The sequence below is a fragment of the Oreochromis aureus genome, linkage group 5, assembly GCF_013358895.1.
Source record: "Oreochromis aureus strain Israel breed Guangdong linkage group 5, ZZ_aureus, whole genome shotgun sequence".
Classification (NCBI taxonomy): domain Eukaryota; kingdom Metazoa; phylum Chordata; class Actinopteri; order Cichliformes; family Cichlidae; genus Oreochromis; species Oreochromis aureus.
In genome coordinates, this window is record NC_052946.1 from 34,795,099 (window position 1) to 34,929,748 (window position 134,650).

General features: G+C 38.5%; 2 protein-coding genes across 6 annotated transcripts; one reads left to right on the top strand and one right to left on the bottom strand.

Moving 5' to 3' along the window:
- Positions 1-10,847: 10,847 nt before the first annotated feature.
- tox2 (TOX high mobility group box family member 2) lies at positions 10,848-103,701 on the bottom strand. Of its 4 annotated transcripts, none has more exons than XM_031740431.2 (10): positions 103,148-103,701; positions 69,568-69,660; positions 53,328-53,387; positions 38,418-38,705; positions 24,723-24,989; positions 23,179-23,421; positions 17,576-17,656; positions 13,810-14,220; positions 13,579-13,727; positions 10,848-12,899 (listed from the first exon to the last, which is right to left on the bottom strand). In XM_031740431.2, the coding sequence occupies exons 1-10, from the start codon at positions 103,238-103,240 to the stop codon at positions 12,857-12,859; spliced, it is 1,728 nt and encodes a 575-aa protein (XP_031596291.2). In that variant the 5' UTR covers positions 103,241-103,701; the 3' UTR covers positions 10,848-12,856. The 4 variants fall into 4 exon arrangements, with proteins under 4 accessions (XP_031596291.2, XP_031596292.2, XP_031596294.2 ...); XM_031740432.2 differs by having other exon boundaries at positions 23,179-23,409; positions 103,148-103,700; XM_031740434.2 differs by lacking the exon at positions 24,723-24,989 and having other exon boundaries at positions 23,179-23,409; positions 103,148-103,700.
- Positions 83,237-87,419, top strand: LOC120440266 (sterile alpha motif domain-containing protein 3-like). Of its 2 annotated transcripts, XM_039612484.1 has the most exons (9): positions 83,237-83,394; positions 84,324-84,519; positions 84,689-84,847; positions 85,004-85,091; positions 85,287-85,442; positions 85,904-86,110; positions 86,374-86,535; positions 86,654-86,733; positions 86,838-87,419. In XM_039612484.1, the coding sequence occupies exons 1-7, from the start codon at positions 83,277-83,279 to the stop codon at positions 86,452-86,454; spliced, it is 1,005 nt and encodes a 334-aa protein (XP_039468418.1). In that variant the 5' UTR covers positions 83,237-83,276; the 3' UTR covers positions 86,455-86,535; positions 86,654-86,733; positions 86,838-87,419. The 2 variants fall into 2 exon arrangements, with proteins under 2 accessions (XP_039468418.1, XP_039468419.1); XM_039612485.1 differs by lacking the exon at positions 85,287-85,442 and having other exon boundaries at positions 83,238-83,394.
- Positions 103,702-134,650: the final 30,949 nt, after the last annotated feature.

Consider the following 134,650-nt stretch of genomic DNA (forward strand, 5'->3'; position numbering starts at 1 on the left):
TGTATTTATTTATTTAAAATGTATGTATTTGTATACATTATACAGGCAGCACCGTGGCACGGTGGTTGGCATGGTGCTTAGCAATGTTGCCGCACAGCAAGAAGGTCCTGAGTACAGTTCCACCATCAGGCCGGGGTCTTTCTGTGTGGAGTTTGCATGTTCTCCCCGTGTTCTCTCCGGGTACTCCGGCTTCCTCCCACAGTCCAAAGACATGCAGTTACTGGGGATAGGTTAATTGATTAATCTAAATTGCCTGTAAGAGCCAATGATTGTCTGTGTCTCTATGTGTTAGCCCTGCAACAGACTGGCGACCTGTCCAGGGTGTACCCTGCCTCTTGCCCTATGACAGCTGGGATAGGCTCCAGCACTCCCTGCGACTCTGAAAAGGATAAGCGGACGTGAATGGATGGATGGAGTTTACATTATACAATGGTGAATAAGATGCTATTACACTGGATTATATTTTTATTCAAAGGCATTATGTCACCTCCCTGGTTTGGTTTTTGGGTTTCATCTTCTGTTGAAGATATGGATTCTTAATTAATATATTTGAGTCTTTCTTTGTTTATTTTGTACAGTTTTTAGTTGTTTTTTTTTTTTTTTTAAATCTAAGTATTTTTGTTCTTTTTTATTTTGGTGGAACTTCTGTTCCATCCTTGTTGTGCCTCATGTCTGTGTTTATGCACTGGTCCCTATATGTTCCCTTGTCCCTCAAATCTTATGTGTTTTTTCAGATTTCTTTTGGTGATTGAAGCAGTTCGTTTTCACTTCTTATCTTCCTACCCTGTGTCCTTGATTGCTTTCAGCTGTTGTTTATTATTTTCACCTGTGATTGCTTCCTCGTCCTTCCTGTGTGTCATCCCCAATCAGCTGTCAGAGTTGATGTTTTCTAATGTGTTCCACATTCATGTTATGGGCTTCTATTTAGATGGTGCTTTCTATATTCTTATTGGAAACTCAAAATGCTGTAGACTACAAGCCACATTTAGTCATTCAGTCATTTACATTCCTACAGTGTACATATTGTACTTAACTTGTGATTATTTTCATTTATACTCATATCACACTTATCGTTTGATCTTTATCCAACACCTTGATGAAAAGTTGTAGATAAACTGTGTGATAATTCAATCATTCATAATTTTCATAATGACACTGATGACAGCAGTGGTAGTAAGAGAGATTATACTGATGATTGACTTATTCAGTCCAAGTGGCTGCACCAGTGGTTTAAATATTACATTTAGCAGTGATTGCAATTTTTTTTATAAAGGCTCATTTTTATAAAGATCACTAATTGGGCAATAAAGTGTAAAAATGATGCCAAATGGACAATCTGGGTCTGTGCCCAGCCTCGAGCTCATGGATATATTTAATAATATCCTGTTGTCATAGCCGTGGCAGGACTGAGGACCTAAAATAGCTGTTCCAGTGTACAGTAATTGAATACGTGTAAATGTGAGTTTGAATGTGAGTTAATTCAGAGAAAAACAGTATGCTTTTTACTCAGTGCATCTGAGCTTATGTCCTTACATTTGTATTATGCAAATGTATCAGGAACAGTCAACTGATAATAAATAAGAGAGAATGTAGAGTAAATTTTACTGGCATTTTGCTTACAGTTATCTCACATAAAAGGTCACAGAGTTTGTGTATGAGAAGAAAGAAAGAGAGAGAGACTCTGCGAACCTGATTTGGATGAGAGGAAGATGGATGAGCGAATATATATACACTGTGCAGGTGTTTTCATGTATTTTGGTGGGGTTTTTGTAACTACCAAAGAGCGATGCCATTGAGTTTTGTAAATGTTTAACTCATATGCTCAAGTGCCAGTTTTTCAGTATTGCAGGCTTGTGATCCTCATACTGGCATTACACTCGTAGCAGGCAGGTGGCAGTGGAATACTGAGGAATGAGAGAAAAATCCAGTGTCAGTGTACCTTTCAGAGGCAGTAGGGGTCTCTGTGTCTCCACACAGAAGAATCACAAAGAGAGTACTCATGTTCTGTGTGGAAAGAGAGAGAGCGAGCACTCAAGCTTTGATTGGTCCTGACCAAATTCAGAACAGGACATCCCACAATATTCAATACTGTGCCCCCCTCCCCACTCTTCCCTTCCCACAAACACAAAAGGACTACAGAGTAGAAAGAGGACAAGAGATTAATACTTAGGCTCAAGCAGAGCAATTCATATTCCAATTGGAAGAGCATGTTATCTATTTTCTCATACTCGTTCATTGTGCTTTTCTTCCTGAGAGGCATTCGAATCAAAGCGGGGTTCAACAGGAATCAAATGCGACTTTCAAGGAACTGAACAATGGCAGCAACATTTAGTATAGCTCGAACATGTCAACGTTGCACAGAATCCAAAAAGAAGCAACCGTGCAATCACTTTCACATCAACTCCTCAATAACCATGTCAAATATGTACAGAGGGATGGGGTGAGGCTAACGCCAAATCCTGTGTCATTGGAAAGTCATTCATCCAAGCTTAATCAATCTAGGTTGTTTGATTCAATTCAAACTGCCTCCTGGGCAGAAGAGAGAAAAAAAACAGAATTAAAGGGAGAGCTGACTCTTTCCAACTTTGACGAGCTTCTTACTATCTCCTGTCTCCTTTATTTCCCCTTCCTTCTTTTCTTTTCCCCCCCCTCTATCATTCTCTCACCGGTCTCCTAGAGGCAGGAATTATAGGTAGTCATTTCATGCTAAGGTATAGGTTGAATTTCTTTTTTCAGTTACCTTATTTTTTTTTAAAGAAACTGTTATTACTACTGTATGTCTTAAAGACCAGGTTAGAGTTATTAAATATGCCAAAGCGAATTGTATTTTCGCTCAAGTAAGCTCCTTGGAAATATTCCATCAGGGCACCCTTTTATTCTTTCCAAATGTAGTTATGAATTTTAAAGTAGACTTGTTTTACTGGAGGAGAGAGGTGTGTGATCAGAATACTGAGCAAAGCTCAGATTGGACTTCCTTGTTCTTGGAACATTGAAAGGGAGACTGTAGCTGTCAACAGGAGAGGTGGAGAAGAGAAGAAGAAAGAGAGGGAGAGGAAGAAAGTGGGAGTTAATATTGCTTGATGTCAAGCACTTTAAGTACTTTTTAAAAAATTGCAAAGTGGGAAGGGACTACATTACTTTCAGAAAAGTGTTAAAGTAAAATATTCTATGTGAGTGTGCAATAGCTGGAAAGGAAATGACAAAAAGATATTTTGCTTGTGTACATTTTAACCATTTAAACATATAGTATCATCATCATATAAACACTGAGATCCAGCACCAGTCCCCCTACCCCACCACCCCATCCTGCCTTCTTTTCATTTCATTTTTTTTTTTTTTTTTTTTGGTATTCATGAGCATATGCTCCTGTGTGAAGTCCCCTGTCAATAAATATGCACAGTCTTAATTGTTCCCATCGCAATTAGAATACAGTTCTGTTCTTTTTGGCTCAGGTGTATGTTAAAGCTCTTTCTTTTGTCTGTGGTTTGGCACCTCTGATGATTTCCATGACAATCATTTGAGTGAGCAAGGAAGTGAGAAAAAGGGAAAGGCAGGGAGAGAGAGAGAAAGAGAGAGAGGAGGTGAGAAACAGTTGCTGGAATAAAGCCCCATCTCAATCTGAATAGCTTATTAATAGAGCTGGTCCCAGGCAAACAGATGGCAGCTGCCAAAAACAAACACAGAAATCACAGAAATGAAAACCCTAATTCAATTAGGTGGGAAGCATTCCTCACTGCAGCAGTTATTGAGCAGTTTCCATTAATTTGATAATCCATTTTTCAAAAGAAATGTATTAAAAAGTGCCTTTTCCAAAGTGTTCTCCTGTGTTTGTTATCCGAGGCTGATAAGCAGAGAAAGGAGAGGCCACAAGCTGCATGTATGTGGGTGTGAGAAGAAAACAGGATTTAAGTAATTACTGGCTCATGCTTAACAAATGCAATTAAAGTTACTAATGAATGATTACATTGCAGTGTTCCTAATATGAATTTGTTCAGATTAAAGTAGGCTAGATTGGTGAGGTAGGTTCTGTGTTGTTTTCACACTAGCACATTTCTTTTTATAGCTAAATCATTAGAGGGCTACTACAGAAGGAATAGAAAAAAATCCATTTCTGTAGGCAGTGGGTGAAGTTGATCTATTTCTTAAAAATGATCATATTCTGTTAGAAGTTGCGCTGTTAAAAACAGTAAAGTCCTGTCAGCTAGATGTACAGCACTGAACTGTAATTTTACAGTGGGGCTGTTGTACTCGGGTACAACAGTGTCTTATTGTCCAACACTTTACAGTACTGTGAAGTACAATAGTCTGAGCTCTTTGGTTGCCATTAAAGTTTTATTTTACTGTTGCTGCTGAAAACTTCATAGACAGTTTATTACTATAAAATAACTGCAAGTTCTCACAGATCTACCCTAAAATAACTTTCTTATCGTTTTTGATCTATGATATCAGCTTTGTCACAGTTCCCCTTTGTTTTCACGTTTTACACATTTTAATGGCTGAAAGGATTGCTGGAATTTCCCAACATGTAGAGGATGCACTTTCTTTTAGATAAAATCTTATTCGGATATTCATTGTTTCAGAGGATGAATCACGACTTGTTTCGCTTCAGCCAAAACCTTTAAACTTAAAAGAGAAAATGGTTCCCTTGTCCTGTCTAACCCTGTTTTGATATTTTTCAATAAGCCAACATTTGTTTTTCTGAGCATGCTCCAAAAGCCCAAGATGCTATTAATTATTGTGGAACAGAATATATAGCACTTTTGTAGTCATACTGGCTACTCTAAATACTGCTACAAGCAGCATTAAATATACATGCATATAGTGTTTTATATAGTGCATTATTCTTTGTCCTTTAAACTGCTCATCTACATCACACAGACAGACTCCAGATAGGTTTGAAACAAAGAACCTTTTTTGCTGTGAGGCAACGGTGCGAACCACTGCAACACTTTGTCTTAAACGTCTGACACAGAGATTCTGCACACATCAAATGTAATAAAGGTTCAATTATTTTTACAGAAAACAAATATTTATTAGTAAAAGTCATAACGTTAGATGGTGGCCCTAATCTGAATTTTTCCCTGTAGCGCTCAGTGAGTGATTGAGCTCAGGATGATTTTTTTGAATTGAATCCCAAGTTAGAATTCAATCCACATTTTTCACCTGCTCCAAGCCTTTTAAGTCAATTTCTTAAAAACCAGGGAGACTGATTGAAAACACTTTAGACTGATAGAAAGTATCATTACTTGGAAGAGATGCAGTAAGGGATGAAACTAAAGAAAAAGAAGAAAAACATTCTTGTGTATTTGATTCTAATGAATGCAGATGCACCTGACAAAAATAAATGTCCCTTGGGAAGAAAAAAAACAAGTTTGTCACATAGACATAAATAGAAAGTGAGAGGGTTTAAAGATAGAGCGGCATATTGGATTTGAAATATGAAAATTGCAATCATCCACAAAGCATTCTGGATTTTGCAGGTACACAAAAACTGTAATTGGTAAAAGAGGAAAACTACCTGAGCATGACATGCCATGTTTGAGACACAATGGAGTTCACAGTGATAACAATAAGACAACAAGGCAATCCAATTTGTCCTCCCTTTAATTTCCTTTGAACCAAACAGCATTCTAAATTGATTTCTTTTGCTCAGGAACTGACAAAAATATGACAATTTTCAGAGATCAAAAGATGCAAAGAAATATTCATCCCACCTCTTAGTTGATAGTGCAAAAACCTTCAAACTTTTTTGATTTGGTGTTTCTTTCCAATTGTTTCCAGTGATTTGTTTGGTCGACAAAATTCTCACAGACATCAGGTCAATCGCCCAAGATACTGAGTGTGACACACTGATTAAAGTGAGCTATAAAGGTCAATGTTCTTTACACTGGAGAATGTACTGCAAAGAAAAAAGGCAGTAAAGCCAGTAAAGACATCTTCCAACGTAATAGTGCATCATCTAGCATTTAACTGTGGCTACCACTGCAAAAGCTCAGATTTATAAAAGATCAGAGAGATCTGAGCTGACGTCTTAGGCATGCTGACAAAAAAGTGAACAAAAATGAAAAAGGAAAAAAAAGTTCCCCATAGTTGTTAAAAAAGAGATTCTGGGAAATATTTGCCATTATGAGCCACGAATTGCACACAGTCCTCATCTGCACTGATAGTTACTTGGTAAAATTATATATATACTAAGTGATAAAAGCATTGAATAAATGCTCAATTTTCTCTGCACAAAGAAGCAAGCTGTAAAAAGTTATTTTTCTGCAGTCGCATTGTGTTTGAAGTCTGTTGTTATCAGTGAAGTGGGGAAAAGAGTGGCCAAAAGAAATATCCTATCATTAAATTTATTCAAAAGAGTAATAAAAGAAATCACATAAACGTTTAATGAAGAAGCATCTCTGCAGCCTGCAGAACAGCTTGGGAAAAGACATAGTATGTTTAATCATACTAACTACCATTTAATTGGTTTGAATATCAAATTTCAGTATGAGAATGTCATAGTGGTTGCTGATGTTCCCTGAACAACAATATTATGTTCTTGTTATTTTTCATAGTCAAATTATACATTTAGACTTTAGATAATATAAAAGTATTTATGTCTATATTTTTAACTAGCTTACTTCATACTCCTCAATAGATTACCAGAACTGCTACTCATTGCATACTAACCATTTCATCTTGAATTCAGTCAGATTTATCCAATTAAATGGGTCAACAGAACAAACTAAAGAAATTATTCATATAACTGTGGGTGTAATGTAACACATCTGTCTGACCTTCATCGGTTGATGGCAGCTTCAGAGTCACGATAATACGAAACACAATACATTACACTAGCCAAAGCTCAGCCAATAAAATCAGTGGTAAACCCTGTCAAAATATTCCATGCAGTATAATGAATATGGTGGGCTGGACAACCTTGTTCCATTTTGCAGGATCTTTATTTTTGCATTTGATAATTACACATTTGAAATGAACAGTGCTTCTTGCGAGTGTATCACAGCAATGGTAAGATAAGCAGTAAATCACTATAATGTATAGTGATGCTATGTTTACTGTATATTGGCAAAGCATGTTCCACAGATTGGTTGCTATGGTGCTGATTTTAAGAACATAACTCCTTTTATACCAACCAAATGCTAGGACTGGCTATTATAAAACATGCCAAGATGTTGCACTATATTGAGTTGAATCCTTTCCCAATCTCATCGTCAGACTTATTTTAACAGTGTTACATGCCATGTGCATGACAGACCCGAATACCTATCTTCCTAAGTAACTATATTGTATTTTCATAACAAGCCTTTAATCCCAAACATCTGGACAGGAAACTTATTACAATAACACAACCGTTTCTTTCTGACACTCTCTCCAGCATGCAGTTATTAGAGGATCTAAGGTGGAGCATGTGTGGGCGATATTGCTCAAATAGAGCAGCTGCAGTGTTTAACAAACATCTAAAATGACTGCGTATGTTTGGTCGTCTTTCTGTGGCTCCAGTCTGAGGTGATCCAGGGCATAAAGGGACTTGACTTTCACAGACGACAGCAGTAGTGATGAGAAAATAGTTATGTGTGCGGTTCTTGATCTGACTCATCTCCACTTCAAGTCAAGACTTAAGAAATGCTGAGATGAAGAAATGTGAAACTTTATTATTTTACCTCTTAGTCAGTGAGAACTGCGGGTTTTTTACAGAGATGAGGGTTCTTGTCCCACAGCCAAATGAGTGGGTGGGACTGGGGGACAGGAACTTTGCTACCTATCAAAAAGGGTGTCATCTGGACACTATTGACTTAACACTCTAAACCACAATGTTCACATATACACAAAAATCGAAAGTGCAGTATGAGCTTTTGTACATCCCTTTTTCGTTGCAGTTTAATAGAATAATGTGTAGGAAATATGCATTGTCTGAAATGAATGATACTGTGACAGTGAACCACACCTGCAACAACTAAGTTTTTGGTCACTCTTAGATTGTGAAACAAGCAATGGACATATAAAAATGCATACAAAAGGTTGATACAGTGAGCAGATCAGCAAGCATGCCTTTTAACTATCCATGTTGCATTTGGAAATAGAAAACAAAAAGTCTAGTGTCTTATATTTGAAAATTAAAGATAATTATTTAGATCTGTTTTAGGGTTATAAATACCAGACAGAAATATTTGCCTTCCAAGGTACTAAATCTTCCACTGTTTCATTAGTTAGTTGACATAATAGACACATTGATGTTAAATGGCTAATTACTTTGGAAAAGACATGGGGTGTTTATTAATTATTGGAGTTGATTTTTATTCATTAGCAACTGGCAGCATCATAAAACAAATTTTCAACAGATTACTGCAAATATTTAGCTCGCTATGATGCAGTAACAGTAATAACTGTGTAGTTTTTGCCATATAATGTCATGAAACCCATTTTTCGTGTGGCCCTACAAGGTGTGAGGCAACGTTGCTAAATTGATATTGATACATTTAAATTTGAGTTAATCCAATCATAGTGAGAAACTCTTCCTCACCTGATGTATCACAATGAGTCTGAGGGGAATTTTAGATTTTTTAAAAATGAACTCCTCATTATATATCAGATATATGCAACCCGTTGAAACATTTGTCTGTAATATTGCAAAAAAAACAGGAAACGGATAAAATTTGGTCACCACAAGACCTACCGAATGGTTGCTAAAACTGACAAAGCATATATGCTGGATTACGTAAATGTCTACAGGTGTGAAACCGCAAGTATGCTTTGTGCCTCACATTGTACTCTTTCTGATATATGTTGTAGCCCCATGTTTGCTTTAGTGTTTTGTGCAACAGCATGAAGCTAAACCTTAGGTGAAACAACTCAAAAAGAGCTATCTATACACGTTTGTTTTGGGTTTTTGGCAGATTTTTAGTGTTTGAATACTTAGAAAAAGCACTTTAGCTCTTTTTTGTAAAGAAAAGCAGAATAATTAGAAGATTTTGTGTTAAATTGTTATTCACGAATTATGCAGGAAATCTTCTGTTTTGTAGATTAACCAATACATTTTGTGCAGTACAGTCAGCATAAAAAAGAAACCTTAACTGATTCTCAACACAAAGCGAAACTCATTTCTTGTTAAAACCACCCACATTTCCTGCTGTTTGTTTCTCTTACCGCAGCACCAAAGTTGCAACTGAAACATTTTGCCTATATGCTGCATTGGCTGGTCTCTGAGGGTTGGTGTGTTTGGAGTTCAGTTGCATGTAAGCCTTTCGTTTAACCATAGTACTGACCTTCTTACCTGTATCAAGCTAAACTCAAAGGACAGAGGGAAGTCAGTATCATGGGATCAGCTTCACCCCTCCCCCTCATTTAAAGTGCACTGGTAATGAGCAAATATAGAAGAATTTTAAACATAACAGGGGAATTTTACAAGTGTGTTGGTGATGAAAATTTTCCATCACTGGCTATTCTCAACTTGCAGTCCAGGCTTTTTTGTAATATCAATAAAGAAAACTAAAGTTAAGGCATGTACAGTGTGTTTCTAACACTAAAAAACACTGGGTTATTTGGATCATAAAATATTTGAGGACACTGCACACTTCTATCCACATTGTCTATCTTTGCCTTTTTGAATGCAAAGATACTTTTGTGGTAGTTTTAACCTTTTGGACGATACATTAAAGATAAACTTTATAACGGTTTCTCATCACCGTCTACTAGATGGATACCACACTGACCCCGTCTTTGTCATCCTGCCTGCTGTTACTCATATCATCCATTTAGTTGCAGCAGTGGTCTTTTCAAATCAATGGAAACCAACAAGACTGCTGCACTCACCTCTTCTCAATGGCATCCTCCACCATAAATTGTTGCTTTTCATTCTCTGTTGGCCTCATGACTTTGACTTTGGGATGAGGGATGGGATTAAAGGAGCTGATGGAAGTGTCAAATTGATATGGTCTTCTAGAAGTATTTACTACAGTATTACTTCAGACAATGATTGCAAGCACAGACTGAATTCACAGTAGAGCAGAAACAGCCCATTGTTACCACACCACTTTTGTATGCACAAATATACCTACAGCTAGAGAGGCAACACCCAAACATAAAAAAGAAGAAACACGCTTCCATAAGAAGATATTCATACGAGCACAACACTGCGTGCACACAAAAGGCACAGAGGCAAGTCTGTGTGGCTTCACCCAAAACCCCTTTTATCTGACACTACATTAAGAATGTATGACTGTGATTTTCATATAATGTGTGTCATATCACAAAGTGGCAGGTTTTCCAATTGTCCAATAATGATCTATTTGCCAATTCAATACTACTGAAGAAGAGACGGCAGGCAGACATAACATGAATAAAACATTGAATGAAGGGATCGTGACAGTTCCATTTCAATCTTTCTTCCCCTCTCTCATAAAGTCTCTAAGAAGACTTGTGTGCAATTGGGGTAAAATCAGCACTTGGACGGTTGCCTGAGTTTGTATGCACATTGCATTCCTCTGTTCTCTTTATCTCACACTAGACGCCTACGATGCACTACTTTCACAAGCAAACGTCTTCTCGCATCTGCTCTCTTGTTTGTTAAAATAGTTTACTGGCAATATCAATGCTGGCTGGTGCACACTGTATCCATGGCTAATTAGTTGATGCCATTGGAGCCCTGAGTTGAATGTAAATTTAGGATACAAATATGTGACCTTCCTAGGTGCAAATGCAGTGTACAGTACAGAAAGTTGGGGGTGTTTGTGATTTTTTTTAAAATAACTATTACCACGTCTTCACAAAAGGTGTGATCATCTAATTAGAGAAGGAAAAAAACAAAAAGAGAGACATTAAGTCCGCAGGGAAAAGAGCAGGCGTGATCACTTTTAAACTTTTTAGTCTTTATTATGCAGGTTTGAAATAAAAGAAGCATTGTGACACAAACCGATGCTGCTGGCAAGAAAAGAAAAGAGCAGCACCCAAAATGTAAAAAATAAAGAAATAATCATTGTTGTGGTCATCATCATTAAGTTTATCAAACCAAAGAAAAGAAACAATAAAATAAGAATAAAAATATACCTCCATCATAAGAAGCAAAGGTGATCTACTTTATTTTATAAATAAGAACCTGTCAAATGGCTGATGGGCAACTAGCAGAAAACAATATGCTGATAACCATTTAAAATATTTATCATTACTGGCTTTACAAATAAAATAACTACAATTGGCAGGGTTTTTTTTTTTTGTACACAACTTAAAATGTTATAGTTTTGCAGCAACTAAAACTGAAATGATGCTACACTTAAAGAGATAAAAACGAGATGTCTTGTCATCAAAATGCATTTCTGTTAATCACACAAAAGTTTAAAAAAAGATGAGATCAACACAACCAAACACCAACTGGAAAGTTATAAAAGTCACCGTAATGTGGCTGTGATGGCTCCATTCACATATTTCATTACTTCACTTCTCATTGTAGAAGGACACAAAACTGACATTATGGTCAGACAACATAACAGAAGGGTGGGGCAGGCATTTTGAGGCAATTTTTTTTTCACCTGCAACATTACATCTCATTTTATTTCACAGCGCTTCTTTCTCTTTTTCTATCTCTTTGCTCTCCATCTCTCACCTGGCTCTTTCCATTTAATGATCTGCAGGACACATATTGTGTATTCAGTTTTAGATTGAACTTTATTGGAAAAAAACACACCAGTGAGCACAGATTTAATGCAAGAATGAGAGTGTGAAATACTCCTCTGAAATCCAGCTGCACAAGGCTGTTAAAATTCACGAGAAAGACTCGACGCTCGAACGCTGAGACACTCCTGCACACATGTGTCCGTGCATGTACGCACATACATACTCAGCCGCACACGTCATGAATGTGGTACATTCTAACGTCCAGGCATGCATGCGCCCACAAACCCACCCACACGCACACACACACACCCACACACACCCACACACACACACAATGACTTACAGGTAATATTAAAGAAGAAACAAATCTATCTGGACTTCCAATTCCCAATTTGATCCCATAAAAGTGATATTTACAATCACACTGTGACAGCTCAGTAGACCTCAACAGGTCTTTAATATTAAAAAAGATTCTTTTTGTTTTGTTTCTCTTCCCCACCCAGACTTTTTGTATTAATTTGCAGGCCCTTAAGCAAAGCTACGATAACATCAAGGCCTGCTAGAACCTACTAAATGTTAATATTTCTCTATAGAACAGGGCCCATCGCTTACTGGCAAAAAAAGAGGAATGGTTTTGCAAGCCAGAAATAAATAAAACAGCATCAATAACAACAAAAAAAAGAAAAAACCAAATGGAAAATAAAGCGATTAAAGGAAAGGAAGAGTATTTTTCTTTCTTCTTGTTCTAATTAAAGCTGGATGGGGTCCCTGAGGGGACTTTATGGTGACACACGAGAGGAGTGCTCTGCAGCCCGGCCTGTATCAGAGAGGGGGCAGAGACACACAACTCAGAAGGTGGGAGAGGGGTGGGTGGGTAGGGCGTGGGGGGAGGCTTTATAAGTGCTTGGCAAATTTCAACAGCAAGAGGACTGCTAATACATTAAGTGGTACAGACAGTAGTCATCAAACTCTGTTCACAAGTTCTAGAAACTGAGAAAAATAAAAATTACACTGACAAAAAAAGGTGGTGGTGACGTGTGTGATTGTGTGTGTGTGTGTGTGAAGCGGCATGTGTGCGTTTGCATGTGCATGTGTGTGTTTGTATGTCAAGTGTACACTGCATGTAAGTGTGCACGTCAGAAGAAGAAGAAGAATGGAGGGGTTGGGGGAGGAGTGGGGGAGTGGAATAGGGGATGAGAGTAGACTCCTCTGTGTCGTTTTTGTCGACAGAGTATCATCTTCAGTTTCAGGTGAGGTAGAGTGGCTTGTCCCTGCCTATCATGTTGCCACTGGAAAAAAAACAAATAAACAAACAAACAAAAAAACGGAAAATCAAAAACACGGCACAGTTTAGATTATGAGTCACACTCTACAACTCTACAAAATAGAAGGGAAGAGGGAAATCAGAGGTGCATTTTTCCTTGATTGCATGATCGTTCCCTGGTGGTGATCATTTAATTTTTCTTAGTTTGTTTCTCAAAACAAACCCTCTTAATGAAATAAAAATTGCACTGTAATTGAGCATGAACAGCACTATTGACTTACGATATCTTCAGTGCTGCAGGGCTGCGCAGTTTGCCAAGTCATTTAGTATAATAAGAGTGAAAACTTGTGTTTGGAACTTGTTTTTTTTCTCTCTTCTTTTTACTGCTGTCTGACAAACACATGACAAGCTCTATTATCTCACCATTACCTCTACAGCTGCCTCCCCTGTCTCAATGGAAGAGAGCTGACAATTTTCAACACTTACTTTGCAAAAGCAGTGGAAGAGACATCTGCCATAGCTATAACTATACTATAACTTATTTCTGCAGGAATTCTGGTCTAAGGTCAAATGCAACTAAATTATGAGGTAAATATGGTGTCAAATTCCATTTTTTAACTGAGGCTTTTTACCATTAAGTGTAATTAATTTGTCTGTGTTCCACATTTATTTAACATGATATGATTTGAAGAATTTCCACTGACCTGCAGTGGTTGCCACACTCCCGATTGCAGTATTCATTGTCCCAATCATGGGTCTGAGCCACTCCAGGGCCTGGACCAGGGCCAGGAGCTCCTGGAGACTGGGAACCCCCAATGCTCTTCTGGTACTCTGACTGGAGGTGGGAAAAACCCTATAGGGAGTACATTAAAATTAGGCACACATCTTAAATTATAATCTCCTAGCAGCAGACGTGTCTTAGTTTGTCACTATACCTGCTGCCCTGGAGGTGGGGAGTGAAGAGAGGCCTGAAGCCCCATCTGGTGAGAGATGATTGACTGGGACTGGACCTGCTGCATGCGGATAGGCTGGTTGAGGAGTGAGCTCTGGTGCAGGGAGAGCTGCTGGTGGGGGTGAAGTGGTGGGCTGATCTGGAAGGAGGAAGGGGGAGAGGCACTAATGCCGGGCAGCATCTGCGATTGGCTGAGTGTCTGCGACAGAGTGTGGCGAGGGGCGTGTCCTGCATAGCTCTGCAGGTCAGTAAGTGGGAAGGCCCCAGGCCCCAGGTATGGCGATGACGGCTGGGGAGGAGGTGGCACACTGTACAGCGGCGGGTTGCCTGGCATCATATGTGGAGAAGCCTGACTTGTCTGGGCACTTTTTGTCTCCACGGGGTCATTATATGTCTTAAAGAGAGAGAAAATCAAGAACAATGGTTACAATCCATGTAACAATATATTAACTCTTATGGCTTATTGCAGTACAACATAGAACCCAGTATAAAAAATAATAATTGTTTGTATCACCACTTAAGGCTAACTCAGTCCCCATATACTCTCATTTAAAATCATTGTATGTGCAACTTTAGCATGCAAATATTGCTTGAACGTGATGAGTGCAAGCACGCAACAACCACTTGGTTGGTGGTTCCATTGCTCGGGTTTCCAGTCTACATACCAAAGTATTCCTGGGGAAGACACTGAGCTTCGAGTTTACCAGTAATAAGCCAAAATGCACAAGCTGTATATTGCAAACAACACCCCTACTATTTCCATAGGAATAAAGACAGCAAGTGCTGTACTTGATTAAATATCATCAGCAAGTCTATAACAGATGTATAAAAGCACTGTACAGTGAGAAAGATTATTCACACTATTCAAGACAGCTGCCACTCATCACAGAAGTGGACATCCCATCAAATATACTCCAAGGTCAAACCATGCAATGCAAGAGATACTTCTCAGAGTCTACAGGCTTCAGCGTGCTAAATGTTAAAGTTTATAGCAGTTTAATTAGAACAAGACTAAACAAGTATGGCTCGTATGGCAGGGTTTCCAGGAGAAAGTACTTTCTCTCTAATAAGAACATGGCTGCACTGCTTAGTTTTGCAAAGTTGCACCTGAACAAACCACGACTTCTGGAACAATGTCCTTGGGACAGATAAGACCAAAGCGGAGATGTTTGGTTTTCGAAACCCAAAAACAGCCGATCAGAAACACACCTCATACCAACTGTCAAGCACAGTGGTGTAGGGGTGATGATTTTGGTTTGTTTTGCAGCCACAGGACCTGGGCACCTTGCAGTCAGTGAGCCTATCATGAATTCCTCTGTACACCAAAGTATTCTAGAGTCAGATGTGAGGCCATCTGTCTGACAGCTAAAGCTTGGCCAAAACTGGGTCATGCAACAGGACAATGATCCCAAGCACAGCAGCAAATCCACAACAGAATGGCTGAAAAAGAAAGACAACTGCCCAGAAAAAGTCCAGACCTCAACCTGATTGAAATGTTTGCAAGCACCTTAAGAGAACTGTGCATAAACAAAACGCCACAAAACCTCAATAAAATGAAGGCTGTAAAAAATAATGGTCTGAATTCTTTTCTTAACAATGTGACAGACTGATTAATTCTTACAGAAAATGATAACATTCAAGTTATTTCTGCAAAAGGTGGTTTTACAAGCTACTGAATCATGGGATATACTTAGTTTTTCACACTTTTCCAATTTAGCTTAGTGTTTGTTTCATAAGCAATGACATGGTGTCATATGTCATGTATTGCTGCTCATCTGAGGTTGTATAAATATTTTTAGAGCTTGCTAAGTAACAGACTGTTTTAGTATATCTAATGCGTAAAATCTTAGAACTGAAAGAGAGTCTACCATCCTCTTCACATGGCTGTACCATATAAAAAACACAAAGTACTCAAATTTTAAAACATTCGTTATCATATTAAGCTATCTTTGCTTATTCGACCTATAGTTCCCACCCATTCTTTATTCTTTCTGTTATTAATGTATTAAATCACCTAGCCCCGCCCACCTCCACTGCACTCACATGCAGTACACACGCATCTGTTCTGCAGACTGTTCTGTCTCCCTTTTTTTTCATGGGGGAAAGTGTATGTCTATCTATGAAATGCATCCAGTATTTCTCATTAACTGTCGGACTGGCTGGAGTTATATGAGGTGGTTTGCTACTTTTTTATGGCTCCCATCCATCCAACTGAATCCCTGAAATAATCAATGGAACGGGAATGAATGGATGGATAAAGAAGAGAGACAGACACATTCGGAGGGTCAAGTGGAAAATGAAATGCTAAAAAAAATGAAGTGAGAAGAGAGGAAAAGAGTGAGATAATAGATTTGATCTGTGTCAACTTGAGACTTGCAGACATTTAAAGTTGTGTATTGCAGCAGAAGGATTTACAATAAACAATATTTAAGTTGAAAGATAGTTTGCCAAGACTGAAACGAATATGATATTTAATATAAAGTGCGTCTTTTTAAAATGTAAACTTTTTAAATTCTCAGTGTGGAGTTTTTTAGGTTGAAACAAACATGAGAGAAATGACATGGCATATAGTGGGTAGCTATGAAACTTTAGTTTGTCTTTTCTCCTCACAAACAAACTAACATGAGTCACAAAACAAAAAGGCAACAGGTGCACGCTTAAGAAGTGAATCTTTCAAATGAAGCTCCAATTACCTCCAATTCCACCCACCCCGATTCACTCTGAAAAGACCCCTTCATTGGTAATTAAAAAAAAGAGAGTCGTGTTGAATCATGAGATTCAGCCCTGCATTCAGATTGGCTGATCCTGAATGAGTGAAGGAGGGTCTGCAGGCTTATTTTAGTCAGTCAGATTTTTGACTGGCAATCTACCAGCATATAGTATCAATCAAGCCCCTGTATAGGAGCAATGACATGAATGTCTAATTGCAGCAAAGACAAGAGATGAGAATAGTCTTTTTAGCTGAAAGTATGCCACAGTGAAGAGGCTGATGAATTAACTATTCATGCCTTAATCAAGGTGCTTGTTTTCGGCCCATGAGCACGAGAGGAAGTGAGGCGCTGTGCTTAGTGGAGACAGGAGGAGGGAGGGAAAAGAGGAGGGGCTCGGTATATGCTAATGCAATTTAGAGTTGTATTTAAAAAAAAACACAATGCAGAAAGGGAGAAATGAAATGCTGCACACCAAAAGACTGACATCCCTGTACCATCACGACTGTAGTACAGACAAACCAATGAGGACTAGTAGTCTAGCAGCTTTTTTAAAGAAAATAATTAGGAATTGTTTTGTTTTTTACACAAGCATTGATAAAAATATGTTAATGTGCTGAGCTAAACTGTAGTAACCTGCATCAAAGAGAGAGCAGTAGGTGTGCGCAGACCTCAGGCAACACATTAGTGGCGCATCAGGGAGGACAGAAACACCAAGAGGATAGCAAATGACAGGTAATGTCCACTTCTACTCTTACACATGCACAGGAAACACACACGCATGTACTATTACTTTCCATTTCTCCCCAGGTTCCAAATCGGGTGTGTTTGAGGCCTAATTTTCACTGTTCTCCTGTGAGCACACACACAGCCTCTTTCTCTCTCTGACACATACACACATATATATATATGCACAAACATAGCTCAGTGCAGCTTGTGGACCCTTTCCATGGAATAAAAGTGAAAGGAATTCTGTCTAATTTATCATCCCTTATATCGCTGCTGACCCATGTATATCAAAGACGTGACCCCCGCTGTTACCTTGGAAACCAGACTGGCTCTGTAGGCGGCCAGGGCTTTCAGGTACTCCTTCTTAGCAGCCTCTGTTTTCCTCTTGTAGCTCTGCAGGAACAAACACAACAACAACAACGATTGATTACAAGGTGATGTGAAAGGCTAAAATGACCCTGTGGTCCACACTGACTGATGTGAATGAGATTTTGGGAGTCATGGTGTGATTGCGTGACCCGGCGGTGTACTCCATGATGAAAAACATATCGAATGCATTCACTTCCCAGTTATCAGGTCAGGGAGATTTGACCATCTGCATGATGTTTGCGTATCTGAAAGTAGTTCTTTTTCTTCAGAATATCCAGAATGAAATGTGCATAAAGCTTGTGCACAATAGCGTGAAAATAGTTTGAAATTCTGCAGAGTTAAATGAGGAGCGAGATGCTGTTTGTCATTTTGTGTACTGCTTTTCTGTCTCTTCCTCTATTAAGGCTGTTGCTCATCTCTTAATCAGAGCTGATGTCCCAGCAAATCATTCAGACGAGGGGGAAAAAAATAAATAAAAGAATTCAAAACAGCATTAGCAAAGAAGCAATCTCAAGCCTTCTGAATGAACCTCAAATGATGCGTTAAGACAGGGAATTCGAATTAATGTCATCACATGTCACTCACAGGCTCTTTATGGCTGCCAGTGCCTTTGTGATGCAGGAAAAGCAAGTTGCAAAAAGTCCATCCTTAAATCGATAAGGAAGACTCAGATCTCAGCTCATCTCAGGAACGTTTTAATATAAAGGAGAATGTACGTTTGTGCGTGAGTAAATGCACTGGGTAATTACTGATCCTCCGCAAGGAGACTGTCTGTGGCTCTGTGGACGGGGTCATTTCTTTCAAAGAGGTGGGGTAGGATAACCATTAAGCATTCATGCCTTGCCAAATGCGCATAGGCTGGCAGCCGCTAACACGTACAGTCGATAAACAAACAGACATACACAAAGAACAGCAAACAAACCGGGATGACGGCGGATACAATCTCATGCTCAAACAGCTGATGTTTATCCACTCATTCATCCTTATTTACAATATCATAATTGTTTTCCTTCTTTGATAGACATTTTGGAACAAGAATGGATGAATTAGGCACTCATCCAGACTTTAAAAATAAAAACAAGTAAAAAAAATCAATCAAAATAATAATGATGATCCCCATGAGGAAATTCATTGAAAAAATACAAAATAAAAAAATAAAAACGGGCTTACCCATCACCTCTTATAGACTGACAGACCCACGGTTGCTTCTTTAATAACCCAAACTACTCCCAGCAGCTTTAATTTCAAATTAATTTAACACAGCTAATGATTTGCGCAACGACGGATACTTTTAAATAAATTACCATGCCTAAGGATGTCTAATTATTCCAAAGTGGGCGGATTCATTAGCAATTGAAGCCGTCAAAGGCTGCAGGTCAGTATGAATAAAAAATAACAAAGCTGCAAGGAGAGAGCATATGCCTCTATCGTAATCCTGACACAGAGGTGTCCCGGCTGAATTAGCCCCTAATTGTACCTTAATGAAATGTTCTTGTTTGATAACCAGTTAATTACAGGAGACAATAACTCTGCACCCTGCTGACACTGAAGAGAGTGATTACTCTACGACTGAAAGACCCGACGATTGGTGAGAGGAGAAGTAGGAGGAGAGGAAACAAACGGGAAGCAAAATGGAGGAGAAATAGGCAGAGGCACATTAAAACGAAAGAAAAAAAAGCACAACGGTGTTAGAATACTAAACAAAGACTCAGAAAATGGACTAAAAATAGTTGAATATTGCGCGACAGATTTTTAAACTTAACACAGAGAAGGAGTTTAATATCTAAACATGCCATCTTTTCAAACTGACAGTGCTCTTTTCTTTCCTCCCTTTCACTGGTACAAATCAACACAGACTCAGTTAAATAATACTAAGGTTTCTCCTCCCTCCTCCCCAAATCCATTATCACTGTTCCTCCCCATTGCAGTAAAAACTGAAAATTGATCTTAATCTTAAATAACAAAAACAAGAAAAGTGTTCTTTTGTGTTTCTGGGGCAGCTTTAACATGTAGTCACCTTGAGGGATAGCACAGCCCAAATAATGCATTGATCTTGCACTATAAAGCAAAGGCCTTTGGGAATTAAAAAGCGCTGTATAGCGTGCAAGCTATGAAAACAGCTTAATAAAAAAAGAAAATATGAACATAAACATGAATTTAAAAAAGAAAAAAACAAGACTTTGTTCTTGCAAACTCAAGGGCGGCACTGGAGAATACACAACAACACAAGCAAAGTGGGAAAAATGCACACTGAAGCGTAACAAAAAGAATCACAGAAGGAACATAAATCACAACAATGAAACTTTTGATCGTTTCTTCAATAAACTACAGCAATAAAAAAACACTGCCTTCAGTGCACTTATGTGAATTTTGCTGCACTGTGTGTTTGACGAGCGCTATAGGTAATTGGAAACAGGGGCTGTGATCTAGTTAAAACAAAGCTGTGCGTAGGGGAAGGGTTGTGTTTACATTCTGGAGGTCCTGCATGGCTCCAGAGGGTCTGACTGTGACATGAGAGAGCACACCTCTTGGGTCCGAGAGAGATGACGTGACAGCCAACAATTAAGTAAGTAGATGTCTTGGATTTTTTAGGCCTTTTGACACTTTGTACAAGCAAACATTTGATTCTCTTTAATAAAATCTCTACAGATACTGTAAATGTGGCGTACCTAACAACAGCACACAGCAGGATTCAGATCTACGGTTTGACCAGGTCATACCAAAACCTTTCATTTCTACTTTTTGAACCATTTTTAGGTGGATTTAAAAATCATTTTCCTGTTAAAAGGCACACTTCTAGTTCACCTTTAACTTTTGGATAGAAGGTGTCCCATTATCTTCAAACACTCTTGGATATGATGCACAATTCTATTTTTTTCATTAGCAAATACTGCAGGCTGCCCACTCCCTGAGGCAGCAAGCTAGCTCTCAGACTAAGCTAGAGGTGTAGCAGTTGTGATAATTTTCTCCTGTAACACTAACACAGAGCATATCAACTGGTCATTTCTCTACAACACGTTTTTGTCTTTACCTTTTTGCTCACTCATTAACTCTAGTTTTGCTTTAATGTTTTTTTTTTTAGGACAACAGGACTCAAATTGCGCATTCTTCTAGTCTTCTTGGATGCAAAAATGCATTTTGACCTGCGGATTCTGTAATGAAATTTGAGGGTTCCTGGACGTGTTTGGCATCAAACAGTTTTTGGAGAAAGTGGCAGTTGTTTGCAATCTACCCTACTTGAAGACAACCGTCCCTGCAGTGAAATTACTTAATTCAAATAATTTGGAGACCAATTTAAATCAGTTTGAAGGAGCTCTTTAGCTCTTGGTATTATGGCATCCCGTAAAAACAGCAAACCGAAAAACGGGACATTGGCATAAAATCTAGTTTATTTCTCAGAAGGTACAATACATGTAGGGGTTCACTTACTTTTGTATGTGACCAGTGTTTTTTATTTATTCAAATAACAAAAATGACTACCAAGCTCAAATTTTTATCACATTTATTCATTTGTTTTCAAGGGAGATCAAATGTTACCCAAAATATTTAGGATACGAGCGCATTACGAATGCATTTTACTATTATATTACCAACCAGCAGATGTGAATGCAGTACGCTATAATGTCCTTTCATGAATTTATTTCATTATGAAAGACCAGGACAGAAATTTTAATGACTTTAATGAGGATTAATGTGCACTAGCTGAATTGGTTGTACTCTGTAAATACACGGTTATCAAGTTTATCCATTTGCTGGCCTGGAATAAATGACAGTGCTAGTCAGTGAGAATAATTAGAGCACTCACAGTGTTATTGCCCAGACAGGCTACTACATTTTATTCCATAATGACATCATTACCTCAAGTTAATTATGTGTCTTGCGAGGTGACATGTTTGATTAAACACATGAATGCACAAACAAATCAAAAAATTAGCTGTGAAATGGCATGCTAAATGGCTGGATTTTAATGGTGGAATTGCCATATTATTAGTTTTGTCTGTGCTTCCAGGTAGAGCTGTGAAGGACAAATGCATAAAGGATGAGATAAAGACAGACATACAGAGACAGAAAGAAAGAGAGTTGCATCTGCAGTGCAAAATCTAAGGTGAATAAGAAACCGGGACACAAGGGGTTAAGCAGCACAAACAATAACATTTCAGGAGAAGATGTCCTTGAGGCAAAACCAAGGACAAGGCAATTGCTAATCTTGTATTCCCAGCATGATCAAATCACCAGGCAACAGATATAAATAAAAGGACAGGAAATGAGGAATTCACATTCAAGGGTGTCAGCAGCGAAATGAAGATTCATGGTGAAGAGCCCTGGTGAAGGCGGCAAAAATTAACTGCAAATAAAAGGGACAGACGGCCTCCAAAGTCCAGCGTATGAAGTAGGTTTGGTGGGAGAAAAACACACATGCTAGATAGGGTCTGGTAGATGGTGGCTGGGGCTGGGGAGAATGGGCTGCACTTTGTCATGGAGACAGGTGCTTTTATTTGACACCCAATAGGCTGCGCCCTGACTGGATATTCTAAAAATATGAGTCTGCGCATGATCATCAGACTGTCTCGTTTTTCATTCATTTCACACCATCATTTGTTACCACAAACACACAGACAAAAAAAAACCTTTGACTTTGCCTGTTGGACTGGAATGTGGAAAATGAAATAGAGAAAATGTGCTGGACAGGAAACCTCTAAACTGCAGTACATGTTAATGCAGCTTCATATGCACAGGTTGGGTTATAATAAAATCAAATTGACCATTCAGTTCAGGTAAATATAGTTACACTGCTGGTGGTTAAAAACTTTACAAGTGTGAGTGCAAGAAAAACTGATAATATGAAAGACGTTTAATACGAGACTCTCACTTCATAAAATATAAGCATAAAAAATGTTCTTTGCTTCACTCTCATGCAAGCTGCAATCACCCAGAGTGGCGGGTAGTTCTTTAATTGTAGAATTAGAATTACAAGTTTTTACTGATGCATTATTCAACTTCCAAAAAAACCCCCCACAAACAAAAAAAAAAACGGGTCGCTCATTATAATGGCGAAGCCAAGGAAAATTATCACCAGCTAAATAAAACTCAGTATGTCCATCAACAATTGTTGGAACCCAAAAGCAGATCTAAAAGGTGAGTGAATACTGAACTTGTAATTGTTAGGTAGGCAGACGCAAGCTGCTCAATGTGTAAATAGGCATCTGTTTTTCTTTGTTTTGCTTTTTCTTTTTTCACAATTTTACCACACTGGCATCATCCTAAAAGGTGATAGCAATGCATCCTAGCTTATTTCTTTTTCTCTCTTTTGTCTTTAAACGTTTTTCATTTGCAAGCTACATTTTTATGCTCCTTCTCCTACTTAAAGGATATTAACCTCTTGCCATCGGGTAGTCACAACTGCCACAAGGTCAAAACTGTTTCAGTTTTTATGGAGTGAATTTAGAACTTTTGCAAGGTATTTTTTTTAGATGTTTGATAAACAAACAAAAAAAAAGATCTTTCCAGAACTCACAGTGTATAACATGAATATTAAAAAAGCCTACCTGTTTTTGCTCCTCTCCCAGACCATCCCACATGGAGGCTACTATTTTGGATACGTCTCCAAAAGTGGCATTGGGATTCTGTCCTTTAATGGCTGCCTGTGTGTCTCTGAAGAACAAGGCGTAGGCCGACACAGGCTTTGTAGGCTCGTTTGGATCCTTCTTCTTCTTCTTTTTTTGGGGTTTGGGCTTGGGCTTCATCATCTCCGAAGATGGTCGCTTCTCACCCGTGATCTGGAAGACCATCAGTGGCACAAAACAAAAAAACAAAACAGCTTATTGACACTGAAAGTGAGTCTACTAATTCGACTCGGAATGAATAATTGCATTGTTGATGAATGCTTATAGCGCTGTGCCCAGGTGAAACATGTAAGCTTCATTAAATCCTTAATTTCTTTTCTCTGTTCAATACCCAGTGTTTGGATATTGCGGCAATGATTCACCGACAGTAACAATTTACACACAGAGACTCTGGTTGACAGCAGTTTTTCTCCCTGCCTTACTTTGTCAAAAATAACATCTGTTATTTGAATGTATCAAACCTTTTCAAATCTTTATTTTGCAGTTGTTCAGCAAGTCATAAATTCTGAATTTTCATGCTAGGGGTGAAAGGAATTTTAAATCGCCTGCTGTATCTGCTCTGGCTTTGATGTGGTCTCAGAATGAATTGGAGAGAGCAAATGGAATTACTTACTGATAGGAGAGATGGTAATCATTTTTATTCACACACACAGTGAGAAGCACAGCAAAGATGTATAGGCTGGGAAATATATATTTTTTAAACTAAAGGATCCCCTTCTTGTTATACTGTATCACTGTGAGCTGGCAGTTAAATACACAGATGAATCTGAAACACTGTGGAAGTGGCAGATTCAATTATACACTCATTCACATTCCCCTGACAGAAACGAAGCAAATCCACAGAGACATTGGTTGGTGGGCAATTTATGAAAGCAGTTTTACAGATTTACATAAACCAAATGAATGTAAACAACTATCCTTCTCTTCTCATTTAAATGAATGAGTGATTTAAATGAAGGAGTGGTTACTTTGGAACCAGACTGTAACTGAGAACATGGTAAAGCAGTGACAAAGTTGGGGAGGACCGGCAACAGATCATGTTGTTGTTGACAAGAACGCCAACCTATTAAAACATGTCTCACATCTTCATTCATTATAGAAATTAAAAAAGGGTTTAATATCAGCTCCTGTGTGTCTAACAATAAGCAGCAAACCTAGATTAGAATGACAGGTATTCACTAAAGTAACATGGAAAACAGAATTTCCTTTTGCTATTAGGGCATAGATTTTGAACTTTTTGAAGAGATTAAAAGTAAATATCTCAAAAAGGAAGGAAAAAAATAGCCATAGCTCCAACTCCAGCAATGTTCGAGTTTTCCAGGCAGCCAAATAACCCAAGCACAAGCATATTCCTATTCCTGTGTTCCTCTTAAACTCAGCACTGCGGATTACATGTTAAAAACCTGGTACAAGCACTGCCAAGCCTTTATCGCCACTGCTACATGCCAGAGAAGCCACACCAGTACCTTCAAATGAGGATCAGTCTCCTCTTCCTGATTGGAGCTTGAAGGGGAGGGTGTGGCCGATTTACTTCCGGGAGGTGAGGGGGAACCATGAGGCACTGCACTCCGGCTGACCTGTGGGTTTAGCTGGGATAGTGCACTCATGGGGTTGGGCAGTATCGGAGGTGAGTTGTTTATCAGGGTGTGGTTACGGGCAGGGTCATAATGAGCGCCATCAGGATGCTGGTGATGGTGTTGCTGTTGGTGGTGGTGCAAAGCCATCTCCTGCATCTGGGGTGAGAGAAGAACACCAGCTTTACTATCTTCTCTACTTAAAACTCCTGACTGCCAATTAGCCAAATATGCAAATGTTTCGAAGTGGAGATGACATGTTCAAATTGGAGAAATTGTGTATATGTGTTGGACAAAATATAAATATAATACAATGAATTATGCGCAAAAAGTTGGGATTGCTAGAGGGAGTTGTCTTTTGGAAGAAAAAAGAGGTCTTACAAATGACCTCAGGCTGAGAGGTTTTCTTTCTTCACTGTCTCACAAAACTGCAGCTTTTTAGCCAGATTACTTGATCTGAAATTGACTTCAACACTGAGGTTTGTGCAGGGTCTGAACTGAAAATGAGACGCATAATAAGTGAAATATCTAAACTAAAACTAACCAAAACAACTAAATGCAACATTAAATCAAAGGGCATGCTTGTTCTCTAAATGCTAATGACTTCTACTGTTAACTACTCAGACACAAAAAACTAAAATGTACTGTCTTTGACATCCCTGACTGATCTGAAGCCTGGACATTTTTGGGTTATTGTTTCCTGACATTTTTGACAGTTAGCAGAACCAGAAAATACTTTGAATACATGATTGCTGGGAAGGAGCCTGATGTTTGGTGAGAAAGCAGAAATTAAGCAAAATGCATACTTTAAGGAAGACTGAGAGCTCAAAGCAGCCACAATCCATCCATTCACTGATCCATCCATCCAGCCATTATTAAACATTTTAAATCGATAAATTGGTCACAGTTATAAAGCTACAAAGAATGCCAGCAATCCCTGTAGTTCGCCTGTGAGACTTAGAGAGTGTCGAGCATCTTTTGAGCTCCATATTTTTATGGGGTTTAATGTTGTTCACGGCCACAGCAAACAAAATCAGCAACACTGCTCTAAAAACAGCTGCACACTACCTGTGTCAGACACACACAGGTAGAGACTCCAACTAAGTGTGTGTGTTAGTGATTATATGTCTGTAGTATGTTCTGCTACTCAGCTGGCCAAAAACACATAGAGTGCATGTTATTATTTAATAAGGAGAAAATCAGCTTTACAAGTTAGCACCTTTTTTTAACTGCATCCAAGCTTTTTGCATGTAAAAGCCACTCAGTGAACTGTATCCCAAAGCAATTTTGCACTGTTTAACCATTCATCCATATAACACACAGGCTTATCAGTGAAATCAGATTTCAATAGGTCCCTCTATTACAGCTGAAAGTGCAATTTATGGTTCCTATTGACTGCTACAGGCACCAAGTGCAGGCCCCTTGGACACAGTAGCCTGTGTAGTATTGAGGTTAAGATTTACTCATTTACTGCTCATTTACTGCTTCTGAAATCTTTTTTCTTAGTATTTGAAAAGCCAGATGTCTCAGCACCTGGTCAAGCAATCACCGAGTCAATGGTATTAATGAACTGAGATGTTATGCTCATTGTGTTGTAAAAAGGAAAAGAAAATGTATTGCCAACACTTCTATAAGCACAAGCTGAAAAAACTCTTGTAAACTGCTGGGAACGACCCAGGAACATATTCTTTAGCGGTTACAGAATCAGGCTCATAAAGTTCTGTTCTTAGCCATCTAATAAGATCTTCAACAGTAACGACATCAAAAGCTTTATTTCAAGATTCATCAGAACAGAACATGAACACAGACCAAAGGATGCTTTTAATGCAGGCATAAATGGGAATGTTTGGGAATTTACAGATCAGAAAGTGATGAACTAGCATTTGTTAGCTCTTTTAAACATTTATGAGTTAAATAATACATTACACATTAGTGCAGTGCTAAAAAGATCAAATTTAAAGGGCCCGAGCATATGAGGTCTTGATAAACACGAGTAGAGGTTCAGAGATGAAGGCTCAGCACTCTAATCATAATTGGTCCCAGTAGATTGGTAGAATAAAAATGCACAACAAAGTAATGTTGTGCGCAGCTCTGGCCTGCTTTGAAAACTCGTAATATTCACACGACATTAGATTCTGTGTTTGCCTCAGCAGCTGCTCACAAAAGCCAGCAGTGAACAAAGACATTCGTTTTGCATTTCAAATAACCAAGCTCAAACCTCCCCCATCCATGACAATCTCCAACTTCCAATCATAATTCAAAACACCATCGCTACACTTCTTAAAACATGAGGAAATAGCTCCAGCAAAATAAGTAGTCAGACAAAAAAAAGGAAGGAGGAAGGAAAAGGGAGTAAAAACGAAGGAAACAGAAATCCATTAATTTTCCATTTTCCATGGACTTGCTCTTTAAGGGTCCTCACAAACCAAGAAGCACTGAAAAACCAATTAATCAAACATGAATGGCCTATCATAGCTATAGCAGATGCATTTCCATAGCAACAGCCTCCAGGCAAAATTGTCACCCTTTAATCTGAGTCACACCATGTTTAATGTAAACAAGGAGGAGACATGCAGAGCAGCGGAGTTCACAGGGGGAAGACGCCACAGTGTCGTGAATATTTGGCCAGCCCCACAACAGTAGAGACAAACAATAAATAAATAAATAAACAGGATTTACAGACACGCATGTGTTGAGATTACTAGGGATAGTAAACTTAGTTGCAATGTTTCTTCCTTTACTATAGATAAGAACAAACCAACAAACAAAAAAATGCAAAAAAAAACACCCCCCAAAAAACACTGACTCTACTTGCTATTTGTTTATTTAATGGGTATTTATTTATGTTTGCTCTCATATTTCATGAACCCCATTTTCATTAAAGCTGCATGTTCCGTTCAAGCTAATGAAGCAGTAAGTCATCAGGAAGTACAGAGACATAGAAACTATTCCACTCTGTGTGAAGATAATAGCACAAGATGTTTTATATAAGGATGAAATTGTCCCATTCCAAAGTATGAAAGGCTGAATTATCTTCTTATAGTTACTAAAACCAGATATAACAGATCCTGAAGTCATTACTCAAAACACCCCCACTGTGATAATTTAATTGTAATTTCAACATCCTTTTTGAAATTGTCTCAGAGTGCGTTTAGTTTTGCTTTCACCTGTGTTAGACAGAAAGACCAAGAAGTTATCACATAGCGCCATCAAACCAGAGCTAAATAAAGCTAGTGGCAGACGGCTGTATAAATATTATGAAAGAATCTGACAAAGGTTGCTGGTTGCCATAGGTACTGTATGCTAATTCTTATTGGTATCATCCAAGAGGCTAGAAAGAGGTGGGAGTGCACAGTGAGTAACAGGATTTAGTTGGTCAGTGCTCTCTGCCTTTAGCATGTAACACGTACTGACTTTCCATGGAGTCTTGACATGAAGAGCACTGGCTTTATAATCTGTGACACAACATAAAAATCCTGTTATCGTTTTGATTGAGTAAATCTGATAACTTATCCGAAATTTTGAATGTTTTTTTGAATACTTGTACAGTATTGGATTCCTGCTCTCTGCTGGGTATTTCTGTATCTGTGCTTAACCTTCAGAAATGTAGCTGTTTTCTGTACAACACCATGGAAATAGACCGAGGTAAAGCTGAAAGAGAAAACGTGAGAAAAAGTAGAGAAACTATAAGAGGAAAAAGCCTAAGTAGTAAAATTAAAGTTAGCAAAGTTAGCGAGGGGACAGTTAGGTATTGCTTTTTGGTGATGAGCAGCCAGGCAGACCTAAACTGTGATGTAAAGCCAGGAAACTCGGTGTGAACGTGTTCCTCTGCCATCGTTACGCCTGTCGTGTTTGTATTCACATCTTGTACATCATAGTCAAATGGGAGTCAAATAACAAAGGCTTTCCAATTATGTGTAGCACATTGTGTGCGAGATGGAATATCACAAAGCCATTGTTCCCCTGCTCCTGCTGACCTTACCTTTGAAATGGTTTCACGGCTGCTCCAATTGCCTGCACCATTTGATTTAGCTAAGGGGATTTGACCACCAGCACAGAGATGAGAGAAGGGGAGAAGAGAGTCCTATACACAGCTACAAGGAGAAAGAGGAGAGATGCGCACCAGAGGCGAGTAAAACAGCTAACCTTGCTCTGTCCTTATGATGATTATACCAGAGTGGCATCTGTTTCATCATTTAAATAAGCTGGTTGATTGCTATGCAGGCTTTATTACTGTAGCATCATAATAAACCCATCTGTGGATGCTATAGGATCAATAAATTGTCATGTTTTAACTTGTTAGCGCCATCTAAAATAAATCTGTCAGTTTTTAATTAAGTACTTTGTGTAGAGCTGGAGTCAATTCACTTTTAGTTGACTAGCTTCAAATTGTAAATGAAAACCAAAAGTTAATTAAACGATGGGGCATTTTGTTTTCTCAATGCTACACGATATCTGTCCAATTTAGCTTTCAAATTCTTTCTCACTCCCGCCCCGCCCTGTTTCGATATTCACTGATCGATGCCCGTGTGAGTCCCGAGTCTTGTCTTTCCTCACTCCCTGCTTGACTGGAGCCATCTTGTTTAGAGTGATGGCTCACTCACACAGGTTCACGGCTGCTATTGTAAAATCAGCCAGCGTTTAATTGAAACAAATGACTATAATAATAGAACATTATCCCTGCAGGCACCCAGCCATGACAGCTTTAATTAGAGGCGCGTTCAAGACTGATCCTTCAAAAGCACAGCCGCCGCGCAACAAGGTGGTAAACACGCCTTTAGGTGGGGGAGCCAACCCTGGGTCTCTCAGCCCTCAAAGCTACTTCTCATTCACCCCGAGGGCAAAGCGCTAACAACTCTGTTCCTCAAAGAGCCGTCGAGCCTCCCGCCCCTCCCACCTCCTCCTCACTCCATCCCTCTGTCTCTCTCCCTTCATCCATGCCTTTGGTTTATCAAGCTTATATATACCCAAGAGGGTCATTTACACAAGCTGAGAAGAAGAGAGTGGATTCATGAATCATACTCTACTTAACTATAAAGGCAGAGGCAAAATGCTGTATCTGCCGTCTTGTGACATCAGACAGATGCTAAGTACAGAGACATGACGGGCAATAGATGCCAGGATGTTTTAGAAGGGGAATCAGTGTTGTTGTAAGAATTTGTTTTGAAAGTTGTCAAGACTACATTTTATTATCTATATTACGCCAAAAGGCAACATGGCTTTGATTTAATGTAATGTGTGATGCCCTGTTTCAGGTACAGTACCAGCCAACTGTATTTACTAACACACTGTTAAAACCTCATTTTATTTATTAGCTTGGCAACGGCACCGTGTTGCCAAAACAAGACACTTTAAGGTCACTTTCAATCGTTCCAATTACATGCTAGTCAAAAGGAAAAATATCAAACACTTGCTCTTGCACCTCCCGTGCTGAACTGTGATCCTGTAATTAATCTGGCAGAAAAACAGCAATACCTCACAAACCAGCAGTATAAGGGAATAATTACAAGTTTTAGCATGTACTTTATGAGAGAGAAAAAGCAGTTTACTCAAAGAATGCCTTAAGTAGCCGCAGTGTTGAAATGGAATTTGCCACTATAAATCCCAAAGCCAAAAACAGTCTATACCAACACATAAAATGCAGGAAGGACTTTTAAACGCACAAAAATGTGAATTAAAGTAATAAAAAAGTAAACAAGGATATTAATAATAATGATGTAATTAAAGTTCACCTTGAAGCATTTTCACTGGTGGCTGACTGTTGCTTTGAAAAGTACAGTACCACCGTGAACATCTCTCAGGGTGAATCAGTAGCAGCAAAAAGGCAGTGGTTGATTTGCAGATAGTAATGTCATGATGTCCCCCTCGGCACCAGCCTCCATGTTCCTCATTACTGCTAATGTTAGAACCTCCTTTGCTTCTTTCTCTCCTCTTTTTCTCTCTGCGTCTCTGACTCTTTCCACCCCTCCAGTTCTCCTTCTAGTTCCTTATGTTTTTTTTTCTTTAAATATTCTGTCTCTCTTGTTCTTTCTCACAGTCCCTTTTTCTCCTTTTCTAGCTCTCTCTCAGCCCGGGCGTGTCTCTGAGCTCACCTCACAAAGCACAGCGTCAGAGAATCAGAGCCTTGCCTGACATGACATGCAGGAGACGGTTGTGAGGAGCGGTAGGGACACACACTCTTGACAGCAGAAGGCAAGGCTCCTCTGCTCCCACTAATGAGACTCCTGACTGCCGTGTCAAATGCACTTTGTGTGCATGTGTGTGGGCGCGCCCATACTTGCACAACAAAAAAAATTCAGCATGCAGAAATAATGAACACAGAAACAACAAAGACCGTGCAATTCTTAAAGAAAAATATTGTGCTGTGTGCATCATGCAAGTCTAGGTCAGGCCAAGGTTATAGATATGTGCAAAATCCTCTTGCCCAGAGACTTTCACACATGTCTGACAGAGGCCATCTTCACCTTATCCTCAAGTTTTAAACATTATGGCAGCAGATTACAAAACTTCCATTTTTATAGTGCTTGCACAATAGGAGGAAGGTGTCTGGTATTAGAAAGGAAGGCAAACACAAGAGCAACTAGCTTGCTACAGTCTTATAAAGGTTAAGAAACCCACAAATATATACTGTCACACTTTGTGTCTCTAAATCCTGGATTAACACAGCACACATGTTACATGATTATGCTGAGCACTCTAATCCCTGTGAATGAAGCCACACTTATAGACATTAACAGAAAGAGTGGGAGTATTGCGTTGAACTAGTGGCCGGTGACACAGTAGAGGTGTCCAAGCATGAGATGACACGGGATAGTTTTCCACTGCCACCACAGCTGAATATTCCTGGTGGTGAAAGCAGAATGAGCTGATGGATTGTTGAGATAGGGCATAGTGCAATATGGGCATGATTTCATGGCATGATAAATCTCAGCAGGGGCGCGTGGCTAAGTGTAATATGAAATCCCTTATCTTTGGATCTGCTTCATAACACTAGATATGTGCTGCAGCTGAATCTGCGTTTGTTTCTTTAGCTTCTGTTCTTTGCTTGAATGCTGTGGTTTATCACATCTATAAGAGAAGGACAATGACAACAACATGTGTGCGATAACACGTATTTCACTCTGATGTTTTTGAAATATGATGTGATGAATTATCTAAATTGAAAATTGCCACTGCAAAGATCTTCTTCTGTTACCTGTGATCAGAGTGATAAGTATTATTAGAACAGGTTTTACATGGCACTTAACCGAAGCTGGTCTGTGTTTGTGCAAAACAAGTTTAAATTACATATGCAATATAAATGAAATGCAATTTGTCCCACATAGCTGATCTTTTTAAAGTCCAGTGACTGTGTTATTTGACACCATCCCTTTAGAATTTTTGATTAAAAAGACAGAAATTAAGTCAAATCTTATCCTCCTCTTAGCTTAATCTGGCAGGTTAATTGACATTATCGGGGTAGAGAAAAAAGATGAGCTGCCATTCTGGGCTGCAACAAAAATCCCTCTAAAACGGTGAAATTGGAAAATAACCTATATTTCTTTTAGGATATTTCTTAATATACAACTACAGTTTCATATCACATTGCCAGAGAAATAAGGCACTTTCTCCCAAGAGATGAGAAAAGAATTGAATTTTTCCTTATCGGTCATCTATTTTTCCACAGAATGCTATTACTTGCTGCCTGCCGTTGCTAAGCAACAGGAAATATTAATAGGACCTTTTATTAGCTAGGCTTTACCCGTGGAGTACTAAAATGAGGAAGTGGAAAACATGAATGTGTTACATAAATCTTTGAACCTTTCAGGGTTTGCACAAGTCTCTGTTTGTCCAGTGATTTATGGCTGTGATGGTTCATTTATGGGAGAGGGAGGTGTGAAATGCCAAAATGGAACATTAGCCTAAGGGACAATTTGAAAATAAATAATCACAAAAAAGTGGGGTGGGGGGGAGAAAGCAGTTGAAAGAACAGCCCTCCCTTTTCCTGTAGACTTCAAGGGGCCATCAAACAAGCAAGTGATTTTTGTTCCACTCGTGGCATTGATCATTCAAAATCATCTGTGCCCGAATCAACATTGGAATAACTAATACAAGTCCCATTCTATCACTGAGCTTGTTGAACTGTGGTGAAAAGCGACAGACATTCCATCATTTTCTGCAGACGCTCTAATCCCTTTAAAAAATGACTTAAAATGAAGGTCTTTCAAAGGAGAAATAGGTTTTCTTCATCTGAATAAAAAGTATAGAATCAGGCAAAGCCCCAGAGAGCCGAAAGTCTTTAAAGGCAAGTCGAAAAAAACCCACACGAGACAATTTTAAAGTCCATATGGAAAAAGTGTAAACACATTTAACTATAATCTTTCTCAGAAGGCCGGTTGATATAGTTTTTATTCTTTAAACTTAAAATGCGGACCGTGATTTTCTCTATAAATGCATCGCCATATCTCTAATCCACTTTTTTTCTGTTTCATGTTTATACAAAAACCAGCAGGTGTACAGTATGCGATAATACGTTTGCTGAGACCCTCCATCAGAGAGAGAAAACATTAAAACACACCTCTGCTCTCTTATCATTAATTCATCCCAGCTTGTCTGTGACAAGTTCAGTTGACATTGCAGCTCATATTTCTTTCACGCAGGCTTGGAGCGCAAGCACCTGCCAGGAGCACTTAATACCTCGTGAGAAAAAATAAAGAAAGAAAAAGAGCAAGCTTCCAACCAACTTAACGTGACAATCAAGATGGGATTAATACTTGATAATTAACCTCAACAAATGAAGATAAAGAGCTTGTGAGGAAAATCTTACATTGAAATTTTGTAACAAAAGAAATTAGAGGATGGAATTTGAATATGAATGCAGCAGGCAGATCTTTAGAGTGCCACAACCCTCATTACAAATAAACTGACCCTCATTCAAGCAGATTCACATCGTGTATTCTGAGAAAAGAAAAAAAGGGGGAAGATAATACCTGGATGTTTGATGAAACTAAGGCTGCTCGTGCATATAGATCTCTCAGCTAATACTTAGCTGTTATGCATAACATCTCCTGGCTGATTATACATTCATCATCTGTTACATATTCAAAACATCACACTTGAGCCAGTTTGATGATGGCTAATACTGCATGCACAATTGAGGGACATGAAAAAAAGAGATAATTTATTCCAGTTGCTGGCAACTGGGGGCCATTATAAATATATCATAATTGAATATGAAGCTGTCCTGTTTAAATATATTGCAGATACAGTGGTCACAGCACAGGCAAAAGGTGGATATAAAAATATATGTATAGTTTAGTGTAAAGAGAGATGTGACAGAAAACAATGAGGCCAGAAATCAGCAGCAACAGAGATGTGTATCATTCTGGGCTGTATTGATAGGATCAATGCAACCTGAGCAAGGCTATTAAATGTCTAATGTGTTTTGGAACTTGTAGATGCTATGACAGTGGGGGCATTAACAGAGAGAGCGCCAGAGACAGGGAGAGAGGGGAGAGAGAACGAGGGAAAGTGGTGAGGTGGGGGGCTGGGAGGGAATGGGGGGGCTGCCAAGTGCATCAAAACATCGAGAAAAGAGCTCTTTGAAAGATATCAGGTTTGACCAGGAGGAGCTTCAGACACAATAACCATCATCCAAAAGAGAAAGGAAAGAAAAAGAAAAAAAATCTCAATTGAAAATGGCCTCCTTACAAAATCAGGAAAGTGCAATCAGTTTTACTTTAGAGGGTTTTGAGAGGCAGCAAAGTGGAGAAAATGAATAAATACCCCTGTTACTTTTATCAAATTAATACAGAGATTATAAGTGAGTGATCAATCAACTAAATGCTGTCTGCATAGGCAAAGTCTAAGGTTATGAGCACACTAACATATTCTTTTAAAGTGTTTGCAGTGTTTTAACCTCTGGAGATGGAAAAACTCTGAACTGACAAAGATTTAAGTTCCTCTAATGACCACTTAACTGGATTTAAAACCATGTTTACAGCCTGTTAAATAAAAAAATAAAAGAAAGTTGCTTTATACCTTATTTCTTTGGATACTGACATAGATTAAAAGTTGGGGTGTGTTTGACAGCTAGCTTTAAAAACCAGTTTACATCACTTGTGTTTTTGTGTTGTTTTTTATGGATTAATCTCACATGTACTATGTCATAGCTTGGTGTGAAGTACAGCCCATCCAAGAATCTGTGCTCATGGTTTAATGTTTGCACACAGACCACCTAGCTCTGGTCTGTGTGCTAGAGCTAGCTTACTAACTACCTTGCTAATGTTAGCTGATAGCTTAGTACTCACTGGTCTCATCCATTTATGGTTAGTTCTGGGCCCCAAAACGCAACACGCTTCCACCCAACTTGACAGCAGCCAAAAATGCTAAAATAAATAAATGAATAAAAATAATGGGAATAACTGAGCAAGTTTTTTTTAAGCAATCTTATTTGTAAGTAATCTCTAGCAGGCAAATGCGTAACTGGCTGCTTGTCCAACAAATTAACCTCTAAATCAACTATTTTGTCATGTTTTGATATTTACTAAAGACCACAGTGCCCAGCTGTTTTATAAACGTACTTTCTGAATAAATTAAGCTTGACGTTTGTTACATATTTTCAAAGATTTACATCTTTAGCAGGAGGAAAGGAAAAAGAAATCCCCAAAGCACCAAGCGTTAGATACACACACCCTTAATTTGTGTATTTTAATGCAATTTATTATCAATAAGGAAAATGCAATAAACCTTCAGTCTTGTTCTGTATTATTCATGCTTTGGCATATGTGCAATCAATCATTTTTTATAAATTTTTAAGATCCATGGCCACAGTTGAGTGTTAAATCTGCCTAATTTAAACACTCTTTAGCCCCGCAGTTCACCCTTTCACAACAAACTAAACACACCCTCTCTGTTCTCTTTAACAGCTATGATCATCTGTTGCTGCGATGCTGCTTGAGTCTAGATCCTTTTTGTTATATAATTGCCCTATTTATTTCATGTTTATATTGTTGCACCTGCATTGGAGTACTTTCAAATGTCCTCATACTTGAATCACGCAGGCACAAATTTAAAAACCAGAGGCTCTCAGCCTTTTGTTGAGACAGAATAACCCCATTTCACTCAACTGAATTATCTTTAAAGTATCTAATAATGAAATCCAGGAGGTACAAAAACTGGAGGTATATGCTCATTTTGAATAAGAGTTACTTTTTTCTTCTTGCGTTCCTCCCCACAATGCCCTGCTCTCTCTTTCTCCCTCTCTCCCTCTATCCTCACCCCTCCTTTCTTCATTCAACTCTATTGCACTCTTTTCATTGCCCAGCTCACGTATTGAATCTGCCTGATGAAAACAGATCTCACTGCAGCACCACAATAGAATGGCTGATGCAGGAAAGATGAACCCTAATGGATTTTTTTTTCAATGTGCTCAAGATTGAATATAAGGCCTGACCTCCAGATGTAGTGGATCCATTTCAACAGCAGATATATTGTTTATAGTAAAGACACAGAAACACACTTGGACACACACACGCTGTTCAATGCGAGCAGACACAGCTGCACTGTACATTGTGTTTTTTAGCTACCAAAAATAGATTAAAATTCGAATGAACCTGTATTATTTATCTACCCATGTCAAGTGAGATATTCATAATGATAGCAACTCATGTTTGAACTGCAGAGTTTGCTTAATTACTCTGCTCAACAGACTGTGTCAAGGTGAGGCACCAATTTAATAGACACTCCGTTCTCAGCACAAATGAACCTCTGCTACGGTTTGGTAGTTTTGCCAGCCAGACTATTTGATTAAAAAAATTCAGAGTTCACTTTATATGCTGCTTTTTTGAAGTGAAGTTGAAGCAGAGCTCTGAAAAGATCCCCAAATGTATTCAAGAGCTCTTTTATAAAAAGTCAGAAATAGCAAGATTTGGGAGTTTACTTGCAAAATGCAAAAGATCACAGATGATTTTAACTGTGGTGTAATGTCTCTTAACCTCTTTCCAGATTCGTGTGCTTACGTGTTAAAGCACACAAAATTTTAGTTAAATTCATGTAACATAGAACATTTACAAAATGTGCTGAAATTAATTTTCGTCTCTGTTTTCAAAACCAAAAGCATCATTTTGTCTACCAGTGCTATCAGATTCCCTAGTGGTTACCAGGAGCTGCATTACATGTGCTTTAAACACAAGTTCATCATGTGTGAGTTGAACATTTAAAATCTCATGCATTTTTATCACCCAGCCTGCTGTATTCAATCTATTAAAACCACAGAGTGTGGCCCTCTGTAGCAGTAACAAATATCCTGACTGCAGAGGGAAAGACTGGCCAATCAACCAATGTCTCCGCAGTAAAGGTCATGACCAAAATGTGAAATGAATATGAAGATAAATGACATATGAATCTAATACCTTGTGGGAGTATTCCAGCATTAAAGTATACATAATGCAAAGAATGTTTAGATTTCAGATCTTTACTGGGAAATGTTTTGATTGTTACTCGTCTTCTGTTTATCACCAACGTTACACTCTATGCCTGACCTTGATATTCATATATATAACATATATCTTTACTGTGTAGAATAACTAAAAGATACTGAGACATGGCCACAGACAAAACACACTGCTGATGTTTGTCCTTGATGATACCGTGAAAGAACAAGAAGAAAACATCTCCTTTTCTAGATCAGCACAGCTGTATGCATTACTATTTCTGCATTGTTTTATAATACAAGTCAGTATCAATAAAGCTATGAATGTTTAAAGTTACTGGCTTTCCAGTCATCGTCTGTCACACAAAGAAATTGTACATTAACACTATTAACCATATCTGTTCTTTCTTTGGGACCTCAGTTCTACAGTTAATCCAAACATCAGTCATCTTTTCCATATATACGGGATATTTTTATCTTTATTAATATATACATTAATTTGAACTTCAGAGTTTCAAATTCAAGCTACATTACACATTTAGGGCACTGTGGATGGTATACTGCTAAACTGCTAAATAGATTACTTGCTTAATGCAGTCTTCTCATATGTTTGATGCATAAGCTTTGCAGAGCTCATTTGTTGTGATAGTAACCTGCTCTATTTCCAACAGTTCTCATGAATGCAATTATGGTTTGGAGATGCTAATTTGTAGAGGAGCAGTTCTGTGTGGAGCTGAGGGAGTAATCAGCACGTATTCATGTTTGAAGGCCTGACAGATTGACCGATGCCTGCTGTCGAGGCAGATATGATGCTGATGGATTTACCCACAATCCTTTTCTCCATGCATTAGAGCTGACATAGCAACTGCTGAACAATCATTCAGTTCCCCACTTAGCCCCATTTACTGTGCCTTGAAAGCGACATTTCCCCTTGGTGCAAGGCTATGATATTTAAATTATTTTTGATACTTAAAATACACAAAATGCTTTAAAATTACAAAAAAAAGTTTGCGCCATCATCATTTCATCCGATGTGCTGACATTGCTTGCTTTATAATTTGTATTTCTTCTTTTAGGCATGCGCCAGAACAAGTTAAGTTTATGTTTAAGACCAACACTCATCACTCCCAATCATTAAATATTTTTCTTACTGTGATTAAATTTGCACTACTCACCGAGGGCATTTGGCTGGATACGAGGTGGCTGTCCTGTCCCAGCATGTTCGACATCATAAGTGTGGGCAGCTCTGGGTAGGAATACGGGTTGATGAGCCCATTGTGTGGCAACGAGTGACCGAGGTAGCCTGTAGACTCGTGCTCCATCAGGTGAAGAAGAGGAGGTTCAGGGTGGTTAGGTGGAGTGATAGGTGGGATCTCATAGTCTTCGTCCCCGGCTCCATTTCCACTTGAGGTGCCGCCACCTCCTCCTCCTCCCCCACTGCCACCTGTCTGACCTGTGTAGCTCTGTGGTGGGACAGACGGAAAAAGAAATAAAAAGTGAAATAGATTGTGTTTTCATTAAGCAGAAACTGAAAATCAATCCAATTTAAGTCCCTGTAACTATTACACACAGGCTGCAAATGTAGAAATGTACAGTGTTTTCTGGTTTTTCTACAGTAGACAATGCAAAGTGGAAATGGCTATTTGAGCTGTCAGGAGTGCCCAGCAAACACTTAGATGAATGTAAACTCGCGGCTAAATTATTAATGCCACAAAGCAGGTTGGACATATGTGTCTCTGCAACTACAGGGTATGGGCAAGTCAACTACAATTCCCTACTCACATTTTAGAGAAAATCATACTATTGCCAAATGTACAAATAAATCTAATAGTTCCCAAACAGGGAACTAAAGAAAAAAACCCTGTTTTTTTTAGATTGCATTTGTTTACAACAAACAAAAGGACATTTTTTGTAGAAGTTACATGAAAAGAAATCATTAATGCTAATGCTACATATATATATATATTTATATGTGTGTGTGTACTTGCATATGCTAAACATTATGATTACAAGCATTAACTTTATTGTGTTTTGTCAAGCTAGAAATTCCACAAAGGCTTCTGATCTGTCAATTTGCTACATTAGGTATAATTTTCCTTCAAATGTTAAACGACTCAATTTGGAACAAAAAAACAAAACAATGCTCAGTGATCAGTAATATAGCAGACCAACAGTCTCTATTCGCGTGCTGTCTCTCTAACACAGTAAGTCCAATCAGATCAGGGTTCTGCACAGAGCAAGAAGAAAAGAAAAATAGCAGGGAAATTCAACGGGGAATGAAAAGCAATTTTGTCTGAGACGATCCAACTTGACTCCCATTGTAATGACTGAGTCAAATTAATCATCACAAATAATATTCTGGTGTCAGCCATTCAAGGGTTTTTTAATAGAATTTTTATGATTCATGTCTAGCAGTATACATCAAACAGTCAGTTCTGCAACATTTCTGAAATCAATTCAATATCATCTTTGTGTAGGCTGTCATCCTCGGCAGCAGAGCGGTCATTTATCTCTCAAACAGATACTTTTAGAAAATAAGGGGCATGTGGAGATGGAAGGAAGAAGAAAGGATACGGGGTACGTTTCTTTCTTGTTTTTTTCTCAACCCTGTTTTAGTATCAAGGTAAGTGCAATGGCCTATTTTGTAATTTTTGAGCACATCAATTACAGATAAAGTAGTATGAATAAGCATTTTACATCCTTGGAATGAAAAAACCCAAGACAGTTTTTCTATTTAAATCCCACGTGGAGCAACGAGCGCAAAGCCACATGAGATAAATTTAATTTTGTAACAATAAGAATGTCAATAAGAAGAGTCTAAAGCACACATCTTAAGCGTAATGGCAAAAACAGGAGGTTTCACTGTTGAATCAAGAGTATAGAGACACACTTAGAATTAATCCTCTTTCTTTTTTCTCTCTTTCTTTTCATTTGGCGTAACATTTAGTAAACGATTGCCTCAATTTGATTTACTTTGTCCTGACATAGCCTGCAAGCAAGTTGATATTAATTTTCTGGACTGTCCTTTGAAGACAGATGTTTTTGTAAACCTTTGGGGATAGTGTTATTGTTTGGTCTAATGGACAAGAAAACGAACATTTCCTGAGATTCAATTTCCCTCATAATTGTTGGAAGGAAACTAAATTGTCTGTTGTAAACATTGGAGCTATTGTGTGAAGTGAGTCCCCGTGCGTGTCCCTCTGAGCCACCATGTGCTTGACTCTGACTGTAGTAGACCGCTATGTAATCTAAAGACCACCATGCTTAGTCATCACGTAGCGTGTTTGTCAATCTTTTGTTTTCTCAGTAAATTAATCTACATCCAAGCTACAGAAACACTTTTCTGGTCCCATCTATTGCCTTTGATTGTGCAGAGGGACAAGGACCGAAGATGTGTCATGTGTTGGATTGCTATGAAGGCTCATCCAGTGCCCTTGATGATAAAATGTAAATACCAAGGACATTCCCAGTTGGATTGTGGCAAGATAAATTATTCATATGCCTCTATTCAGAATGAGATTGCATGTACAGAACCACATGTACACTCTGGCTAATGTATACTCTTTTCTTCTTTGAAAGTAAAATCCAAGCCAAGGCAATGTATTTGATGGATCGTATAGACCAGCATGTGTCCTAGTATGGAAGTAGCTTTTCAAATACACAGCCCCTCTTTTTTTCCCTTCCTTTTCCTCTGAGGTACTCATCATTGGTTTACTTTCAATAGTCGGGGCTGTTCTCCTTCAAAAAGCAGCAGATTCTATTTTCAACACTCTATTTTTCACCATCCTTTATTTTCCTCATCTGATCAATGCGGTACACTATAGGGAACATTATTTCCAATACACAGTATGTTGTCTTCACTGCGAGCGAATGCAATCTGTAACATTTTAATTAAGAGACAGATCTCTCGACTGTAAGTGTTACATACCAGCACACCTTTCATTTGAAAGAAACAGATGAATAGACAGTTGGTCTGGGACTGAGAGAGAAAATAACATTGATTGGGGAGCTTTCCAGCTTGTCTTTTATTTGGCACAGATCTCTCCCTCCCTCTATAACACTGCCTGAGTATTCAAGGCCTTCTGGAGATGATATTGACTGTGGCTAATGGCTCATTATCTCTATATTCTTCTACTTATTAGATTATTGTTATGATGCCTGTAGAAATCAGGATTTGGGACATCGCCCACTTAATATTAAATTGCACATCCATTTTAAAATGCTCATCTGTCAATTGCAATTCATATGTTCAGTTAAAAGCTACTTGCCTTTTTCAACATTACATAGCATAATGTTGGACCTCCTGGCATAATGTTGCTCTTGCATAAAATTATCAGGCTATTAAGCAGCAACTGACAGATAATAAACTACTGTTTATTTTGATAACTAATTGCCCTCTTTCAGTGGCAACTCTAAATATTCTTTTTTTGAGCATTTTAAATCTGACACATAATGACAAGATAATAATGACATTAAACATTATTTTCAGCTGTACTCACAATATTTGCTTTTTTTAGCTTCGTCTTGAAATCAAAGGAATTTCATGACGCAAACATTATTTTGACAGGTGGGCCACAGACTGGGAATATCTCCACTAGCATGACATCAAGTGACACAGTAAGTGCTGTGTTTTCAGACCGCATCCTTGTGTTCCACATGGACGAAAGAGTCCGATGTCCTCCCAAGTCAACGTCTGTTTCGCAAAGAGGGTGGGACGACGGCTCAAAGACAGACGATGACATATCTGTCTCACCGCTAATATGGACTTATCTGCTTATTGAAGAGCTTTGTCAAAGCAGTGATTTATGCTTGAAATACCCATACATCACCGCTTCCATCACCTCTGGCACTCTTCGTTCTGACACCTTCCCAAAATTCACCGTGCAGCACTCTGCAGACCAAGTCAGGCCTTGTTATCTCTCGCTCCATGCAGTCCGGTTTATGAAGAAAACAGTGGATTTATCTTTGGGATGAATTTAAGAGCATCATCTTTTTTATTCCCTCTGTCACTGCTCTCGCAAAAGGAGGCTTATACTGTATATTCAAAAATGATCCTGTTTACTAGTGTACACAAAGCTCTTGTTTTAATGTAATACAGCAAAGGCAAATAATGCTTGTGTGACAACAGAGATCAGTTATTTTCAAACGCATAATCCAAGAGCCGTGAACTCTTGGCTTGCTGTTGTTGATAGTCTTTCTTGTTTCTCTTAGCGTCTTCTTTAATCTATTCATCTCTTTCCTTCAACTCAGGCTTAATTAAAGCCATAGCTGTTCTTCTGCTACTATATCTTACAAGAGTGGGAAGGGAAATGGGCAGGAGCTCCAGTTACAGCCACCCTACACCTTCACTTTCCTCTTCCTCTCTTGGCTTGCCCATTCAGCTCTGTCCCTTGTGAAGCCCCAATAGTTCTGACCCTATTCCATGTTTCTTAGACCCCGATCAGCCCCCTTCCTATCCCTCTGTCATCTCATCTCCCTCTAAAACAGCCCAGCTGCTTTATTTATCTGTCACTATTTTACTGTTCAGAAATCATAACAGGAACTCTGGGGACTGGGATGCTGTACTTGGGATCTGTTCAGTGAATGAGTGGCACCGGAGGGTGAGGAGAGAGGAAATAAACTCTTTCAAAGACATAAACCACACGGAGAAACAAATGGGAAGAAAGGAAAATATGGAGAGAATAATTAAGGTGAGCACCAACTGTCTAAAGTCAAAAGATGCAGATGGCCCTATTCACCCCAGACCCTGAGCTGATTACTAACTAACCTACCACTGACTCAAACCAGCCTTTCTAATTGCACGTGTTTCTCCCCTTTCCTTTTAAGTTTCCCTTCTTCTCTCTTCATATATCCTGTTCCAAGTGCCCGTCTCACTTGTCAGTCAAGGTCAGGAGGTCATCCTCATCTGATCGCATGTCAGAACAGATTAGAATCAGAGCTTTTGTGCCATGTCATATTTCATTATGCATTTGACTCATCTCGCAGGTCAAGAGGTCGCTCTGATTTGATTGGATGACAGAAATGATATAATTTGTGTTTAACCCTAGGCTGTATGAGGCTCTGAGTGGTGTACTAATGCATTTTGCAAAGATGGGGCAGACCCTCTCCACAAGCGACTAATTTGAAGTGGCACGCCGCAGAGTTGAAGGAGAGCCAGCGCTATTGCACAACATGCTGAGGTTATAAGGGAGGCTTTATCAAATAACAAACACAACCTCCCTTGTACCTCTGTTTCTTTCTGTTTCTCATATGCTTTCTTTTTACCCTGCAAACGGATGCAAGTGCCGAGTAACTAACTGCCCTCTGAGGCTAATATTTTTAGGGGGGGTTGTTCCATATTAATTTGATCCAGTGAAAATGTGCTACTGACCTTCCTCGCTCTTGCTGTCTCTATTTCTTCTTCACTGTCAAAAAACACTTAATATTGACAAGTGAGATAACTAATGGAGAAGTACTGTCAACTATAAGAACCACATAATTGCTGCTGAACTTTCAATTGACACACAACAATAAAATCTTTCTTAAATAGCTGTCAAACATAATAAAAAAGAAAAGTGATGTTAGTTTCAAATTGACTTGTTTGCTGATATTTCTTCTGAAAATATCTGTATTTGCTGTTGGAAACACAGAAAGAGTTCAGGACCCTGTAGTAGTAATGACATGCAGATGCCATACAGTGAAAACTGTGATCTCCAGTAATGCGGTTGGAAAAAATAAACCATGGTTGCACAAGATAGCTCAGGTTTCCCAATAGTCATCTAGAGTGATTGTGATGCTGATGTTGATACTGCTGTGTGTGGGTGGAGAAGAGGGCTGGAGAGAGTGAGAGGAGAAAGGATGAACCGGAGAGGAAGAAGCAGAAAATAAAGGTGCATGGGGAAAGAGATGAATCCCACTTTTCAAATTAGAATCCCAAACAAACTTATTGTGTGACAGTGTGAATTTAGAATTACAATGTTACACTGACACACATACAGTATTATTTCCAGAGTCCCTCTGTCGCTTCATGTTGGGAGCAGCCATGTCTCGTAAACACCCGAGCCTTTTCAGCTTTTCTCATTGGCACACCACCGCCTGTTCAACAACACTTAACAACAGCCACTGGTATTGCTGAGTTACGACTACGCCGAAGATGCCGAGAGACTCGACAAGGCCCAAAACAGCAGCCAGTCAACTGTTTTTTAATTTTTAATGACTCTTCAGTTATCTACTTTTCTGCGCCCGCTGTCAAAAATCATTATTAGCATGTGGACAATAGTGCTACTGTGGCTGAATGACAAAACTAATTATTGTTATAGGAACAAGTAAATGGACAAAAAAAAAAAAACCCCAGCAGAATAAAGCGTTGATGGATCCTTACAAACTGACTCTAACAATGTTCAAAATAACAAAGGGAGTGCTGATGGCACAGTCATCCAAACAAATGTGCATTATTCTCAGAATTGTTAGGATCTTGTCACCCACAAATAACTCTGCTGCTAACTCTACACCAGGAGAAGGGGGTGTAAAGAGCATGTGGTGGGTGAGAGTGCATATGGCATTTGTGTGTCCATGTGTGTGTCATTTCTACTCTTATACGCTTTTGTGAACATTTCTTAGGAATCCCCTTTTCAAAACAAAAACCTACTGTAAGAGATTGCACACTCTGTGTGAGTCCGGTGTCAGTGTGTTCTTAAGTGTCTTGCCTCGCTGGTTCAGAGTCAATGAGGCTGTGTATTGGAGGCTGGCACAGCTGGTGGGAGCAGGAGAATAACATCTGGACCGTCGTACTCCTGGTGCCATTGTTAATAAGAGGCTGGTTGTGAATGGAGGAGAGTGGAGGAGACAGCTCTCCAGGGTCAATGAACCTTCCTGTCTCTCACTAGAGTTCTGTGCTGCAAGTCATACTTCATGTATCACCAAAGTGTCCACAAAAGGAGTTACATGTACACAAGAACATGTTAGCCTTAACTAGGCTGTGTGCCGGTCAGTCAGTCGATCCAGAAGACAGCTACCTGATTTTGGTGAGCTCCCAGATTTTCTCTAGCACAGCCTCGAGTCATTTGTTTTTATTTTTTTATTCGTTTGTTTCTTCAAGTACTAGATAAGAGAGATTACACCAACTGCTCGCCACTGGGCAGCCATCTTGAAACGCCTCTGGGCGCTTATTCCTTTTTGAAGCATTATCTTAATTTACTTTAATTTTAGTGGTTGCCAGGTAATAAAACTGAATTTTAAGAAATCCAATAGCTGACTTCACCCCAAAGTAAACTCTTAAAAAGCTTCACTTCCCACCCTCAGTTATACTTCTACCACCACCTCTGCTATTAACAAACTCTCCCATAGGTTTCAATTCAGGATTCTACTGTATTCAATGTCTCTGATGATGGTTTTCATGTATCTTGACTCTGAAGTATACTTCGATAACTACAGGCTTTTAATCCATTAATATGCCATCAAGCAACAATTTTGCCAATTACATGCCAAAATACACTAAGAGTAAACATTTAGACTTATCTAATAATTACTTTGCGAGTTACTGTATGCACTAAATTAACATGGTGCCTATCTTAGGTGTACCTGTGTCAGTGTTGTCCCTGGATCATTAATAACTAATGTTGGTCCAGGTTCAGCACTACAAGTTAGCAATCACATTGCTACTATATGATGTCATAGTTTTGTGTCATGAAAAAAACAAAAAACTGCTGATCTCCACTCAGAACTGGTCACGTGCAATATTGAACCTTGACCAACATTAAGTATGTTGATCCAAAAACAACATCAACACTGAGATATCAGCTCAAGCAACTATCATAAGCTTTATGCCTGTTTATTTATATTAATTAAACCTCAGGATATTAGCATAGTCACTCTTAGCAAGCTGTACTGTTAATGTGTGCAACCCCAAAGAGATGCTAACGTGAATACTAATTCTTGGTCATAAGTTGGCAACAAATTCAGATATAGAAGTTATTCTTTAAGTATGTTTGGTTCAGTGCTAACCCAGATTAGTACAGTCTTTCCAGTTCTCATTACATGCCACATGCTTTCACTATCAGTCTAATGCTATCGTGCTGACTAAACAAATCTTGCAACAAAATCAAGGGAAGCATCAAAGCTCCTCCCTTATGAAAAACACTCAAGTTAAAAAAGGCTTGCAGGACAGAATTCGAACATCAAGCCTATTGCTAGATTACAGCACATACTGTTCCATAAACATTGCACAAGACAAAACATAGGTTATGTTTAATCCTGTCAGGTGTTAGGTTCTATATTCTGATGTGACGAAGTATTAACAGGAGCTAAAATGATATTAGTTGCTCACAGATCTTTGCAGGAGTTCATTAAATGTCTGCAGAGTCATAAAGTAAACTAAATCTAACATTCATGCATGAAGCACAATAACAGTAGCTTAATTATTTATGAATAAAGTTATGAATAGAGTCACAGTTTTACAGCTAAGTTGTTTATATACAACAGTCAGAGCTTGACCATAGCTGTCGGCAGCTACGGGTGTAGTGAACTGCATGTAATTAAGCTAATAGTTAAACTGTCAAATAAATTAATATTTTTATTTGTACTTAACTTCTGGGACTACCATGAGTTAAAAAAATAATGATTTGAATATTTATCTACAATACCCAACATGCCCAGTCCAACTTTCCTCTGTTAGTTTCTCTACATATTAGTCATTGTGTTTAGGAGTATTTGCGATAACCAAAGTGATCTGGGTTTTTGTTGAGTAATCAGTTTATATTTGAATGTTTCTTTCTTTTCAGAGTTTCTAATTTTCTTCTAATGTTCTTACGTGTCCAGTATCTCAGTGTTTCTCTGTTTTCTCCTTCCTCTTCATCCATGTCTTGGTGCTTTCTTTGTTAACCTGTCTTAGTGCATCCTTATTATTTGTCTTTTGGCTGTTTTACTTTGATAGCTATCGTGTGTCATGTTTTTGTATTTATTTCCTGTCTTTATCTTCCTTCCTTTATAATTTCCCTCACTGAGAACAGTGAGTGTGGGGTGGTTAATTATGGCCCCAGTGCCGTGGTCCCACCTGTGTCTGGTTGTCCAGTCAATCTGCTGTACATTTTTACAGAGAGGGTTAGATTGTGTGCTGGCTTTTGCGGTCTGTGTTCTGCTCTTGCCCACTGTGTTTCCTATAACCCCATCCTACAGCACTACATAGAGGGATAAAACCAACTCACAAATACATTTAATATAAAACTATGAAAGCCTTTTTGCCTTAGGCTTTGTACCAACATTTTTGCTGTGCGCTGTTTAACCAGTTTAACAAGAGAAATTGTACCACCTCATTTCTACTTTCTCTAAGCACAGGAAATAAGTCAACATAGATCGATAGCAACTCTGGGCTTTTTTCATACCTTGAAGATATTGCATCAATAATTAACCAGGTATTTTGCTAATGAATTGTGGCTGAATGGTACATTTTCCTCTATAATAACCCATAACCTTTTTTCAGAGCCGTGAGGAAAAACCAATTCAAGGGAAACTTTACTAAAAAAACCTAAAAAACCCCCTGAATAAATACAAATAAAAAAACAGTTATGAAAAGGCTGACTAGACACTGCATTTCCCAATTTCTATTATACCCTAGCAAGAGTGAGTGTTTGTTCCTTATTGTTTTATCCAATGGAGTGAAAGGCCTGCAGAAACACATTAAAGTTAAAGCGCATTAGTTTCATCTGATCACCTAGGGCAACATGGGGACGGACAGCTTAGCAGAGCGAGGCCCTTATACAAATATACAGCTGTGAATTTATATATAATGCCATGTCAGATGAGTATTTCAAACAGAGAGCTTTTAAACAGGGCAAGAAAGAGAGAGGAGAGAGAGGTGGGGACTTTCCAAATGACTGTAAAAAGGCCACGGGGACAGAGCTTTCCATCTTTCTGCTGCCGCGACAAATATGCCTGCACATCTTTTTGCTTTGTCTCCGCTCCCTGCTTCGTCAGCGAATGGCTATAGAAATATTTTGGCAGGCTGCTCTTTGTTTTCATTTTCACAAAAGATGCAGTGAGGGAGCGAAAGGGAGAAAGAGCGAGAGGGAGAGCTGCTGGGTAGGAAAGGTAAAGGGATGTTGTCAGAGGTTAGAGGGACATTTAAAAAGAAGGACAAGCACAAGGGTGTACATGGAGTATGAAGACAGGTTATTGGGAAGTGGAATGAAGGCAAAAAAAAAACAAAATTGAGGGATCGGGGGTGAAGAAAAGGGTGACCTAGAAGAACTAGTAGAGGATAGAGAGTCAATAGAAAGTAAACCAGGTGAGGTGGGATAAAAGAGGCAGCAGAAAAAGGGTTAGAGATATTGGGGTGATGGGTAGAGGGTAAAGCACAAAGTAGGGGAATCAATAGGAAGAGGAGGGGGCAGGTGGAAGTATAGTAGAGGAGGAGCCTGCCATTCTGGTACCCAACTCCAATCTAAACAGCAGGAGGAAGCTGTAAATCAGACTAATGCGACCAAGCTGTAATTCAGACCAGCAGTGCCAGGGCGCTAGTGCGGGGACCCCGAACGGCGGGAGTGTACAAAATGCTGCCGAGAGGCTTTAATCAGTGCAACGATCCAAAGATATGGTCTCCCCCAATCAGCGGGCTTCCTGTCAGTCACACACGACTGAACCGGACCAATCAGGCTCCACCAAGGTTCCAGACATGCTGGCTGGGCTTTGGGCTGCTGCCAAACAAGAGAATTATTCATCTAAACTGGAAAGGTGGAATGGGCCTTTAATTCAGAGCATAGAGGGAAGAGGTGATAGATTTGTCAAAGGTTGGACATAAAAGACTATGGGATCATGTTCTACAATGGCTCATCAGAAACATATGGTGGAAGATGAGAGACACAAGGGAGCTTTAGAGAAGGACTTAATCATATTCATAAGGGGGAGTTCCTGCAAGTTTAAGCACCAGAATATGTGACAGGCATATCTGTTCAGATCTGTTAACAAGAGCTCTTATGCCAATAAATCTCTCATTAAACACAAGATGAAAAAAAATAACACAAAAGCCCCATTATGAGTTTAATCTGACAACTTGTTTAATAAACATAATGATATTCACAGCTGCTGACTGTCCTAAAAAAAATCCCAACCAAACAAAAATAAAAATATTTCCATCGATCTTTCTCTAGTTCTCCATGTCTAACATGTCTAACAGATCTGCTGTTGGCAGTCACCTCTCTAATTACAATTACAACACCCATGGGACTTCCATAATCCTTGCCAGCAATGAGCTACAAAATAGTAAGTGAGATGAGAAATTGCATCAAACTTACCGTGAAAACATCATTTGAACTCCGAACATGTAAAACAGGCAGACAAACTTTCAAATTGCTCGCTATCAGAAGCTGCCTTTTTATACCTGCTTTTCACTCAAAGGGGAAGGAGGGCAATGCATTAACTTAAAAGTGAGCGGAAAATGCAAATGTAGTCCACTTTATCATCAGGCATTCAAACAGACCCTTTCAACTCGACAGTCCATAATATTTCAGCTTTGATGATCAGGAAATGGCCGTGGCTCGATGGTAACACCGAGCTAGATTCTGCTCTGGTAGTGGTGTAGTAGTAGAACTAGAGTGACTGGCTGGGCTACACACACTGTGCATGTTAAAGCCACATGCAGCGTCTTGGCAGCAAAGACGCTACAGCAGCAGCCAATCAATAAAACCTTGTTACGCTAATTGCGAGATCATAATCTCCATTCCTACTTCTGCTGAATATCCAAACAGTCACTCCATTAGCCGAATTATTCCCCTGTGCAGTTTCTCCATCTCCACCCCTCCCCCTTCCATTTCCTCCTCGTGTTCTCTTTTCTGTGACATATTTCTCTCAAACAGCAGTTCTGCTAAATTAATTCATAAGTCAGGGAGAAAGACATCAAAAGAAAACATTGTCAAGGTAAAGTGCTGATGAAGTATATACTGTTTCTTTCACTTTGCTGTGGAGCTATGAGAAGGAATCTCTCACAGTGCATTATCTTTGATCGTGTCGCTTCGCACTGCTCTGTTTAGTTATAGCGAGAGGAATCTTACCTCAGGTGATCTGGTCTACTAAGACCTTCATGATACAAAAGCCTCTCTACTTAGGAGGTGCTCTAATCCTTGCCACTGTGGAGATTTTCTCAGTTCAAACCTCTGTGACAACACTAGGAAATACCAGAGCTTCTTCTCGTTGGTTACTCTTTTCTACAATGATGCCAGGACAATGGCCAGTGGCCACAGGGGCAGACAAAGAGCTTGTTGATGCTAAGACCAGGGTCCACGACCTTGTCATTGAATCACTAACACTTTGTCACTCTGCTTGGGGGGGAAAAGAAAGTCTACAGAGAACTAAGGAGGGTCAGACAGCGATGCTCATGGGAACATCGATATGACAATGGCACTGACCCCATTTCCTTGTGACTCATCACTAGAACGTACCCATCTAAGCACTGAACAGTCTGATAAGGTTGCGTTGCCAGATTTACTCACCAGCGCCCTGTGAATGACCTATATGAATGTGCAAGATGTATAGAAAATTAATTCATATAGGTAAGCCACGTTAAATAGAGCAATTACATGGTGAAACCGAAGTGAGAGAAAGCCGAGCACTGAAAAACACACTCTTCACACAGTTTCGAGGCAGAACTGCTGACCCAAATGCATTTAAATGCAACGGGGGTAGAGACTGAAAAAGAGAAACAGTGAGCAAAAGAGCAAAAGAGGGGGAGTCAGAGAAAATGGGTGAAAGATAAGTTGAGGGAGATAATAAAGCAGCAACCACAGAAAAGTCAGCTTTAGGCAGTATGATTAGTTTAAGTTCGAGATAGAACATACTGAGAATAGCAGAGCACACTGCTGTATACCGCACCCAACTGTTCTGTAAGAATAACACTAATTAATAAATGATAAGTCTTGTTTTACCTAAACACTTGCAAACAGCACGAGCGTTAATGCCGTTACTTCTGAAGAACATGAAGCATATACTAGCAGGTATAGAATCATATTTTTTATGCCGTATTAGTGCAAGAAATGATTGCACTTTATCAAAACATGCTTTGATAATGTCAATCAAACTGTGGCTTTGTTCCAAATTTAGTGACCAAACACTGATAACAGAAAGCATGCAAGGATAAAAAAAATCCCTTTATCGGTGCTTATGATGTCGTTGATGTGAAATGCATGATGAAAATAAACTACCGAATGGTAGTTTGAGAACATTACTTGTACCACAAAGACGGTGTAATGTAAGAATAAGCAGGATGGGTTAGAGAAATGCATGATTATTCAAATTCACAAAGATTTAAGATGTTCAGTGAACCGTCTCAACAAAGGTGCCCTCAACCTTTATTTAAAAAATCTGCTTGGATTAAAAATGTAGCCCAGCTAAAGAGGTGCAGATCAGTGATTTTTGGATTTTCCCATCTCTATGTTTTGTTGTCAGAGTGTGTGTCCACCCCTTAGGCCTCCCTGATTCTAGCTGTCAGAGGGAACGAGAGGCTAAACTTGGTGAAGCGGAGAATAGAGCAAGGCACATGTCAAATGTGAGGGGATCTTGAGTAAACAAAGTATAACACAGAGCAAAGCAAAATCGTCTCTCATCCTATCACCGTCTTTCACGCTATTTCCCTCTGTCTCTTTCTCTCCTGCTTCCCTGTTTTCTACCTATCTGCCGCTCACTCTGTCTTCTCTAACAAACCGCAATGCTTCACCCACCCATCAGTAACTGGTGCTGATGTCTAATCAGTCAATCAGCACTACAGTAAAGCCACATGTGCTGTATGAAATTAACTGATAAAAGCAGTGGTTAGCATTTTTTTTTAGAAAGCCAAGTATCTGCATGACAAATCTGTCAAATGACAGCACTGTCCCACTTAAAATGACTTTGTGACAGTCCTATTAGTCTGAGCCTTCTGAATAAACTTTACATGTGTAGAAAAGACAACGCAAGCAGCTCTGTGTCCTACTCTGGGCCATAAGCCAAACCTTAACAAACCAAAGCATTAAGAAATTTAGCAAAAAAGCAAATGCAACTGAAACACAGAACTACTGTAGCCTGCGGGTTGGTTTTAATAATTGCAATTGACAGGGACAAATTCCCTGCTCCCCTGTGTATGTCAGATGGGCTTATTCCCAAACTCCACAAATCCCCCTGTCCAAACACAACCATATGGTCTCCCAGTTGTTCATGACCAGCTGTGCTACAGTGTATCTGGCAGGGTTGCCATGTGCTATAGAAGAGCAGCGACTGGCCCATTCTAACTTAATAAATTCTTTGTAATGAAGCCAAAACATTTCTTTATGTCGGCTTTTGCCAAAATTGTGTGCAAAGAGAATGACTGAATATCAGGAATATAGGTAAGTAAAATTGTACGATGACTCTGTCACTTTACAGTAAGGTCAATGCTCTTTTTATGGGAAATTTGCATATTTTCATTGGTTTAGCTTCTATGGTTTCTGTGTACTTAGCAGAAATCTAGTCATGATAGGTTAGTACTGTGAGGAATTGCTAACCCAGTGCCTGGGTTTCCCTTGCCTACTGCACTATAAACCTAGCAGCAGTGTTCAGCTTCAATTTATAAAAGACAAGAACACATGTTTTATGTTATATATTATAAAGTAACCAATCATACATTTAATAAACATCATGTCTTATATTTCAAGAATATAGTTCTTTAAAAAAAATTTGCCTACAGTGCTTAATTTTAAAAACAGGCGTTTGAATAAGCACATTAAGTAGTCTATAAATTTCATTGTCAAGTACATATGCAAAAATGTTGCATTTATTACTACATTACCAATTTTACTGTTAATTGCTCTTTGAACGATTGTGACATCATTTTATTTGTTTGTATGCGACATATAGAATATAGCATGTCCTGTGTGGCATCTGTGAGTCTAAAAAAGAACAAAATATCTTTAGTCCACTTGCTTTCAGCTGATGTCACATAAGTGTGTGGTTCCTTTCAGTAACAGCGACTTGTTGTACATCTCAACAAGAGTTGACAACAGTGAAAGAAAAATGGCTTTAAGACTATTTGAAATGATCCTGAGGATGTGATATAACAAGAGGGAAAAAACAGAGCAGGTATTCCATTATTAGAAATTTGGACTCACCTGGTTTGGCGCGAGGAACTCGTGATTGTTTTCGTTCATGTACATGTTGTCACCATCAAACTGTAGTACAGAGACACAGGGAGTGTGAGAGAGAGAGAGGGAGAGAGATGAGAAAACAGTGAGGCAGAGGCCAACAGATCACAAAAGGGATAAAAAAAAGAAATTCTGTCAGTCAGTGCCGATACAGAAAGAGTGTAACACTGCAGCCTAATGACTGCAATAGACCTCGATGCTCCGGTGAATGTCAGTAATTACAGTTCATTAGAGACTTGTATAATTAGGCCCTGTCAAAGCTTGTGTAACTCACACTCTTCCTCTTAGCTTGCCTACAGCCTGAGTGTGTGTTTGTAAGTGTTATGCACACCTAACTGCCATTATTCTCCGTGTGTCATGAAGCAACAAAGGCACAACAGAGTAATAATCGCAACTGCAGCCACCGATGTCTAGTTAGTCGGCTACCCAGTTGGTTCAGTCAGTCATTCTTGCACATTCATATCTACTATAGAAAGGTTCTTTTCATTTTCTTTCCAATCGCTGTAGAACGAAACGGTCTGTTGGTTGGTCAGTGAGTCCACCACTTTTAAATAGTTTAACATTTATGGGACATATTTTCATAAATTGAAGTAAAAATATCTAATATCCGGGGATTGTCCCTTTGGGGAGTTTTGCTGTACCACCATCATTAGATTATTATTTTTTTTACTTAATGACATTGCCATCATCAACTACTGCATGTATTTAATGCAAATTAACAAATGTTGATTTGTGTTAAATTAACATTTGCATTTAGTGCAACATCAGTCATCTATGTCTTTCTCAACATTAGCCTGCTAGTACTGCCATTATTAGTATGTTTTTTTGCAAGCCTCTGAGGCTCTGTAGGTGCTGATTTGTAAGCATGAAAGGTTAATCAAAGGCAGCACTGATGGCAGTAAATAACCTTTGTAAGTCAGCTATTACGTAGTATTAATCAAGAAACTGATCTACTGTGCTATAATGTCTGCTTGAACAAGTACAGGAGTTTCTAGTTTAAATGTTTACAAAGACAAGCATTAAAAAATTAGTTCTGTTAAGATCACACTCTGTTAAAATGAGACAAGTTTTTCACATGGAATTACATTTAAAAAACAAAAAGATGTAGATACCATGACATTACCTATTGGTTTTGTAGACCAAATTTGAAGCTTAGGCTTTAGCACTATGATCACTGCCATCTATGTGCTTTTTAGAGCCAGAATTCACTACGTCAGGACAAGAGACTCGAGTGCTACCCAAGCTGCATCATTAGAATATATGTGTGAGATGCACAGGTCTGCTAATTAATTGCAAGTCCATCCATCCATATTCTGCTTATCTAATTCAGACTGGCGATTAGGCTGGAACCTACCCCAGCTGTCATGGGGCAAGAGGCAGCGTGCAACCTTGACAGATCGCCAATCTACTGCACAGCTAAAACAGAGAAACAAACAACCATTTACACCTAAGTCCAATGAATCTAACATCCATGTCTTTGGACAGTGGGAGAACATGTAAACTTCACCTAGAAAGGCCCCAGCCGGCCAATGGATTCAAACCCAGGACTTACTTGATAACAGGTGATAGTGTTAACCACCACAGCCTTAATTCAAATTAATATAAATATAAAAAGAGAATATGGAACAAAACTTGTATAGTCTGTTTGCACAACTAACCACACTGTCTAACCACACAGTCAGAAAAATTCAGATCATTGCATTAAAACTGTCTAAAAGGCACCGACATCACAAACAAGGTCACTTACGTTTTCTGCTGTTAAACTTGTTATTTAACCATTTTCGCAGTTTCAGTCTGTGGGGACTGACCTGCTTTGGGAACCAGCCTCAAGTGGACATTTTAAGAAGTACACTTTTTGGCACTTCTGCATACTTGCAAATTTTTCAGACCCACAAGTTGCTGATTGTCTTTGTTTATATTGCTCATTATATTTGCAAATAAAAAATCATAAATGTAAAGCAAAAACATCATCAAATTTATCAAATTATGATATAATACCAGCCTGTCACTTAATACACTAATAACCCAAAACAACAAGAAAAACATGACAAAAAACATCCCAAGCCAACATTTTTACCAACCCTGTCACCTATTTAGTAATACACACAAAGAGAACAGCCTTTAGCTTGTTTTGCACTTTGCTAGTGAAATCAGGACAGGACAGCCCAGCGATTTCATAGCTCAGAAATACCAAGCTAAAGAAGCCTAAAGGGGAGGCATAGGCTAGAGAAAAGGTGACAGTTTGAGGTTATGGAGAGGCGATGAGAACGACAAGGGTGTATCCTGGAGCTAATGGGGAAGGGGATAGCGATCTTGTGCAAGTAGGAGGCCAAGTAGGGAACACACTGTAGGTATTTGGGGGGGGGTTGAGAGAGATACATTTAAAAAAAGCACAGGGAGCATGAATGACACTGACATAAAGGAGGAGAGGAGAAGGGCTGTAGCCGCAGTAGTGGCGACAGAAGCCTGTGGTTGTTCTGGCTGTAGAGTGATTAACACTGGGGTCACAGCCAGAGGCCGCAGCTTGAAAGACACAGGCATATAAACATGCACACACATTCACACACACGCACGCTCACTCACACTCTCCCAGAGGCCTTCCCTCCCTCTCTGTCTGACACTATTTGGCACCAACCATTTATGAGAAAACAAAACACACCTCAAGACAGCTCGTAGTGGCTGAGATGAATTACTGTTGCTACTGTAAGGTCAAATAACGTGACTGGTTTGTGCCTACAGTGAGTCAGAGTGGGAGGGTGTTTCTCAAGCTCTGGCATGGTGACTGAAAATGGACCCAGGTCTTATTGTAGCAATTTTTCACCACATGCAAGTATTGCAGGGACCAATTTATGCTAATCACTTGTTCTTTTTATCAATTCTGGGATTTTTTTTTCTTAACATTCCAATATTTCCATTTAAGTTATAGTCAGATTCAACTCCAGCACAGTTTTCATTAACATTTATTTCCATCTTCATACATAACACATTGAGGGCAACAAATAAACCAAAGTACAAAGGCAATTCCTTGCAACATTATTCAATTCGAAGCCCCAGTTGCATTTCCATGTTATCATTCAGCCTCTGATGGAACTGTTACTTCTAGTGCAATAATTTCTGCCTGATAGCACTATTAGTTTGCAGAAGGAACAATCATTGTATTCTGCAATGAAAATACAATCACTTTCTTGCTCTTGGAGAATGATTTTACATGCTGTCCTACTCACATTGTGCTAGATGTCATGGTGTCTTAGAATAGTTTATTTTCACACCTGTAAACCAGATCTCAATGAGCAAAACAGGGTAAGTGCAAAACAATTATATCAAATGTCAAAGGAGCAAACTGAGGTCTGCAACTGTGCTCTTGCTACACAATGGGAGGAGTCTCCAAGGGCAGAGCTGTTAAAATAATAAACACCATCTAAAATCAGAGGAAAAGGTAAAAATAATCATTTCCTGGTACTGTGAGGTTAACAACTGGTGGGTGTACTGTACATACAGTTTTTACAAACCTCGGTTGTCATGCTGTGCTGATTTTTATTTAATGCTCTCACTCTAATCTGGAGTGCGTCAAAAGGAATGATTTTACCTTTTGTGAAATGAAATTACTCCCTTTCTTGCCTAGACATAGATGAAACCATCAATACCATTCTCCTGTCTCGACACCAAATTGATGATAATAATTAAAAAAAACAGGCAGTTAGATTCACTTGGCTGAGGAACCAGCTCATCTGAGTAAAGACCTTTAAAAAAGGGTTAGAAAATCTACCAGTTAACACATTATCTCATTACATTTTATTTGTTTAGAAAGAAGTAAGAACAAGAAGTTTTAGCAGCAATTATTTTTTGAGACGAGACTGTGTCCTGTCTTTATGCTAAGCTAAGCTAACCAGCCGCTCTTGCGTACCTTTTCTTTTGTTTTATTAAAGGCCAAACTCAATTCTAATCTTTCTGAATGAGCTTTGTTCAGCCAAGCACCTAGCTGAAGTGTACTTGACTAAGACTCTGAAGGCCTAATTTGATGCTTATCTCTAACCACTGACCTCTGACTGTTAGCCTCCAAGATAACTGACCACTGAGATTCATTTCCTCATTTCAAACAAAGAGAAGACAGACAAGGGCTCTGACGTTAGAGTAGGTGATGCTAAAAAACACGTAATTCATTATAATAAAGGCCTTTGGCAAACATTTAATCTACTGAAGTAATCAGGAAATTAGGGATGAAAATAAAGGAAAAATTAGGGATGAAAATAAAGGAAAAATAAGTTGAAAAGTATACCAAATCTTGACTTTGTATAATCTGACTCTTAATTCGAAGATGTTTTCCCAGAAGTCATAATGTGTTCTATGTGAACATAGAAGCAGCGGATATATGAGGAAAAAGGGAGGTTTGTAAGAGAACAGCATGCATGTCGTGTCTCTCTGTGTTTGCTTTCCTGTGGCTTCGAGGTCATTAATCATAGCGGTCAAATCTACAGCAAAACAATTGAGCAAACGAAAACACAGACAGAGAGAGAGAGGGGTTGAAGGGAGGAGGAAAAACAGGGCGAAGGTGGGAGAGGTAGAAAGCTACAGGGAGACAGAAGGGGAGAAATTTTTGAAAAGATTGAGGCTTGAGAAAGAAAAGGGACAAGTTAGGCCTGTAGAACTGATGCAGCTGACACCAGTTTCTTGTTTGCATAGCAGAAATGCAAATAGAGAGCGAGGGAGAGAATGGGAGGGAGAAAATAAAGTGGGAGAGATGCTATAAATAACTTTGTGTTTGCGTAAAGCCAAACCAATGTCAGTTTGATGCAGGAAGTGCACCACAGTTGTAGAGGTTATAGAACAGTTGACTGAAATGCAGCATATCAGAAACTGAGTTTTGCAAAGCCTTCAAACATAGGTTCACACCTTTAGTTTAATCTAGTTTCATCCATTCATTAAATAATATTTTTATATGGGATAAATGAGATTTAGGATCTTTTTTTTACCTTTAAATAACACTGGATTAGTTTTTTAATGGATAGTAGATACAGTAATCTTCTGTAAGGAATACATTTCTTGCCTTCATTCATTATGTTCGATGCAATGAATGCAAATGGATAATGAACTTTCACAGTATCAGGTCTCGGTCATATTTCAGGTTTATACATAGCATCTAATTTTTATTTTATAATAGATATATGAATCTGTATTAATGTACTTTAAATATTTCCGTTTTTGGTTTAGATAAGCATAGGTTATATTGAGGATGGAAGTAAAACATCACGTTTTCATGTAGCACTAGGAAGCAGATGGAGGAGTATGAACTGAGATTATTCTAATTCATAGACAAGAAACTCATAAATATTTGTATTTTTCACCACAATCACTGGCCAAAAACAACTGCATTGTCGTATTATTTGTACCCAATGGTTAAATGTCACAAACATTTTTTTTTTATGTTTACAGATCTTAAAAAAGGTCAACAAGTTTTATGCTAAAATTCAACTAAATCAAATCAATAATGAACAAATAAGAACTCGACAGAGCTTGACAGATATAGGGCTGATTTTAAGACCTATATTCATACCGATACTTGGTGACTTAAAAATGTGACATTCTGATACATAGGCTGATATTTATGTCCTTTCATAAACCTCATTTGTCATGTGTGGTTATTTATTTATTTATTTACACTGTCCCAGACTCTGCTTGTATCAGGCTGTTGTTGTGTTTGTGGCATTCCAAACACTTGTTGTCAATATGAAAGTTGTAGAGTGTTCCTCTAGGCAACATCAACACTTGTAACACAAATGAGGGGTGTTTCTCCTGTCTGTTCTTTACAGACATTTATTTTTCATTATCAGGTGTTTAAAAAGCTGATACCAGTAACTGGCAAATAGCTGACAGTGGCCAATAACACCAGGCTGCCGATACACTGGTCGGACTACGCTGAAAAGTATTCACCAGTACTGAGTACTGCTTAGAGATGAAAGGTCTCTTTTACCCAAATTTAAAATCTGTACAGCCTCAATATGTTGGACTCAGGGGGCTTTTATCTATTTATTTAAATGGATTCCTTAAGTTCAATCGGTACATGGTCAACTCACTAAGCATTTTGAGATCAGTTTTATAGCAAATCCCAACGACTGTTACTATATAACTACACGACGTTCTTTCCTACAGTGCTGCTAACCTGTATTGATCTCGATGGTTTTCTCATAAGGTTACTGTGAGCCCAGCTGTGCTTTCCTGTATGTACTGAATACCAAATAACAGAACCCTTAAATGCAGCCAGAGATGTTTTAGATTTACAGAAAGATGAAACAGGAGAGATGTGGAGAAGAGGACATTACCCTCCTCCCAGTCTTTTTCAGGGTTACAGCATGAGCCTCCCTAGTTTTCCACGCCAGCGTAACTAATCGCATGTCAGTCAATGTGCCGATGGAAAGAGGCAGCAGTCAAAATACCTGTGTCAGGACTGTGGTCATTAGAGCATTCAATGACTCTCTGGCAGGCACATATACACGCAAACAGACACACAAACATTAATGCACACACACACACATACACACACAGGCATACAGACATAACCAAAGTGCAGAAAATAAGTGGGATGGTGCGATATAAAGCAGTATTGGACTGCATGTGTTCACGTGTGGATATCTCTGCTGCTACATATACGGGCTTCTCTGGGTTGTATATTTGCACACACATACGGCATGAGCATGGGTGCATTATGTTTTAAGAGCTGGATGTATGCATTCTGCAAACTGGCCTTTGTGTTTGTGCACTGTCTCCTGTTCCATAACACACACATTGATCCCAGTGTGATAAAGATAACGAAGTTAGGCCTTTCATAATATTTATTTTCCCATAACAGACCTGCTCAGCCACGCCCAGTCATATAACTGCATGCAGATGAAATGTGGTCTTCATTACCTGAGAGCCTTAACACAGAAACTAGTGAGGAGAAACAGAATTGCCCTTCTTTCTCGACTGAAAGAGCACAAAATGAATTGAAGCAGCTGAGATTTTTTACATTACCATGACAAATACATTGAAGTGGGGAGGAGAGAGCCAAAGGGAGCGGCAGAGAGAGAGAGAGAGACATGATGGTAGACAGAAAAGGGCAGACCAGACAGAACGACCAAATTCTGCGAAGAAGAAAAAAAAAACACATCAGCTCAATTTGTGCTCGACTGTAAGCTGTGAGCTGAGAGGAGAAATAAAATAAGGCATTTAGCTGGGGATCATGTTAAACCATGCAAGTGAATGAGTCTCCTGAGGAGAGTGTTCCCTCTCTCTCTTATGATGGACTTAATTGCCTCTATCAGTGTTAAGATATAACATTTATCTCAGGTTTATTGCTCAGCTTTATGATCTTGTCCATCACGTTGAGGGACTTCAAGAAGCATGCCACTTTTCAAATGACATCTTAAAATAATGCATAACTGATTAGAAAGCAAGATGGTGGGGCATAATTTGTATCTGGAAGATGAGAACATTTTTCAGGATGAGCAAATCTGGTATGTGTGCAGGACAGTGAAGCAGAATGTTTTTGATGGTTTGCTGGATGGATTACTCTTCTGTTTCTGGCTTTTTCAAAATGCATGGTTCACTGGACTAAAGGCACACACATCTCCCCCACCTCTGACCCCCGAAAGCTCTGGGTAGGTGTATGGTTTCAGATGGCCAGACAATCGTACCATTGTGCTCCTGTTAACACAATGAAAACAAAGCTAACACATCGCTGACATTCAGCAGCCCCCACTCTGCCTAACCTTGACTTACAACACAACAATATGGAAGATCAAGTGAAAAATAACAAATGAGATATCAAATCGCACTTAAATCACGCACAAATCAATTGTGTTGATTTTTGTCTCCACACGAGTATTTAACACAGAGTCAGAGCTTAGCATGATTTTAGAATGCCACATCATTCATATATTATTTCATTTCTTTCAGGTGTGGTTCTGATCACCTGAAACAGGCAGCTACTCGTCACATGAAGACTTGAAAACCACATCTGCTTGTTCCATTAAATCTATTAAATCCACTTGCATTATATCATAGTGCTTACCACACAATAGGAGCCTTTCAAGGGCAGTCCCGGAGGAAGCCAACAAAGGACCCTCTCTTTCAGGGACTAGTCAAGTAATTCAGAAAGAGCCAAACACAATTTTTTTGTGTGTGTATGGATCTTCTCCACCAGACCAACAAGCCACAATTCCACTAAGTCAAGAGAAAGGCTGTCAGAAAAGTGGAAGAGAGCAAAAAGAAAGCAACAAGACACCTGCTTTTACTCACAACTGCCTTATTTAAACATGGAGAAATGTTTGCCCATAAAATAGTGATCCTGTGTGGCAGAAAAAGCATAGACCTAGAAAGAAATGTTAGGCAGTGATTTTAATGTGGTCCATCTGTAGTAACGGGTGCTCTATTGTTACATTCACCTGAAAGGTAATGTTTTCAATAACCTCATCACGACACATGAAGATGGATAACACGAGATTCCTTTTGTTTCCAAAGTAAATCCTAGATTTCTACAAAGCCTGTACATGAAAGATGTGTTACTATTAGGGTTGGCTTAAAATTTGGCAACTTAAAAATAGTTGAACGTGAATGTTTGACCTGTTGTAAATACCTTACATTTAAAAACTGATTTTATTAAATGTGGAACATCAAAACAGATGAAGACATAAATTAATGATCAACTAATCAATTAAAATTTACTGCTTGGTATACAGTGACAAAAATCAAATCTGCCTTTTTGTTAAGAAATAGAGATATTTTGATTGAAACCTACTTGCCCTTTTATACGTCATACACAAGGACATTTATTACTTTCTCAGTTAAAATCACATGTATTGTCTTGCTTTATTCTGCAAACTGTAGCTGTTAAAGAATTTTTAAAAAACAAAAAAAAAACCCAACCTGATGTGCCTGATCGCAGTAATTTAAAAAAACCAACACACAATATAGCACCATCAGGGGAAAAAACAACCTTTTTGTGCATTTGGGAACTCACCATGTATTTAAATCTAAATGCAGCATCCAGTACCATCTACTTCTGTCAATAGGGCTCAAAATAATTCACTGTTCTTTCATTCACTGCCATGCTGACTCCACATCCAGCCTCTGCCACTAGCATTTAGGCAGAATTTTCTATTACCAATCTAATTGCACATTCCACCCTGACAAGAGCTCATTAAACCTTAATTATACACATGTTGTTTTCTACAAACATCTCCATTTGGGTCTCTCTGCCTTGTAATTGTTCAGCAGGGACAACCAGTTGAGATTTCACAGATTGAAAGTGAATAAGAGAGAGGGAGAAAGAGAGAGAGAGCGAGAGAGAGAGAGGGGGGAAAGGAATAGAGAGGTAAAAGGAATGAGAGGAAGAAGGAAGGGGAAGAAAAAAATACCAAAGAGAGAGAAAGAGAGGAGTGTCTGGAAGTAGGTCATGCCTCTCCATAAACAAGGCATGGTTTCTAAAATAATATACCCATCCAGTGGAAGTAATGCCAAACAACTGAGTGAATGTGGAGCTCATGTAATATTTACAGAGCACTAATACATAGATGACAGGTCTTTTTCTCAGCACCCCCTCCCCTCCCCTTTCCAAAGCCAGAGGTTTCTTTTTTTCCCCTTTTTTCATCTACTTTTTTTCCTCTTGCCATTTGAATTTCAGAGAAAGCCAACTACATTGATATCTCTGGCATGGAGGGGGATTGGCGAGTGTTAAGATGTTGAGTTTTCCTTACTTTCTCCCTTCTTTTCTGCTTCTTGTATCGTTCGTAAGCCCCCTACCACCACCTCCACCACCACCGCCACTCTCTACATCGTTCTCCCCACATTGGCTTCGGCTGTGATGTTTTCACACATTTGTTACATTTTCGTGGGGGAAAGTGGGCCTTAATCCTGACTCTTTGAGGCATGGGCGATGATATTACTGTGGAGAATCGGCCTTTTAAAGACTTCTTTAAACTCCAGCTGGTGCTCTAAGGTCACCGAGCACTTGTTCGACATTAAGCCCAGCGTGATGTTTGTAGACTTTAGACTAACTGGCTTTGTTGACTCCGGGCCGGGCTTTCTGGGCACCTTGCATTGCTACTGCAAGAGGAAAAAGCTATAAAGGAGTGGCACTTCTGCATGTCCCATGAGTTTGATAATTATTATTTTTGATATTGAGGTTGATGGTAGCCTACCTGATTTGGCAAATACAGATGCTCAGATAAAACAATGAACATGGATAATGAATTTAAAGCAATATTAAGCCTTGCAAAGTATTTCTGACACACACACAAAAAATATATTTTAATGATGAGTGAACTAATTGAACTGCTGTCTCTGCAGACTGCCATACATTTAATAAGACAATCTTACTTTTTTGGAAGAAATATATCTGTGAGGGGGGAAATCGAATATTTTTGTATGACTATACATTATGTTCTGTTACATTTCACTTTAAATGTTTTCTCAAAACTAATCACCCAATGTGTAAAAAAAAAAAACTGGTCTAATGCCTGAAAGTTGTATTTGTGTTACTATTTAATTCATATGCTCATATTAAATTATATGACCTAACTTTTCAGTCTCTGGTGGCATGAAATGAGAAGTCTCTCACAGACCACACAGTGTCACTGCCATTTAGCACCCAAAAAGCAATAAGTATCCACGCTGAGCCTCTCAGTCATCACCAGGGATCTTCTCAGCCTGTCAGTGTTGACACTTACTCTGTGCATCATTGATACCCACCCAGCAGCAGGAAATAAATAGCCTGTCATCAGACCACTTCTGCTTTGCAATATGCAATATAACAATTATCTTGGAAACGTTTTACAACAGGCACTTATTTTGCATCTGTTTTGTTTGTTTATTCAGTTGGTTAGTTAAAATATTCCATTCAAAGCACAATTACAGTGGAACATCACTCAGTTCTCACTAACATCAAACACACTGACTGTACAGTGTGATGCGAGCCATGTCAAGATAAACAAACATGACTTATTAAACAGGAAAATGAGTCACTCTTATTATCCCAGCGTAATAAATCAGGAAAACACTAATTATAACAACCTGTGCCTGATCCTGACTGATTCACCCTTGCTCTCTGGCTTTCGGTCTGTGTATGTACAGTGTGTGCATATGTGTGTGTGTGTGTGCGTACGTCTGTCACATTCTTCTCCTGCTGCTGCCTTAATAGGCAGTCTCTTAGATATTCGCTACAGAATAGTGCTCATGCAATATTAATAACACACCAAAATATGGAAGCTGGAGCCCCCACTCCTTCTCTCACTCTCTACATAATTGACTATGCAAGGCTCCAAATCAGCTTGGAAAAAGACACAGAGAGACACAAAGCAAGGAAGAGAGCAGGAGAGAGGGAGAGAGAGAAAGGGGGATATGGTGAAAAAACAAAGTCCTGAGTCCTGAAACGATCCTGTCATCTTTGCGTTGCAGCAGATTCTGAACCTTCACCCTATGTATCACTGTCAAGGCAGTGGAGCTAAAACAACAACAACAATAACAACATCTACACGATAGCTCAAACAGTGTGACTCCCTGCAAAGGATACACTGATGCTAATCCAACCTGAGCTAAGCAACCCTCCACTCAAGCATATTTGAGAGTCGTTGTGCATGACTTTAAACACTCAATGTTTTTAATTATTTCATTGTATCATTCTCAGTAAATGCAATTACTCTAGTTCCATTATAGAAAATAAAACTTGAACTGGAGCTAAATTAAAGCAATCATGCATTCGGCATGCGTAAGGTTACCTCTTAAGCTTGAGTGATGTGCCAATGGGTCAGGCCCACAAAAGTTTAAACAGTTGCACAAGAAATATAAGGCATGTATTTAAATCTATAACATTTTCAAACAATGTTGAATAAGGTGATTTGCACAAATTTAAGTTACTGCTATTGGCACTATGCAGGAACATTTGTGTGAGTGGGTTCTCCTTTTATCAGTTCTTATGTGTGCACATAAACACATGCAAGCCCATCTACAAGCATACGGCTGATGCAATACATATTCCCGCCAATGGTTTCACACAATCCCAGTAATCTATACGTGGTGGTAATGCGCCAAGATTCGCAGCAATGTGCCAACAAACGCAGCGCAATAGAAGCCTGAAAGCTAGTATGCATGGGTGTAAACAATGCAGGTTTTAAATACTCAAAAGAATTAGATTCACGAATGTCTTTTGATGAAGAAAATGCATATAATGGATTTTTTTAACCTCACTGATATGCAACATTTCAGTGAGAAATATAGATATTCAAACTTGTATTTTCGTTTACACATGAACATCAAAAATCTAGAAAACAGCATTTTCACTACACATCAAGTACAACCTGCAAGATGGACAGTAGGATAACATCAGCACCTACGATCTTAACACATTTCCCCAAAACTAAGAATGTAACATCGGCATCCACGTCACTGCATTGTTAGCTAAGCTATGCAACAGTGAATGACAATACTGTAAGCAACTCAGTCCTACACCATACTGTAAGACTGTAAATACCCTCACTCTTTCTCTATCACATCCATACATCCCCTCCCATAATCATGGCTTCAGAACAAAATCAAAAGGACCACATTCCCCTCTGAATTTGTAACATTACTTAGTGCTTTAGATTGTTTGGCACCACAGTGGCTCATTGACTATCTTTGCTTCTCCAGCAGCAACTGGATCCAGGCTTCAAACTTGTATAGACTTTAAATGTCCTCTGTGTGCTTGGGTAGGTTTTCTCTGGGAGTTCTAGTTTCTCCTGTGTTGATGCTCAGTCAATGCTGCCTACCTTGGCCCAGGACACTCACTAAACTTGATTTTTTTAAAAAACATACATATATATATATATATATATATATATATATATATATATATATATATATATATATATATATATATATATATATATATATATACATATATATAGATATATACATATATATCTATAGCAGTAAGTGTAGAGGGGGTCCGGAGAGAAGCATTCAGCCAGTGGTGTTGGGGATCTTGTCAAACACTGATGGAATTATGAACGTAGAACCGTACCATCAGATTTTGATCCATCATGCAGCACCATGTGGAAAGTGTCTGATTGGCAACGACTTTTTTATAAGTATGACAACAATCCCACACACACTGCCAGTGCAGTAAAAGCATACCTGGATACAAAAGCACACAATGAAACAGTATCAGTTATAGGTTGGCCTTCCCAGATGCCAGACCTCAAGTTAACTGAAGCAGTATGTCAGAGAACGGAATAAATGACAGCCAACATCCAAAGAAGAGCTTCAAATGTCCTTCAAGAAGACCGGAGAACTATTCCTTTAAAAATTGAAAGAAAGCTTGCCTAAGAGAGTTCACATTGTGTTGAAGAACAGAAGTGGTCATACCAAATGTACTTCGAGGTCTGTTTTTCCCTTATGTACTGTGCTTACTGTACGTATGTATACTGTATTTCCATGTATGCTGGTACATTTCTACGCCTATTTCAGGGTTTCATAGCAAATTATACAGAAATGAGGGGTGGCTTAGAACTCGATAAAGTGTTTTCAGCCAGTTCAATGTCACGACTTGATACTCAATAGCTTTTTTAATCATTGTTCCCTGTAGTATGGGTGCTCACTAGTCACCAGGGAGAAAACAGGATCAATCTCTGGCGTAGATCCCCAAACCTAGTTGACTTGAGTGAGTTTAGGTTAGTATATTAATCAAATATTTAGATGATTATGTATAAATCTGAGAATACTTCAATACAGTTTTATTTTGTTTTACTAGTGAGATTCCATTTAAGTCGACTAATACAACAAAAGCCCCCGTCTATATTCATTGTACATCTGGGTATGAGAAGATTACCACAGAGCAATGCCGATCCCGCCCTCTGCACTGAACACTTTTATAAAAATGAACCTTACGCACTTAGAGCTGTAATAGATGTTGAAAGAATTAAAAAGAAAAAGAAAAGGTTGCGGGGGCAGAGTTGGTGGTTGGAGGGAGGGGAGGGGGGTGGGCAGTGCACCTTGACAGGAAACATAGAGGTGAAGAGCAGGAGTTGGAGGTTAGTTTGACATAGAGAAAAGAAGTGGTGGTGGTAAGGAATGTGTGTGTGTGTGTGTGTGTGTGTGTGTGTGTGTGTGTGTGTGTGTGTGTGTGTGTGTGTGTGTGTGTGTGTGTGCTTTTTCTTTCTTTTTTTGGTGGGGGGGGGGAGGAAGTGCCAAGCCCACTTTTAACTGAACTGAGGGTGGTGAGTGGTGGTGTGGTGGGGGACAGAGATAAAGATCAGGGGAAAATAAAAGGGGTGTGCAAGGGAAGTAAGAGGGGAGGAAGGAGCTGGGGTGAGGGGGGGGCAGGGACCTACTACACCTTTACACTTGCTCTCACCGCAGCACCTGATAAGTGCAATGGAAAAACGTCTGGTTTCCTCCTGCATGTTAAGTGGTTTATATTCTCCTCCTCTCCATGCAGCCTGTAGCTACAGTATGCTACTGTACTGACGCTGTACCCAGGTAATAACAGACAAAAGGAAATGACATACAAAACCAAAGGTGAGTAAGACAGAGAGAGTTGGGGAGAAAAATAGCACATATTTTCTCTTTTTATAATGTCTGTGTGTATATGTGTGTTGTGGTTTTTGCGTTGTTTTTTTGTTCTATTCTAATTTGCACACGTGTAATCTGAACACAACAACTTGACAACTTACAAATCTTCTTTCCACTGCTGAACATTTATCCATAACTTTGAGCGTCTTTATTTTACAAACAGCTTCCACATCGAGATTTAGGTGCAATTTAATTTGCACAACAGCGGATTAGATGAAGGTGGATATATATCTTTACCACCTCACGGATGTCCTGACAAGGAACTCATTCCCATGATTTGTAAGTGGGTCTCTCCACTGAAAAGCATTAACAATATTCACTTTAGATAACATATGATTCCGGGCCCTGGGAGAGGATGGGTTTCTTAGAAATGCTTTGTTAGCACTCTCCCCCTTGATAAATGATTTAGGACATGTGGCCTGAGACATCAATACAATCTCTGTTGTAATTAAAAAAGGTGCGCACCAACAATATTACACAGCTTTCGCTTTGTCTGCCTGTCTCTTCTCTTCCTCTCCCTCACTCCCCCACTTTTCCTCCCATTGAGCCCTGGAGCAGTGAAGAGATAATTCAAAAAGCACTTGCATGGAGTGAAACATGAAAAAGGGAGACATATGAAATTAAATTCTCTCTTTTTGCTCTATTGTTCTTTCATTTTCTCTCCTTTGTTACATAAATGCATTAAAGCAAGGCAAGCTAGATTCTAATTATGATTTCCGCAAAAAGATGTTTTATTAAAAAAATGAAAGAATGGTTTCACAAACAAAGTAGACTGACTGTTCCAGCACTTTGTCAAAGTCAAAGTACTGAAGGTGTTCCATCACTTAACTTCAATAAACGTAATCTTTCTTTCTTTTCCTTTTTTTTGTTTTATTTTCCCAACCATGCCCATGAACATTTGTATAATAAAATAAGAGAAAGAATGAGACCTTGATGTCCAAACACAGCAAAAGATATAGGAAAAGGGAAAAACACTTAATTTTCATACATAATCAGATTATTCTTTTTCATGTGAAACAGGTAGAAGTAGCTTTTCCAGAAAGGCACAACTTGGCTTTCGTTCTGTGTCAGAACAAATGCAGTAGGAGTCGATTGGTTGACCGATCATTTGCACCACCTACGCTACTTTGAGAAGCTACCAAAGAAATACCACACCAACCACCATGCCGGATGGGTGCTATTTTTTGGTCAATAATGGGGTGGGGATAGGAGACTCTTTCTATCACTATTAGAGTGAGTGTGGGAAAAATGATAGGCTTGGTATTAGTCAGTGGTGGAGGGTGCAACGCATAGTCAAAGAATGAGGACGAGGTTTAGGTTAGGAATAAAGTTTGAGGAATTGTTAATTGTTTGGTTAAGTTGTTTCCTGGAAGTGATTTCAGTCCAGACATTGCTGACTGCATATTTCAGTTGTTTTCATGCAGATTCTTTTATATTATCAATACTTGTAAGACTCGGCAAAAACTCGATATGTCTTTCTCATCTGATGTCTAGGCACTCTTGTTGTGCAACTAAGGGAAGTTCCTCTTCAGAGGCTTGCTCTATGGTTTAAAAGTGACATGTAGGTGTGGGTGAGACCAATGGGTGTGTGGGTGGAGGGGAGGCTGGGAGAGATGAGTCTTACCCCAGTAGAGGGCAGTCTCTTGCCGTCAGGGTTTGGGCGCATGGGCAGGGAACTGTAGAGCCTTACACCTCGATCTGGAGCACCGTATCTGCTCTGGAGGGGGGGGAGAGAAACAGAAAGACATTCAGTACATATATTATTTTTTTTAAACGGTAATGAAAATATACACATTTTAATCAAACTAATTTTAAAGTCATTTAGTTTCAAAGTTTCTCTACTTTTACTGTCTCAGCCAAAGTACAGAGATCATTCAGTCAATAAATTTTATGGTTCTCCTTTTGTTTACCAGTGTTAGTTCCATAAATTTCTACCAAGTCACAAACCTGCACATTGGCTGCCATGTTAATCACATCACTTCATGGTGATGTACTACACATAATAACTGGATAAAATTGGCTCATGGAGCGGCACTAATGGTGCTAAGCTGTTGTGTTTGGTAGCCAGTGTTCCTATGCACTGGTTTACTACTGGCTCCATCTTTTTGTACATTACACAACTGATAATGGGAGTGTAGGTACTGGGTCTTAAGCCTGCCAGCTCCTCCCCGTACTGCCCCGTGTGGATTTCAGATGCACCTACGAGAGTTGCGGAAAAGCCCTCAGTACTTGGGAAGCTAATGATTCGCACAAAGTGATCTCTGCCAGGGAAAGAGAGAGTGTAGCTCAGTGGGGTTCACACTGTGGCCCACAGCCACAGCATGGGTACCTCGCAGGATTTACTTCAAATCTAATGCTCTTAATCTCTTTGTCTTTATCAATCTCCTCACTTCACTCTCAGCTAGTACGCACAGCACTGCGTATCTGTTATTCCCTCGATATCCTGTTGTTTGCACATTAGCATCACTCTTCAGGAACATGTGTTCAATAGTTTTTGTGTTGTTTCAGTCATCTGATTTTTAGAATAGTGAGAACGCGTGCTTTGTGCGTGTTCATTGATAAAGTGGGCTACATCTTTTTTTTCTCTCTCTACCCGCTTTTAGCTTTGTATTCTGCCTGTTGTGAAAATAAAAGCTGCCATCAGTGATGTGGAAAACTGCCCCCTCATAAATAAGAGGACAAGACATAGTTTTATATTTGGAAATAACTACAGCAGCTGCCTGCTTTGTATAGTACATAATGACTTTGTCACACTCAATCCATACGGTCTGCTAATGAGGATATGATGCAAATTGTTGAAAGAAAACACACAATGCAGTAATTAATAAATATCACATTATCTTTCCTTCAGATCACTTTTCTTCTTCCTTTAACACACAGACAGCGTGCATATGTAGAACACCCAGAAAGACATAAATACATTCAAGGGCATTAGCATGAGAGTGTTTTGTACTGAGACATGCAGTACTTAACAATATATATATATATTTTTTTAATGGCGTGAACTAACCACAGAAGACAAGTGCAAGAGCTTATAGACAGGAAAAAACATATAGGTGTAAAAGAGTGACTCGGCCCCAACTCTTATAGGAAAACACCATAAACACACTTAAGTATATTGTGTTTATGGACCTAAATGCAGAGTGATTGCCATGGGATGCAAGCCACAAAGCAACGTATGCAAAAGCTTGCATATTCATATGCAAAAAACAGACTCGAAACAAGAGTATGATTTACAGTATACTATGTAAGATGCGTACTTTATAGATCAGTAACTGTTACCAGTATGCTGATCAGATGTTGTGGGCTGATCACAGACTGTGCATAGTGCACGCCATCCCCCAAGGCAGAGTGAGAGTACTTGCTGTGTAAGGTTTTGATTTCCTGTGCTCATTATGAAAGGTAAAAACAGATGAGTAGACAGCAGTGGCCATCTTGTCGATGAGGTTTGCATAATGATGATACAGCATTAGTAAAGATAAGAATGTGCTGTTTTGACAATCATCACCGGGGAAAAAGAAAACAGCAAGTTATGTCTACTTCATCATAAAGCAAAAATCTGACATGATTCCATTTTTACATAGAAAACTTACAATATCTTACTGAAGCTCAAAATGTTTATGTGACTCGTGTTTCTTGGTAGGGATCAGAAATCTGACCTGATCTGCTCGACCTAAAACATTTTCTTCCAGAGGAGCTACTGTACGCTAACTCCATCTCTCACTGAAGACCTTTTTTCTTTTGGGGCTTGTTAGGTAACTTGCCAGCATCACAGCTAAATGAATGCCTTGCCAAACAGCTTCTTTAGCCAGCGAAGGAGCCATAGTAAGTGAATGTTTGATATTTCTCCACTGTGCCAGGCTAATCTGGCCCTGTGGCATGCCATTACGGGGCTAATAACAGCTGTCTATGGCCCGGAGGGGACACAAGCAGGCCTGGCTGTGCTAACTGGCCCTGACAGACTCATTAGGAGTGCTGGCACCCAGAACAGCAAAAGCCAAACTCCTCACATTTCCTTGCTGGCTCACAACAGTTTGCAAGTGCAAGAAGCATTGTTCTTTACACTTGTTCTCTGACACCTTTCTTTTCTTTTCTACTCACTTCAGAGGCTCTCACCTCTCTTTTTGACTTTTTTGGTCAGGTTTGGGTTTCTGTGATATTTTTTGCCAAACCAGATGCCGTACCATGTCTACTTGACCTCGGGTTGAATCTAACCTCTTATTTTCTCTCTCTATTTCTTTTTAATCCTGCCCACCCACTCTCTACTGATGACCAAAACAGAGCAGGCAAGATTCACTTGCTTGTTCATGCTATTGCTATCTTTGCCGAAAAAGTAAAAGGAACATAAATGAATACATAACTAAATAAATGACTCGGAACTTCTAACTAACTTTGTTTATCTGCCACAGGAAGACGCTGCACCACACCAGGAAGACGCTGGCATCCTCTGAACTTTGTATTATATACAGTGTCTGTTTGGGGACAAAAGGGGTTTCCCCAGGCAGACAGCACAAGCAAACGCTGGCCTGCCACTCGGCAGGGCCAAGCCAATCACTACAAGCAGAGCAGGCTGACAATAAACACAAAGGTCTAATGGCAGTGGTCTGCATGTAGAATCATTAATAACTTGGGAAGCATGCATGGTTGCAAGACTCCAGCCATGCAACAAACATTCATTCCTTCATTTTGATTTACATAAAGATTTGTTTTATTCTGATGCATGTGAAGGTGAGTAATTCAAATATCTGTCAGCGTACCATTTAACACATACTAATGCACCATCAATGCACATTTTCCATGTTTTCTTATCTAATATAGAGGTATCTGATTTTTATCCAATACAATTTAATTTCTCGAGTCATATTTTTGAACTGTCAAATAATCTCTCTCTCTTTTTTTTGCAAAGCGATATTAGCTTGTTTAAAACACAGTGAGCACTGCAATAGATTTTCTCATTAGAAATCAACACTGGCCTTCCCTTTTTATAGGCTGCACCACTGGGGGACTGTAAAGCCGAAGGAGCAGCTGTGGGGGTATGGTTACCTGTAATGCTAGCTGTTGCATGTTATATTATTTACGCAGATCTGGACTTAATGGAACACATGTGCATCTGAAACCGACATTCTTCCCAGATTAGTTGAAAGCCGGCACACACCAGACTCTACCAATGAGAGGAATGCAAGGCCGAGACAGGCTTATGAGGAAACACTATCACTCATCTATGGTTTAAAATACTCACAATGTATGCGTGCACACACACACACACACACACACACACACACACACACACACACACACACACACACACACACACACACACACACTGTCATGCCTGTACACACATTCTCTACTGATATATCATGTACGCAGCACTTTGTATAGTAAGCACTCAACAATGGGTGCACACTGACATCAGAAGATCAATAATACAAAACATTACACTCATTCAAAACAGTCAATCAGTCTTTACACCCTTAAAATGGCTATTTCTTATGCTCTACTAAAAACTTGTCAGCTGTGTTGCATAAACATAATATCAGTCGGATTTATAGATGTGGTGGTCTAACACTCAGTAACAGAGTATGAATCACTTTTTCAGTGGTTTTTTTTAACAGTCTGAGAGAAAACCAGCTGCGGGATGCAACATCAGTTTGCATATTGCATTGTGATGAATCATTTTCTTTCATACACTTTTCACAGTATGTGATATAATTTTGAGGACAGATGTTACAGGTTTTTCTCATTTGTTTGTGATCTGTGATTCTAACACTTACTAGTGTTTGTGTTACATTTTTAAGGAAAAGCTGAAAGTACATCTATATTTGGAGGGGTTGTATGTTCTGTAATCCTACTAGAATATTATTACAGCTTGCTTTGAGATTTTTTCCACTCCTCAACTTTATGTAACTAAGTTTTCTTTGCAGGGAACTTGAAAAGGATTAACTGACATCTTTTGATGTTAATTTATCCACAGTCTCTCTGCTACCATCTGTGAGTTCCAGCCTGCAGACCTTGAAAACACTGACATGTAAGTGCTGTTTATTTCAAAGAGAAGGGTGTACAAAACTATATCAAAAATAATAATAATGATAATGATGTGCTGAAAGAAAATGCATTAATATGTTTCTTGTGTTTAAAGCTGTTTCAAATTTAATAAACGTGTAATATAAATTTGGTTTAGATATTTCAGTAAACATTGAACTCTATTTAGCTGTATTTAAGTACTGTTATATCTTTTCAAGAACTGCACTCAGAAAGACATTTATGTTTTAATGTCAACTAAGGCTTAAACAGCTCGACCATAACCAGGACATGAAGCCAGGGGCTACCTGCCTCAGGCCAGCACTGCCTCTCAAACTACTGATCACACCATTGGGAATATCCAGCCAACGGCAGCATTTAAGCTGTGGCTGTTTATAGCTGACCGCAGCTTTTCCAGCGACTATATGTTCATTCCTATTGTAAACATGTCAGTTTGTATGATTAAGGCTGCGCTGGGAAGAAATGGCATAATAACAATTTGACCAAACAATTATTATAAGTAAAATTAACACAGTTTTTCCTGTATATTATTTCTATACTTGGCTTTGTACTTTCCAGTAAAAGCCAAGTATAGATAGTATAGGTTTGTACTTTCCGATCTCCTACACCCCTCACTTTGCCTCCACCCTTTGTCTCGTCTTGTTGCCTCATCTTGTGTTTACGTTTCTCCAATAGTTTTTGTTCCACTAGTCAACACAGATCATAATTTACGGGTAGTAGTGTGTGTGTGTGTGTGTGTGTGTGTGTGTGTGTGTGTGTGTATCTCTCTACTCTCTATTAATCTGTATATTCGTTTAGCTCTCCATGTTCCTTTCATTGATTTTCAAGTCAGTTTGCAAGCATTTTACGAAATTAACACACCGTGTTAATTTGCAATTGCACGCTCCTGATTTTAAACATGGAAAAAGTTTAGCGCAAAGTGACAATGAGGAGGTAATGTTTGTATCTGTTTTCTAGCTACGCTCAAGCCAAGATGCCGTCTGCTGCTGGTGACAGACATCCCACAGTTTCTCAATAACGTGGTAATTCACCGTAATCCAACCTGGGCCTTAATCAGAGTGACTGCAGCCATGCTGTTTCACCCGGTGAACAGTTGAAAATGTTGCGAGAACTATAACTAATTGCGAAAGTTGTGGTTATGCATTTGGCTTTTCCCTCTTCTCTCAAACTTTTATGACACTGTGTTTCTTTCTTGTATTGTTTTTTCTGTTCGCATTTCTCATGCTTTTCTGACTTCTTGTGTCTACCTCGAGGCATAGAGGGCTGTGACAGAAAGTAGATTCTGTATCTACTGGAACAACAACGTAGAGCTTGGCTGCATGTTTTCAAGTGAGATAGGAGATACAACAGAGGCATCTAAAATTGTACCCAAGCTTAGATACTGCATACAGTCCACTGATTGGATTACAGAGTGGATTAAAGCCATTGTTAACTCTTCACACAGCAGAAGTAAAAGTTTCAGAATTTATTCTTCAGTCAGAGATCAAGGATTGTTTTTTGTGTGTTTTCTGGGGTTGTTTTTCTTTGTTAAGGATCATCTAAAAAGACTAAAAAGCTTACGTTCAAAATTAAAGTGAAGGTAATCAGGCTTTTACAGTAAAAATGAATGCACAGGACAAGCCATCATTAAACTATATATATCTCTCATTTACATCAAAGGCAATTACAAAGATGCCACAAGGAACATTATAACACTACACCCTTTGCAAAGGATAACTACTGCAATAAGTCTTAATGATAGAAAAATTAGCTCACTCTCTCGAACGTTATTTTGTCTCTCACGGTATCGCACACACACACGTGCGCACACACACGCACACACCTGCCCTTTGTATTATGCCTGACACAGGAGTGAGCGAGATGGAGTGCATTAATAAAGTGCAGTCAGAGCCCTTGCCCTCTCTGATTCAGAGAGAAGAAAAGGAACTTTTCATTTTCCTTTATCCTCTGTTTTTGATTATTTTCAAAACCCTTCATCTTTATAAGGCTGTTTCCTGAGGACAAAAGAACACAGTGTTACAACAATACAAGTTACCACCAACAGATGACAAGCAGAACCAGCACCTCTGCTGTGCACTGGACACAACTAGTGTGTTACAGGCAGAAAACAGATGGCTGGGAGAAGCTTTAGCTAATACAAAAACAGGGGATTTTGTCATTTCTCTTTTTTTCTACAAATGAAACATGCAAAGGCTAGATTACTTTAGTGCAAGCAGAAGCTGCGCAGAACGATTCTTTAATAGCAAATACTCCCGAATCTCAGGCTTTATAGGTCACTAAACTGAAAGGGAAAAACTGTGATATACTGTAAAAAGTTTCCATTAACAGTACTGAGCTGTCAGCACTGCCACTATAAACATACTGCATGTTGTTACAATAGCTGTAATAAGTCATGAAAGGTAGTGCTGATATGATTAAACAATTAGACTGTAAGACATGCATGTAGCCCACAATAATTTTCCAACTATATTATTTTTAGTTATGGCTATAAATACTGAACTCTGTGGCACTGGCTCAAAAAATCTTTAAACAATTCTTAAACCTGTTATTTTTTTAAAGAAAATCTCAAAGTTCCAGCTTCTCAAATGTCGAGTGACTTGCATAATATTATTTTAAAAGGAATATTTTTGGATTTTATGCAAAAAACACTTTAAATTCTACTAACTCTAACTGTCATTTTCACCCTTCAAACACTAAAAGCATTCGTAGTTAATACTACTGTAGTCAGACCTTGCAGTCTTTTATTTGCATCATGCTTTGTTCTCATGTATGTAAACATAGCAAGTCCTTGTTGAGTGGTAACTGACCTGGCTAAAGCAACAACAACATGTGTTTATTCCAAACCATGACCTCAGCAATTACAGTGCAGAGCACTGCTCGAAATGATAGAAAGCTTTAGACACAGAGTTTTTAATTAATTTGTGTTGTTTTTTTTGCTCATTCTCGTCTAGAAACATCATTTTCACATGGTCTGAGCTCAAGAGGTTAGTGCAACGCAAGCCAGAAGAGAGAGAGATGGAGATAGAGAGATACAGAGAGAGAGTTAGTTGGGAGTTGATATGCTGACTACAGGCAGTTGATTTGGTTTCAGAGAGCATTGTTACGGTGCTTTGAATTAATGCCTCCCAAAGAGTCCAATTGTGATTCTTGGGCTGTGCTGACAGAATATTTGACAGCCCGGGGTGAGCTGCTGATCTCAGCTGAATCCTCTGTTGTGTGTGTGTGAGTGTGTGTCTGTGTGTGCGAGCGTGAGCGCGTGTGTCATAACCAACACGTGCACACACCTACACATGTTCAGATATATGTTGACGCGCGAAAACAGAAAATGATCCGACAGATTTATCAAATCAGAAGTGACAGTTTGCTTAGCTCTAACACACAAACACAAACTACTAAAGAATGCAAACAACTCTCATACGCAGGTAAATTGAGCACATTCAATTAATCGTGATGAAAAAGTTTGACCAGCTGTTTTTTCCTCTCTCTCTCTCTCCTCTTCTCCCTGCAGGAAACATGCTGTCCCTCTGGGCTGCTGAATAAATAACAAAAACAGACAAGCCCAATGCTTCATTACAACAATAGGAAGAAAAGAGACACTCCATCAAAATAAATCCGCTGCACAGTACCAGTCCACTCTGACAGCAGCACAACATCAAGAAACATTATTTGTCAAATGTAACACACAAAGTTGCAGATGCTGCAGATACATTAATTGTAGTCATCATGTTAAGTCATATTACTCACTAATGCATCAAAGAATCTCTGTACAGCTTGTTGTGTTTTCTGTGCTTTTCTTGACAACTGTTTGTCTCATCCAGTTTGCATTTATTGGACTAAATGAAATATAGTATTTGGTCTGAACTTGCTTCGGAAGGCTTTGTTTTGTGTTTTGCTTTCAGAACTACTACACTGGAAAATGGCAGCATCTGCCAAAAGCCTGCCTGTGCTGCATTTATAGAACACCGGTGTAATTGTAATCTCTACCAAAAGCCTGCATTTTACTCGATTAGGGAACATACATTTGTTGTAACGTCAACCAACAGTCTGCATGTGAAGCATTTGAGTAAACTGTCACATCTACTGATAGTCTGAATGTGATGTTACAGATAGAGTTCACATCTGTTTATTGCCGGGTTGCACCCCCACCCCACTCTCAACTGAATGAGTCTCTGCATCAGTCACATGAGGCGACACCACACACTGACAGAACTTGAAACCTGACTTCACACAACAAGAAGAAATTCTTGTAATGTATCAGGGAAGGGAACATGATTCATATTTTAGAGTATAAAAACCTCTTAAATGCTTTGTAAGTGTGACTACAAATGAGGTATGAGACAACTACAATGACCTAAGTGGCAAATGAGTCAGTCAATATAAGTATTTATAGTTTGCACTAACTGTCCTTCCCCTTTCGCCATGTGAAATCGTAAAAAGTTTAGTATCAGTGCGATTAAACTAAATTTAAGAGATCGTGTTTTTTAAATTATGAGGTTTGGAGAGGATCCCACAGTGAAAACATGTTCTAACCTGAGAAGCCAGTACTTTAAAATTAACTGGTGAGAAATGATCAAAGAAAGGAAAAAAAAAACAATAGGAGGAGAAAGATGCTAGCAACTAATAGCTGACGAAAGATTATATGTGCAATGCAGGTGTTGATTTTGTGGATGGATGCTCCTTCATTTCTAGGTTTTCTCTTCTACCTCTCACTTTACCTATGAGATCCATTTACAGCACCTCTCCACCTTACTGTCTCCCTCTGCTTTTACATCTTTCTCTCTATCTTGAGTGCTTTGCCTCACCCTAATTAGAAATTCCCCCTCCGACCAGCTGAAATTGAATTGCCCATCATTTGCATAATGATAGCTCACTGGGCTGATGGCCGATTTACCATGAGATGAAATGTAGCAATCACTTAAGAGAGTGACCATGAGGGAGTGTGGGTAAGCGGGTGCATAAAAAAAGGAGGAAGAGCGCGAGAGAGAGAGAGACAGACTGCGAGAGAGAAAGAGAGAGAGACGGAGGTGGGGGGAGAAAATGTGAGAATAAAAAGGGATCACAAAGATAGAGTGAAGTAAAGAAAAAGAGAAAGAATGAAAGTCTGAAATCCACCAGGTATTTAGGTTATTGTCTCACACTGCAGTCTTGCTGGGAGGAAGGCTGTGTCCTCAATATGACAGTAACTGGACACAACAAGGACACATAAGGGCGCATATGTAACACATTTTCTCTTTTACATGAAACCACTTGTGTCTTTAAACTCTAATTATGCCACACCATGTTTCAAACAGAGCGACTATTCTTCTGTTTTCCCACCATCTTAAAGGTCGGGATTTCCAGCCGCATGTCTTCTAAGGTAATTAATAACCTCAATGAGTATTTCAATTTTTAAAAAATCAGTAGCTAAAATAAGAGTCTCAAAGCAGTTGGCTGGGAGAAAATCAAACGCTCGATAAATGTATTTGCCTTTTCTTCTCGCAGATACAAACTCAATAGACACACTTCACGAGGAAATAAGCAGTGCAAGGTTGATCACTTCTATCCAGAATTATGTTTCTTTGCTCTCAGAACAGGAATAAAATAGTCGAAAGCAAATAATAAATGTCGACGACCTCCATTGTTGATGTTAAGTGTTGAGCTGTTGTACACTATAATTAGTTTCTTGCGTAGCTGCCTGGCACGTTCTGACTTTTTTTCTTTCTGCACGAGATCAGGAACTCCTGAACCACCCACAGTTTATAAGAAGTGGCCACATTGTCAACTGTGTAGTTGTCAGTGAACGCCCTATCAGATGAACAACTGCCACAACATGTACAAATTACTGTAATCAATGATATGATAATGACCTTGTTGTCTCGCCTTTTCTGGGCCATCAATCTTACATTCCACTAGGCCTGGAAATTTGATTTGTAAAAAACCCTAATAAATCTTGTGTCAGTGATGTCACGTAACTACAGGGAAATCTAATAAAAGAGCCTGATCAGTGTGGTAAAGTGACAGTGAAGAAGCACGGGGCTGAGGCTAATGCACGCGGCAGTCTAAAATCTCAACGCCGAGACAAAGTTACCACCGAGGGTCCTAAAATAATTGCTTATTCATGGGAGTGAGTGGGCTGAGACAAGTGGTATAGAGGTCATGTTTGTTTCTAATAGTTGGAAGTCATATGTGGAACTATCAGGTTGGAAGCTCTGCCCGAAGCATGATAAGGCCACTGTTTATTGTCTAACTTCCACTCTCCAACCTGAGGAACCCAAGACTCTCACACAGGGTACTTTCCACCCCTCAGCCATTACCTCAAAGTGTGTTTATGAGCACGAGAGAGTGTGTGAAGTATATATGCACACATAAATGTGCATTTGCGTGAGAGAGCTCTCATGAAAGTGTGAGCGTGGTCTTTGGTTTCCATCACGAGTCTTGACCTAATTAAAATGTCATGTCAATGCTCAATAACTGACAAGTCATCAGAAAGCGCACAGTGCTCACAGCACTCTCAGTGCTCAAATCATTTATTCAATTCTTCAATCTCTTCTTCCTCTGTCCATCTCTACATAAGTGATCAGTGATCAAATGTCGCATGTTAAAGTCAGCCAGCCCAGACAGGAGGGAGTTAAGTCTCTTATCTCTCCTCCCCAGAAGAAATTCCAACTAGAGGCCTCGCTCTGCTGGTTTCCTGCCTTCTTGCCCAATGCCCTATTTTTACTCATTGGGGCTCTAGAATACCAGGGGCAGCTTTTTCCTTGTCACTAACATATTTCCTGCCATTCTCACTCTGACATTTCTCCCCTCAGCACGCTTCGCTCAAATCGTTCCCCCTCTTTATGGGTCATAACCTTTCATTCAGGGATGTTCATATTCAAATGTACCTGCTGAAGCCAGAGCTGCTGCACGCTCAACCATCATTCTGATAGGTCTTTTTTTCCTGTTTTAAGTGGGTGTTAATTTCACATCTTTCTGAGCGCTGCCAGAGACAATCAGTTCCACTCTGGTGTCAGGCTGTCTGTAGCATACGAAGGTGAACGCAAGGGAGCTTTGACTTTATTTATCAAAAGTCTAAAGCACCAAACTGTTGTCTCTCGATTCATTTCACTTCAATTCAATTCAATTTAATTCAGTTCAGTTCAATTCGATTTTAGTGCCAAATCACAACAATAGTTGCCTCAAGGCACTTTATTCTGTAAAGTATAGATCCTACAATAAGACAGAGAAAACCCCTACAGACCAGATACGGTGAGCCTATCTGTTCTTTGCAATTACTTAAAAGTGCACAGCAAATTTCCCCATTCTCCTGACTCTTTTATCGAAAGAACTTATTTATTTAAACTCTGATCAGCTATTAACCTTTCACTACGACAATGCTACATTTTGACAGATCAAACTGTCCCACCAAAGCTATAAATCAAGACAGATTTTGTACTGGCTCCCCACTTTATTGAAGTGTTTCATAACCGTGACAAGATGAAGTCAAACAGTCTACTTCAGCCCATGGAACAAAATGCGAAGTGGAAGAGAATTCAAAGTAAGAGGCCTAAAATACAAGAATGAATGGCAGTTTAATGAACGCCCGGGGAGACATGATATCAGTGGCTGGCTCTTTCACAGGAGCTTTCATCCTATTCATACACCAACATAGTCGAAATGCAGGTGGATCGATGCTGGTTAAAAACACTAATGGCACATAAAGGGAGCACACTTAGCTACTGTGTTTCTTTCTCACCAAGGTCTGATCACTACTATTAATGGAATGCAGCTCTCAGTAAAGAATATCCAGCCAGCTACAGGTGAAAAAAAGGCCCATTGTCTGATTTTCAAGGCTACTCTTCTTACAAACAGTGGCGCTGACATTCTAGATGAAGAGAGTTTGGCTCCTCATTCATATCTGCAGCAATAAATATGCTGATTTTCATTCAGTTGAGTGGGATATCATGAATCCAAGACGGTGGACACCTGTGCTCAAATCACACCGTCTTATTGTACTGCTTGTTTTTTGTCCCTTTACTGGCTGCATTTGTGAATACCAATATTATTTCCCAGTAAGAGATAAATTGTATTGAATGGTTGCCAGGCTGCAGGAGAGAAGACTGCTCGGCTGACTAAAAGAGCAATTCTCCATTTTATCTCGCCATCATTGTGTGTGAACGTGCGTGTGTGTGCATCTGTGTGTGGCTTAATGCCATCCCACAGATGTAAGTCTATACGTGCATATGTATGTTTCATTTTGACAAGAAGCAGAATGAGCCAGAGCTTGCTGCATGACTAGGCCATGTGAGGAAAAAGTTCACGTGATGCAGGCAAATACAGCCAGTCTTCAGCAGGATGGAAAGACTGTAATCAAACCATAAATCAGAAATCACTGAACTGCCATGCACCCAACCCTCTCCCTTTCACCCTCAGTTTAGTTACTACCTCCTACTCTGCTCTGCAGAGCTCCCTGTATGTAATCTTACATACAGCCATGCACACAATGCTGGAAGAGGGGAAATGAAACGAAACATGCATAGAGGTTTCTATCATCTGAAGCTGGTGCAAGAATAAAGGTCATGTTCATACCTTAATTCTGAAATCAGCAGTCAGATATTAGGATTTTTTTACAAGCATACGCAGTCCATATTTGTCTAGCCATGACTTTCGTAGTGAGCCACCTGGTGTGCTGTAATATCAGGCGAACAGTGCACAGTCAGAAATAGGGGTACGGAAGGGGTACATTACTTGCCCCAAGGTACAAAAATGACATTAATACAGTCTAAGGACAAATATTGGACCTCGGGGTAACTATCTGTACCTTTTTTAGCGTCTGAAAGGTACATACATGTTCCTTAATTGTGAAAAGTACTTATTTGTACCCATTCTTTCAAAAGATAAAGTACAGGTTGATTAAGCTCTTTTTGATTAGAGGTTTTTTTTTTTAATTCTTTTTGACAGTAATTTATTTGCAACTGTATTGATTTAAGCATATATTTTAGTGTTTTTATTTTATTTTTTATTATTTTCATTGCTGTTGTTGTTTTTTTATTCCCTGAACCCCCTTATTTTTAAGCTGCTTTAAGAACAATGAATTTATTTGAAAGAAAAAAAAAGTAAAATGCATTTAAACATTTTTTAAGAGAGTGTTTTTTTAAAGTATAACTATTTGGATGAATTGCAAAAAGCACCCTTATTGAACTCGAGTGCGAGTTGAGCCCATCCTCACAACATCAAACAAAAAGTAGAAGAAGAAACTCAACAAATAGCTGGTGGATTCTAGAACTTTCTGTAAATGCAGCAGGTGCCATTTTGTTTTATCAATGGACGGAGATGGATTACGAACTTGCAAGTCCTGGTGTGCTCTGTTCACTTTCAATCGAGGAACTCTTAACAAAAATACAAGAGTGGGGCTTAGATGTCACCGAAGCTGAAGCTCAGCGTTTCAGAGGTAAGTTTTATTTAAAGAAAAATGTAGCGTAATTACTAATTATTGGTTTAGCCTAGCTTAACGATATTAGCAATTTAGCTAGTTTCGCACTCTCTTAGCTCAAATTATGTCTTTTTACAAACGTTTCATGTGTAAAGTTGAGGTCACAGTTCTGAAAAATGAAAAATGTGTACACATAGTATTTGTATAAGTTTGAACTTATATATGTGGTTCGGCCACAGTCTATGGGTTCGGTAACCCCTGCGCAGCGGAACGGCGCGAAATTTGATTCCCTGGTAGCTGAATGCAGTTTACCATTAGTGTATTAATGGTTTAATAAAATCACGTTTTTACATCCATTCCAAGGCCATCAACACACATGGGCGGCTGAATATAACGTTTAAAGGAAATATCTTGACGCCGCACTTGTTTAAAATATAACAAGGGTGTCGCAGCTGGGGTTTGATAGTCGCGTTTTAAGCAATGTGGGAACTTTTTCAGCATGTAATCTGAGCTTGTAATACGGTCTTGCGGGTGTTATCGCTATAAGTAATCGGTCTGAAAGAACAGACGGCAGAAACTGTCGGAAATCTGGAGAAAGGAGTCACCTTAGTAGTGAATATTAACAAATTACAGCATTCTAGTCTTTTTTTTCTTCCAAACTTGAAAGGGCACAAAAGCATGCTCAGTCTCTGCTCTCCTGTGTCCAGTAGTCCCAAACAAACATCTAAATTTAAAAATGAAAACTTTGCATATCGAGAGGATTCACTCTAAAAATTTGGTTTATTTTATTTAATTTACTGATTTTTTTTAATGAATATTTCTTTGAACTGAAAGAAGTTGTACGAAAGGTTTTAATGTGTGTGATATACGGTTTTTACCCATGTAAAAATGTGGTGATAAATATCCTTACATGGAATTTAGAGTTTGTACTACCATTTATCTTGCAGACAATGAGGTTGATGGTGACACAGTTGACTGCGGTCTTACTGAGACTATGGTTGCATACCTTTTCCAAGCATCCTTCAAAAAGCAGGTTAAATTCAACCAATTTGTGTCAAGGATGAAGGAATCTTCAGTGACGCTGACTCTACAGACTCTCTCTCCAGAAGACTGGCAACCATCTACTTCGTCAACTTCAATAAGGTATTTTCTTATTTATAATGAAGTTAGTATGTCTGAAGCATACATGTTGGCCGTTATGCACTTTTAGGATTTAGTTAATATGATCATTGTTTCTACCATATGTATTGTTACTGTAGTGTTTTATACTTCAATTCATGCAATAAAAACAAACACTTAACTGTTTTCACAGCAATGAAAATACTTTGAGACTGCCAGCCTCTTTTGAAATTCCAAGATTTCCCAAAAATCTGCAACTAAAACTGGACAACAAAGAACCGTGCCATAAAAATCCAAGGGACAGACACACAATAATCAGAGTTCTATATGAAGCTGTGGCACAGTATACTATGTAAGTTAATCAGGGTAATGTTAGCTTGTTGCTTTAGAAAAAGCTGAATCTGTCATATTGAAAATAAACGCTACATTACTAAGAAACAATAACTGACACTTGATAAAGTTTGTTTGTCAGCAGTTGCTCTAACACTTGTTTCTTCTGATATTACAGGTATCCCACAAATTCTGAATATGTGCAAGCTGTGAAGACGCTGGTAATGAAGTATCCTTTCCTCAAGGATCGTGAGGGAAATGGTTATGTAAGTTAAATTTAAAATTTGCATAAGGTTCCTTCAAGATTACAAAGTAAAAGTGAAGCTTTTTTCGATCTTGTTTTGTTAGTAAGACAATCTGTAGCCTCTCAGTAGGTTTGTATGAAGTATGTTTACTGATTCTTTGTTGGTTGTATTTTGTATAGATTGTTTTTACAGTAACTTATGTTTCTGTTCAACAAGCACACATGGCATATGTCTTTGAGACGTAAATTCAAATCAGAGCGGGCACCACTAGTCGACAGTAAGGCAGTGAGGCGTTGTAAGGAGAAGTTTGGTTCTACGAGGAGAGGGCAGCCTAATAAATGTCAACGAACAAGTCAGAGAAATGTTTGTCAGGTTGGTGTGAGGGACATCTTGAGCTATAAAATGTTCTTGCATCTGTTATTACATCTAAAACTAAGGATTAGGGATGCAACTGTACCCCTTTTTTCAAACCGAAACAATACCAATACTTGGATTAGAGCACTTGCTAATACAAAGTACCAGTGCTAATACTTCTACCTCACAAAAAATTATTAATTGGAAGGCGCTAAAAGAGGGTGAACTAGATTAAAAAAAACAAAAAAACATTTTAAATATGACTCCAAAACTAAAATTTCAAGTTAACAATTAAGATTTTATGTGAAATTATTTCAGAGTTTCCATATTTTAAATATTGGTTCATGGTATCGGTTAAATTTAACCGATACGAGTTCTTTGTGATGCACAGATCGCGTCAGCTCTAATTGTATATTTAGTCTTATGTTGGGTTTCTAATCTGTTTTGACTTTCTCTTCTCACTCTTGCTTTCTTTCAAGGGACCATGCTTCCAAGGAGAGGATTTATTATCCATAGACGCCCACTTAAAGGTCTTACAGTGCCAATATCAGAAGATGCAACTAGATACCATGGTGGTTCATAACCGTATGCAGCAAACGTTTGCTTGGCGGCAAAAAGAAATTGCAGATGGTATGCCTGTGGAGGATGTGTTGAAGAAGTACCCCTTCTTAGGGATGCCTACTGGTGTAAGTCAGAAAGCTGAATTGAACTTGGAAATAGCTGTCACATTTAACATGTTTATAGTAGTAAATTTTATTTGCCCTTGACCTTGCTTTCTTCATCTGTCCCTCTTTCCTTTTTTTGTATGTTCATGTAACTTCTTACAGTATTGTTGTTAAATTCTATAAAAAAATAATTATGCAGCACCATCCATAATTAATATCAACTTTAGATTATTTCATTTTCATACACTGTTATTTTGTACTGAAAATGAATTTTTTACTTGTAGCTGTGCAACGAACTCGGGTGGATCCAACCAACAACAGCCAGCGATTTCGTGAAGGGCTCTCATGTGTTGCAGCAAAGGTGATTGACCTTACACGAGGGAAAACCCCACTCTACCAGCTCTACCTTGATGCAAGAGAGGAGGCTCTCACTGATGACCTACCAGGTATTTGCTTTTTTTTTTTAACTTCAAGGCTTCCATTTTATATAATTTTTATAGGTAACTGGAAATGCCAGATAAAATGCATGGGTGATCTTGTGTTTTTTTTTTTTTTTTTTGGCAGATCTTGACACAAGGGCTGCACTTTTATTCCTGCCATACGTCTTCAAGGAGAAACTGGATCTCTCTGTCATACTTGGAGAGGTGTGTGTATTAAAATATTTAGTCTATATAAAAGGAAAACAAATGTATCTTTTGTTAAGAGACTAAGATATTGCTTTCCGCTACCTTCTCTTTTGACTTCAAAGGTTCATCCTAAAACCCCCTATCCAACTGTTCAGCTACTTCATGAAGACTGGAAACCAGTGTTCTCCAGAAGCGCTCCAAACATTGTGAAGTTGGATGGCAGTGAAGAGTGCAGAACCTCGTGTATTTTTGAAGGAATCATCTCTTCTTTCTGCTTGTATTTTGTCTTCAACCTTGCTTACCCAAAACATCTGAAGAACACCCTGATTTTTCTCCAAAAGTACATTGTGAAAATAGATGAGGGTGAGGACCGGCCTCTGCCAATCACAGTCACCAGTACAGTTATCAGAGAGACTTCAGAGTGTTGGTATTGTTGGATCAGCATCTCAAAAGTGGTGCCTGTTCAGATTGCTGCCATTTCTGATGGCAGACCGTGTGCCACCTAATTGTAAATATTGGCATGTTTTTCTTCTATGTCGTGAAATAACAGAGATTGTAATGGCTAAAAAAGTGCGAAAAGAGAATATTTTATTGTTGAAGTTGCTTGTCCATGAGTTTCTCACAAAACTGAAAAGTGTATTTGGGGATGTAATTACACCAAAGTGTCATTATTTAATCCACTATGCAAGACTGATTGAAATGTTCGGCCCCTCACGTTTGTTATGGTGTATGAGATTTGAAAGTAAGCACCAGTATTTCAAAACATTGTCCCATAATTGTAGAAATTTTATGAACATTGCTACAACTTTGAGCAACAGACATCAGTTCAGACAGTGCTGGGAGTTTTCTAACAAAAGTTTACTTGGTGAATTTGAAAATGTTTTTGGAAAAAGTGTGACTACACCATTTTTGTCATTACCACTGGAACTGCAACAAGCACTGACAGTCTATTGTGGCTTTTCTGAAGTTGATAGTGCTAAGAAAGCTTTCCAGCGTGTGTCAGAAGTAATTGTGAACAGTGTCAAATACTGTGTAAGAGATGTGTTTGTCATTGATGTACTGCATTCAGAGAAGATTCCTCTGTTCTGGCAAATTAAGTACATATTTAATATTGACACAATGTGGGTCTTTTGTGGAAAAATTCTCATTCCTCTGTTATATGACAACCATTTTCATTCATACAGTGTTAGAGTTGATAGTGAATGGACGTTGCTAAAACCTGGACAGGAAATTGATGTTGCAGCTTATGACACATACTCTGCTTAACTGTTACATACAAACTGTTATCAACAATGTATTTAAGAAGGTAATAAATGTGACAAGTATTTTTGACTTTGTATCTTCAATTTTTCAAATCTTGAGAGGAAAAATATAGGAAATCTGTGTGTAGATACTGAACCTTTAGAAAGACATTTTTGTACTCCTTTTAAGGGTTCTTTTTTGTACTTTATACTAAGGGTACAACTTTGCCCTTTAAAGTACAGGTTTGACATGTAAAAGGTACAAATTACAAGGGTACAAATCAGTACCCACAGTTTAGGGTACAGAACGGTACCTTAGAGGGTACCACCCCAGTGACAAGACATTGTACCCCTATAGGTACATTTCTGTACTTTAATTTCTGAGTGTGTGGGGTCATTGTGAAGTAGCTGTGTGATATCAAGGAGAGTGACCCATTTAGAGCCCAGCTACAGAGCTGACAAGCCTCTGTTATGTCTAGGACATCTGGAGGGCTGGAGCCACTCACTCCACTGAACTCCACATACAACCCAATCCTTTCCAGAGTGGAAAAGATATGTGACATGATCATGGATATTTGACAAGCTCACCTATACAGTAGGTACTATTCAGAAGCGAGGGGATATGAAGCGGTAATGACACAGATGACGATCTGTTACGGCACCCTGAAAATTTGGAAGCGATTCAAAAAAAATTTATGATGCTGTTCGGCCCATCTTGCAAAGATTTTACAAGACTGGAATAAGGGCACAGTGTGATCCGCTGCTCAGCAAAAGTTTTCTGCAAAGATCAAGCGATCAAGGGAGAAGTTCTATCTCATTATTTAAATGAAAATTACTTTTTCAGTAGCTGATTCAATCTGGTGATGTTTAAAAGAGGTCTTGCATAATTTGCAGAATCACTTAAGCAGGAGAAATAGACTGTGGGAAGTAAAACTAAAGAACACCCAGTTAAAAAGAAATGTTACTATTCGTGTATCATACACAATGGTGTCCAAAACAACTGAGGTTTGTCCAATGAAGCTGCAGCGTGCCGCATTATATAAACGAATACATGAATGCATAATGAGAGGCCAAAATGAGCCAAGGAAAGCACGCTGAACAAACCCCCCAGGGAAAAGGAAATTATTCCGAATAGACGAGGACACAATTCAAATAATACTGGGCAGAGAAACTTTTTTCTCTCGTTATTTAAAATCCATGCTTTAAATATAAAAACCAGAACTATCCTACATGCACTGAGCACACTTGAGCATTGAGATAAGGATTTTAATGGATCAGTTTTTTCACTCATTTCAAAGCTTTGCTTTCATATTGTGGCCTGAGGTAAGATTGCTGAGATTATATATACTATATAAGCAAAATGCTAGCTAACCTAATATATTTGATGGTTCAAATATGAGCATAATATGAGCATTTGCTCGCCACAGCTTGCACAACGCAACGCCAAAAAGCTCTGATTATTTATACAATTCCATTGTCATTTCACTTTTTGTAGCTCAAACAATAATTCTGTATCATGAGGTAATTCATTTTTGTATGGCGAGGCAATTGGCTGCAAAGATTGAATCATCAACCCTTGTTTCATTTTCCATGTAATTAAATCAGCTATTGAAAAAAAAATATGTAAGCTGGCATACGATTCAGGGAAAATTAGCATTTTTAATCACAGTACATTACTTTAATAACTCAATAAATCTGTGACAGCTGGAGCATCTGAGAATGTTGTCACAGCTACTTAGTTCTGCATTTGCAACTAATACAGGACGAGAATCAGCCCGAGAGAGACAGAGAGAGACCAAAACGAGAGAGTGGAGAGAAAAGAAATCCAGCTAAGTGGGACTGAGAGGATGATAATGCAGAGGAATAGGAACAAAAGCATGGCAGGTGAGGTGAACAGAGCCAGGAAGAAAAAAAACATCACTGCAGACTTTGGCACAAAACGGGGTTCGGCACTTGTCTTCCCTCGTTCAGTCATTAACCGTTAATCCCCAATTAGCTTATTTGTCGCCTCTATGCCATACATGAGACCTGCTTACTCATGTTCATGTTGCTTTGTTGCTTTGGTATGTTTGTGCAGCTTAATGACTGTAGTTGCCAAATACACTAAATAAAGCTGAAGGACTACGGAAAATTTCATTTAATTACGAAAGGATGTCAAGAAACAGGGATCATCTAAATGCAAACAGCACACAAGCAGGCTTGAATATAGTGTTTCTGACAGATTACTGGATAGTTTGTGAATTTTTTGAATGTGGTTCTAATCCTGCTTCCAATGTAATTCAGTTGTCTTTTTCATTCAGTTATAAACCTTTGCAAGAGAGATTTTCTTTATAAAAGATTATATTAAATACATCCATATTATTCAACCGTATTAACATTACAACATTACACTTAATTAACTTTGTTATTGATTTATTAGTTTATATTTTCTTCTACTGACCAAATGCTCATTTGTACTTTTACTTTTGGTTTCGGGAAACTAAAACACAGTGAGATAACTATGAAAATCACCAAAACCTCAGATGAGAGGATAAATCCAGCAATGTGACTATTACTCAGTCATCAAAAATATCAGCCGTTTATTATCTGTTGATTGTGTGATTGCTTTAGCAAGGTGGAGGGTGGAGTTCACTCAGTTGAACTGCACGACATTACTTGGTGGCAGTCAGCCTTCCTGGCCTCTGTTGGTTTTGTTTTGCTAGGTCTATCTTTAGTTTCCTTTTAGTTATATAAAACAAATGTATTTATAGCTACAGATGCTGTGTGGTCTCCTATCCATTGTCCAGCTTTGAGTATCGAACAATGCAGTAATATAAATAACAACTTTACCTGTAGCTTTTCCTTTTAACAAAGTGAATTTTAGTGTTTGAAAAGCATAAAAATCCCCAGAAATTCTTATAAGACTCACTCTGAGCTGTCTTGACAAGTACTCTTCTATTTAGATTTAGAAACATGTTGCTTAGTGTGCAATCACACTGTGGTAAGAACATGTAGAACAACGACTCTAATGAAAATAACAGTGAGTGTCAGCAGGTGCATAAGCACAAATGAAAGTGAGAGCTGGTGTCATGTCAGCACGTGCATGCTTGGGAAAAGGAACCGCCTCATCTTGCTCGCATGTTTATATGGAACTGTGACAATGTGCTGTCTAGGTCCACTTATTTTATTATTTTTATTCAGTGTAAGTTTGCAAAATTGCTCAACAAGCTCTTTTTTCTCTGTCTGCCAGATAAAGATTTATCTTTCAATCGCTTCCTCTCTCTAGAACGTGTTTGTTTTGTAGTTGATTGCACAATCACAGGGCTGCAATAGTAGGAAGCTACATTTTAAAGCATTACAGTATGTTCCTGAGTCCAGATTGTCTCAAACACACACACAAATGTCTTCCCAGAAATGTATCTAAGACAACAACAAAAAAGCCTTTGCATTCAGAGGCATATGAAAGCATTATGGCAAAGAGTCAATGCCCTGAAGGTGTATTGGCATATCTGTGCCCATTTGCTCTATCTTTGCAGTTCCATTGAGGAGCCTTGTTTCCACTGATACCCAGCCGTTTGATTCACTTAGCAGGCTTTGTCGTGTGCATGCTGGATTAAGCCTTAAAAAAACAGCCTGAGCACATACACACATGCATGAGCAAGAGCCATTAGCACAACAGTGGTAGACCCCACTAATTAGCTCATCAGCTCAGCACCTCTCTGCCTCGCTTCACAGATCTGGTTTCAAAGTACACTTTCCAAAAGTGTCATAGTGCTAAAACGATGGCATTATGGCATTGGACATATGAGTATATTTCCATGGGCTCTCTGGGGATAAGCAGCAACACAGACAAAAAAAAAATCAACTCTGTGACCACTAAAATAGCACCCAAAGAAGCTAAGTTGATTTGACAGAACACGTACAAGAAAAAGCTATTATAACGCCATGTCAGGCTGATTTTGTAAGAACGGCTCCGCTGGGCAGCTCGATCCATTTGCAGATCAGGGAACAGTGGATCAGAAGCGGCTGGATTTTTATAATACTCCACAACAAACACACAACAACCTAACAAACCTAACAGCTCACACTCTCCTTGTGGTTCTTCGCTCTGACGCTCCCTCCCTTCCTCTCTCTCTTTTTCTCTTGAAAGTAAACAGTGTACCTACCAATAATCTTTTTATTTTTATCTTTGAGGTTGATGCTGCTTTTGAGGTCATTTGAAGAGGTGGAAGATCATTTTGCACACCGTGAGTGCTAAAACAATCTTAAATGTCAATTGCTTTTGCTCTTTATAACACTAAAGGCGAAGAAATGATAACACGGTTATCACAGTTTCTCTTTTTCAGTCAGTTACTCATTAAAGATTCAAATTATTAAAACCTAAAAACTTGTTTTTCAGAAACTGAGTAATGTCTACTGTAAACTGGGGCGGTAAATTATGTGAGAACATTTGCTACCATAACATTTATGGTTTATTATATTTGCCAAAAATTGCAGTTCCTCAATTTCACAGCATATTTATGTGCTTATCGTGTTCAAATTATGCCATTCGGAAATATCTCTTTCACCACCGACTGATTACTTTGTGAAGCCTACTAGGAGTGTTTGTGTAAAGTAAACACCAGTTTTGCACAGTGTCATGTGCTGACTGGGACCAACAACTCTGCTTCACATGTCATCATATATATAACATTATTACAAAGTCTGCTGCTGCTCAGTGGCCTTGTGGTTTCTGATATGGCAAAGCCAGGGAAATGGCAGAGAAGCCAATCTACACTTTATAACTCAACCACACATCAATAATAGAAAAAAATAGATTACAGTAAATCCATGGTTCAAAAGCTGCATACCTTTGAAATGTCAAAGGGGAAACCACAACGGATAACTCATCTCAAAACTCATTTCAACTGCACAATGCAAGCTGTATTACAAATATTCAACAGCTTACTGTTCCCTCCAGGTATTTTTCAGCAAAACACTCTATACATTTTCATTTGCAAAGAGGAAAAAAAAAGAAATGTATTTTTTCACTGGCAAGCAGCCAAACCAATTTAATTACATTCCAAATGGGCACAATCTCCACAGAGCAACCAGCTCATGTTGTATTTTTCAAACTTCAACAGCCTCCTTGACTTTCTCGGAGTAATTGAAATCTTCCACTCTTCCACCCTCGTCATTATGCTGAGCAGCAGAAAGTACAACAAACCAAACCAAAAGGAACAAGGAGATCTGGCGCTCAGAACGAGGCGCTTTAGCCAATTTGTAACTTCATCAGCACGTCTTGATACAGTTTCTCCTGAAGTCAATTAAAAGAATACTAGATGGTGCATACCTAAAAGAACTGACACCTACCTCCTGCCAAAATCATGGTGATTAACCCATGAATGGTGTCAGCATATCCTGGGAAAGTACGACGAGAGGTGGCTATTTCCATTTTGGATAAATTCCTCCAGCCAGATTCAAAAAGTCTCTTTTTTCATTAATTACTTATCAGAATGCAATAATTCTGCATCTAAGCATGCGAGTTTTTGTAAACAACAGCCTACGGTGCCAAGAGGTAAAGTTAAACAACAAAAAAACAACAACATAACAACAGTAATTACAAATACAACTCGAGATAACAAGACAATTTGGATTCAGATATTTTTGCCTTTTTAAAATGTTTCAAATAGTTTTTGTTTTTTATTTTCATCACTGCAGCGATGGTGAAAACATTTCCAATTAATGTTTCAGTCCTTGATTAAACATCAAAAGATGCCTTAAAAGAGCTTACTGGCAAATTATTTAAAGTCTCTTGGGAATTATTTTTTTATTATTATCTTGTTTTTATTTTTTGAATGCTTTGAGAAACTATAATCTCAGAGATGTTTTCTATTCTACCCACTGAGTAATTACAAAATGGCAGGCAAATAAATCATCACACTGGCGGTATGTGCAGATGTCTGTGTACTCCACAACTGAGAAAAAGGTCCTGAGGTGACCAAAGTACCTGGCATGGTATCAGACCTGCTATGCTATGTTTTCCTTAGTTTGCTCAAATAATTGTCAGCAATCTTCAAGAATTACATAAATAACAAATAGAAACGTATTTTCCATTTTCTGTGAATGGAGATACTCCAATAATAAATATAAAGTAATTTAAGCAATTTTTTTAATGATATCTACGCTCACTTAACCAGAGCTCTCTCTCTCCTTAGCTTGCTTTCTCTGTCACTAAATCTGTCTGAGATCCCAGCCACAAGCAAGTGCCTTTGTGTCAAAGATTAAGTGAAACCAGGAGTGCCAGCAATGCCGCGTTTGCACTGTGAACACACTCAGTCTCAGCTGCACCAACACATCAGAGTACTCAGACATAAACAGCTACTGTAGATGAAAAATAAGCTAAGGTTAAAAAACTTTCATAAATGTAAATCTGTTATCTATTTATTTAATCTATTATATAGTACATATATTAAAAGCAAGTCTATAAGCAATGCCAAATAAGACTTGGCACTACTTGAGAAATGCATTTGCATCTGAATTTTACTACAGGGTAGCTCCTATGTAAGATTAAGTGTTTTTACTACATTAAATTGTCACTGAAAATGATTGGGTAGCAAAGTCTGGCTATCAACACACAGAAAATATAATTCCTGGAAAGTGAGGCAATGCTACAATGAAAACATTATGAACAAAGCCCAAAAGTGCCAGAGGTGGTTTACAAGACAGAGGCAAAAAGAGGCCTTGGGGGGACTGTGGGTTTGTAGTGATAGGGGGGGGAATCTCACACACACTTGGCTCAGGGAGGCACAGAAACAAACGGCACATGGTGGACGACCAATCGCTGGTGGTCTAACCAGCTGACTAACTTCCGGTGCAACCCATAAGTGACTCAATAATGATTTATTGACAAGTCAAAGGTTTTTAAAAACAAATTTAAAAAACTGTCTTTTGGATACATTTTACTACAAATCATTTGAAAATAATAACAGTGATCATACATCAGCTGCTAATGCTAAGCTGCTCATACTATCAGTTACAGTGATCTGTGGCTTGAAATGTTGCTACATAACAACACATTTCTGTGGTCTATGAGCTCACATTTGCAATTGTGTTTATTTGTGTGATGTGACTGCATGCAAGAGCGTTTACTTGCAAGAGAGTGTATGTCTTTGAGTGTCTCTCAGTGGGCTTGTGGTCTTTGAGTGTGGACCTGAACCAGCCGTCTCTAGTTCTGTTTGCACAGGACATGCCTCAGGAAGCTAAGACAACTGTTCGTGTTTGCCTAGGCTTGCGAACTTCTCTTAATACACCCGACAGCTGCATTCTTTGACACTCTGTTTATAAGTGTTTTTATACATTTAGCCTATGGAATCTGTTGGATCATGCCATCCTTGCTGACCTTTTCTAAAGAAACACCCATCAGAAGGAGAAAGGAGGACTATAACGCCAACGAATAAACCACTGGCCGACTCTAACAAGTACATTCTTCCTGACTTTCCTGTTCCTGTCTCCATTAATACAACAAACCTTTATTACAACCAGCACTGAGTCAACAGTGATAATTTACCATCTCACAAAAAAGCAAGCAAAAAAAAAAAATCTAATCATTCCATTAAATTGTGATTTGGAGCCTTAACAGACTAAACTAAGGATGTTAGAAACACCACATATAGACCTGTTCTGTCATAATTTGCACGCTCTGACCTCTCAAGATCCCCCAAATCGCTCTTACCCGTTCTCCTTTCACTCTTTCCTCTCCTTAGTGTTTCATTTCCTGCCCATCGACCTTAGCCTTCCACCATTTCAGCTACAGCCTTTACTGACAAAAAGTCACGACAGTACCAAAACATATGCTATAACACACCATTCCTATAGAGATGAAATAAAAAACAAATTAGTGGATGAACTGTAAGACGTTTGGAGAGTGGCGAGTGTGAAAGTGAGAGATGATGAGATCCGTCTGTGCTTATTTGAAATGTTGATACGGTTTTCTCGTACAATGGTTACGCTAATTTATGTACCAAAGCCTGCTTTACACAAATCTGCCAAGTCCAATAACTGTGCTCATAATCTCCAGCATCTAGAATAATCACTTTGTGGTCTATTTGTTTATGAATGAAATGAAGCAATTATCCTAATGAAGATCAGCTTTCTTGCTGGGGGAATTGTAGCATTTCAGCACAATGAAAATGTTTTGTCTTTGTTGCATCCATGTTGGCATGCTGATTCCTTAATCATAAAACAATGGGAACAACCCAAATTTTATTGTATGATAATTAGGAACATGCTATTCACAGTTGGGATTCTAAAACTGTAGCAAAGAAAAACTGAACTACGCACTTCCTGACCTGAAGTCTAAACCACATGCATGTGGATGCTGCTAAATGTCAGCAACAAGTTTGGTTGTTGCTATTGGCGAACCAAAAACATAAATTTGCACAAGAAGAGATCAAAAGTTACTATTGGATCATTTTTATAATAAAAAGCCTTCTACACATCAGCTTTTATGATACTCACTACTATGTTTGCCACACTTATATCTGCTGAAGCATCTTACATTTGTTTTGTCTACAGAAATACAGAGACCTCATTCAACAGACATAAAAGTGCAACTCAACTTAAAGAATGAGCCTTCAAGTTCAACAAAGAATGAATCAAGGGTTGTATTTCTTGTACTGCAGTGCTGATGGAAAGCAGATGAATCTGCTCTGAAATGCTACTGTAGCACACTGAAATACTGTCAGCTTTCCCTTCTCGTCAGCACAGTGAGCAAAGAACAGGGCACAGAAATAGTTAAATAAATCAGATAAAGGAGATCTTTCTCCTTCTTTTTGCTTCCCTCTCTCACACACACGCGCACACACACACGCGCACAGACATTCTTTAGTGAAATCCATCAATCAGCATTTCATGCAGTTTGGGTTTGAACCACACCAAATGCACTAAAACAATAAACGTCTGTCTTTCAAGTCGCTATCTGGACTGGAACACATCTGGTGGCAAGGCTCATTTTGGTTTCCACATCGTTGAATGACATTACAGACTCAATGGCGAGCTGAAAAATAAAGTACCCCTAAAAATCTCTCTTCAGTTTCCCTCCATCTACAGACCCTTCTCTTTCTTTATGCACACACCAACCTTCTTCCCCCCTCCCTTCACTAACCAGCTAACCTCTCAAATGCTATGCCACCACCCCATCCCCCAACCAATCAAGAAGTGAATATAAAACAGCACAAGGAAACTGGGCTGCATGAGGGAGGTGATAGAGAGCGGGGGGAGAGAGAGAGAGAGAGGGAAAGAGAGAGACAGCCAGTCAAGGCTATTGCTACTGAGAAACTGAGAAACCGGTGGCCTCCTGAGGTGAAGACAGTTTAAAATGCCTTGCCACATTGGACTTGACTTTACACAAGTCACAAGTGCATGATGCACACACCCAACAGCCAGCTGAGAAGCCAAGAGTCAAGCCTGACTGTTGTATTTTGGTTTCAAGGGGCTGTGACGATAATTAGGGTTAATGTGATTTAATGAGGGGCACGAGTTGAACCGGGGCTCGGCCGATTCACTTTGTAATCAACGTCAAGATTGAAATTACTCTGACACCTTACGATGCGGCTGTGTTTCGCAGTAACTTACAGCTTGTCATGCATGTCACCCGGGCTGAAAACTTGATATCAGCCTCACTCTAAAAGCAGTCTGGTGATACACTTACTGAGTGATAGATTACAGGCTGATAACAGCGCAGAAATTACTCAAAATGCAGTAGTATATCACAAAAGTATATTGGGAGGAGTTTAAAAAATACACTGTCATGATTCAGTTCTTGGTAATATAATCAATCATCAACATAAATAGCCTGTTTCTATGGGCCTCGGTGATTAAGTAGATAACGAGGCAGGATAAACTATAGAATCTATTTTCAGCCATACATGACTTATGACCCTCTTAACACCTCTAGTAGCTCTGAGTCATGTCTGGTCTAGATTATAAAGTACAGAGCACTGGAGTGCTGTAGAGTCTGGTTGACTTCTCTATCTTGTAGGTTAAACTCAAGTCCATCGTGGTAAATCCCTGTAATGGATAGCTGTATCCCCTTATTTGCTCTCTGTACAGACAATAGCTGTCCTTAAAATACCCCATGAAATCCAAGGTAGATACAGCTATAGAATAGAAACTACAGTATCATTGATGTGGCGAGATTGGGGCTTTTTCTTGTGATGCCACTATACTGTAACATAGAAACATAGCTAAACAGACATGAAGCCAAACGGGGAAGCTTGGGTTCTGCATGTAACACACTTTTGGATTTAATTCAGTTGAAAAATGCAGTTGTACCTCTATCTCGCTTTATTGTGTTTCAAATGCGTGATCTAAAACAAAACCCTCACACTCCTACTGTAACAGTCCATGCACACAACACAATCTAAGCCCCACTGCTCCAGAGAATAACACTGTAGCTACTTATCATTAACTCAAAGACACAATCAGCCCCAGGCGATCCAGCTTCCCTCCATAACCTTTTGACATTGCTGCTGGGAAGGTAAATGAGAGAAGAAGTTAGACACAGCGAGGGGGGTGGGGGGTTGGGATGTGGGGAGACAGAAAGACTTCATTACGAATACAGCCAGGAAGTGGTTAGACCAAAAAATAAAAAATAAAAAAATAAAACAAGAGAACTTTACAATGAAGACAGTTTAGTGATTTTTAAATCCAAAAAATAGTCTTAATTCCATGTGCTGACTGCCAGTAACTGCATTATAACAGCAAACCCGCCACTCGTAGTTCCAGCAACACAGACTGCATTTTTCCCTCTGGTGTGCATGCGAGCCATGCATGGGTTAACATTTTCCCAGTGAGAATAGTTGGGATATTGCAACTCGGACTGGCCAGTCAGCAGAATGTTATGAATGGGCACAATGAAAAACCCCAAGTCCATGCTGTCGACCCAAGAATGCTTGCCTCCATGTAATTAACTTCTCTCTGTGTACAGAATGAGGTACTGCTGAAATAACTCTTCTTATTTCTGTTTCTATTACTGTCATGTTTTCAAGAGGGGGGAAAAAAATCACATTCTGAGAATTCAAATGGAAAATATTTTCGCCTGTCCATACTTTGAAGTATCCTGTGACTAATACAGTGATTTGGATAGCGCTGGAAATGGAACGGACCACTTAAAAAGGGGTGGTACGTGCTCTGCAAAAGCTGGCCTCATTGCTTTTCGAGTAGATGAATGTCAGCTAACTGTAATGTGTACTCTTGTAGTGATATAAAATAGGGCACAAGATTAAAAATAAGATAAATGTACAAATGAGGTTTACCTTAAGATCTGTTTCATACATACAGCTCACCTCAAAGTGTTTTAGCAATTAAATTTGCGCTGTGCACGCATACAAATATACGCACACGTGCACGCATTTAGTCCTAAATAAAATCTCTAAATAACTGATAGTGAGTTGGAACAGACTGCAACTATGTAAAGAGTAACATCTGCAAACCATCGAATTATAAACCTACAGTATAACTACAGTATAATTACATGAGAGGCTCTCTCTTGGGCACTGTGTTGTTAGAGGGAAAAGGGATGAGGGGAAAGTGGAACATCTACAGTAATCTATCCAACTTCATTTCACCGGAGTGATTCTGCCTCGGGGTATGCACAAGTCATAATGCATTTGACAAATAGTCTCCCACTAAAACAGGCATTTGCGAAGAAGTGGCCTTCAGCGCTGGTATACACAGCTGAGTGTACGCTGAACAAACAAGCCTCCCACTCAGCGAGGAAAGATACAGAGAGGCTTCAAAAAGATTAGGAGAAATCTTGGGCGAAAAGTAAAGATGACTCACAGTGATTGTGCAAGTGCAGGACAATGCAAGTTGGATGGAGTTGAGAAGAGCAACAGAGCCGTGGGGTTCTTAACAAAACACAAATCGATGCTTTTCTCATGTGTTGTTCTTTGCATTGTTCTAAAATACGGGCGCACAGGTTGTTTTTACAATGAAATGCAGAGAATCATCATAACGGTTTTAAAGAATATCTTTATCCTTTTGGTGTTTGAACATGAACTTGACTGAAAAACAAAACTAAAGCATAACCTTCTGATTAAATATTTGGGTGATGCTTACATTCTCTTGTCAGTTTGTTAGCACTAATGCAGTCATCAGTCATGCAATAAATCCTACCTTCAGATTACAGTGCTGTTTTAGTTCTTACAGTTGTTGTAAAGAGGTGTTGATTTAACACAGTGACTACAGTATTTAGTTTGCAGTGCTGGCTATATATACTGACTACACTGTATTCTGCCCATTCCATTTATAACACAGAAGAAAAGGCCAAATAATGGAAACACCTATTATGAGGTTCCTGGAAGTTAGCTCATGTAACATAATTTAACAAAAACTGAGCACTGTAACCTTCCTGAAGGTAAACTGTGCTGCAGGAATGTTTTATTGCATCTGTTTTAACAACCTGTCCCTGAATAAAAGCATTACATTAACAATCTTTCCTTGCTCTGCTTCTGATTTCTAGAGAAAGTAGAAAAAATAGACTAGATATCTGATCATTGTGTGTGCACACCATTTACAGTCATTCACACAAAGCTTAACAGTCGCCCTCAGAAATAGATTTGACTTTACACCACTAGAACAGGAAGCCATACACTTTTTTATATGTGAACTGTCCCACTTTGTATTATGTGCACTTCCTGGTTGGTGTATTTAATACTGTACTGTAATGCATAATTACACGAGTGATTGTCACACAAGCTGTATATTTATATACATATATATCGGTGTGAATGTCTTCAGGAGGCCACGTTTGGGAGTTTTGCGCCTATTCGAAAACATGCAGCTCTTAACATTGCTTAGAATTATGTTTGCAATTTACCATGGAAAATTAAAAAAAATATTAACAGCAATGACTAACTGTCTTGTGAATCTGACATTAAGAAAAAAAGAAATCAGCTTCCTCACTTGCAGATGAAGTGGCATTAAACATCTGCGGCACTTCTAATACTGAGCCACTCCAGCAGGTCAACTCCATACTTGTGAATTCAAGGCGCCAGTAAGATGAACTATTGCCACAAATGTCTTATAAAGATCCTGTATCATTATTCAACAGTTACGTGTAGAAGCAGGAGTACAGTGCAGATAATGTGTCGCTTTACATCATAGTCACAGCTGTTACTTTAGTAATGACAATGTTATATGATTCTGTCCTTGAAACTCAAACCTGCTCCTTACCGGGCCAACAGCCTGTACGCTTGCTGAATCATGATAACCAATACAATTCATTGTGTTAATACTACAAGAGCTGGGACGCAGCCTCAGTCAGAAAAAACAAGGTCCTACTGTGATCTTCAGTAGATAGCACATCTGCAGCTACTCTGTGTCTGCCTACAGTATGTGTGTTTAGCTAACCACACACACACACAATTATACAACTTTTTAAAATCACAGAAAGATTACAAAAGTACTTCTATCTGAATCCTGCTTCTAGTGATAGACTAAATTAACGTGTAAAACAAAATCGAGCTATAACTATGAACACTTCATTTGGATTTTAAAGACTGATGTTGATGTCACAGTGAGGCAGGAGTTAAGGAATAACTGCAATCCTTGTAAAGCATTCGCGTATTGTAATTCAAATCTCTCACCAAGTATGTCGTGTTGGTGTAGAAGAGTGTGTCCATGGGCAGCTAACCACATGTGTTGGACATGTATACATACAGGTGGCTGTGTGCATGAACAGGGGAGATTAACAATTCAAATATTGTACTGAGCTATAATGTTTCACTTTGTCATCAGCAAAAGCTAACTGCCTGCTGGCTTTCTTCCAGCTGCTAAGGCAAGCAAACCAATGTGAATGGCTGGGGGTCTACTGCCTTCTTCTAGTTCTGCTCAGTAGTTACTGGCAAATGTTTACACAAGTTTTACCTTGACCACCGCAGTAAAAGAAACTTGGCTCGTTACTTGCAACTTGTAACCTTGGACTATTAAGTAGGTCTGTATGTACATTTCTCACTTGTAGATGCCAAACATTTTTCTGCGAGGAAAAGAATCTGCAATGGTGTCCACCATGGACAGAGTGCAAGAGTAAAAAGCTTCTCTCTTTACTGCAGGCCCAATATCAACAGGATATCAATAACCACATAATTCAAGAAGGAATTGGAAATCCAAAACGCACTACTGCAGATACAGCCTTTTCTTTCCTTTCTTTCAAAGAGCATGTTTTCAGAGACAGATAATCCATGACAGGTGTTGGCACTTCAAGTTGTTCAATAAACGCTTCTTTTACTACTGAATCGTGCGTACAACGCAGTTAATTTTTCCAGCACTCCTTATCAGTGCTAATGTAAACACAAAAGCTAATATAATAATCAAACTTTAACCCAACACGGAAGGCTTCTTTTATGGGCAAAGGCGAATAATAATTTCTAAAAAGTTATTATGCGCACAATGATGTGGTTGAATTTTTGTCCATACAGGTGTTGATAACCAAGCATGCCAAAATATACTAGTGATTAATAGTAATGGAAAGTATTTTACCGAGCGATAATGCAAAATAAAACAGACGAAAATGCAAAATCACGCTGCAACATGTAGAAGTATAGGCTTCACCAATACGCATAGCATGCTCTCATATTTCGACGCAATATTGATAATTGTATTTCGGAGTAATAGTGCACTGGTCCTGTAAAGTAGCTGGAAAGTGTATTTCCGCAGTTAATTCTGAAGCGTTTAGATCATATACAAAACATTCTGCCGGTCTATATATATTAGAAGACAGAAGAAAAAAATCTACACGTTCATTTTGTCCATTTGTCAGTTTTGGTTGGAGAAAGCAATCACCGGCTCCTCCGGTGCGCCAGATAAAGTGGTGCGCTCCAACTCTGCTCACAGGACATCCACAGCACAACGCAGCTCCAGTTTATTCACACTAACACACAAGCGATTTGCAATTAAACGACACCTCATGTGCACGATCTCAAAGCAGGTGTCCTTTTTAGCAAAGTTTACGAGTCCAAATACATTAAAGAAATACAACGAAGTTGACGGGTAAATGCAGCCTGTCACTCACTGATCCCGAGGGAACCAAAAGTGCAGCACTTGTCACTAGAGGTCTTCAAACAGCGTGCCTGAACAAATACGACCCGTCTGCCACCATGCGTATTCAATATACATCATGAAACTTATGGCTGCACATCTGACCGACTAAAGTAACCGTAATCGTTTACCTTGTTGGAATGGTAATAGTCCAAACCGGAGTCAGTCGGTAGCGTACATGAACCCACGCTTGAAGGGGGAGCTGGATAAAATCTGACGTCCATCTCAGAGTCCGCAAGACTGACGGCATGAAAACGTAGCTCCAAAAAAAACCTGTGCGACTTCTCTCTCTCCTGCACACACACACTCACACACACTCACTCACACACGTCTCTCTCCCTCTCTTTTTTTTCTTTTGTGTATCAAACCGAACAAAAAAGTAGTACGAGAAGATGTTCAGTCTTTATATCCGTCCTACAGTTACTTCGGCCCTAACTGCACGCTGATGCTCTCATATATAACATCCCTATAAAGTTCACTTGGAAAGAGGGAAAAAGAAAAGACAGCTGCCCGCCTCAGTAATCTCTGAAACTAGGAAGCTAAACAGTGTAGTTGTTTGACAGCGAAACAAGCCGGGCGTGCTGCAGGTGAAGAAATGATCTTGTCTACGGTTTCTCCCAAAACGCCCGCTCTCCGTTCCTCGTTTCCAGACGCGCTGTAGCTTTGTCATGTGGGAGCGCTCTGATCCATCCATGCGTTCCCGTCCACTCAGCAACTGCTAGGCTGCGACCTCTACCGGTCAGAGGAGGACAGGCGAGAAGAGGGTCAGTAGGGCTGGGAGGATTGACGAGGTATAGTGAAGAATACGTCTTTATTAGTGAGTTTAAGTGACCCTCAGATAGTGGGCCAACGACAGCCTCTCTGCGTGGTCGTGGGAGCACCACAAGTTGATTTAACACTGGGGTGTGGGTATTTGACTGATTCAAAGAGCTGTAGAATTTTTTGGGGGTTTTTTTTGTGAAATTTCTTTGAAATGATCAAATCAGCTTTTACACAGGCTCTGTTCATCTCTCTAAAAATGGCTATAAACATCTAATCTTTACTATTCAATAGGAATTTAAAGCCTTATGTTATATTTTCATGAAAACATGAATTTATGCTTTAAGAGTCCTGATATGACCCTGAATTTAAATGACGTACTTGGTATGATGTGCAGCCTAATGCTGGCATAATTTGGACCATAAAGTTCACGGTGAACCTCATTAACTTTTTCACTTCACTTCATTATTTAAATGTTGTTTACAGCAGTTTTGTCAAATAAATAAAAATATATTGTTATGTATTTTACATAACAGCTGTATAATGACAATAAAGGCATTCTATTCTATTCTATTCTATTCTATTTTGATGCATCTCAGTGGGTCGGCAGCCAGTGGAATACATCTCACTTATAAATAAAGGAATCTCTGTATCTCTGTGTATCTTCTTCGCATTTCACAACTGTTCATCCGTCCGATTTCAAACTCGGGAGTTTTATCTCAGTGGACCGCAGAAGCCATTTGGATGGTCAGTGGTCTCATATTGTGGTCTCATTTATCATCTGCCTGTTGCTAGGTAATGGGAAAATACTTGACCTCACATATGATGTCACAAATCTCCCTTCTGTGAAGGAACCAGATCACCACCGATGTGGCACATCAGATAATAGAAGACTACAAGTCCCAACTGTGCTGAGGGGGAAACAGTTCTCACCTGATTTTGTATAGCCTGAAGGTGCAAAATAAATAAATGCCTAAAGGCTTCCATCTACTGGGATGGAACATTAGCTGGGAAATGGGACAATGCGTTGTTTTTTGTTGTTGTTGTTTTAAGCCACCAACAGTAAAACTAATCATTTTATGGGACAAAACTTGATAAAGGTGATAAGACATTGGGCATCATCGAGACTTGGAAAACTATTGTATCTTGACACTTATTGTGTTTTCTGATAAATTAATATGCCAGGGTTATCTGGTGTGTTGGTTTTTGTCATTTAAATAATGCTGTTGAAAGTTTGACAGTATTTAGGCTGTGTTACAGTGGAATGTAGATCATTCAGAAATCAGTGAGTAAAGTTGGTTTTTGATGCCTTAGCTAACTATAGTAGCTGGCTAACTATGGAGTCATGGCTATGTAGAGACAGAGTGCTAAAATCATTCTCTGACACAGCACAACCTAACATTTTTAGCCACTTTAAGGTATTTTACTGGTGTCAGCCCTCTGTTGCATTTTGTAGGGATAAATGTTTTCCCCTCCACCTGACCTGATTTTCTCACTATGGCGATATAAATTGTTGCTCTAATTTTGACCCTTGAATTCGCACACATAATCACATTCACACACAGCTGGACAAATAGAAAACATGCTCACACAGCAGTCAACACAGCATGATGCACACACAGAACAACCATAGCTTTAGCAAGGTACAGATAAGAAAAAATAACCTTGCTCACAGCCAAATGTGTATTTTTACGAATGGGATGAAGTGGTGTTGTGTGCTCAGTCTTATGGCTACGTGCAATTTATTCTTGCGTTCTTGTGCAAAGTGTGTATTTTTTCTCTCACTTTGAGAGTGTGTTTATGTTAACCAAGCTGCCATTGTTATCCCAGTGGGTGACTTTTTGGCCCCCTCAGGACTCTGCCCATGTCCATGTTGCTAACACACGGCATGGTGGCTCTGGCCCTGGGGTTTGAGCCTGCTTTAATACCAGGCACAGATGGGTCGCACCATGGGCTTGCTGTTGCAGTCTGCCATCAGCTGCCAGCTCAGGCTGTCCTGACTCCAATCTCATAAGGTTAACTGTCACAAGGATACTGATTTCTTCCAATTCTGTACCTCTGTGTTGGATTCCTCTCTGCCTGTCTCTCACTTTCTCTCTCACCGTTAATCGTTCACTCAGCCGCTTGCTTTTACAGCAGAGGATACAGTACACAGGGTTATCTGGCACATGAGGACTCATGCCTTCATTGGGAAAGAATGCGTGTAGATTTGCATTACAGCCTTACGTAAAACAGAACAGCAAAGGACTCGTGCCATATATTAGGAAAATGGGTGATTAAAAAAATAAGTAGTGGAAGAAATTGGGTAAGTGGAAAAAAGTGCAAGCGAAGGATGCCGGTAAAAATCAAGATGAGGAGAAATTAATGTGTGGTGGAGGGGCGTAGAGAATGGTGTAACATGTAAATAAAAGGGAGATGACACACAACTGAGGCATAGTCAGGAAAACTTTAGCATTCAAGGACAAAAACTTTCCAGTGTAAAATGCAAATCATGTCATCTGGCTTACCCTCTATTCATCCATTCAGTGCCATAGTGGCACAAACATTTTTATTGCCACGGTAAGAGCTCCTGCTAACATCAGGAAATGAGAGGAAAAAATAAAACATTAGTTTCCATTAAGGGTTATAACCTTGCTTGTACTTTGATGATGTCAGCAGCGCTGGTTTAATAACTTTATCTGAGCTGTAGTCATTTTACTTTTCATAAATTGCTAACTAATTTTTCAATGCAGAAATATAACATTTAGATGTAAATGACTTTAAGACCTCAATAATTTTCTTTTTTAAATAAAGCAATAAAAGACCTTACTAATGTTTGCAGGGCTTCGTGCTAAATGCAAGCAATCAACTGTGGAGAGAAAACATTAGTTGTTTAGTAATTGATGTACAATTTCACTTAAAAATAAAGCACTTACTGATAAGAGGCAGAAGACAAAGACGAAAACACTTTCTTCTTTTTCTACTCTGCCCCTCAGACCTCTCCACTTCCATTTAAGTGAGCTTTTAATTTTTCCTTCAGATAGAAATGTGCACTGATTATCAACAATTGCTGCTTTGCTGTTTTTTAAGTAAATGTTTAGCTCACATATATTACAAGGTTCCCTAAAGAACACAAAAAGTGGACTCAAAATTAAGTGTGACTTACTAAAATATCACAAAAAAGTAGCAACTTTCTACCTTATGCAATATTAAACCTCTAAAAAACCCCAAAATTATCAGTTATGTTGATGCAGCACATGTTTTACCATCATCAGCTTTTCAGAGTCATTTGTTGACTTTGGACCGACATGTTCTAAGTGGATTCTTACTAAAATAACAAAAAAATGTGATCAGAAGTGGGGTTTTTCCTATCACAATTCAGCTATATTCTTTGATGATGTTTAAAGCTCAGTTGCAAATGCAAACGGCAAAGACAGTGACTGAATTTTCAAATGACCTGGTTAGAATTCTAAGACTATCAATATGAGAGAAAGCAAAAAGACAAAGACAACAAAGTAAAGAAACAAAAGGTGATTCATCAGTTCCAAATGTGAGTCAATTTGCTAGATTCTGTAACTACAGAGAGAGTGTGTCAGTGAGAAATGTTCTAACAGGGATGCATAATTTTGCTATTTATTGGTATCTGCAGTGACTGCAACCTAAATGACTATATGCTAGGTTATTTGCACCTATAGCAGCTTAGCAGCAATGGGAAATATGTTACACGTAAACCATTAAAGCCTATTAAAAAATCACTGCTGAAAACAACAACAAAAAACCATACCTTACGTATTTACAATGTGAAAATAGAGTGGTTTAAACGCAAGACTACTCAAAAGGAAATGGTTTGGGTTAAAATAACCACTTTGTTAAGGTTAGGGTACCTTGGTCATTGTTCTTACTGTTTAAGTATTTGCAGGACCCTAATTTCTCTTTTCAGGATCTACTTGATGAAATTTAAATGCTTTAATTTCCAGAAAACACTTGCTGCATCACCTCTTTTCACCCTCTCGCTAACAGAATGGGGAATAAAACCACAGCAAGTCAGCTGGCCTTATCTGGACTTAGTGCAGGCAGCTGTTCATTCTCTGTTTGAGGGTATGCCAAGCTAGCCTCTAGGCAAAAATTTGCCCGTGTGTTACACAGTGACGTAGATAAGTGACAGATAACATTTGCTGCAGTTTCACCACAGCTGACTTTGAAGTACATTTTCTCTCATCTGCTGGATGTGTGTTACTCAACTGTATATAAACCAGTGGAATGGTATTTTCCTTGAGTAACAATGTTATCGCCGCACTGCTTTTTACCATTTAAAGAAACATTTTCCATTGCTGAAAAACAGTTTGAAACAGGAAACAAACTCTCCAGTGCTAAAGTTCAGTGTGTCACCAACCCATTCAGTGATTAGTGCTTTTGTTTCAGTGTGGACTGTAGTGTGTTTTACACAAGCTCTTTTCAACCCAAATATGATAATTACTTTGAATAATAAACCTTTTTTCAAACTAATGCATCAAAATAAAACCCAAACTAACGATAATGGATGGAGATCAGTGAATAAGATGAAAAATGCCTGGTTTGTAACAAAAAATCCTCTAGACACTGTACCTCCAGAGGCTGTACTGTACATTAAATTCACCATTTCTTAAGTGGCCTTCTCCTCCTACACAAGAGAACACACATTAGCCTACTCTTTCATCTGTAACAAATAAGCAGAGTTATGCAAGTGTTATTTAATGTCACTATAATAAGAGCTTCAGTTCCCCACTAGTTATGGGAAGTGAAGCTGTCAAGGTGGAGTTTCATCAGACACCACAAGACTTTTGCTGTTGGTCATTTTATGCAAAATATTAATGCTTATTCTTCTGTAAAACAGAGGCCAGTGCTTTGGTTTCAGGAATTACCACGAGGACCTCTGTAGGTCAAGTGTTATCTTTGCTATCGTCTGAGCAGAGCAAGGTTATTTTATGATTTTTTGTTGTTGCATCCACTTACATTGCTTTTAACCAAAATTTGCAGTCCTAAATGTTGCTGCTTACCTTCCTGATTTAATTTAGCACCCTTGTGAATATTGCAACAACATTGCCTTGGTCCACTGTTAGCAATTCCATATAAGGTTGTCCCGAGTACAGCAAACAGCAAAGTAATGGTAAACAGGAAAGAGTTCAGTTGGTCCATTAGGCAGAGAGATGACTCATTAATGACCTGAATCTACACAGAAAACTGTTTTGCAGTTATTACACAGAAGCAGCATATTTGTGTGGGGAGGAAAAAAAAGTCAAACCCATGGAAACTGATTATGCTAAAAAGACTCACCTTTGCTTTGATTTGTGTCATTTGTGTTCTGCGAAGCACTTTGTTATAGAGCAGCTTGTGAAAATGCTTTGTAAATGCCTTTATAAATGCCTTTATGAATGACTTTGCCTTTGACATTGCCTCTCATGCAATAAATTTCACTTTATGTCAATTTAAGCTACATCAGACTGGTACTGAGGTACTTAATTTTCTACTTTCATATTTCCACTAAAGTCAAGCTACCTAAATAAAAAACCCTTTAGGTCAGTAAGTTTGGTTGTTCTACCTCAACCATATACCAAAAATGAATTCCCGTTTCTCTTCAAAACTGTTCTACTCTGATCTTACACAGAAGACAACGCAAATCCAGACAAGTAGGAAACAAGACAAACAATGGAAATGATGACATGACAGGATTTGGTGGCATGACATTTTGGGTAACAAGGCACCATTATTGCTCAGATGCACGGTTACAGCTAGACTTCCTAGACACAGCAAGTAGGTTCATGTTGCGTAAAATTGAAACACTGACCACAATGTTACAAAGGAATAGATTTTTGCCTCAGAAAATATGTGCACGTTGGTTTGACCACCAGTACTTTTCATTTGCTTCCCTGTGCGACTGTGTTTCTGCAGCACATAAAAACTTTTCCAATTCAGAAACACTTTGTGCCAGAGCTCAAGCGAATTAAAGTGCGCAAATAAACTATAATGTATGTCAGTTCCAGAATAACAACAATTATACGCAGCACAAAGGGCTGCTCAATGGTGAACCTTTGCTAACCTTTTCTAGCCACTGACATTCAATAATGGGACTATGTTGTCTCTTGTTCCTTTGGACAATCATCCATTGAAACAACTGCCATTCATGCAGTTTGCTCCACCCTCTGCGTGACCCTTTTTCATACTAGTAATTAGCTGCTGTTGAATTTCTACCAGATGCAAAGCAACCACGTACAATATTGACTATTCATGTGGCTATGTATGGCAGTTTATTAGATTATCATTTGATACACCACTCTCAAGTCTGACATATAACTAGTGCGTTGTGATTTGGTTGTATTTTTCCAAAAGAAATGAATTTTAAAATGTCAAACTGTTACTGGAATTAAAATTTAGCTTTGAATTAAGGTGAGAAAATGTGCATGTGATTCTTTCTGTTTTGATGCAAGAAAATGGAAACGAGTCCTCCAAACATCTGTGCACAATTGCAAAAAAATTACTTTTAATCATGTTTTTACAGCTCAATCATCCCCTCATCCTCCCATTCCACTTCTGAATAAACCCTCTTCTTCATCATCCTCTCATTCCCCGACCTTCTACTTATGTTGCACATGAGAAATGAGAGGGGGATGGGAGGGAAGATGAATGAAACAGGGAGTGGGGAATGAAGGGGAGGGGGGAACAAGAAGAGAGCAAGATTGGGGAAAATGCCCTTTGACTGGATTTAAAAGTCTGTGGCATTTCATTTTCAGAGAGAGGAGAGCTTCATCTCCTTCAGATCCTTTAAGGGCCAACCTAATTGATTAATGTTTCCATCTCATTGAGAAGAGGGGGGGTTGTGGTGGGGGACAGGGGGGCATTTGAAGCTTAACTGGAGCCTTTTACATTCCCAAGTCTTAAAACAGAACCACCACAAAGAGAGATGATGACAGAATGAAAGTCGGAGTGATGAAACAAAGTGTAAAATTCCAGTAGATGAGTAAAATATGTTGAAGGTCAAAATTGTTTCAATCTGAACATAGAGGGATAAAAAATAGTCGTGTCTTACCCCATACTATAAGCTCCCCTTGTAATGAAATAATGTACGTGTTTTTAGCGAGGTATTCAGTTTTCAAAGAGGCTGTTTAGGTTTCTGCACCTGTCATCCAGCCGGGCAGCAGCAGGCACTTTATATGATTGCAAAATCTAATGTAAGAAAATCCACTGCCCTTTCACTGAAAGTGAAGACTGATAAAAAAAAAAAACATGTCACTGACATCAAATCTAAAGTAAAGAAGGAAAATATACTTTTATATCTTGATAATTTAGTGCTTTGAACAGGTGATGCTTTCCCCAGTAACAGTATTTATTTTTGACACATGATACATAAAGCCTTACAGTAATTTCCAGCCTTCCATGCCCACGACCCGAGGCCACGAGAACACAAAGCTGATCATGGCTGAACAGAAGTAATGGAAATTAATGTGAGGACAGACTCATAACATGATAGCTCTGTAGGCTCAGGTGTAAGCTGAGGTATGAATCTCAAAACTCTCTGAATGAAAATATACCATGATTACTTGCCCTTTGCATGTTTTTGACACCAACATGAAAATATTTATATATCGAAGACTCTACAGGCATTTCCAATCACACAACAAAACCAGTGGAGAGAAGCCAAAACACTACTGACCTTTACCCAACATGGTATATTAAATATGAAAGGTCAGCTTCCACGGTTGGGGGAGGGTGGAAGTTAAGTCTAGCACATAGCAGACACAGACAAAATACTGTAATATCTATCAGGCAAATCCCCGAGCTGCCTTCAGAGGTCATTTGAATGTGAAGGGTGTTGAGGCAAGAGGAAAGCAAAGATACATAGTTCAGCAGTCCTTCCGCTGTTGTTGAACATGAGGCATGCTGCTCTGCAGTTGCATTTTTATAATCCTATTAATCATGCAAGCTTCTGTTACATCTGCTCGACTTCCTGAATCAAAAAAATTGCAATTTAATATAATTTGCGGTATTTTTTTTCCCTTAAACTAAATAATACAAACTCCTCAATAACAACTGTACAATTGGATTCTGTTCAGTGTAATTAAGGCTCAGTTTTATCATTCAAATGTCCTTCTGAAAACGGAGTCAACTATTTAGCTGCCAATCACTCTGCTCATCGCTGAACGCATGTAGTAACCAAACAAAACAAAATTATTTCCCTTTATGCAAGCAGCTGCTTTTCACTCAGAATAAATTACTGTACAATAAGTTTGATGAGAGACAGACATCTGTAGCTATGTTAACACATCATTTAATATTAATGTAAATTCTAGATCTTTAAATGTAAATCAACACATTGACTATAATCACATAGAATTTATATGTATTTCTTTCCCTCACAGAAAAGAATGCCTGCCAGCTTGGGACTGAGTTTTCCTTGGGTATTATTATTTTTTTATATTAGATTGCTTTTAAATTACATTTGAACTTAAAAACATAGTAATTCATTTTATTGAGGTTTCGCATTAGTAAAAAACAACATTTCTTTCAAACCCACAAATCTAATCCAAATCCATTTTTCTTATTAAAGCATTTACATGTTTGAAAACAGAGAAATTGTTTTGAAAAATTAGATGCTCTTTTTGACATACTCCAAGTCCCTTCATTCGAATCACCAAGTGAGTGCTTTTGTTTTTGGGGTTGTTTTTTCTTTTTCTTTGATTTTCCGTCTGCTTCATTCTGAGATTGGGCATGCCAAACAGTTTTCTTCTCTCACACAACTATTACCACTGAGAAAGTCATAATGTTATGAATTAATAACAGTGATAGCAGAAAACAGAAAAACTACCAAATGGTTTTCATTAAAGAATAACATTGTGTACTACGACATTAAACATCCATAGCAAAAGCCTTTGCTCCAAATGAGATTAAAGTATTCAGTTTCTCCTCAGAAACTCTTGAGCAGCGTCCCAATTTTTGAAGATCACATGTCAAACTTGCAGCTAATCCACAAATAACATGTTAGCATCGGTCCAAATGGCCTTTAAATTCCAAGCATTTCTAAGTTACTTATTGCTGTTGCCTTGTCAAAGACTGGGGTAAGAGTCACAAAGCAAAGTTTACTGGAGAAGTTAGGATGGTGCTATAAACAACCATCAAATACTGGGCCATTGTAAATTGTAGCTTCTATGGTATAGCTCATCATGTCTACACTGCTCTTAAAAACCATGGTGTTTATGTTGGATATCCATTATTTACATTTTATGGGAGGTTTTTCATTGGTGCTGGTCATGTAACAATGTGATACAAATCTGAAACAAAAGACAGTGTAAATATAGCAGATTAAAGTGATAAAGTGAGGCTAGTGAGGACTAGTTTGGTCTGAATTTGAGCAAAAGAAAGCAGAGTTCATCTTAAATCTTTACAGTGGGATGGCACTGGTTAACGTACTGTTGTATGTGGACTAGATGCTGCTGACAGACTGGAGCTGTGTGGTGATGGTTTCATAATTTCCATTATAACAATCGGAAAACTACAGAAAGCAAAGGACTCCTGTGACTTCCTGCTTAACAGTATCGCTTGTCCTTGACATAAAGGACTATCTTCAATATATCTCTTTTGTTTGTCTCATCTTTTTTTTATTATTTCATGAAAAGTGTTAAGGATGAACAGTGGTAGGCACAGATGGATTGATTAAAATGCCATCAGTACTGGAGCTTGCATGCAGCATATTTTGAGTTTCCAATATTCAGAATATTAAACCTAAGAAATATGATTTGAAATTGCAGCATTCACTGATGTTCGGAAGGGCTTGGTAACTTGCTTTCATAAACGGATTGGCCATCTGGAGAGCTTGGAGTTTTCCTGGTGGCTAGTCGACCTGTGGGTCAGGCAGCAAGCCAAGCAAGGCTGATACAAAAAGATTTTAAAACGTCCCAGACTGTAGCTTGATCTGACAGCTAGAGAGGGACAGGGGTGGGAGGCTGAAATATGAGGGAAAAAAATTAAGACATAGAATGTGAAAAAATATTCAGTTAGAAGTGCAAGAAAACTATTTATCGCCGTATAGAAGGAGGAACGAGAAATGCCATCAGTGCAACAAGTGTTACTGCTGTTAACATTAACTTCCTATATAGCACGCTGTTCACACTTCAGAGCCATCCTACAAACTGGCAAACATAACCAAAAAGCCTTCTTATAGCATTTAAAATGATTATTCTGTACGTAAACCTAAAGACATTCCTGCATAACGCTGCTAGCAAACCTTACTTAGAGTGCATATTGTAAAGGGTTAAGTTGCTGCTTGTACAGAAATTTCAATGACTGCTTTAATTTAAAACATGGCAATTTACAGTTGCATTGTTATTTTATTTTATTTTACCTAAGGATAGAGAAAACCAACAATACACATAAAAATTTACTTGTTGCTGGCACATTCATTTCCTCATATTGTTATGACGTATAAGGTGCTGGGATACAGTTTCCTAACATGCATCTAACATGTTTTGTATTTCAGTACCTACAACTTGGTATGATGGGATAAGATGACACACACCATTTTATGCACATTTCACAACTGAGGTCAATACATTTTAAGACTTTTTAAGGCACTGAGATGCAAACAGCAAAAAAAAAAAAAATATCTACTGATAACACATTACGTTTAAGGTTTTTTTTTCCAATTTATAATATTGACTCTTGCAAGTTTTCATTTTACTGGGTTTGTAGGATTTGCAACTTACAAAATATTACGTTTTGTACATTTTCACTGTTCCTCTGGATGTAGCGTGTACTGTTTATTTGGGACTGTAGTTGGATAGCAGCAGTGGTTTTGTAGCTACACTGACATATTTCAATAGCTCTTTTTACAAAATAGGTTGGCCACAGAAATTCCCATTATCGCATCTTCTGAATTACAACCAAGAGGTTGCTGTGAATGGTTTTTCCAGTTCAGTCACTCATTTTTTAGAACTATGACCATGGCATTAACCTTGGTTAACCACACCTTCTAGTAATTATCCATTCACATATTTTTTTTCTTTACTTTGCTAAAAAAAACAACAGAATGAAAAATAGTCAGGGGCAAAACAGATATGTCACTACAGGCCACAAAAAGAATATCCGCTTTCAGTCTACAAGGAAAAGAATCTAATTTTTCACTGTTTCATTTTATCGAAGTAGACACAGCCTCACACTGATCTGAAACACCTACACGGGAGGCATTTACTCATTGCTTTCTCTCCCCCTTCTCTTTTCAAGTTCAATTATGCGGCCGTTTCTCACCAATATTATCACCAAACTAAATTCATCATTTAGGATTAAAGCTGAAACTGTGAGGAGTTGTGCTGCCATTTTGCTTCTATCCACAGTCAAGCTCTGACCACAAATGTACAGCTGTCAAAAACTTTCACCTATAATTAACAGTCAGTGCTGTCTGTAAAAGCAAATGAGAGATAAAAAGATTTCACCTCACAGACTGTGCTGGGGAGAGGTAAATCCCCCTTGCACCATACTTTTAGTTTCATGTATCTAAGTCAATTTCTTTTGGTTATGTAAAATCAAAACATAATTTCAACCACCGAAGCATTCGCAGGCAGCTTTAGTGAAGCACCGCAGTTTATTGAAGGTGGTGCTTTTTTGGAAGCGTTTTTCAAATTAATATTTGACATTCTGCAGACATTTAATTGCTTCCTGTAGTTCTGTGAGTGACAAATGAAACAGCCATCAAGCTCTTAAGTCATCAAAGGACTTTTTATTCCTTTTGTGGTGACTTGGAAACATTAATTATGAACATCTGAAATAAAGAATGTCTTTATTTCTTTCTGCATCTTACTTGCGACAGGCAACATTTCTACCTGCAGTACATAAGCTTAAATGTGGAGACACCATCACTTTAGAAAAGCTAATCTCATGCAGCATAATCAAGTATAGTTTCTCACAGATTCTCTGAGAGCAATTTCCATCTGCACAAAAGATGTATCTTGAATTTTAGATAAGTGAAAAGAGGAGAGGATCTACAGATTTATACCATCTTGTAAATTTACATAAGCCACTCTAGGCTCATGACATACTTAAATAAGCAAGGTTATGTAACAGCTCTATAACTGCACTTTACCATTGAATAGCAAAGCAAATTAAGTAGGTGCACAGGAATTTACAAGTGAAGCAAAACATTGTACCAGATTCCTGCTTTTGTTCTCCGTGTGCATTAAGCTGTGTTTTCACATAAAAAAATAAAGGTACAGCTGTAAAGTATTTCCCCCACTGCTGATGACTCACAGGAAGTTAAAGGGAAAAGTGAAAAATAAGTCAAAGCTGCACAAACACAGCACGCACATGCACAGGCACACGTGCACACAGTGTTTCTGTTAAGTTTATGCGAGACGCAGACAGACTGGCTGTGTGTTGTACCCATCTATTAAAGGAGAAAGGGGTGTGGTTTTAAGAGCTGGAAGAACTTATTTATCACTATAGCGTGTAACCGTGCCCACTTACAAATTCAGAATAGTGGCTGTTTTGAGTAAAGCCTTTCACCGAGTCATTAATATTTGACAGAAAACATGGCTTTTTTATCAGACTAACATTTTTACCATTTCTTTTCTCTGCACTGATGTGCACCTTGTGTCACGGTGCATTACAGGGTTTTGCTTTTATCTTGCTTGGCTATGTATCCAGCTCCTTCCCTCTTAGATCATGAATTGATAGTTTTTCCTTCTGTTAAAGGCAACAAATGTTGCCATCCTCCTCAGTCATAAACGCCTCCTCTGCCATTTTCCAATACACCTTAATTATTCCAAACAACTGTTTAATTACTGTGAGTTAATCATTGCAGCATGTGATAATTTGTATATCGCACTTCAAATATGAAAAACATGGCAGTTACATTGAAGACAGATGCAGTTGTGTGAATAACATTCCAAGGTCATGTTTTCTAATAACTCATCTGACAACTCATTTCTATTTGGATTAATACACTACATGCTATACACACTTCACTAATACACTAAACCTATGCGCTATAATGTAAACTGTATTAGAGCACCAAATTTTGTCAACAAGACAAACAAAACAAATTGCGTTCACCTGTGTCAGATTTACAAAGATCAGAGGGTTTCTTCCCATTTCTAATGTGTGACATAGGTTCTAGCTTGAAATAACAATAAAATAAACGCACCACCTTTGGCTGTGCATGCAATCTATGGATATTATTATGTGCAATAAAATGGAAGGTTTAGAAAAATTGAAACATACCTTTTCTGTAACTAACTGGGAAAATTGATCAGACATATTTAAATGAAAAGAGGTGTAGGATCTATTCTGCATAAAATCACATAACTGTAATCCTATATTCTACAGTGTAAGCTGTGTCATAATATATATATATGGATACATCTTCATCACAGGTTTATTCCAAAAACTATGTATCTATAGAGTACCAAAGTACAATATCTATAATAGTATTATCATTTATAATGTGTACATGTTGTCTTTGTGCATGCTCAGGCATACAAGCAAGGAAATCCTAGACTCTGTTTATCTGTATGGAACATTTTCAGTGGGAGAAACATTGTATCACTCATCACAAAGAGTTCTAGAGTTTTTTCCTACTGAAAATATCTGGATGTTTTCAGTTTGAGAAAAGTCCGGGGAGAAACTTCTACAACTTGCACTCCTGGTGCACTTTATGTAATGTTTCTCCCACTGAAAACATTATACACAAATAAACAGAATCAACTTTCTGGGATGTGATTTAAGATTCTTTACCTTACACTGAAAGAGATTGTAGGACTCTGACTGTAGCTGTTGTCTTTTATGTTATGCGTTTCCCTATATTTCATAGTTCCCAAAGAAGTGACTGGCACAAAACAGGAAATGATAGCCACAGTTATAATTATGGCCACAAAGGCTGCATAGGGAAGAAGTCGGGGTGGTGTGATTGTTGAGAAAACATTGTACTTTAATGCAGGAGAGTTAAAATGTCCAAATTCACTTAGTGAAAAGATTCAAATGAAACAGACATTTTTTGCTCCTGGAAGAACAAATGCTATATTTATACCTTTTGCAAGATTTGAGATCTGTATCATTCAAAGTCTGATGTCATCAAGTCTTCGGATGAACCGAGGTATAAATTTTACATGAATAGATACATTTGTTTTTATCTATAAAGCCACATAATTCACTTACCTGAGCACAAAAAATATGATATGATATGATGATAATGACAAAGGACTGGGAATTAAGGGAATTATATAACAAGTGTATCTGTTTACTTCCCATTCACTAAAAAGTTTAGATTATAAGGAAAATACTTGAAATACAGACTTGGAAACTGAAATTGGAAGTCTCCATTATAAGCTCATTGCAAACGAGCTTGTGCCACCAGTGAATACACAGGTTAGAATAGCACACTTTAACTGATGAATGTGAACATAAGTCCTGCAAAGTTAAACTGTTATTATAAAGATAAACCAGACATATGCTTTAAATACACAGAGGCTAAAGAAATGCTTCCTCACTGTGTTTGGCTGCGTAGAAGACATGTAAGGACATTATTTCAAAAGAAATGTGGTTATTTCAATAGACCTTAAACCAACTTCTGGTTGGTTTGCTTCCAGAAAATGGCAATTATAACAATAACTGTTGCAATGTTAGAATAGAATAGCGTTTTATTGTTATTATCCATGTACGACAAAATTGCAGGTGCTCTGCACCAACTGTGCATGGAATAAAAATATAAATAGTAGGACGGCTGGAATAAATAACAGACAAGAGGAGTATATACAAAACAGGAAAAGGGCACATAATAGAAAGGCACACATTAGAGGACACAGGGCTTGTTATAGTCTTGTTGTTGAAATAAGACAAAGATGTTTGTTGCAAGTATGTAAACATTTAGTATTTTGTCTTTGTTGAAAGAATAAACACAGATATGTTTAAAATGCCTTCAGCTTTAATTGCAGTAATATTTAGCTGAGAATACAGGTCTGTACCTACACATCCTATTTTAACACTTTCTACACCAGAGTATTGTTTTAAACTTTACCACGGGCTCATGAATCAGTAATACTTCAAGATCTCCCAGAATGACATACAGTACATGTTCATTGTTGTGGCTCAGTAGTGAACTGGACGTCTGTAAGAATTACTGGATACAAGCGGTATAACATGCTGAATTCTAACTCATTACAATTTATTAATAGATTTGTCCAAAATGTAACTGAACATAGTAAATATTGCTAAGTTGGAGATCATTTATGGTAACCATGGAGATAAATATAAGCAAATCCTGTATGATTTCCTCTCAAACTTGTCTTTATTCTTTATTCTACTTAAACAGTTGTCAAATAAGGAAACATCCTAAATGTATATCAAATAAATAAATATAACAATAACACATTGAAGAATAAATATTTATTGGCACTGAGCTCCTAGCCACCTAGAAAATGTTTTGGCAAACCTTGTTAAAAGTCATCTTTTAAACTGACAGAGCAACCAGCAGCAACCAGAAGCCCTTTTTTACCACATCTAAAGTGTTACTAATGGTTGTGGTATGATTCTCTGTACACTCTGTTTCAGCTCTGATACTTTTTCCACAAGTCCAGTGTTTTGTTTATGTCTGTACCCGCTCACATTTGTGGCACTGTAGTTTATGACGAGGTGTGAGAGCATTTTTTACTTAGTTCATCTGGCATTTCAAATTGCGCACCGAGAAGAAAGCTTCCTCGGATTTCACTGACATATCCAAACAAAGGAACTTCAAATGTGTGAAATGGATCGCACAGGATAAGTAAGTCAAGTCAGTTGCATTTTAATTATGAAAGATTTTTTTCATTACGTATTGTTAAATAACACACGTAACACACGTTTGTTAATCAGATAGCTAAGCTTGTATTACTATACAATAATAAACCTTTTCTCTCATCTATAAGACAAAAATATATACTGATTACAGCAAATTAAAGTCTAATGCTCATATCTAGTCAGCAACAGGCTCACTGTAACTATGCTTTCAGCCTTTTATTTCCTTCTATAAAGCACACAGGTGCAACTTAATTCAATTGGAAGATGTTGCTCTGGTTATACACAAATAATACACTTCCATGTTACCAGCAAAGTCGTTGTCATGGAGATGATGAGGCTTATATAAGCTCAAATGTATTTTTGTTCAATACAAGTGTATTGTCTTTACTGTGCTCATTTCATTATGATTTGTTTATACCCTCACATATAATGGCAAATTGATTCAACAGTCTCTGTCTTTTCCAGCCAGGCACAGCAATGCAAAGAGATACACTTAAAAATGAATGTTTTTTTTCTCTCTTTTTGTTGTTGTTGTTGTTGTTGTTTTTTTTCCGGATGGCTAGTAAGGCATAAGGGATCTGCTCTCAGTCAAAGCCATTTTATTCCATCTGCAAAAGTTGATAACTGGCATTTTGTATTTTCCGTCAGTATCACTTTTATCTGCATCACTGTCACAAGCAGAGCTACAGCTTTGATATTAAAATCACAGACGTCTGGTTTTGTGAAAAAAAACAATGAATGATTATAGTTCTTACCTTTCAGCCAACTATGCAACAGTGATGGAAAAAGATCTTCCAGTGGGAGGGGTGTCATTCACCCCACCTTTAACCTCGTGGCTGTGTCTAGATCCAGCACCTACCAGCTTTCAGCAGAGGATTAAACAGCTAATGACAGAGAAGTGCTGTGATTGACAAGTTAAGGTTTCCTTCCTCGTCAGAAGGGCCTTTGTGTCTGTCTCTTGCCCATTTCTTCCCAGAACTCACATTTCACATTCCACCGTGACTTGAACAATTTCTAAATTTCTTCATTGTGAAATAGCTACAAGTGAACTTGGAGCCACTCTATTCACACCGTACCTTTAAACTGAATAATGAATAAGTCTTATTTAAAGTTCTTACACTGCTGTTTGTCTGCCTTGACCAGGTTTTCTCACATTGCATGTCCACTGTTCATCAGTGCAGCAAACATCTACAGTCTGCTGCAGTCATCGTCTCAGATGAGGGAATTTTCAGCATCAGTGAAACATGTGGGAGTACGTAGTTACTGTATATTTATATTAAGCCTTTGACTGTATTTGAATTGAAAGAAGGGCTGTTGGTGGTGGGTATCACTGCTTGTAAAAACTAAAACAACTTCAAACAAAAGATTTTGAATAACCCTGTTTAGATATGATTTTTTCTGGAGAGCCCCTAGTACATTCAAAGCTAGCACTCCTGGTTCACTGGCATACATGTACTGCTGTACGGACATTCTAAACATTTTGACAGCTAAGAAAAAACACAATGCAGGATGTGAAGGCAGGTCAAAAAATGAAGTGATCCTCCTACTAATGTTCCTGTCATATGTTCTAAAATGTATGGCGTGTAAGTTAGCGCTACATCAATAGAAACTGACAGAGAATAATAGCATGAAGAGCAAAGCTGGAAGGACTTGTCTGTCTGTCTCTCTCAGTCATCTGGACCAACCTGTCCACAATCACAGCCTCTTAGAAGATTTGCTACTGGTTGGGGAATTTGTAGCCGAGCGATGCGTCAGGGGTTGTCATATAAAATGTAAGTGCTTTCCCCCTGAGTAATTTAATCACAGACTTTTATGGAGGCATCAGGCAGCACATTGAAAGACAGAGTGAAAGATCTGTAATTGGCATTCTTTCATTCAAAGTAATATATGGAATATGTGGTATAATTACGGCACCGGTAATGGTCTGAGGATGACTGAAATGCTAACGCATAGCGATTGGTTTAATGTGTGTTCATCAGGGGGAATTTGCACCATATTGACTTGTGACTTTTCCTTGGTGGTATTTCATTTGGACTAGTCAGACATTATGGTGTGGCTTTCATAAGCGCCCATCTACTCATCTCAGACTTTGGAACGGTGAAAAACTTTGGCTTCTTAATAAGTGAAACTTAGCAGAAATCTGAGTGAAAAATAATGTGAAAAAATGAGTAAGATGTGTGGGTGATGTCTGAAATTAACTCGACCATCAGCATAAAGCTCCTGAATAATCTGAAAACCCACTTATGCGACCGTGCTATTTGAATAGATACTTTCATTTCACTGTCTGCTTGACATGAAATTTGATGACACCTTTTTTTGTGGCAAAGTTTACGGCCAATATTTAAATTTGAGCATTTAAATGAACATAGTACAAGGCAACTGATTAATGGCTGGTATATATTTTATTTATTTACTTATTGGTAGTTTAGGCAAGCCTCATATTTAAAAATAAAATACATTTTATGTTTTCTCTGATAGCTTACATTAGACATACATTTACAAAGTTATTCATATCTATACAAATATATTTTTTTCATATTAAACTTTTCTGTTTTCTTCTTTTTAAAACTTAGATTACTTAAGATAAGATAAAGCGCTTACCTAATTTTTTTTCTTAGTTAATTACAATAAACGAAATGTTACGGAACTTTATGTGTGTGGGATTACCTTCACTACACCACAGTAATGCCTTGTTTATGATAAACTGTAGATGAAACACTAACACATTTGTGGCGACACAAAAATAATTATTTACTGGAAACCAGGCGGTTCCTGGATGGCTTGGGAGTTAACACACTGCATGGTACATGTTTACGGTACTTTGGGCCTTTCCATTCACATCAGCCCTCTCATTTCTCTGTTTCTAAGATAAACCAATCAGGTGGATCTGCTGCGCCACACAACCTCAGTACCGCACATGTGTGTGTGTGTGTGGGTGTGAGTGCGAGTGGCAATATAAAGCAAGTTAGCAATGGTTTATAGATATAAGAACATTTCCATAAAAAATGTTTTATTTGTGTCATGTAACGTCATCTTAATGAGCTCCAGAACCGTCTTGCAAATATACAAGTAAGAGGAATGCATTTTGCCTCATAATTAGCAGTGTAATGTAACCTGAGGATGGTGTCACCCAAACATTCAGAAACATTAGGTGCAGTCACACTTTCCATCATCTCATTTATCAAGAAACAATACTGAAATAAGATCCAGGTTGCGGGAGAGAAAAAATGAATGAGACATGAGGGGAGACAGGCACAGAGAGAGTGCTGGAAACAGAAGAGGACAATGTTCCACAATCCTCAGATAAACTCAGTGTGACAAGATGGTTACTTTCTCCCTCTGCTGTGACAGTTAATTTTGGACTAGGAAAAATGTCAAAAATGTTTAGCTGCGCTTGAGCGGAGTTAATTACAGAGCCCAAGGCAACTCAAACTAGGGCTGCTAATGGCCCTGACTTACAGATAAAGCTCCATTAAACAAGACTGTTTTTTTAGCCACTGATCTAATTTACTTAAAATCAAACATTTTGGCAGCAGCAATTAGATTGTCACTGTTTAGGTTAGAATTTTTAAGCTGCCATTAATCTGATTAATGCTTCATCTTGTTTGGAATCATTAAAAAAACACACACAAAAAAACCTTTATCCTCTGGAAGTAGAGCATTGTGTACAATGTTATGTGACAGATGCATGAGAAACGAAACTACGTACGTGCAAAGATATATTCAATGCTAGTTTGACATTCATGCTCTAAACTGTCACCACTTGACATTTAGACCCTCTGACCACCTATTAAACAGTCGCTCTCTTGTTTCTGCCTTTCTCTCTATCTCTTTGTTTCTTTCCTTCCTTTGAGGTCAGCGAACCACAGTGTTAGTGTTTTCAAGCCGCTCTTACATATCTTTGTGGTTGCATCACTTCCTTCTCACAGGTCCCTTCGGCACTGCTGCACTGACACGTGAAAGTCTATGAAACAGCAATCAAGACATCGGTAGCACAGAGGCCAGAGCCAAGTGAACCCAGTCCCAGAGATCGGGACCCAGAGATGGCCCGTGAAATGAGTTGGAGTTGGAAAACCACCAGAGGGATATTCCACGCTCTACTGCCAATTTCACTATCATAATCAGCCTCAGCTTATAGAGTGATATTATAAGCCTGGCTATTTTCGCTGACACTTTTGCTCCTTTTTTCTTTTTCTTTTTTTTGGCACAGATGATAAGGAAGATGATACGAATTATGCAGTGACTGAACTGTAGATTCTGCAATAAAGAAAAAATAAAGAATGAAGCTGTTGATTCAGACTCACAAATATCTGCTACGAGCTTGATGCCTGGGTAATGATTGATGGTGAAGAACTTCATTACATAAGCATACCTGTCTCAAGTAAAAGACTGACAAAGTAAGCTGTCATCAAACCATCAGCTGAGTCCTACTGAAGTTGTAAAGGGCGCCCATTAACCAAGGCCAAATTGAATCCAGATGTTGTCAAGAAGGTTATCGCTCTAAAATAAATGTTGTCTCAGCATGTTGATATGCTTCTTATACTCCTATAAAATATAAATATGCAACCACAACAAAGCCACTCAAGTTAATGAACCAACAGAAGTTAATAGATGTGGTTGCTTTGTTAAAACCTCCATGTTTTCTGTCTCACTGGCCATATGTCCAAAAGTGAATCGAAAGCTTTAAAGAAGGTGACAGGCTTTTAGATTTCTGCAACAGTCTTTTTTTTTTAAGTGGGGCTTATTGTAAACCAAATCTGCATGTAAATGAATAAATCATAGCAGGTAAAGTACAGCTTATGATTTCTCACTTTGTTTTTATTGCTGTAGGATGAACTGTAGGATGAACTGATTTCTCAGAATTACCCGAAGCCATGCGGCTGACATATCAGAAAAACCCAAAACATCATCATGCAGTCCCTTTTATCGCAGGATCTGATTTATGTACACCACTACAGTAGCTAGTCACATGACACGTGGATAAGTGGCCTGATTTTTTGAGTATACCCAAAAAGTAATGGTGAACTTACAGAAATAATGAGATTCTTGAATCCACATCAGAATAAAGCACCCATTAACCTGAGGAGACAAAGTAAGTAGTAACTAATTAGATTTTGGTTGGTGCTAATTGCGTCTTATATTGGACAGAAGGAGATTTATGGATATTAAGGCGATCAACCTGATGAGTTTTGTTCTGATTTAACAGCGACTCCTTATTAAATTGTTCCCAAGTAATTTATCATGATTTATTATTTACTAGATATCTTTCCCCAACATTTGGTTTGTTAATTCTTTTTCTTTAATTCCTGAGGATTTTGCGTACTTTCTATGAATACTTTGTCTTTGTTCTAGATGCAAATAGCAAATAGGCATACGCCATCAATAGCTTTGATTTCATTCAACTGACCTTTCAAAATGTAGGTCACTATGTTTATACCCTGTTGGGAGACCACTGTAAGCAATTCTGCAAAAGAAGACATTGAACTCGATGTGATGGTGTGTAATGTGTTATTTTTGTGACTGTTATTGAGTTTCTTAATATGTATTTAATTTTCATATGCCACATGTTTCAATACACATCTGGATGTATTTAAATGAATGTATAACTGTTTCTAGAATGTTTATTTTTATCTGTTGTACTTTTAATTGTATGCTTTTTTTATGGAAAAGTTTTGCTGTTTAAAGAAATTTCAGATTTTAGATAATATACTGCACCCTTTCTTCTCTCTTTATTAACCAATTTGGTACCATTGGAGGTACTGTGAAGAACCATTTATATATTTATACTGGACTCTTTGCAACCTAAGTACCAACCCCATGATTCTTTAGCCTGTAGAAGCATCTTTAGCTATGATAACTTTAAGTAATTATTTTTTGTATGACTTTACCTGTCCCATTTCATTGTCAAAGATTTTAGTCCGTTCTGCTACACTGCATTACTTCGGTTCATTGACGTTTGCAATCATTCATTTACACACAGCTTTCTAAAGGTCCCCCCACAGCATTTCAGTTTTGTTAGGGTCTGAACTTTGTTTCATTGCAGCACCTTGATTCTTTTCTTTTTCAGCCATTCTGTTGTGGCTGTGCTCATTGTTGCACAAAACAATTTCAGCTAAACTTTAGCCTGATGGCCTGACATCTGACTATAGAATACTTTGGTATACAGAGAAGTTTATGGTCAACTCACTGCAATGTGGCTGCAAAAGGAACCAAAATCAACCTCCCTCCACCACTGTGTTGCTGTGAGGTGTTTTTTTCTGATGTGCTGGATTTGTTTTTTGTCAAACGGGGCACTGTGAATTATCTCCAAACATCTCAGCTGTGGTCCCTTCTGTCCAAAGGACATTGTTCCAGATGTGTTGTAGTTTGTTCAGATTTAGCGTTGCAGACTGCAATGCTGCCATGTTTATTTTTAAGCGAAGAGGTTTTCTCCTGGCAGTCCTTGCAAACAATCCATACCCGTTTAGTCTTTTTTCTAACTTTCTAACTTTGACCTTTAGCATGCTAACTGAGGCCTGTGGAGTGCGAGATGTAGCCCTTAGATGTTTTGCGATTTCTTTGAGCATTGCATGGCCCGAATTTAGGGTGCATTTGATGGGATGTCCACTCCCAGGAAGACTGTGCTAATACACTCCTGAATACTCCTGACAACAAAGTATCAAAACATTTGCTTTTATAGAGGCGCTCACACTATACTGATGATCATTTAATCCAGTGTTTTCAATTAGCAGCATCTGGCTGCTACTTACTCTTTTAATTCCTGTGGAAGCAGTAAGTGTGTACTTAGTTTTTTACAAGAATTGCATTCAACCCTGTGAAAACTTTATTTTTCACATCACTAAAATTCTCTCAGACACTTTTTTGAAGTGTTTTTTTTTTTTTCTACAGCTTCACTGTGAAGAACCACTTTCAGTTCCAGTTTGCACATTTGTTATGTATACAAAATGTCAGTCAGTTTGGCAGTGGTACTAGGTTCCAGATTTGAGTTTGGAGTTTTGGTGTTAGGTTGACACATTTGGAAGTTGTATCTTTAGTAGCATTATTCCAAAATTTCTCTCACTATGACAGTATCTGCTGCACCATACACAGATCTTTTTTTTTTTTTCCCAACTTCAGTCATGTGAACTTCCTTTATAAAAACTTTTAGGCTTTTACAAAGGTGAAAACATCCCGTAACATTTTACTGCAAAAAAATATTGTCAAAGTACCTCATAATAAAAGTAAATCTCTAAAATCTTCTAAAGGTTAGTCAGTTCTGAAATTCCTAACACAGAAAAGGGTTTTGTTATTGGTTTTAAGTGAACAGCTTTATGCATTTAGAAAGAATATCTGCGCTAGATCACCACTTGTCTGTTATATTGAATACTACAGTAGGAGACCTTTGAAAAATCTGCGTATACATAAATAAGCTTCTGTGTTCTTTAATGCGTCTGTGTGTTAAGAATGTCCTTTCGTAATATAAATCTTCAACATACTGCATAGATCTCTCAGCCACAGCCAGTGGTCTTCATTTACTTTCAAACACATCTGCCTTTGGTATGAATATGGCTGTCAGTCCCATGAAGACCATCACAATAGAACACACTCATTACTATTGTATTGCATTGTGCTTCAGCATCAAGCGAATACCACCCTTGACTAATTTTCTGTTTGTATCAAGAAACAAAAGCTCTTCGAATCTCCCCATGGGCTCTGGAGTGGCTTTACTGCACATCAAACTATGCTAATTACCTTTTGCATGATTAATTGGACCAATTAGAATTAGTAGAGGAAGAAGATGATTCTTGGCAAGGTGCGAAACATTAATTAGTCATAAAAAACGTTTATTAGTGTTCAAATTTAATCTAGCAGAACACAATGGGATTAGGAGAAAAAGACAGTTAATAAGTAGCGTGTTCAATCACTCTTAGCTGCAGATGAAATAATGAATGTCACCGCTTACGCTGCGCTCGCTCAAACATGCACACACAGACAACCTCCGTCTCTTACCAAAGCTATTGTAGTTGGAAAACACCCATCTTCATCCGTCATACAAAGTGGCAGTTGTAACACAAACATTCCCACTCTGATTGATGAGTCAAGACCATACAAGCGACTTATACACAGTAATCCTGTATAAGATTTATGGCCTGAAGATGATGCATTAGAAAAAAAAAAAAGAAAAAAGAAAAGAAATTTGCAATAAAAGAATCAACAACAGTACCAACAGTTGCAGCACCAGCAACTAATGGCAATTTAGCTGTGGCAGCATTTATAATGGTATATGGCATATGTAATAACAGCATTGCGTGACAGTACTTCACATTCTATGTGAACCATGGGAAATGACAGCTGCAGGGCAGTTGTTTATGCTGATGAGAAAACAAGCAGGTACGTTATGGGCAGTGAGGAGCGTGTGGGTGTTTCCTCACATTTTGCACACTGATGCAATAAAATAACACAGAGTGGCTTCACATCGAGCAACACCTTGGCCTGTAAAAAAATCTGCAGGCACGCATGTATAAATAGTTGTTCAGGGCTGATCATAGCACCATATCACTCTGTTGCAGATCAAAGTTTGTGATTATATTTTCGACATAGCTCAAAAAATGCTTTTTAATCTTGTGTATGTTTTTCTTTCTAACACCCCTCCCCCCAATTCTTTTTCTCGCTCTGATTTAAGAGTTACAAGCTTGTTGCTTTGTTCCAGGGGAAACACCCCAATAAGTAAGCCCAATGAAAAACTGAAAGTTAGAGGCGAATTGTGAAACTTTGAAAAATCACACTTCAGTAAACACGTTATAACAGTTTCAGTATTGTGGATGTTTGGTGGCTTAAACCCAAATATATCAACAAGGTTTTTTTTGCCACTTATCTACTATATGGCAGATGAAATATTTTCCCACACTGACAGGTTTTGATGATATTTGGCTTGCAGATTTTGTAACGGAAAACCTGTGTGTGCAATGCTATATGTTTAAACATATTGCATCTGCAAAGGTTTTGCAATTTACAGTAAATCTATACCTTGAAGCTTCCCTTCCACAAGAGCGCAGAAAGAGCTGACATCTACTAATTTTGAGTGTGAAGCAATTTGCCTCATCAAGCTCATTCAAAGATGAAAATTGTAATGCTGTTTAAAGTTCACTCAAATTTTCAGATAAAGTGAAAAACACAATTATTAGCATATCAGCACAGCTTCAATCCAGAGCAAGAGGGTGAACATTCTTCAGACATCCTGAAGCTGTCATGAAGGTGCCTTTCTGTTCATATTTTATTACGTTATGCTGTACTTTTATATCAATACACATCCAGGCATTAATTACTATTCAAACAAAGATTATTGTGTGTTTTAATATGCATCTGTTGGTTTTTACTGATGCTTAGCATAATGAAGTTAATATTCTGTTCAATCATCATTGACGAGGGAGCGGTCTTATATGTTTCCGTTATTTATTTCCGTTGTAGTACTGTATGAGGTTGTTGCAGCTAATGCAAGCTGGAGCCCATCCCAGCTGACGTTGGCAGGGGAACACCCTGAACAGGTCAACTATCTGTCATTTGGTCTTGCCTTTCTTCAGTTAATGTTATAGAACCATAAAATACGTTTAGTGCACGTACAGTTTATTCTCTGAATGGACAAAGCAGATAGTGCTCCTTACATTCCTGACTCATTTGTGCAAATTTATGGGGGGGGGGGTGTTTCTAAATCACTTTGTAAAAAAATAAACACTGGCATATGTGGACAACCATCTAATTGGGAGCTTTCAGCAAATTTTATCTAGATGATCAAAATCATATTCAAACCAAGTATTGATTGTGCAGAAATCTGACTTAAAATCTCCTCCTTTCTCTGTATTTTATGACTTATATGAAAGTCTTTTGAGCACAAGTGATGTAGAAGAGCAATAATGTCCAGCACTAATTTAATACCTTATTACCATAAGCCTGGTGCAATGCATGCATAATAAATTGTTGTATCTTTTACGCAGCTCAGGCATATGGTTGGGAGACCGGATTCTCTTCAAACTGCACCAAATTTGCATGATAGGATGTGAGAGTTGGATGGATTTGGGGATTATATGAAACACAGCTTCCATTTCCAGTTCATTGTACTAAGGAGAGGTATCACATTTACACAGATGGCAAAGAATTCAGAAATGCACAGCTTCTGTGAACCACAAAGTGTGCACAGGAGAAGAAAAAAACTTCAAACACAGAATCTATGGATTTTTTTTTTTCTTGAACAGGAATATGTTCTCTATCATTTGTATTTTTTAATGGGCTGCAACTTTATGAAGCTCAATTGGATCTGATCAGTTTTGTCAGCAGTCGTGACCAGAGATTACGTTATATTGGAGGTTCTAGAGACCATTCTAGGACAATTGCAATGTTCATTATGATCAGGGCTTTCTAGGGGTTTGTCCAGACATAAAATTAAACTGGCAATACACTGACAGTTCTCATTCATATACTTGCACTACTGGCTAAGAAGAGACATCTTAGTTTAAAAAACAAACACAAAAAATGTGTTGTTACTTTATGGTAAACATCTTAAGAAAGAACGCTTTTCATTGTGGTCTGCACATGTCAATTGCCACCAAGCAGGAGAAGAAAAAACAAAACACAATAAGTTCACACACACTTCACAAAGATTTTATCGCTGAACTTAAAGAGCATGATCTTTACTGTGCCCCAGATTTTAATTTCAAGTAAAAAAGACTCCCACAAATATGAAAGGCAACCACTCTCCCTCCTGCTGTCTTTCTGAATCTGGTTGTTCCTGACGCCCGATTTACGCTTTGACCACAAATACCAGTGGCCAGGTAATGCTGATTTGTAGTGACGTCAGGAACAGGGGAATAGCCGTGTTAATCAGCAGTCTTTTTTCCCGTGACACTAACTTGTCTTATTTTGCTCTAAAGGTCAGGCACACAGTAGTGGAACTAGCTGTGGTTCAGTTTGGTATTTTGTTTTCCGGCAGTATTGTAATGCTTTTTTTCTCATGTCCGCTGGGCTGGAAATGGAGTGTCAGGGAAGATTGAGTTTTAATGTAACCATAGCGACTTAACTTAAGCTCATATAGCTCTAGATATAATTTGAAAATATTATTAGCAATCCAATAATTCCTGTCTTCCTTCTTCTTTGTTTCTAGAATAGAGGAGTTATTGCAGCCCACAGACAATGTCACATTAATTGGCACTTTAATAAAGGTCAGCCCAGTATAATACAACAATGTAATGATAGCTTGAATCCAAAGTTCATTTCACATTTTGGACTGTTAGCCTTAAAATTTTTATTTTACAGAGCAGGGTCAAAACAGCAAAAGTAATAGCGTCACTTTAAGACATCTCTTTAAAAAATTTATGTGAATTATTTGACTCAGTTCAAGCGCACATTTTATTCCATGTCCTGCACTTGAGTTTAGTCTTCAGATTTGGTAAAGTGCTGTCTTGTGATCTGGGATGATGTACTGCTGAACTAATAAATTTGGCAAACGGATCAAAAATCCCAACAAAGACAAGTTAAAGTTCAGAAATATATATACAGAACCGGACCAAACGGTCACACTTGTTAAACAGAGGTAGTTAGTTAATGACATTAGTAAATTTGGATTATTCAAAGCTTTTTTTTCTTTTTGGATTGGGGGATGGTGAGGGGGGTGTTCATATCAGTTTCCATATTGCTGTTTCATTTCAGTTCCCTTCTACTTGCCACGTGCAACCGGGCAGTACACATCTCTCTTAAATTTACTGTCACTACTGCCCACACACATCCACCAAAATCACAGAATTCCAAAGTTTGCATAAGCTTTGTACAAAAAATGGTGTAGAACCCCTGAAAACTAAAGAACTGTGGCTGTTTTTAAATCACATCAAGCAAATCTGAATATTAAAACCACATTTCTATATTCATGGGCTGATTTTCTCTTCCTTCCTTTTACCACTGAGACTGAACATGCAAGTATTGTTGTGTGCACCAGCTGAGAGTGCCTCTTTCTCTATCTGTGTCACTTTGTTTCATGTTTTATAATTGTATACTGCAAGGTCAATCTAAAGCACAAAGCTCTCTAAAATTAGCTTGTTTGTGAGTCATCTTTGAAACCATCCCATAAAGGTTGCATGGTTCTCAAAGGATGTAGCTGCAATCAAGGCCTGTTGGCTATGGTGGAGGACTTAAACCACAGAGACCCAAGTGCTGTCTTGTTCTTTCACATGCTTTCAGTCAAACCTCACCAGGTTGTGTGAATGGAATAAGGTGTTTTCAATGAAATGGTGATTTGTAATGAAAGTTTGTTAGTCAGAGACCTAATGTAACCATCATCTTTTGGATACTTTTTTATGTCTACCAAATCATACATAAACATAAATAAATATCCCTTTTAACAAAGCTAATGGCATAGCTCTTTGCATGGCATTATTACTGTATCACACTGCTGGTGGTCTTGAGTAAAATATCTTCACAACTATTCAGTGGTTTGCTTTGACATTTATACGCATGCTTGTCTTACAGGCGATGACTTTTAATGCCTTTTGCTCTGCCTTTTCGTCTTATGCCACAATGACATTTGTGGTTTTGAGTGTCATTACAGAGTAACAAGACCGTTGGACTGATTACCATGAAATTTCATGTGTGTCCCTTAAAGTTAAATTGCAATCAAAATATGAAGATTCCTTAATTATTAACATTTGGCAATTACTGGAGCAAAAATCTAAATTCTCCATTGTTTTGGTTAAAAGACATGCAATACATTACTAGCTGTGTTTCTGTACTAACATGGCTGACTACCACCCAAAACATCAGCATGCTAGCAATGCACATTGCACATTGCACTGCACTTGTTAGCATTTAGCATGGAGTACTACACACTAACCACCACTGGTCTATATTTTTCTTATTTTTATGGTTACTTATTTCTTTTGCCCATATGTAGCTTACAGAAACATTACTAAGTTCAGCAAAGCGTAACCGCTATCGTGATATGATTCATATTTAAATCTTGAAAGAAATCTTGCTGGATTTGTATGGTGTTATCAAAATGGTTTCAAAATGACTCATAAAAGTCTCACCTGGTTTTTTCCATCAACATTACAGTTGTGTGTAACGTCTACAGACTCATCACAAAGGTCTCTTTTTAAATTTTGCTATCAGAATGTTTCACATTAACACAGTGACCAATAACAAAGCATAATTCAATAAGGGTAAAAATATATGTATTATGTTTTGCTTTTGATTTGTGTATTTCTGCTTTGCTTTGTTTTTATTGTAATTATGGACTGCGGCTTTCATTACTGGCCCATATCTCAACACTGACAAATCTCCTTTTGACAGAAAATACTGGAAACAAAAGAAGGAATGTCAACACTTTTCTAGCAACTTACAATGATACAGTATCAGACATGTATTCTCACGATACAAACACAAGCAACCTTGTTAATATGAAAAAGGCTCTGTTGGTGCAGCTTTATTTTTTGGTGCAAAACTATGCTATTACTTTGTTTGCTTGTTTGTTTTTCATAATGTAGCACATGTTTCTTCAGATATTTTACAGTATTTACTCTCAATTGCTGCAGTTTTATCTGTGCACCTTGCCTTTGATTTTACTAAAAATGAACACCCTGACTGGATAAATGTAGTCGCTATGTATTATTCATTTCTGCCTCTTCCATTTGAACTTACAGTTGGCCAGAGTTGTAGGCTATTCGCTGGATGAGAACATGCTGCGCTCATGTTGTTACTGCATGCTTTATGTTTTCACTTCCATGCTGTTTGTGCTTTATGTTTTGTAGGCTTTTTTTGACTTTGAAGCAAACAATTAAAACTTCACAACACAGATTAATTGGTTTCCTTTGTATTAAAAAAGAGCGAGCCGTAACATATACTAAACATAAAAAAGGATTAAAAAGGATGATTCTACTAAAAAGAGGCCACATCAGGTTAATCAAAAACCCTACAGTACATGGCATGCATCTTCCCTGCTGCTGCTTGATTGGTAGGTATTCACTTGCCCTCATATATTTACAAAGTAACATTGTGAAATGCAGCTCAGTGGCCTCCAAGCCTGTCATGGAGGAAGTCATTTTTCTGCGGCACCATTGCCTTCAGATGTGGTCAAACTGCATGGTCTCCTGATGCAAAAAAAGAACAGACATTTTCAGAAAATGAAGTGTTTTGAGAGAAATGAGTGAGGGAGGGAGAGTCCCTTAATGGAGACAAGTAATGTAAACTCACAGAGAGAAAGCAGAGTGGGAGACAAGAACCAGTTTCACAAAGTTTGAAGTTTCCATCAGGAGGGACCACCAAATGCAGACTTGACAGACAATCAGTCAAAGAGCTTGTACATTTACAGTGCATGACAGTATTCAAAGGCTTTTTTTTACTCACTCTATCACTCATATACCCGATATGTCTTCATTTGTTTTAACAGCAAGCTTCATGAACAATCTGATCCAGAGAATGCCAGGTATTTTTAAGTCCTAAAGAGCAGCCTCTTAACTAATAATGAGAGTGAGAAATGCAGTGCATTTAAGTGAAAACCTCAATTAATTATGTATGATTAGAAGACTCTTAAAAGCTTTGGGCAGAGAAAAGAAAGAAAGTACATAAACAGAACACGAAGTCCAGAATGGCTGGATGGATACCAGATGTGAAATTGTAAATGAACCTTAAGTATACAGGTGACTGCAGAATGATGAGAGATATTGCTTCTGCATGGCTGGACACTGAACTGTGCACAGGTTATGCTACCTCAGTACCAAGGTAGTAAGGACACAAAAAATGGGATTGCAATTTTTGAGTCAGTGTTTGTGTTTTATATTTCGAGTTTACTATACAAGTTGTTTTCCCCTAAAATCAATATTTTATTTGAGCATTTCAAATTAATTACTTTGTGCATTTTTGTGACAATTCTGAAATGATCCTTGTTCTGATAACGCAACTACATGTAAGACATGACATTATACATATTCTTCTGTTGATATGTAATCTATTAAAAGTGTGTCAGTGAAACTGCACAGTTTTATGCTGTCTTGGAGGCTACATGCATGTCTTATCAGCGAATGACTCACTGAGACGAGGTCATTTGGAAATATCATTTCATCTGAAAATACATTCAGACATGTAGG

What these genes read in the sequence shown, in the direction of transcription:
- tox2 (XM_031740431.2), bottom strand. Translation starts at nt 103,240, where the DNA reads ATGGACGTCAGATTTTATCCAGCTCCCCCTTCAAGCGTGGGTTCATGT. An exon ending in AGTTCCTCGCGCCAAACCAG is followed by an intron (nt 38,706 to 53,327) that starts GTGAGTCCAAAT and finishes GTCCCACCACAG; the next exon opens with AGCTACACAGGTCAGACAGG. An exon ending in CCCCACCTCCAGGGCAGCAG is followed by an intron (nt 13,728 to 13,809) that starts GTATAGTGACAA and finishes TACTCCCTATAG; the next exon opens with GGTTTTTCCCACCTCCAGTC.
- LOC120440266 (XM_039612484.1), top strand. Translation starts at nt 83,277, where the DNA reads ATGGATTACGAACTTGCAAGTCCTGGTGTGCTCTGTTCACTTTCAATC. An exon ending in ACTTCGTCAACTTCAATAAG is followed by an intron (nt 84,520 to 84,688) that starts GTATTTTCTTAT and finishes CTGTTTTCACAG; the next exon opens with CAATGAAAATACTTTGAGAC. An exon ending in TCTTAGGGATGCCTACTGGT is followed by an intron (nt 86,111 to 86,373) that starts GTAAGTCAGAAA and finishes TTTTACTTGTAG; the next exon opens with CTGTGCAACGAACTCGGGTG.